The following is a 141664-nucleotide window of genomic DNA, read 5'->3' as shown; positions in this document are numbered from 1 at the left end:
AACAAGGATTTTGTTTATCACGTGGGTCTGAGGAGGGACACGCATGCTACATCCATGCTATCCTGCAACCAAATCCTTCCCAAAATCCTTGCAGTCCTTGGCCACCCACACCATCACTCTGTCCCACCTAGGAGCACATCACAGGTCAGTTCTCACCTATCCTGGTTATCCAGGGCTGAGTGAAGCTCCTGGAGCTCCTTCATCACATTTGAAGAGCTCAGGGCTTCAAGTTTCATTAGTGGTTACTATCACCTATCATTTTCTTTCGCTTTAGTTTCTGTACCCCCACCTCTTCAATCCATTTACTGTAAGATCCACTTACTCCAATCCCCGACCTCTCGTCTTTGATACAAGACACAACCAATTCTTAGTTGGAGCCTCTTTCCTTCTGCCAAAGAGCTCTCCAGCAACAGCTTTGTGTTACAGCCAAATCCATTCAAAGGCCCCTTCATACACTTAGCCTGAAATTCTTTTTCAATCAGTCGCCGGTTCTCCATGCGCAAGTAACTCTTGTCTGCACGTGACCAAGGCTCTTGTGCGCTCGGTACAAAGCATCTCAGCACATTCAGAGGGGTGTTTATGAGCCAATGTGCATTAACCTTTCCTCTTGGAAGCCTGAATGCAGAGTACGATGGTTATCCGAAAGGCCTAATAACCAGTCGAGAGCATGAGGCGATGCAGAGTGGTGAATTGCCTTCCTGGGATGGTTTGATGAGGGACATAATCACAGGAGAAGTATTTTGAAAGAGTGCGTCTTCATCTCTCTTAAAAGCACTGATAATCAGTAGCTAATTTTCTCTGTCCTGTTAGAGCTTGCTTGACTTCTTGAGAAATTAATACCTGTCCTTAAGGTTAGGCTGATACAAGCACCACTGATTTTTCAATGGCTCAGCTTCAGGGCTGCTAGAACAGCAAGATTATCATCATTTAAAGGTGTCATTAGTTAAAGCAGAAGTTTCATTATTTAAAGTAAAAAAATATGCAAGAATATTGTTTGTGATGCATGCAGAAGCACACCTCACTTCACATTCAGACACCAACGTTTTGGAAAACAGCCCCAACCCTCCAGTACTATCAAAGTCGTCCAAAATACGGATTAAACTGAAGAGGTGGGGAGGGAGCAGCACCACACTGGGAACACAAATACTTTACTTCTCACCTGCCCCCAATGCATCTAATTTTAAATCCTTCCTCTGCTCCTTGCCTGCAGGGCACTCTGAAACACAGCATTCAGATCCTGGGTTTAAAGCATTGGTTGTCCAACGCTATATGGTCTTCTCCCTATGCACCCATGCTTCAGGAAAAAAAAGCATTGGTAAAGGTATTGAAGGTATCAAATGCACAAGAGCACTCCACTTCCCAATCCACAGCAGCCCAAAGGGTAGGACAATGCCGAAACAGCCGCCCCACTCGCCACCACCCACTTTCCATTTCATTGACGAGCTCCAAACCACAAAGACCGAGGTCACGCAAAGGCACCCCCCTCTGTTCCCGCCACCACAAGCCCTCGGAGCACACCGCAGCAGACCGGGCACACACACAGCCCCGAGAGGCGAATGCCTCCCACGCTCGCCCGGCATGGGGCTGACCGCATCTGTGCGGGTCAAGAAGGGGGTGTCTCGGCCCTTCCGCCCCCTCTCCCCTCCGTTTCAGAAGCAATAAGTAGAAAAAGGGACAAGGCTGCGATTATTATTCGAGGTTTCGAAACCGGGAGGGATGGGGGAGGCTAGAAAATGTCACAAGCTTCTTGCGGACGTGACACAGGCTGGCTTGTGGGCAAATTAACACAACCAGGAGAATTCGCTCAGGCTCATCAGGGTAATGAAATGTGATATCCACTGGAGAAAGCAGGGGCAGGGACACGCTCCACTTTGCTGTAGCAGCGATGCCCTTTAGACAAAAGACTCCCTGGTGAAATGCAAAACAACTCTGGGATGGAGTGTATTCAAACAGGATCCAAGGACAGCAAACCCATAACCACGTAAATAGATCCCTTCTGCTTATTTCCGTGCTGCCCGGGGACGTGCCAACGTGTATTTGGGGAGGGGATGCTCAGAAAACACTACCGTTTCTTTTTCCTGTTGCCTGCTCTGTAATAGTCCTATCGTTCAGGGTCCAGCTGAAAAGGTCTCACCCCAAAAACCTTGCTGATTACATCTACAGGCCACATACATCAGCCACAGGTTCTTCAAGATTGACTTACAGCAACTGCCACACCACAGAGGGAGGCGAATTAACCTGGCAAACAGCTCTTCCCATCCCGACTCCTCTTTTCTCCTGCAGATCAACCCTAACCCACCAACACTCCTTTCACATGAAGACAGATAAATTCCAGCTCTTTTTAAACAGTCTTGTTCAAGACTTCTGGCTGTTAGGATGGCCTGTGTCATCTTAAGACCACGCAAGGAAAATCTTCCTTGCTAATGCATGGGATGACCCATCTAGCACCTGGCACTCGGCACGCCCTGACCAGGACTGCCGGTCCCATCCTTCAGAAATGCTTTTTGGTGGTGTGCCTAACTTTCATCCCATTGCACATCCTCCTAACAGCTCCCAGCTCACGCTGCCCTCTCCAGACTTGCAGATGAAGACTTGCCTGTTGGCCTATTATGGTCTTTCTGCAAATTAACTTTATTTCAGGGTTTTCTGCCTTGTACGTACCTCCCCATCTTCTGTCTTCGCAGACATCAGATTAATTTTTGCGTAAGTGGGGCTCCCAGAGAGCGCTTTTCAGAGGAACTTCAAGGAGGTCCTAGGAAAGGTTCTCCAAAATAGTAACTATTCTTATCGTAACATAGCTTGGGCATTGTACATACATTATTAGGTATACATACAGAGTAGGAAAATACCCATCACCCCACAGATAACACTACCTGAGAGGTCCTCTCTACTAGTCTGGTGTAGCTATGAGTAAAAAGGAGACACCAGTCCCAGGGAGAGGAAAAAACAGAGATCACAGCTTTAACTTTACTTTTCACACCTTCCCTCGCAGAGGAAATGCTGCATTAAGATGTTGGGTGAAGCATAACACATCCCACACTCCCCACCCTCGGTTCGAAACGCGTAGCCCTCCATTACAAAATCCCAAATAGTTGTGCTCAAGCAGGTCAAAATAAGGCTGTTCGTTTGTTAAAACATTTCTTTGGTGCTGTTCGGACTTGAATGAATTTTAATGAGTGCATATCCAAAGATGCCAACGCTTGTCCATCCAAGACCGGGCTGTCATGACACTGGCTTTCTCTGACACGGTTGGCCTCAAAACCACCTCTTGGCCCTTGATACCAACAACATACAGACATTTGTTTCTCCATACAGTTTGTTTTGGGTTTTTAAGGACTTTAAAAACGCTGTTGGAAAAATGTTGACTTTGCAAACAAAGTTTCTGCGCGGAGCAATTTATCTGACACGTGGCATCTTAATTTGGATATGTGTTTTAAGAATGCTTTTTCAGGCAGCGAGAGCTACGCTTTGGGAAGTTACATAAATCAGTACATTTACATTTGTACGCGCTAACAAGAAATGAATGCCTCTTTCCCTTCCAGTTAGCATTTGCGTGTGTCACGGGTGCTGCTCCCTCTCCCCACCTTTTCCACTGTCTTCAGGATATGACCACAGAAATTGTCATATCGAATTACACTGATAACCCATCTAATTTAATGCCCTCTCTAAAATAATACCCCACACCAGCTGCTACAGAGGAACATTTAACACTCCTTATAATTGACAATGATGGAACAGCACCACCACGAGGGACATATTTCCTTTGCATTAGGGGACCCTCTCCTTTCCTTAAGCATTTTGTCACGTATATTTTTATCCTAGCTCACATACCCGTGAATGTTACACTTTAAGAAAATCTGCTACTGTTTTTTTGGGGGGGACTCAGCAGTATCTTCTGGCAAGGAGTTTTGCAGGTTAGCACATTCATTGGGTGCACAAAGCATTGACTCCCGTATCGCCACTCAGTTGCCAGTGGCCATCTCTTACATCCCCTAGAAAGGGCTACAAGAGGGTATGGGCTGACTTGCCCGTGTCGTTCAGTGACTTGCACGCCTCGGTCACGTTCTTTCTCTTCTCCTGCGAACAGAAACAGTCCTAGCAACTAATGCAACCTCAGAAAGGACAGCTTTAAAAAAACGTGACACTCGCTGCAGCAGGGAAGCCTTCCCTTGCCTCTAATCACTGTCAGAGCCTATCTTCCAAAACCTTCTGTTTGTGCTGGATCGCCCTTCCTGCCCGCAGAGGGCTCCAGGCAACACGCCAGCTCCCACAGATACTTCCACGAACGGCTTCAAGACCTATCTTCACCCCGTGGCAAGAAAAGGACAAGCCGGGCCAGATTCAGCCCAGCTGGAAGTCTTCCTCCTGCAGGAGAGACGCGCACCGGGCACGCACGCCGCCCCGTGACTCAGATGAATAAAAGACGTGGCTAATTGGATATTGCAGCACTCCCATGGCAAAGGGGGGACGGGGCTGGCTTGCAGAGTTGAGCTTTCTTCCTCGACAGGGAAATTTGCAGCGTAATTAAAATGAAATGTTGGTGTCTGTGTCGCACGTTGAAATATTGATGGAGGGAAGCATAAAGCATTTTACAAATGCGTGCTTCCATTTTGTGATTTACTGCCCCCAAACACCGTTTTCACAGAACCTATTCGGGAAGAAAGGGGGGTGAGATGAAAGAGCAATAGTGGTTTTATCGCTGCAGAAAAAGGGAATGGAATTGGACAAAGTTAAATACAATGTATTGAAAGATAGCCTTTGGCTCTGAACTTGAAAAACAGCAAGAGCTCCCTCACACCTGGAAAAGGGCCACTGAAGTCCACGGAGGTTTTTTTCCCTTTCCTTGTGCCATACCACGTAATGCTGGGAAGGGGCTACTCTGCTTTTAACTATGGTTAAAAAGAGGTCAAGCCCCTATTTATAATCAGGCTTGGAGTAAAGTACTTACAGCTCTGTGGGAAGACACATAGGTAGGACTCTCCATCACCTGCGTTTACCTGCCACTGTGGCTTTATTACTTTATTACTCAGCCCCACCAGGTACGGTTTGGCCAAATGGAAGTCTGACTTCATCCTTATGCCAAAGAAGGGGAGAGGAAATATTCAGGAAATAATTAATTCTTTAATTAATGACCTAATGACACCACAGACTAAGAATAGGCCTTTGCTGTAGTGAGGGCAGCAGCTAACTCTGCCTGAAGTCTATTTCCCACAGGAAAGAGTGGCAAAATTACCTCCAGGATGAATGAAATCCCAATTCTTAGCCAAAGGTGAGACCTCAGCATCTGTCAAACCTCGAGCGAGGGGAATGCAGAACAGCAGGGTACCGACACAGCAACCAGCTCCAAAGAAGGCAAAGGAAATCTTACTGGGATCCGGGAAGACAGTTTAAAATACGTAGTTTCACTTCACTGTTTTCCTTTTTCCTCTGCCAAATCAATTAATGAACTACAGTGAGCAGTCAAGGAGTTGGAGAAAACATTATTAGCCCTGGTGAGGGTCAGGCAGGCGGCCAACCGTGACCCAGCCGTCCACGCTGCCCACCGACAGCCCTCTCCTGCCATTCCCCAACCTCAGCTTCTCCTTTTATTCCCTTCTGTTCCTCTCCTCTGCTCCTTATAACCAGGTTAAAACAGGCGAAAGGAGTTGCTGGCCCCATATTTGGGCTGGGAAAGGGCTGTGATGAGGTGAGGCTGTGTCTGCACCCCAGGGTGATCTCCCGTTAGCACTGCACATCCCTTATTTTGGCACTAGACTCACAAGCAACTTTCTCCTTCCTTTCCATCGAATCCCACAAGCAGACGGGGCTCCAAATTTGCCAGCTGTTTTCCCAGAAGGCGGCAGAAACACCAGCCTGTTGCTCCCTAGAACTGCATTTGTTTCAGGGTTTGCACTGCTCACCAAACAGACCGCAGGTCTGTGACTGAAGGAGCAGGGGACACACGTGGACGTCCCATGTACAAGATAGCTGTGGGGCTATCAAGGCAGCTCTGCAATGGCAGGGAAGGCTGGCAGGTCTCCACTAAAGCACACAGAGCTGGAAAAAGCTCACACCTTTTCCCCTTCAGTGTCCTTTGCCTCCTCCTTTCTTCACCAACCCTACAGAAACCTACAAAAAGGAAGAGACCTGTTCACTCTGAGATGGTTAAGGTGGTCACAACCACATTACATGGAAATATTGCAACATTTTACTCCAGACCAACCGAACTGCAATCTTTTCAAATGCACAGCAAAATAGCGGCCCCAACTTCCAAGCTGAGGACACACAAATTGAGTGTGACTCTCCAAAACTGACCCATGCACCTGAAAAGGAGGATTTGCATTACACATACACAAAAGCACCTGAATCTTTAGGCTGGCGCTCAACTTACCCAATTCCAGGCTCCTTGCTCAAGGTCCCAGACGCTCTTAGGTCCAACTGGGGTCATGGAGCAATTCAATGCACCCAGGATCTGAATCATCCCCTTGAGATTCCTTCAAGCCACCTCTCTTGACCACAGGGTGAGATTAGGTACCTGGATGCCCCACTTCAGGGTTTATTGCTGACTTGGGCTCAGCCCAGCTCTCAGCGCTACTCCACTTGCAGATGCAGGCATAATCTCTCTTCGCTTCTTTTAATTACTACTTGTTCCAAAAATGAAGTTCGTTTCATTAGACTTCAAATTTGCATTTTCTACCTACATTTCTTCCAAGTTTCATCTCCTTTGGTGAGCCCAAGAACTTGGTTTTCTGAGCCAACTTAAAAATATTACATTTTGACTGTATCTTTGAATTCAAGCATTTACATGTACAGTTTTGGACCCCTAGTACAAAGCAGATGTTGTCTCATAAGCGTACTATAAGCTGAGGCAGAAGAGGCAAAAAACAGAAGCAAACCCAACAAGGCTGATTATTCAAAGCTAGCTGGTTGGAAGAGTCCTTACTAGCTACGTATGCTGTAAAAAAAAAAATACATTTCATTTTAAGGTTTGATTCTGTTTTAACATAGAGAGATAGGATTTATACAACAGGGCAACTTTTTTGCAAGATGAATTTTTATATTCCATGTTCTCTTTACCAGTAATTCGCTCACTGCAATGCAACAAAATGCTTTCTGAAGTCCCTCGATTTACTATTTACTCAGCAGAAAATATCAGCAAGAGAGGTCTGTAGAAAATTAAATATATGCACACATGGAGAAAAACAGTAAGTGATAGATACCGCTCAATGAAATTTTATGTGACCAATAGCTGTTGGTGAATATGTGATTTAAAGGTTGCATTAAATATCTGAAGCTTTAACTAATCACTGTATAAATAACTTGCAGTGGTGGCTTTGGGCAGACAACTGATAGAAGGGTTCTCAGCAGATACAGACACATATCAACAGAGGTGGCTCCGGGTCAAGTTCTACAGGAAGAGAAAAAAGATAATCCCAGAAACGCTACTGGAAAAACAGAGAGGAAAACACAAAAGCTCAAGCAGTGCCTGTGCACAGCAGCCTGGGAGGACCAAGCTTTAAGAATAATGTCTGCTGTTCATCTCTGGCACTCACGGTGCAGGAGGGAGCGAGGCCTGAACAGTCTGCGAGATGCAGTGCAATTATCCACTGCACGATCCCTCCCTGGGCCACCCATGGGACATGGTATCAATGCCGCAAAAGGTCAAAGGAGCACACAGAAATTTCCTTGTGCTCAAAATGTACCTTTTTGGCACTCTGCCTTGTGAGATTTCCAGAAGTCTCTGGAAGCTCTCACTTTTAGCCTGATGAAACACCCTGAGCCCATGAAACACCCTCGCAACTCACCCCGTAAGCACCGCAGCTAAGTACAAGCCATCTCCTCTTGGTTTGACGAGCCTCATGCAAAACCCACTTGGCATTTCCATGGTCCTTACTGAAAAGAGATGGGTAAGGCACTCCCTGCCCCACAGACCACCACCCTTTGGGATGGCCAAACGGGTCTTTGGGCAGCACAGAGTACACCTCCGCATGGTGTACAACGCCCGATGGGAGTAGCAAAGCTGCTCAGCCAGCTCAATTCTTCAAAGCTTGGCCTTTATTCTCTTTTTTTTTTCTCCCCAACCAACAGGAAAGGACATGCTTTAGGAGAAAGAGAAGTTAATAGGTGCCAAGCCCACCACCCCCACAACACATTCATGGATTGGAAGACCACATCGTATAATCCAAGAGCGGGGGACAAACTTCAGCATCTCAGGAGGCCTCTCCGAGTCCTTTTAGTTCTTTAATCTAAATCACGTTAACCTGACAAAAGCAGGAATTGCTTCAGGACAGATTCAACTGACAGGAAGGAAATTACACGACTTCCCAACATAACTGAATATTTGCCACATTACACCAGTGTTCAGGAAATAACCTCGCAGACAAGCGAGGACAGCAATACCCTCTCATTCTGGAGAGCAAGGTTGAGCGTGCAGCGGTGGCTTCTCATCGCTTCCAGAAAAACACCAGATGTTTGGTGAGGTCAGAAAACGCTTCCAAGAAGTGTAACTCCTCCTTCCTGGTTTTGAGGTTGTGCGCACAATTTTGGCCAATGTAGGGTTACCTCTGTGCAGATGCAGCTACACCACTGGCAAAGTTAATTTTTAGTATGGAGGAAGGTAATTCAGACATCGATAAGTATTGATCTTCACTTTCTTTCCTTCGTGACCTTCTCAGATTACTTACAAAACGAGGATAATCGTACGTTATTTATCTACCTTTAAAGAGGATCCTGTCCACTTTTTTCCTAAGGATAATCACTCGGGACAAGAAGGAGAGGAACTGAAGTTACTGCCCATCTTCTGCTTTAACCAACATACAACAAGGGGCAGGGAAAGAAAAGAAAGAAAAATATCAGCAAGGTCAGTTTTCACTGGGATGAGGAAGGGACTAGACAGGAAACTGCCCTTTTACTGTCACTTTTGGCTCCTGTTCCTGATGTTGAAATCCAAGAGCTAATGAAGATAGATGGGTTCATCCATGCTGTTGGGGTCTGAATACTAATGAAAATTATTTAATGGTCAAGAGCTGTCACGGGGTGCATTGATTAATTAGCAGAGTTAGGAGGAAAGTGACTCTACCGGTATGTCAGCTACTAATAATAGAGGCCAAATCAGTTGGGGACCATATCCAAAAGGAAGATGAGGCAACTGTAGGCTGGCAGCTCACCTTCACTGCAAGCAACAAAAGGCAGAAACTCTTTCTGGAGGGATTGTTTGCATCTCCCACCTCTTGCTAGGAAGGGACGTGTCCAGGATACGTTGCTACAGGGCCAGGCGTCCTCAGGGAGGAAACAGTGCCCTGGGGATGGAGGTGGCCCCTCTCCGTCAACCCAAGACCGTGGCTGCAGATTAGTGATAGGGAAGGTCAGCAGATGGGCGCTCTGTTTCTCAAAGGATCTACTGTTTTAAGCACTGCTTTGTCCCTTCTGCGAGGGGACCTGCAACCCTTTTCAGACCTGCCCAAGAGACCTCAGCACAACCTCCCTGTACAACAATTTTCTGCCTTCTACCTTTGGAGGATACAAACTTTCGTTGAGAATTGGGTCTTTAGCACCTCCGAGACCTTGATTTCTCCTTGCCTCAGTTTCCTACCTGTACAAATAAAACCTCCCCCCATCCATTTCAAGCATAACCTACTCAGAGCATGAAATCTCTCTCCCTGTATGTCTACAGGGCCTGGAATAAAAAAATAAAATTAAAAAAAAAAAAACACCAACAAGAAGCTTGTTCTGGGGTTTTTCTACACTACTGGAAAACAAACCAAAAAAAGAATTAACAAAACTGACTCCTGGGAGAGGAGAGCTGCACTTAAGATAAGCCTCCCAGGTGTCTAGAGGAGTGCAGGGAATGATGATGAAACAGCTATATCATATATACACGCATTTGTTAGAGCACATACTGACACAGCTGGGAGACACTGACAGCTCTGCAGAGTAAGACTAATTTCCAAGCACTGAAAATCATCTTGGTGGAAGGCTTAAGAGTAAAAATTATCCAGCCAATCTGACAGAGTGGTCATAATTTCGGCGTCTAACATCTCAGTAATGCCTGAGCCACAAATTATCGTTCTGCATCAGCAGAAAGCAGAGGTCTTCATGCTTTTTGTTGGCGTGGCAGACTTGATCACCAGCTATAGCGATTTGGAAAATAAGACGGGTGCTTTTTGCACCATGCTTACTGCCCGTGTAGATACAGGCACAGGGCAAAGAGGAGGAAGATCCTGGTTTTTCTCCAGTTTGTTAAAGTTTCCTCCAAGCTCTAAAACACCCTTTTTCTGGGGTTCTGTCAGAAAAAAAGAAAAAGCAATTCCATGCTCTAAAGCAGAGCTAAACTTCCCAGCAAGTGAAATAAAAACCAGTATACTATTTCTTCCTCTTAAACTAAGCATGGAGCAGATCTCGGGCTGCCTCTCAAATTTCATCAGAAGATGGTACCACAAAGACAGTAAAAAACCTTCTACCCAACTCATCCCTGCTGGTTGGTTACTTCTGTCAATGAACCGCGTGCAAAACGTGACCCAGAACCACAGCGACTACGCTCCGATTTCTTTGGTTCATAGCCTGTAATGCAAGTATTTTACAGCATCACTTAATGAAAGCCATGCACCACTAAGCAAAATGGGAGCATTAAGCTGCAGTCCACACCCAAGCTCCAGGAGGGACAATTCAGATTCCAAATTTTACTGTGTAGATGGGGTGGGTAAGAGGCACCTGATTTCTCACCAGATGGGCTCTCAATCCTTCCCGCCTACAACAGCCACGTCCGTGCACTGGAGGACCGCAGTGGCACCAGGAGGGTACCCAAAAATGCAGGTGCTTTTAAAAATCCTTATGCTGAATTTGATAGCAAAAGCAAGACTGGATTCCCAAGCATCTATTGAGGCAAGGTACATTCCAATACTTCATGGAGTATCCCTGCTGATTTAAGACACCTATCAGTCACATAAGCCACTAGTTACCTGCTTAAGGCAGGTCAGCTGCAGTCACCAGGCTTGAGTGAATCAGCTTCACCTGCTCAGCTGTGCATCAGAAGAGACAGCTGAGTTATCACAGAGCACTTGGCCACGTGGGCCTCAAGGGTGGGCTCAAGTCTGCAGCACCAGCACAGTTTCTGTATTTCTTTACATGCTGGGCATTCATTGTAACCTGCTGATCAGTAGCTGGTTCCTGGAGAGAAACCCTCTCTCTGCTGAGCAACGGTGCTGCTCATGCACAGAGCTTGCTTGTTGATCCTGCTGACTTAAGTCCTTGCTGCCACAGTAGGCAATATCACATCTCCCAGTTGCACTGGAACTGTTGGTCCCTTTTATTGACACAACTTGCTTGATCCAGGAATAGGAGTTTGGGGAGAAAAAAATCCTGGTTTGTTCTCCCTCTTCTATTGCCCATGGCCACTGGGTCTGTTCCTGTCCCAGCTCCACTTCAACCAACTGTTCCTTTCTTCATTTAATTTGCAGGCAGTTTGTCCAAAGCCATAGCCAGCACATCGGCTGAGAGGGGAAAGCACCAGTAGATAAACTCTCCTGAGCCTGATGATGCGTCCAAGGCAGATTCCCTAATATAGTCTCGTATTGGAAACCTTCCCGTCTCACGAACAAACATTGCCTCCCCATTGTGGGGCACGCTCCTGCTCCTCACCTTCCCTTTGCGTGAGCAGAGCAAGGACCAAGCTCTCACAGGAACCCTCAGGAGGGCTCATGGTTCAGAGCAGTCCTACAGGACATCCTCCTTCCAGAAAGACTCAGGTCTCTTTCCCAGCACTACAACACTGTCATCAACATCTTGACTCTTCATGGTGCCTCAAGCAGACAGCAGCACCCGGTGAAAGCTATCTTGCCACAGGACATTAGCTCAGAGGTAACAACACAGGGCAGCTGGTGCCAACCAAGCAATGTCCCCCAGGAGTTCACAGCACCAGTGATTTTCCACTTCAGGTCAGAAACGACCACCTCCTTTTCTCCTTCCTCCCCACCAGCTTCAACACTTCGCCTTTGCAAGGTCATAAACCCAGCCTACACCAAGGAGCAATTCCCAAGACCAGTTCAGGCTACTACTCAGACAACCTTCAACAGTACCTCAGAGGGATGTAAGCAGAGGTCCAAGAGCTGAGGCAAACCATTACGAGTAACAGGTCCCTCCTTTTGAGCCCAAAGCCCCTCCGAGATACAGCTGTTGCAGGAGGGAGCAGAGGCAGCTGGAATTAAACACAGCTCCAGTTTGCTGTAGCACATCAGCAAACTTCCAGCCCAGGCTGTGAATCAATGACAGTTTGTAGTATTTCATCTCTCCCCTCCTTGCCACACCTGCCACAAGAACTCCTTATCCTCAGACTTTGAAGCAAGCTGCTACATTATTTAATTTGCTACCCCCAACGGATGAGGCACAGTGGCATTTTGGTTTCTTAAGATTGCTGCGTACACAATTTTCCCATTAATTTTTATCCTGCTTCGAACAAGGAGTGCAGACAGCATGGTCCACTGGTCATTCCCACTAATAGCAAGAACAAGCAAAGCAGATGAATTCAGTTTTTAAGAAACAGTACAAACTCAGTAGGCTGGAGAGAAATAGAGGTGGTAATATAAATAAGAGAGCAACCTCATCAAAAGGGTATGCTTAATGCTAACAAGGGGGAAAAAAAATAATCAGCACTGCACCTGACATGAATCTCATAAGTTTCTGCACACAAAAAATGCAAAACTTGCCAATGTATCTCCAGCAGCTCCGCCCGCGCCTGGATATTACCCCTGTGCTTCCAGCAATGCCACACACTTCACCCAGCTCACCTACCACCCTTCTGGGAAGGCTGGAGATGAAGCTGAGCCCCTGCTGAGTGCCCAAAGAGACTCCCACAAACAATCTGCGAGGGACAAGCACACCCAGCAGCCAGTGGGGGACCATTTATCAGCCAAAAAAAAATTAAATCACTACCTCTGTTCTCTCAGCTCTGATCTCAGAAAAAAAAAAAAATGAAACATCTCCCAAAAGCAGCATCTGGGAAATAAAATTCACTACTCTACTGCAGAGCAAAACTCCTGGAGTTGGCCACTGTGCCCTCACCATGTGCCACGGCCTGTAAGCTACCTGCCTCTGCCTCCAAGGAAATCACTGCCTTAGCACATTTTTTTTCTCCACTCACCTATCCTCATCTCCTGTACATTACAGCCACTCTTCCCTTCTAAAGCAACCACACGTGTTAAATATCTCACTAATCTCTAAGCTACTGTTTTCAACTCATTCGGCTTTGAAGGCTGCTGTTTCTAGGTCCGATCGAAGAGCTTGTATGCCCAAAAGCTCATCTACCTTCTCTAATCCTACCCAATAAAAGGTCTGTACAGACAGACCTTGCCTTTACATCCACACCCAGGGCCCCTTCTCCTGTCCCTACACCTCAGGGCAGCTTGCTGCAAGACCTGCACTCGGGAAGCTGGAAATAAAACCTAAGAACTTCCAGGACTTGAAAACCGCAATGGTAACCAAAGACCTCGAGCAATCTGGCTGCAGAGACATCTTCAATGCTTACGTGTCTACAGGCAAGCACGGCCCAGGAGCGGCACCGATGCTTTGGTGCACGCCAAAGGATTTGGAGGTGCTTCTCATGAGAAACAATTTGGTCAAGAAGGTCCAGCTGAAGAGCAGCTTCGCTGAGCACAGCCACTTTTCAGCACAGCTGATAACATCAGCAATCACTCCTGGTTTTGGGGATCAGATGGGTTTCTGAGAGCCCCAACCCTGTGCCCTCCTGCTGTGGTTTCAGGGAGTTCTCCCGTTTCTCAGCATTTTCCTGACCCCTAGTGACAAGACGTGGCTGTACAGCAGCCACTTAACACACGGCATCCAACTCTCCCCGCATAAACAAGGAGCAAAAAGCACTCTAAGTCTGGAGAGAAAGCTTTCCGGATCCGTCAGGATACTCGCCCTCTGCAAGCCCTGCAAATTTGCCAGAAAATCCAACCTGTTTAGCAAAGGAACTCAAAGTTGGGCTGAAAATCAGGAAACAAGCTGAATACAAGAAGCTTCCCTTGCACCAGGCTCCAACTGTGTCCAGGAAAGCCGAGTTACATGTTAATCCATCAGCAGACTGGACAAAGCAAGGGGTGGGCAGAAGGTAGTTCTGATGTATTACCTTCCCCCCAGGGCAAATGCATCTTGTGGCAGGGAACAGAAATGCCTTAGCAGGGCAGCAAACTGCATGATCTCACCACCGACCACCACGGATCATGGAGCAAACTCCTGGGGACCTCGAGGACAAGACTTGTGACACAGGAGTACATTAGCTGCCAGGGCCCACAGCCCTTGTTTTTGTCATGCCACTTGGTTTCAAGGTCAAACGCAGAGTCAAAGCAGGATTATTCTGGCTCAGCTCTTGAGGTTTTTCAAATCTAATTCATGCCGGGCTTCTCCGTGCATCAGCTAGCCATGGGTTGTCTCTTCCAGCACCAGTTTGACACAGGAGAAGGCATCCATGGCAATGTGTGCTCAGGTACTTTGGACTCAGGTTTGCATCATCGTCCTCCTCTGGGAAACATCCCCAATGCAACACGTCTTCACTCCCAGATGCTACGATACTCCACCATCTTGCACACAGTTATCTCCCACTTTGGCATTCATGTTTTATGCACATTAAAAATGGTTATGCCACTTCTATTGCCATTTTTTTCAATCTAACCTTCTCCAGGGGTACCTGCACACTGCCTGAGATCAAGGCCCTTTACCTAAAGCATCATGTGAGCCGACCAGAGAAGCCCCCACTTGTACCAGCCTCCAATTTATTTTGTTCATTGTGCTGGGGCCAATTCCTGGCCCTCACCGACTTCGATAAAACGACGCTACAAGAGGAAGACTCACACAGGAATAATTAACGATTCATCTCTATTTATTGGGCCCTTTTGTCAACTTAAACTTGTCACAACTGCCATAAATCCCCTCCGGTGCTAAACAAACTCTTTAATTAAATCTATTGTGCCACAGGAGCAATGCTTCAGATACCAGCGGAGTAGTCAGAGATGAAAGAGGTTGGCCCACCCTGGCTTAAAACACCCTTTGGGGGCTGAGGCTCACCAGGAGATTGTGACTCTGTCCCAAGCTACTCACTCAAAAGCCATTAACATGGATGCAAACTCTGAAAATGTATTCCCAGTGAATTCCTGAGGCACTGCAGCTGGTTAATTGTTTCCCTGCTTGACTAAGCAGTTGTTCCCCCCAGCCCACAACACATAGTTTCAGTCTCTTCACAGGAGCAACCTCAAAGCCATAAATACATGGGCAATTTAGTACTCACCAGGCAAAAATCTGTTCCCCCCTGTTTTGTGGGATGCTAACTGTCCTCCTGCCCTGGGTCTCCCCATTCAGGGAAAAGAGGTGAAGCATAGCAAGCCCTTCTCCCTCCCGAACGGTGGGAAGAGAGAACGGCAGATGGTGTCAGACCTGAAGAAAAGCCAAGCGCATCAGGTAAAGGTGAAGCAAACAAGCAGCTCACCCAGGATTTTCTAAAGACCTTCTCTAAGGAGCCGGGACATCCTGAGACAGGAGCTAGTTCAGACCCTGCCTCCAGCTACAGCCAGAAGTAGACCTGGGAAACACAAGAACAGAGCAAGCACAAAAGCAGCTTCTCCCTTTTTCTGCCTTCACCTACTTTCAGTCCAGGAAATCTTCACGTGACATGTGTTTGCTATTTAGTAAGCCCCACTGGCTCCCTCCCGGCAGCGACAGACAAACCTCTCCCACGCAGTGCTGGAGGACACCCACCCTTCTTCCAAAGAAGGACAGCCAGCCCTGTAACCGCACCTTGCTCGAGGTAAAGACTCCTTCTGCCAGTGTCATCGGCAAACATCCCGCTGCTGAGTCAGCAGCTCTGCTATCAGCCCGCCCAACGCAAACTTGCATTGCAGCAAACAAGATGGCAGAAGCCACCGCTTTCTTTGCTGGTTAATCCCATCTGCCTCGTGAGAGCGCCCAAGATGCAAAGTCAGAGTGAATTTACCGTGACTTAAACCGTGCTAACGCTCACCCCGTGGGTCAGTGGTTCCCAAGGGACACCTGGAAAAGCACACCCGCAGGAAGGTGACATTGAGCACATCTTTAATACTGTTAAGTGAGGAGCCAGCACAGACTGTGGGGAAATAAAAAAATAGAAAAAAAAAATCAAACCATGGGGGGGAAACACCAAAAAAAGCCATTTGTTGCTGTGTTGGAGAGTTCTAAGCTCTTATAGGCAGCTTCCATCTCCTGGAAGCAGCGAGGATCATGCTCTCCACGTTTCTTATGTGACTGCAAGCAGTCACACGTTGCAGCCAGCACTCTCAGAGAAGGAAACCGGTATCCCTCTTCCCTCAAAGGGACCATGAAAATGTTTCAGGGAATGTGAAATGAGAAAGGGCGGAACTGAAAAAGCAAATCTTGAGATGGGAGATAGTATGTGGATCTCAGCCAAAGCAGCTTTCAGGGTCAGGTACATTTTTTTAAAAAGGTATTGACAAAATAAAAATAATAATAGTAGGTGAGTCATATGAGAGGTCCCTACAAATACATAGAAGCAATGCACGCATGTGGGTTTAGCTGCCATTGACCTAGCCCAAAAAAGCACAGCTCTGATCTAGACAACAAGGGAGGTAAAAGGAAAAAATATCTGTTGCCGATAAACAAGCACACCCCTTGCACGGGGCTGCAAACTGCTCTGAGCAAACACCTTGCTCAACATCACTCAATCAATCATTAAAAGCAAATCTAAAGACTCCCATCTCAAAAAGAGAAATCAAAGCTGGGCAGAGGGGGAGTTTCATGCACTTAGGGGTTCAAAAGTCGGAGTCAGCCAAAGGATCCCCCCGGCCAGAATTTCACACCGTAGACCAAGGAAAAATCACAACTGCCCTCTGGACGCTTTTCAGCAAAAGCACATCCCGCTGCGAGAGATCTCTCGCATGTAAGGTTGGCAGTTAAGGCTTGATTTATAACCTAGGAGAGAAAATGCCATTACAAAGGAGCCGGGTAATCAGCAGACACAGTATAATTAATCGTTTTTCTCCTGACGTTCTCCAACCACAGAAATTCTCACCTCTAATGAGCAGAGGTGTCTGTCAGTTGCCCTGTGCTGGCAGCATGTGTATTGGCAAGGTAAATAGGATCGGCTCCCAGCTGTGCTGGGAACAAAATCCAACAGAGGGAAAGTGGGGTACTGTGAAAGATGGGGTATTTGCTTCCTCCCCCATCTCCAAACCAAGAGGGAGGTCAGCAGAGGCACTGTCACCTAGCCAAGATGCATTCGAGGCCCTGACAAGTCACCATCAAAACTGCCACTGCATTTTCTTGAGAAAACTGCAGCTGAGATCCCCTGAACGTAGCTGTTATCTGCAGCACTCTTATCTCCACCTGCAACTTCACGGCAATATCGCTTCCTTTACCTCCTGCTTATGCCACTATTTACGGGGTGCTTCTACTGGGCTGTGCTGAGGAAACTGCCAGTCCTGCAATTCAAACTTATGCCAAGAAAATATTCTGCTGGCCTTTCCCGACCTCACAAACAATCCCACCTCCTGATTTCATTGCTGGAAACCATACGGTGCCCCTCCTCTTCTCATCCACATCAAAGCTTCCAGCTTCATATCCGCACACAACTATTTTCTTCTCAGGTGCTGCGTTGTTCTCCACATCTTTTCTCCCTGGACAGGCACTCAGGGTCTCCCAGGACACAAAAGATGCTCATTTTTCCTTTTCATTACCCTGGCAAGCGAATCTGCAGAGGGCAAAAAAAGAAAGGAAGAATTTGCTTCCCTCTAACTCTCCTGCTGGAGAAACAAATCATCTCTGTGACACCCACAAACCCTAACAGTAGAAAACAAAACATGCACAAGAGTATATACAAGGGATGTATGTCACATTATATTAAAAAATTTTCAGAATCAGTTGCTTCAAGGGTAAAGAAAGCCATGAGGGTATCGCGGGGTGCTGAATTTCTGCCTACCATGTACACCAGTGTAGTACAAAATTGTTGTCAGCACTGGAAAATTGCGCATCACGTGAGTGGGTTTAGCAGACGATGAGCTGCAGGACATGGGCACAAATCCGGCAGGCCTGGAGAGCGAAAACATGCCGGGGAGCAGCACACGGCATCCATGCAGACACGGTTCCCCTGGCAACGGGGGGAAAAAAACACCTTAAAAATTCTGGGAAGCATTGTGCCACACGCACTCCCGCCATTACCCTGTCTCTCAGTCCACGTGCTGCAATATAATCCAGACAATGCAGCCCTCAGCTCCTGATTATCACTGCGCAGAGCTCAAAGGGCTGGGAGGCACACGTGTGCTCAGCCAGGACGACTGTCGCATTCATCACACGTGTTGCCAGCAGCATCCAGCTTTAACTGCCCCTTTTTCCATCCTGTTCTGCTTTTGGCTTGTGCAACAGGTTAAAAAAGTGACCCTACAGGAGAGGGGCGGGTGGTTCAGGGGTGGACGCATCACCGCTTCAGCACGCGGGTTCAAAGGGACCCTGTTTTAGCATCCCCCAAGCCCCCCGGGGTCCCGTAGGGCCCCGCAGGCAGGTGACCGCTGCCTGGCAGCGTTGGGAAAGGCTGGGGCAGCAGTTCATCGTGGGTGGACCCGGCCCCCTCGCCACGCCTCCCGCCACCCGGACAAGCGGCAGCTCCACCGGGCTACCGTACGGCGTACACCACCCAGCCTGGACCCGGGACGGAGGCCACGGAGACGCGCAGGCGATGGTAAGTCGCTGCTGGGAAATCCGGCTGTTGCTTTGCAGGCGGCGGCTATGGACGGGGCAGGAAGGTTTCAGCGGCAGCTCCGGCCTCTGAGAAAAGGCAGGAGGAAAGGGAGAAAGGAGCAGAGCTCTGCGCGGCAGTTAATAAGTAACACAGAGAGCTCCGCCAGCTGCTGCGGAATTATCAAAGCCAGTGCTCTCCAGGCTCGGTTCCTCTGCGAGGGGGAGGGAAAGGGTCTGTCAGCAAGGCTGCACTGCCAGCGTGACCCCCACTCAAATTCCGCACGGCAAGTATAACCCCCACGCGTGCTCCGTCCACACGGCCAGCGCAACCCACCCCGGCCACCTGGAAATCGGCTTTTTCACGGCAGCGGAGGGAACAGGAGCAAAAGACCATGGGCCTTGTGACATACCTCATTCCAGCCCTGCCTGCAGGTCCTGCTCACGCCAGGGCTGTCCCCCTTTACCTTCTCCTAGGTGTAAAGTCACCCTTAAAAGGGAAGATGTTAGTTTGAGCAGAGAGGGTTGTTTCACCTCCAGAAAGCCCAAAGCTCTCCCAATTTCCCATGCTCATTCCTCTCCCTCAGTTGCACAATGCATCTACTCGGTTTCCTGCTGGCAAAAAAAAATCCCAATGCCTTGGCAGTTGAGAGCCAGCAAAAGAAAACAAAATAATTACATTTCCCTAATGAGAAAAGTGTGTTTTAAAGGAGTGAGTGCACATGAAAGCATTAACATACCATACCAACTAAAACAGCAGGCTGGCCAATGGGCTGGGGTGGAGAAGGAGGGAAGGGAGTGGAGTGGAGGGCACGGGGAGCGCTCGGGGCAGAGGGTTCACCATCACAAGACACAGCCAGAGGAGCTGGCTTTCTTGTGGTCCGTTGGCCAAACCTCAGCCTGGCCATGCCTCCCACTGGTGCTGGGCTCTCAGAGAGGAGCTGAGCCTGGAAAAAGCCCCAGGGCCCATCCTCCCTTATAGTCACTAGGCAAAAAAAGTGTTCAGAGAACAATCTAGCAGCCAGAAAAGGGTTCAGAGAACAATTAAGCCGCGTCCCTCCCAATCAGCCTGGTTTCTTGCCCTGCCCAGGGGAGGCTGGCTTGGAAGCCAGCCCCCTGTGCCCATACCCCTCCGCTCCAGACAAGCAACAGCTCCAGCTTTACGCAGCCTTTCCTCTCTTCAGCACCAATACACGACCAGGAGGATTCAACCCCTGGTCCCAAAACCTGGCATGGCCCCTACCCCATTCCCCCCAGGGCAGCCCCCATGGGTGCCCCCCCTGCCAGCAGCCCCATGCAGAGCTAGCCTCTGTCCCCACGTTATCCAGTTGCTAAGCTACCCGCGCCCGGCTTATCACGCCATCAGCACAGAAGGGCAACGGCTGAGGGTTTATTGCGCTGAGCTGTGTTTACTCACTACCTTTCCCTCCAAACCCAGAGCTCGGGAAGGGACAGGATCGACATTAGCAGGGGGCCATCCAAAACGCCGCACAAACTGAAGGGCAGTACAGGTGGTTTGCACGCTAGCAGCGAGGCCGGAGCATGCACAGGCGAGGAAGGCTTTCCCCAAACACCGTGCAAGAGGGAGAGTGCAGCTGCAATGCCGGGGGGACAGGAACCATCCCATCCCCAGCCACCCCTGAGCTAAGGTTCAGCACAAACCTTGCCACTCTCCGTTTCATGAAGCACTCTGCAGCTGACAGCTTTCTCTAAGCATAAGGGTTACAGCTACGCAGGCAGGTTGGCACCCACACAGCCCGATGACTTAGCAGACCCAGTAACATGGGAACAGGGCATCATCTTTCCAATCTTGCGCAAAACATGAAAAACCAAAGAACCACCCACAAAAACATCAGCTCTATGGCTGCCTCTCTGGTTCTGTACAGCCTATGAGTGGGTAAACTATAGGAAAGGACGATTTGCCTTAGTTGCTCAGCTGTTTAAGATGCTGCTTCTGAGCATCAATGCCCAAGCGAAACATCTCAAGGGGCTGCTGACCAAACACCTGCAAGAAACAGTGGGCCATATTTGTTAGGACTCACTTCTAACTTGCCACGCTTTGCTCTACAACATATAAAGGAAAACACATTGCAAAGAGATGTTGATCTTTGTCATTGAGAAACAACAATCCTCACCAACTTGAAAGATCATATCACCCAACTAGGAAAGAATTTTAATTGCCAGAACATAACCTTTCAGACAAAACAATACCCCTTCTGCACTCACTCCTGCCTTCCCCACAGAGCCAGAAGATACACTGGCTCACGTAGCCCCTGTCCCCAAGAGCTGCATTTTAGTTTCATCTTTGCCTATATTCACTCCCCAAAGCCAAGAAGGTCTGCTGCTTCCTCCCCGCCTTAAAAAACAAACAGCAGCTCTGCCCAAGAGCAGAAGACAATGCTAAATCATAATCCCTCCCCTCTGCCCTTTGTTACTCACAGAGGGAAACAGCCTCTTCAACTCCATTGTAACATAAGAGAGATTGAAAAGGAGCTGAACTCCAATTTAGGGTGACTCACCTCTCTGATTCACACCACTTCTTTCTCCTCTAAAGCAGGCTTCCAGTGCAGATGACCTGCAAATAAAGCCCTCCTGCTTCGCTTCCAGAAGGTACTTCGCAAACCTCAAAAGCAAGCAATTCTCAGTTCTAGAAGCCATCGCAGAGTTTCTGGTGGTTTTTTTTCCAGAAAATTATACATAATGTATTTGGAAGCTTAACCTCACACAGCCATCATTTCTTAGTACCTCAGGTTATGATGAATACATATATACACTGGTAAAGTGGTAGGTGTTGCAGGTCAGAGGACAAAAGTGACAAGCTAGACTTCACTTGACCTAGGTACATGCAGGATGTACCCAAGGCAGGGAGCAGAGGACAGCATTTGACACCCCATGTCACCAGCACCCCTCAATTCAGGTCCGCACACGCGCTCTAACCTTCCCACCCAGTCTGCAGCTGCCTCCATGGACCCGTAATTCCACGACCCATGGGATGCCTCACTGCTTTGAACATCTGCTTCATCCTACCTCTGCCACGCTGATCTGCTCCTCTTCCCTTTCCTTTCCGCGGTGTCAGGCAGGAAAAGCCCACAGGCTGAGCACGGAGGAGAGGGAGCAGCTGCTGCCAAACCTGAGAGCCGTGGGGTGGAACGAGGTGGAAGGCAGAGACGCCATCTTCAAAGAGTTCCACTTCAAGGACTTCAACCGGGTACGAGCATCAGTGGTACAGAGTTTTACAAAGCAGGAGACCTGGTTTGCAGAACAGGGAGTCCCATCTGCATGGCTCAGACAAAGAAACCCCTCCATGTTTCTCCTGAAATGTAACGGCTGAGCAAGATATAACCTGCCCAAGACACCAAAGTGCTCAACTCAGCGCATGGTTTGTCTGGGAAAACTCCCCGAGAAGAGGAAAACCCATAGCAAACCCCAACAAAGATACAGAACATCCCAGGCCTTGCATTTGTTTGGGTTACCTAGAAACATGCAGTGTAAAATTCATAGTAATGGGGTGAAAAACAATATATTGCAGGGTAAGCGGTTCGGAGCTAACTTTTCTTCTTACTCCACTGGGCAGGCCTTCGGCTTCATGACCAGAGTGGCTCTACAGGCAGAAAAACTGGATCACCACCCCGAATGGTTCAATGTGTACAATAAGGTAAGAAACAGGGATGGCGGGGACAAACGGAGCTCTTCAGGGAGCAGATCCCTTTTTTGGGGCATAAAACAACAGCAGCAAGTCCTGCTCAGATCAGCGGGACCTCATCCCTCAGATGCCATCACCTTGGCATATCACAGAGCCTACAGCTATCACTTACAGAGCCTTTCCTCCCCCTTTTACCACCTGTCCAGCTGAGCAGTAGCTGCCTGTAGGCCAGCACCAAGGTTGCTTTTTTGAATCAGTATCCGAAGTAGCAGCAAGGGGAAAAGCTTCTGGGGAAAGAGTGAGTTGAAAAGCGGGCACCGCTGACTGCTGCAAGCAAGTGACAGCTGGTGGCCAGGACAGGCTGTAGGAAGGAGAAAATCAGGCAAAATACCAGACCCCCTCTCCCACCCTGGGAAATTTGGCTAACAAGTCTGGAGAAGGTAATAGTGCTAAGCAGTCTTATCAGACGCGAACTGTCTGCAGCACTAGGGAAACCATTCCTGCTCTTTCTGCCAGCAACACTTGGTCGGTCTGTCTGTCTGGTTTAGGTTCACATCACCTTGAGCACCCACGAGTGTGGAGGCTTATCAGAGCGAGACATCAACTTGGCCAGCTTCATCGAGCAGGTTGCAGCTTCTCTCTCCTGACTAGAGACACATGAAGCCAAAACCCAACTCTGCCGCTGCCACAACCCGCATCTCGCTTGGACAGTCGCACCTAGAGCCTTTTCCCACTTCCAAGCTAGTTCCTGGATCCAGACTGCCTAACGCCATGCCAAACTCCCCACCGCAGCTCAGACAGATGGAGGCACTTCTTGGGCACCGCGCAGATATCCATCTCTGATCTTGCCGCTTCCATTCTTAAAACCTTTTGTTAGGGTTTTACCAGCCCGCAAACTGCTGAGCCTCTGGGGCTTCCAGCAGACATGCCCTTTTACCAGGAGTCATGTTACACAATTGCACCAGTAAATCTTTCCAGAGCCTGACCCCAGTCCAGGCACTGCGTTATTGCTTCTTACCTACTGGAATATGCTTTCTACCAAAAACATGGTATGTGAACCCTTTGGGTTTCTCTATACTATACCAGCGACTGTGATGTGCAATTTGATTATTACTGTAACCTCTTTCTAGCAGTATTATAAGCAGGCATGTGATCTCACCTCTATTGTAACAGGCCTTTAGTGGCATACCAACTGAAAATGTTTACAATAAAGGTCTTGGTTAACCTGATGTCAGTTTGGAAGGAGGCCTCACTGTCAAAATCACACCAACAGGTTCTCCCAAGGCAGGTTACTGGCCTGACTGCTCTCAAGAAGGTGCTTCTGCCACGGAAAAGCTTCTTGAATGAAGCAACACGGAGAAACGGCACGTGCCTTCGCAGGCCTGCACCTCAAAGCGAACGGGGTCTGAAAGAAAATGAGATTATCAAAGCCAGAGCAGATCAGATAAAAACTGCTCATGCTAAAATCAGAAGTGTACCATAGCCAAGGCACAAACACAGGGAAGGCACAACCAAAAGGCACAAAAGCAGCCCAGCAACAGGCCAGGGGCTGCTTACAGTGCAAGACCTCCCAAAAGAGGCTGTAGGTGGATCTGGGCAGTGTGAGATCTTCACTCCATTAACAAAATGATCTCTGCATTCAGTGAGTCTGCAGCCACATTGCTGCATTTTTGGTATAACAGAACAGTCTGCTGGGAAACAACAGTAGTTGCTTTCAGCAAAACAGTCTAGGAGAAACACTACAAACACCCACTTTTTTTTTTAACCCTTTAAAGTTCTATAAAGCATCAAGAGAAAATCCATAGCTTTTAAATGACAATTTTCATCATCCTTGAACATCACACGCAAGATGTAGCCATGGACACCACCTTTATCTTGACAGAATGAAAGAGCAGCCCTCAGGCAGAGTTAGTAAGATTCAGAAACCATTCTCCCCTGCCACAGACTAGGCTGTGCATGAGCAAAGACCAAGAGCAATCGATCCCCATTCATTCAAATGAGCACTGAAACAGAAAAATAAGAGTTCAATGAACCTAGATAGCTAAATGCACCGTTTTAATACAAACAAGGCCCATTTTCACCATCTCTTCAGCTATTTCAGCCTACAGTTTTACAGTGGCAAATTAGAGCAATACAGAATACTGCCATCAGATGAACTTGTTCCATTTGTTCATTAAAAAGTCAATGCGTATTTATTGGGCAAGATATTATCATGTTGTACGCAACCCTTCCCACTCCCCCCCTCCCCTAAGTCATCAGAAAAGTGCAGATGAAGTCCATGGCATGAAGACACACATCTCTTCTTGGTCCATCCCATTGGATATTCTTCAGTTTAGTACCTAAGAGCACGCAAATCCCTCGGGAGTGCTTTGTACAAGCAACAAACTTAGCGTCTCGCTTGGAAAACCTGAGAGTCAGAAATCTCACAGGAATTAATGGTTGCAAAGATCCCTCCAGTTCTAAAGTACCACTCAGTTTCAGATCATAATCCAGTCCATAAAATTCTTCTTTTTTGTCTTTTAAATAATTATACAGCCTGTTAATCGCACCATTTTTCTAAGACCATTTGGCATGATAAAGGAGATGCAGATTACATGTTAGATGACAAGGATGAATAAAGACTACACACCGGTAAATTACAGTGGCCTAATTCCTGACCAGAAGATTACATTTACAGTATAGAACAAATACATATAAAATAATTAAACCCACAAATATTACTAGTAATTGAAGCCCAGAATGGAATACATTGACTTACAAATAACATCTTCAAATACATCCAAAAATGTGAAATGGAGCACTGATCTGTTAGATCCATCTACTTCCTCGGAGGAGGATGTAACCAGGGAAGAGGAGGGACTTTTTCTCTCCTTAACCCCACCCCAATCCATCCCCTCTTTCTTTTAAAGCAGAAACAAAAAGAGTACCTCTCTTTTTTGTTGTGGTTTTTTTTTTTAAATCTCAGTTCAAAAGAGAACCATCACAGTAGGCAGACACTTAAGACTGTCTCCAAAGCACAGCAAACTCGGAGATGCAGTAATGGTCACATTGGCAAGACATTAACAGAATAAATAGGTCCAACATAAATGCTGTCTGCCAGAGCTAGTAAGTAACCATCAAGAGACCATCAGGCAATTCAAATGCGACATTTTCAAAAGGGCTCAGAGACATGCATAAAAGTCATCAATTTAAGGGCAGATGGCCAAAGTACTTTTGTCTCCTAGCACTAAGGATAAAATCTGTTAAAAAGCAAGTATTCTTCCCACAATCACTGGGCCCAAGGCTGCTGCACTGGTTTGTGCAATGGCTGGTAAGTAACCTTCTCATTCGGTATAATTCTTGTGCAAGGGTGTGCTTCAGCTGTGTTAAGCCAGTGGGGGTCAGCTTCGGGCTAACAAGCCCGCTACAGCAGAGACAGATGCCTTCGGATGCCCTGCACAAGACTCTGCAGACATGGCACGAAGTCTTCTCCCAAGTGTTGAACTCTGCCTGGGAAACTCTCAGTAGCATGCAAAAAGCTGAGAGGAAACACACGGGAAAGCCCTGCAGGAGTGACTCCACCGCTGTTTAATAACTCAAGAGATTCTAGCCTGTCCTTGAGGCCACAACTGCCTCACAAGTTGCACTGGGAAAACTCTCTCACTGTAAAAACAGCGGAGAAAAATAGGAAGGGTGAGCCATATGCCCAAGGCTTGAACACCTCCAACTTGCTGCATCCTATCATCTACCTCTCAGACTATACCAGCATCTTTGTAATACTGCGAAGGGACTTGGCTCAATACAACTACTATTCTACCTTATAGGCAAGCGTACTTTCTTTGAGGCCAGTCTGCCTTTGAGGTTTGTGGGGTTTTTTTCAGTATAGTACCGTAAGAAAACGGGCAGCAGCAAACACTGCAGTCAACAGCTGAACCCTCAAACCCTCCCTGGCATCCCACAAAAAAAAGCCAGAGAAGCATCAAGGCACAATGGTGAATGCCCTTTTGAGAATGCGCCTTAAAAGAATCAGTGCAAAGAGCAGAGATTACTACTATTACAAAAGTCACCTTTCTATACTAAAAGATCGTGGTAAAAAAAGGTCAGCTTTGGCGCCGTCTGTTTGCACATGAAGTCCCTAGCCATGACACACACCAGGGCCTGACTGACTCTACTACAGCATTGTGAGATAGTGCAAAACCTTCAAGTTACAAACAGTGAAATCAGTGTTTTGCACATCCCTCCAGAATTGTGCAAGGTACAATAAGCACTCTAGGTGGTAAATGCATGACTTCTAGAAGAGGCAGGGCAGCAAAACAGTTACTATGTACCTAGGATTTTCAGTACCATCCAGTTCCTCTCTCTGCACCACCTGCTTGGTTTCTATCTCTGCTGTTACTCAAACCAAGAGATTCCAGAAAAGGATTTTGTGTTGGGGTTTTTCTCCCCTCAGCAGATATTGATTGCAGTCTCTTTGAGATCTCCAGAGGGGATTTCAAAAAAGAGTACATGACCATCTTTCCTTTGCCAATTTATCAGCTCTGCATTACATAGATATAAGGCTCCCAGCACAGTCTGTTAAATGCAGTAGCTTGGAGGAATACTCAAAAGAAAGCAAAATATTTAATTTATTTTCTACCTTCAACTTCTGGGAAGATTGAAGCTTTGGAACACAACATGAGAACTCAAATCTAACACTTGGCTGGATACCGGCTGAATACCAGGTCTGAGGAGAAGAAACAGCAAGGAATGAAGTGACACACAGAATACCTGAAGAATTTGGAGTTGTGGAATGGACATTCAATTCACCATCAATAATCATGATGAAAATAGGCATGGGGAAGGGAAGAAAAGCCCTAAAACTAAAGTTGGGCGTGAAAATAACGCAGATTTCGAACAGACTAAGACAGGGAAGGAAGTTTTCAAGATCAAGCCGCCATCAGACCTGCAATTGTAGGAACAAAGGCTTACTGCAATCTCTTCCCCTAGGAAACCTTTAGAACCACCCCAGTGCTAGTTGGCAAGGCACCGATTGTTGCACTACAGTCAGTGGTGGCCGGGAGAGCCATTCATGTGCTTTTCACTGCAAGGAACATCCGTGCTGTAGAGGCCATCCAAGTACGCCTGAGAAATCTCCGCTACCAAGCTCCTGTCTGGGACGGACTGGGCCATTCCGTAGATGGCTCCCTAAGCAGAGAAGAGGAGGTTGTTACAGAGGATTGTCAACGCCAGAGAAACACGCTGACCCCAAACTCACCCTCGCTATATGCTGGCCTCCTTACCATGCCTGTGGTCTTGGCGTTGGGGTCCTTCATGATCTCCTCAATGCTGTCTTTGACATCTTTCAGGAACTGTTCAGCAACACCAGACTTCGTGTGCAACTGTGTAATGCAGAGATGAATGCTGGACAGGCAGGGGAGAGGGGAGACATTAACCATCTCAGGCATGTACAGCTCCACATTTTCTAAGCAACTGACAGCAATTTAGTCCTTCCCTGCCCTGTGACAACCATGTATCTCCTTAAAATAACATTTCAGCAGTATAATAGGAGAAGACAATCCACTCCCTTCCAATTAAAGGCAATCCCTGTAAAATACTTGCTAGAACCAAGCTGCAGAGAGTTCAGCTCTTTTGCAAAATGGCAACTCCTCCTTCCTTCCTGACTTCACCATACGAGGTTAAAGGCCTATAATTTTCTCACCTCATTCCAGGTACCTCCTGGGAGAAAAACGCAGCTGCCTGCAAGCACAGTGATCCTTGCCATCATTTCCTTCCTTTTCTTCTCCAGCCTAGATAAGCCATCAGCCACCCACAGCATGGAAGCTTGTATCCACCATAAGGAACAGGGCTACTCACACCTCTGGGATATCGCTTCAGGCTCTCTAGACTGTGCTTCATACTAACCGCAAGTCCAAAATTTTTTCAGTGCAGCTACATCTAAGAGCATTTGCCCCTTTTACCCACAGAAGAACAACTACCCACTCAAGGAAACTCTCTGACAAACATTCATTTTACACCAGGCTGGAAAAGATCACTGAAAATGATGAGCCCTTCACTGTTCTTTCAATTACCTTCATCTTCAGTGGGCAGCAAAAAGATACTGAAAATAAATAAATAAATCTACAAACCCTCGGTTGGCTAACATGAGATAAAGCCCTGGCTATTTATATTTTTCTGCTTGTATTAGACAGAGGTAAATAGAAAGGAAGCCTCAGATATGTCCTCTGCCAGGCTCATTAAAATTACTATTGCCTTATCCTCACTGCAGTAACTGTTATATACCAGCAATTACAAAAGTAATTCCTTCTCTGCAGAGGAAAAGTTGACATACAATTTATCAGATATGGACAACCCTAGTCAGCAAATCAAAAGAGCTACATGGCCTGAAGACGGCCATCTTGCATACGCTGGCTATGCGCATCACTCCACTGGTCTCCACAAACTCACCTTGATGGGAACTGTAGGACATTTAAGTTCCATCCTTTTGCAGCTAAGAAATTAGATAATCGATAAATGTCGAAAGTGTCCGAACCGATGGAGAGGACAGATACCTCAGGTTTCCCAAGAATGAAGATGCTGTCAATTTTTCTCAACCTTAAAAAGAAAAAGGAGAAAAGAAGTGACTGACCAGGGTTACCGGGGCCAGACATTCTATCCATCCATCTGGAGCCTTAAAGGAAAAGCTACAGAAGGGAACAGATGACAGCACATCCCTACTGAAAAAATCATGCAACCAGCCCAGGCCGGGGGGACTGGCAAGAGGACTCAGGTCATTAGAGTCCCTAAAGTCAAGTACACTCCGGAAGAAATGGAAAAGAGGGAGGACAGAGAGGCAAGGGAAGACAAAGTAGCAGAGAAGATCAGCTTAATCAACTCACATAGCAACACAAGCACCCCAACAAAAGAGAGTATAACCCTTCTTTCATCATCTTCAGTAAGTCCTTCCAGATTTGCCCTCAGCCACGGCTGAGGCAGAAGAAACTCTCAAAGCAAAGTCAAATAAATAAAGATGCCTGTACCCCCTCCTCTCTGCACCTCTCAGCTATCTGGCACAGGGCAGCAAACTGGACATAAACAAAGCGTCTTCTCCCATAACTGCCCGGTGGATCCCCACCCAGCAGGTAACATGCTATAGCTTCTCCAGGGGGCGGGGGGGAAGTTGCAAGAGAAACAAAAGCAGTTTGAGAGAAGGAGTCCAGAATGCGGTTTAAGTCAGTGATCAAAACACCAAGGCACACACGTACTCCGATTCGAGGAAACGAGCCGTTTTAATGATCCTCTTCGTAGCCTCAATGTAGCCCGATTCCCCTATGTGCATCAGAGTTGCCCAGCACGCAGCTATGATTCCACCAGGCCTGGAGCCTGCCACGGAGGGGGAGGCGTATATACCCCCTTGCCAGTCTGGTGCTATAAAGAACTGGTAGCTCCTGTACTTCTTGTCGCTGTACAGCACCACTGAGGAGCCCTTGGGAGCATAGCCATACTGCAAGGAGCACAGAAAACATTAAAAAGCAGCAGGAGGGCACAGGAACACATTCAAGCATTCACTGCACGCAGTCACCAAGATCCCACTTGCCCATACTTTGGCGGATTGCACAAAGCATCTGAATAGGGCAGCCCTTACCCCGCACTTCAGCACTCCTTCACATAGCAGAGCAGAAATATCTGAAGACGTGGATGGCATCAGGAATTGCTCCCCAGAAATTAAAGCATTGGAAGACCTTTCTCCCCTCCTTCTTACCTTGTGGGTATCAGCAGAAATGCTGGTCACACCTTTCACACGGAAGTCAAACGGACGCTTTAGAGGGAACCCTGCCTTGTCCATGAAAACAATGAGAAAACCACCCAGGCAGGCATCAACATGGAAGGGGATTTTGTACTTCACCGCAAGCTGTGTGTAAACAAGAGATTCTGGTGAGTAACATGCAATCAGGCAAGAAAACGATGTGGTCAGGGCACCCAAACTCCAGTCACCAAAAGGTACTCCGCATTGCACAATTAAATGTTTCCTGGACCCTTCTGGAACATCATACCACTCTCATGCTGTAAAGGATAGGAGATCTGGAAGGGCTGGCTACTTGTGGGATGCCTTCTATTTGAAGATTGCCAGCAAGAGGAAAAACTACATCGCATTTTGGCAGTTTGCTGTATTTGCCAAAGAGATGTGACAACTTGGTCTGAAAGGAGTATCCACAATAAAGTGTAAGGGCATGATCCAAATGAAAAGAAGGTCAGAGGCCTTGGCTGGTTACATACAAAATAAGTAACTGGAGCACGGAGAGAAAAATGCAGAGGTGTGTTTGAAAAATAAGATCCCAGCCCTTTGACTCCTACACCCTCCACACATTCCTCTGACTTCTGCACCAAGTTTACTACAACCAGTAGGCCCTAAGTCAAAGCCTTTTACCAGGTGGACTATTTTGTTGTTATTTCCTCTCAGATATCAAAGAGCCCTTCTGGCTGGTCTTGCAGTGGGTGCAGCTGAGCTCCAAGACACATACAAAATACACACCTTCAGTTACAGAAGAAATTTATGGCACAGACTTGAGAGTGTGCAAAGTCCGTGCACATGCAAAGATTTTGCGTGTGCAAAAGGCTTGCTGCTTTGCCTTTTGTGCTGGTTTTGGCTGGGATAGAGTTAACTTTCTTTAGAGCAGCTAGTATGGGGCTGTGTTTTGTATTTGGGCTGGAAACAACGTTGATAAAGCAGGGATGTTTTAGTTACTGCTGAGCAGGGCTCACAGAGAGTCAAGGCCTTTTCTGCTCCTCACACCACCCCACCAGCGAGCAGGCTGGGGGTGCATGGGAAGTGGGGAGGGGACACAGCCGGGACAGCTGACCACAACTGACCAAAGGGATATATTCCATACCATATGATGTCCTGCTCAGCATATAAAGCTGGGGGAGGAAGAAGGAAAGTGGGGACATTCGGAGTAACGGCGTTTGTCTTCCCGAGCAACCGTTACGCATGATGGAGCCCTGCTTCCCCCTGCAGATAGCTGAACACCTGCCCGCCGATGGGAAGCGGTGAATAAATTCCTTGTTTCGCTTTGCTTCTTTGCACAGCTTTTTGCTCTGCATATTAAACTGTCTTTATCTCAACCAACGAGTTTTCTTACTTCTACTCTTCCGATTCTCTCCCCCATCCCACCTGGGGGGAGTGAGCGAGCAGCTGTGTGGTGCTTAGTTGCCGGCTAGGACTAAACCACAACACCTTGCTATGACACACCACATGCACCAGCTCAAGTCCGAAATCCAGCCCCACACAAACAGCTTTATGACAATGCCCAGACGTAAACTTCTGGTATTTAAAGCCCACCTTCTCACAGCACAGTGCTGTGAGACAGAGTGCAAAAAACCAGTCCCATATTCCTCCTCCCTTCTAAATTGTATCCTACATACCCTGCTGTTGGTTAACACCTGATTTGAGGACAGTAATACCCTCCCAGGCAGTCTACTCCTCCCACCAGATTCACTGGTTGGCATCCTGGAACCCCCTCTGTTGTTCTTGTACAGAAGGACATGCTGGTTTTATTGCTACAGCACCCAGAAGTCCCAGGGGCACCCTACCTCTGCCACCTCTTCAATCGGGTCCATAATTCCATGCGGGAATTGAGGAGCAGAACAGACCAGCATGGCTGTGTTCTTCGAGATAGCTCTCCTCATTGCCTGAAGATTTAAAGAGAGAAGATACTCACATTCCATTTACCAAGTGCCACCCTGCCAAAAAAGATAAAAAGTGAAAACATGCAGCGCCTGGTCTTAAAACCCAATGCACAAAAGCCTACAGAAAGCAAAGCAATGAGCTACAAGCACCAGCAGACATTAACGGAGTCATTTAACTCATCCACTTGGAAATACTAGAACACTTCTGTTCACCCTCATCTGAAATCTGGGGCTATTTCTGAAATACATAAATTATTTGATTCTAAATGAATCACAGAGGACAAAGGGATGGTTTACATCCAATTATTTCAAACAAAACCTTATCTGCAGTGACAGGCACTTAACTCCTGCCATTCTTCCTTATTTCCAGGAAGCATTCATCCCTCTCTATCCACTGACTTGCTACCTGGATAAGTAGATTTCTTGCTATTTGCTGGCACAATGCTAATTTCCCACAGAAAGAGTGCCGTGCTGCCTAAAGCAATACCTGAACATCCACTTCCATAGCCTTGGTCAACGGTATGTGAATCAACTTCAGTCCAAAGTAGTGTGCTGCCTTGTCAAACGCTGCATGAGCACTCACCGGGACCAACCTAGAAAAAGTAACAGATTGCATATGTCAACCCAGGCAGCACCTAAGCCTTACCACGAACAGGAGGGGAAAGAGAAAAACAATTCAACTTGTAGATATTTCTGTGTGACAGACAGGTCACAAACAGGCCAACTGCATGTTTCAACTAGCCATAAAAATCACACAGACCAAAAAAAGAAAGAAGTTGGGGAAAATGCTCTCTGGGGCAGACAAGAGGCCACGTGCTGTTCTGAACTAAAATGATGGACACTCGATCTTGAACAACCCAGAGAAAACCTATTGAAGTAATTCTATTCCACTGCGTGGTCTTCTGTGAGCCAGGAACCGGAGTTCCCAAGAAAGTTAATCTCTTGTGGTATCAGACAATATTGTACCATCTCCAACCAGCCACCCTCCCTGAGAGGGGCATACGACAATACAAAATGAACGTAATATTTGCTGTCTCCCATCTCTAATGGCAGTGGTTGAGCAGCCTTAATTAATCTTGTTTTCTGAGACATCATATCTTTACTGGGGCCTTTAATAGCATGCAAAAACATTAGAGAAGGAAGAAAAGAACTGCAGGAATTCAGAAGATGAACGCCACACTGCTTCATCTCTCTTTATGTTTTCCCCCCGTAAGCAATTAACCACAGAAACATTTTTTTATGCTCCGTCTAGAAAAAAGAAGCACATTAGAGAGAGCAAATCCTCTATTAGCAGTGTAATGATTAGCCCAATTCCTCATTTCAGCTCCAACCAGCCCCAACTTTATTTCCAGAGTTTTCAGGCTAAACCTCTTTGATCTGAATAAATCAAACCCCTTAAACACTTCAAAGGGCCTGACAATCTCTGCTCGAGAGGGGCCCAAAGCAGAAATGAGCAGGCTCTATCTAGAGCAGCACACAGGTATTGCCAAAATACATCTGCATGGCACAGCTACCACAGCACCCCAGCAACATTCATGCCTCCCAGGCTGCTTAAAGGTTCCCGTGCTTTTGCACTGCTCCTTTTGACCCAAGTCTCTCTCCTTCAGATGCAGATGGACAAGGAGGAGGTGGTAATGAGCTATAAAATGAAGGAATATTGGGGTCTAGCAGCCGTCTCCACTCAGAGGAACAGTAAGTCCCAAAAGCTCCTAAAGCAAAAACCAAGCCGCAGAGGTATTGCTCACATTTCTGGCTGTTTGATGCCTCTCTCATAAGCCAGGTCCCGGTACGCCTTGCAGGCCATCAGAATGCTCTCAGTCCCCCCAGATGTCATCTGTCATGAAGAAAAGATGCAAACAAGAAAAACAACCGCTTACATGGATGTTACAGAAGAGAAAAACAAAAAAGGGACACTGCCACAGCACCTCTGCCCAGAGATGTTTCAGAGGCAAGAGATGCACAGGATCAGCCCGAGTTTTCAAGAGCAGCAGAAGCCACTGAACAGCTCAAGGTAGCTTTCTGACATTCAGCTTGGAAGTGCACATTTCAATAAATGTTGGCTCCTCTATTTAAAGGGGGAGGGGGAAAGGGAAAACAAAAAAATATCCAACTCAAAAGCCTGACAAGAGGGGACCATACTGCACAGTCACTAGCTGGCAAACATGACCGCACTTCATGAAACTACTAGTACATACTTAGCTCTTGATTATCGGGGGATTGTTTGTCTGGATTACAGATTAATTATGCCACGTATACGGAAACAACAAAGTTGATTCTGTATTAAGTTAACTGAAGTCCAGCAGGGTTTATTAGGTCTGGAGCAGTGCCACGCTGAGGCACGGAGCCAGTTCAGGGTTGGCACTGCTCCTGAGCTACAAAACCTTCCCAGAACCTGCAGCACTGCAAAGCGCAGAGCCCAATCCCATCTTCTCTCCACAGAGGCCAGCCTAGGTCTGGTCGACACCAGGCCAGAATTTGTAAGTCCTCAAGGACTCAAGAAATTTTACAGCAGGAGGAATTACTGCATTACACTCCCCAGTAAGTCCCTCGGTAGCCACACAACCCACTACCTGTGCTGTCCCAGCCCTCTTTACCCTGACCATAGGAAAACAAGGGGGTTTGCATCAGGAGGTGGAAGAGCGGAAGGTACACGCACAAGCTGTGCGATCAAGTTTACTATTGCATACCAGAACTCAAAAGCTGTTGCAAATAAATACTTGAAACTCTTTACAGGAAGAAATTCCTCAAGTGGGAGGACTGTCTCTTACCAGCCAGCTTTTATGAGTGCTGACATGCAGGGGACACAAAAATGCATAGGCACAAACCTTTCAAAGTAAAATGTTAACCTAGCAAAATGTGAGGTTGCTTTTTCAAGCAGCCTGCAGGACTGACTTACTGCTGTGCTGGGTGAGCTGCAACTTGAGGATGGCTAGTACCTGGGACAGGTATACAGAAGTACAGATGAAAGAGAGGAATCAAAAGCTACTTACAGTGCTTGTGGAGGACTGATTTTGAACCCCAAAGCTGCTGAACCAACTGCAATTTCCCCTTTTAACCTCTCCCCCCCCCCCCAAAAAAAAAAAACATAAAAAGGATGTAATCACATTTGCATGCCTTATGACATCTGCTAGCCTGGGTTCTCCTTTGTTTTTTCCCAGCTGACATAGCTGCAAACCCCCAAAATGCAAAGAAGTGTGACTGCATGACAATGACTGAACATTAAGTACAGAGATAAGGAACAAAGTTCACAGGCACATAAAACAGCTTGCCACTTTTGTTCCTAACATGATCCAAGCTAGCAGCAGCTGCCACCACAGGCAACGTGGAAGTGACTGTCACACCACAGACAATTTCTGCTTTTTTGGTAGTTTAAAAGCAACAGCTGTCGCAGATAAACCGTAACAAGAGCCTCACACTGGATAAAGAAATTGTTGCATTTATTGTGAAGCAAATAGATGGTAGCAGGAACACAATGTCCTAAGTATTTTATGGGCTGTGTCATTCACTTCCCAACCCTTCTTATGAAAAGATCTGTGAAGTTGTCAGTTATTATCTTGGGGAAAAAAAAACAGCTGGTGTAACACGGATTGCCTTCCTACTGCTGGGTGGGAGAAGAGGTATGGGATTATTGCATACATGTAACACCGCTTGCAACATTGCTTTCAATATTGCAATGATTGTGAAAACTTTGCCAGGCATGATTCGGGGATCTTGGGATTCACGTTACTGAACGCCAGACACTTCGTGCCACCAGGCCTGCTCCTTGTTGAGCAAGCAGTCCCTACCTCTACTCTCATCTAAATAATCTGCTTCTCAAAAAGCAGCCTCCGTACAATTTTATTGCCGTTTCAATCTTTCCATCAAGCACCAACATCTTGCCCTTACATATGACAAACCTTCATGCAAAGTCTGGCTTATCAGGTGCATGCAAATGCTGAGCCACACAGTTTTGGGGAAGTCAGAATCAATGCTTTGTCGGCAGTTGGTCAGACATAGGTTAAGGAACAGCATCCAGGACGGATCGCCCTCCCAGGCAGCAAGACTGGCATGCAGGTGACCACACAGAAAGCTTGTTCAGGCAGCTGAAAATCCACCCAAAAAAGCTGAATTTCAGCCATATCAGCTTCCTAAATTGGCCCACATCAGTACCAACATGAGCGTACACCATGGAGATGTGCCAGAGCAGCTTGATCTACGGCAGCACCTTTAGCGTGGCACAGCTACAACAGCAAAAACCCATTTGGTCCACGTGGATTATACCTGCAGAGGGAGTCTGCTCCTTTGCAGGAGGCTGTGTCAGCTTTGCTATCAAGAGCAAACTCATTCTGCTATAGCCAGGGCTTGAATCACTGTCACAGGATACAACTTCCCCACCGCCTGCGGCACGCCGGCAGCTGGCCAACACGCAGTGATTCAGCACCCGCCAATGGCTCACACAAATATTTTTTTCTCTCCTTTAAATGAAAGTCCACAGGCTCAAGCGATGCCATGGGGAAAAGGGGCTGGAAACAGGCATTGTTTTAAGCAGCTTTCCAACCCTGCGCTATCTTCAAAAGCCAGGCAAAGCATGTGGGGAAAGGAAAGCAAACAGACTTTTTTTGTTCTCGATTTATTATTTTCCAAACGGGATGGGAAAGCACAGGGAAAAAATATCCCTCCTGCTTTCTAAACTCAGTATATCCCTTCTGTTTCTCCCTCCCTCCAAATCATTAAAACAGCAGTAAGAGGTATGGTCCCTGTTCTAGTATTTCTTTGGCCATGCCACTTGCATGTCACTGTCAAATACAGAAGAACCACTTTGGTTCATGGTCTCTAAAGTTTTGCTTGCATTTTCACCTTATGAAACTTGTCCATTCAGACCCTGTAGACAAAGCTGACCAAAAGTTTCACTGAGCTGAACTAACCCATGAATAAGAAAGCAAACTACAATTTATTTCTAAGGTAGCATTAGAGTAAAAATACACCACAATCCACTGCAGGGTCATAACGTAGTGGCAGACTCACATAAAAACCCTGTAAACCTGCAGGTTGTAAATTCCACTAGTTGTCTCTCTCAAGGTGACCTGCTCATCACTACAGATAAAACCTGACAGATCTGCAGAGTTTAAGCCCCCCCAAGGCACATCACAAACATTTCACTGTTAAAGTCCTACTTGGAACGTGCAGCCAGCTCTATGACAAAGTTTAGAAGCCCCAGAATTTGGAAGGAAGAAACAAGATGGTTTCTACAGGAGGCTTAGGTTTGCATCTACTGATTTTGCCTCCTCTCTCCTGTCCTCAGCTGCAGAAAGTGCAAAGAAGAATTGGTAGAGAGACTGACATCAAATACACATGCACACCCCCCCACGTGATTTTCCCCTGCACTTCAAAGCTGTCCTTTCTTTTTAAGGTTCAAACAACCACTACTATTACAAAAAAAAAAATCATTGAAGCTTGCATAAAAGTGGTGATTCGTCCCCAAATTAGAGTTGAAATACACAGAGCCAGCACTGCAAAACAAAGCACCTTGTGAACAGGAACACGTGCACACATCAGACAAGAACAAACTCTGCCCATTCCTCCTCTATGTGTTGAGCTTAATTAGTCCTTCCAAATCATTGCAAGAATGTGATTAGAATCTCCTGGGAGCCAAAAATCACCAATTCCTGTCTCCTTGCTCTTGCGTAACGCGATTAAAAGTAAGAACAAAAGTAGTAATTAGTGAGAAATAGGAAGCATCCATCCGCTGCTGAAAATTATTAGTTTTAAAAACTGCTTAAAAACCTGGAACATCTCTAAGTGCAATTTAAGGCAAAAGGCATGCCTGCACACCCCCCACCACACGGGCATTGTTAGTGGTTTTATGCCCACGTTTAAACTAAGGAGAATTATAGCCCCCATTTCTTAAATAAAGGCAACTCCTGTAAATTAACACAAGCTGCTCATCTGATTTAACATCCAGAAATCTAAAAAGACATGTTTCATTTTAGCATTTATTAAACACACCAAAAACTTTCAAAGAGGAAGCAGGGGACTGCTCTCCAGATATCCCGCTTCGGAAGATGTCCACATGACACAGGGCAGAACCATGCAGGGATCCCCAAGCTGCTGAAAGCCCTGGGAACAGCACAAATGTGTCACCGTGCTGCTTTTCCCAGCCTGAGCAGGAGAGTATTAGCCCCATAAAGCGCTGATCTGCAACGTGTCATGGAAAGCAGAGCACAAAGGAAGTGAAATTGCCTCACTGAGAAGCACAGACAGAATCTGCTGGGTTGGTTTTTTTTTCCCCCCACATGGCATAGCCACAGGTATACCCTTCAGAAACACCAACAAGTTCCATTTGCCTTCAGGGACCATCACAGGCACCAACAAAATTGGACAAGCAGTCCTAGCTGCTTAAATCAGATTAGTAAATCCAGTGGACAGGGACCTGGCACTAAGACACACTGCTTCTCAGAAATGGCAGTGATGAAATTCAGAAAAAAATAAGCATTTATTCTAGTTTTCAACACTGAAAAAGTTGAATCGAGTAAACCAGACGCCTTCCCAGTAGAAAAAGCCAGCAGCACCTCCTGAACAGATCAATTTAAAGATAAAGATAACTCACAAGATTGCACTCTCCCTGGCTTAGCCATCTCTGTTTTACAGCCTCGCTGGTTACTGAAGCATAACTGCAGCAGTCTGAGTGACCAGCTACAGCAGGGCCTTCCGAAGACAGAAAGCATGGCATCAGTTTGAAAAAATACTCTTTTTAAATGGCTTTGTAACTGTCCAAGCCTCCAGAAATAATTCTGAAATGTTAATTCTGTTTTGGAGAGAAGAAAATAAGAGAAGTCTTTGAGTCCAACTACTTAAAGAGCATGTGCCCTCTATATATCCACCCACATCTCTCCATCAACTCTGGACACTTCACAGTCAGGAAAGGTAACATGGGAGGAAGACAAAAAGTCCACTGGAGAGACTTGTTTGGACAAGATAATTACAGGGATGCAATTAATCTTCTGTTTCCGGCCAATCAACTTTTCAACCCTCCCTCTCACCCTGCAAATTTGACTGTTCAACCAGCTAGAATGTAACTCTACAGCAGGTTGCATGCTTCTCCGTTTGCTTTGCTCCTGCTTGAATCTCAGCTGCGGCTTTGCAGCACAGTCCTTGGAAGGGAGTGGAAGAAGAAAGGAGCAGAGGGAAAAGCAGGATTCCCCAGAGAGCATCTGTGGAGGTCTCACATTGGCCGTGATCACCGTCTGATTGTTCTGGAGCAGTTTTTCACCCATTCTGACCCTCTCCTCTTAGGCAATTCTACTTTTAAATTTCAGTGAGAGAGCACACAAGGCCAAGGTTGACACTTTTACAACACGTGCTTTCGTAACAAAAACTGAACACACACCTTGCAGGCTTCAGCAAGCAAAGTTCTCCAAGCACACAAGCGAAGTGTCAGAGAGCTATCTGACTGTTGTATCAACTGACATCTCAACTGTTGATAAAGATGAGTTTCAACAGCTTTAAACCCAGGGATAATCTCAGCAGTGTTCTTTGCATTGCAAACCAGGAAGGCAATGAGGTGAGGTTAAATGCTTTTTATAAGCAAAGAGGCACGTTCCTTCTCTAAACTTGAAGGTGGCACAAGGAGTACAGCACCAAGACAAGTCAGGTCGCAGGGTGCAACCTCCTGCCATCAAAAGCAATCACATTTTATACTCCCAGACACTGCACAGTCAAGTTCCATCTTCAATCCAGTTGGAGTTTGGTCCCAACTACACCTACTGTGAGGCTACTCCAGTACTTAACCTCCTTAACACAACCAAGCCTCCAACTATCAGATTAAGTCCATTCAAGGCCAGTTCACCTCAGAAGTTCTTGTGTCAACACGGCCTTCCCATACTGATCTTCAGCCATTGCTGGCCTTCTCCCTTCCTAGCATATTTACAGACAGCAATCATGTCACACCCAGTCTCTGAAAAATCTCATCTGGATTCTTCTCACAAATGGAACTACCTCCTCGCAAGTTATTAAGCAGCCTGTTTGTATCACAGCTGCACCTGACCACCATGCTAGGAGATAAAACCTCACTGTCCCATGCACCATGTAAACAGGGAGAGAATTTGGCCTAAGGAATTCAGGGTCCTTACCAGAAAGGTAAAATGAGAGAAGAGCGTCAAAAAACATGGCTCATTTTTATAACAATAATTCACTGTGCAAGTTTACAACTTTTGCTCTTCAACCAACTTTGAAATCATCAATGTAAGGACACGCACCCTGACTCGTGATAGGAACTCTATTCAAGGCTTTAAAACCAGTTTCCACCCTAGCACACTGGAAGGCCACATAAGCCTGGGAAGACAGCTTTCCAGCTGGACAGATGACAAGACATGCCATGCCTGCTTGATCACCAATACTTCAAGCTGCTTGTTGGTGACCAGCCAGCTGTCCTTGTCCTCAATCTTAGCATTCTGGCAGGCTCACAGATTTCTAGTTCAAAGATTAAAACTGAGTGGAGCTACTCAAAGTGTCACTGCTCTGTTCACCATGCCCCACTGACAACCAGCCAGGCTACATTACCCTGGTTCTTTTTTCCGACTGCCATCAAGCGTGTATCATTTAAGAGTGTGAAAAAAAAGCTGAAGTAAATAGTCTTCTCTAAAGAACCACTTCCCTGAGTCAAACTGGCTCTCAAAGCTTCACCAAGAAGAGCAATTAGCAACCATCTTCTGTACAGCTATGTTGGCATGGCATATACCAGAATGAGCTTGACCTCAGCCAGATAGCAGAAGGTGCATTTCCATTTAAAGTCAGAAATATCCAAATTGTTCATGGGACACGTGAAGACAGGCTACTTACAGCACCACAAGAGTTGGGGCCCCCATTGAAGAGTGTACAGGCAATCCTCACTACTTCCGCTTCCATCTTCCTCAAACCAGGGAATATATCTGGATGGAGGGGATTACTCCAGGCAAACTCTTCATACACCTTCAGAAAACAAAGACAGAAAGTTAGCCTTGCAGATGAAGCACTGAATTATCAGCCCAGATTCAGGAACTCACCATACGCACTGTGTAAGCAAATTAGCTGCATTTAGCCGTAAGACAATACTGCAGATCTCCTTGGACTTAACTCCTGCTGCAAGTAAATATCAAAAACTGGGAAGCTACAGCTGAGGGGGAAAAACCCACACTTGTTTTTCTAGGGCATTCTGGCCTCTGAAGTGATTCTATAACATCACAATATTTCTTTTTGTAAAGACAGGTTGAATCGTTTGGTTGTTTTCTTAAAAAAAAAAAAACCACCACAATATGCACCCTGTGATTGCTTTACACAAAGCAGGCCAAAAAACTTACTTTGCAGAACTAGTTTTCAAGTTTACTATTAAAGGGGAATTCTGAAGTAGCTAGAAAAGCACAACTGCCCACCCACACCGCAACAAAAGTGGCCGTGGAAACCGGTATTTCATGCTCATTCTGCAACTGCAGGCTCACAGGATAAGGCTGGAACAGGCCAGTTCCGACCTCCTGCAGTTGAGATCAAAAAGGAACTGCAGGGACATTAAAAGAAATACAGCAGAAAAAACAGCAAATAATCAGCACAGAGCGAATGTTTCCACAACACTCAATTCAAGCTGAGGCCCCTCTAGAAAGGCTGCTCTGAGCTTTATGTTTCCCCAGAAGTGGCAAAGAAAATGTCAACGAGCAGACGAAAACACCAATAGCGACCACCAAACAGAGCTCATTACAGCTGTTGTAAAAGCTGTTCCCCAGAGCAAGGAGGTTAGACTTCCCTTATCTAGCAAACAAACTCTTGAAGGAGATATATTTGAAAACAGACCTTTGGGCTGTTTAGGTTATTTTCCAACTTTCTCAAAGAGAAAAGTTCCTGAGTAGGTAAACAGACCTAACAAAGATGCCACTGAAGCATGCCAGTGCTCCATTGTTGTAAGATTTAGACCATCAAAAAACATTTCACAAACTTCTTTTTTGCTTAAACCAAGAGGAATTCAGTTTTGCTCAGTGAAGCTGTTCCAGTCCAAAGTCCCACATCCTCCCAGTAACAGGACAGCCAAGGATGCTTTCACTCCAGCCTGCAAAGGCACATCTCTCGGGGGGCTTGCTGAAGCTGATCTATGGCAATTTTATGCCTCCTACCGTTCCCTCAATTAGAAAGTCAGTACCAGTTTCCAGTTCACTCGTAACCAGCTTCTTACTTTCTTACTCAAAACATCTCATCTGATTGGATTCTAGTTACCTCTACACGGTGTTTTCGCAGGGATGGTCACTTGGTCAGCTTTACACTGCCCGAATGCTTTGCTAAAAATTCCCCTTCCACCCACATTTACCCTAGGCTCTGTCTTCGTAGTTGGGCAGTCTTAATTTCAGATCTTCCCTATTTATTTTGAAAGATGCTGGAACAGCGTTGAGGGGTTTCTGGTCACCCTGAAGATGCTAAGCATATCTGCAAAGATGCAAAGTTAGACTGCTTGCACTTTACCTTCACTAGCAGATGGGTGAGTTTCTCTTCACCACTGTACACAGTCCCAGAGACTTTCCCATCCTGCCAACGTACGTCTCCTGAAAGAGAAGGAAGAGCACACTGCTTGCAAACGCAGCCATTCTCAGAAAGCATGTAGAAGCGCACAGAGAAGTCCTCCCACCAGTTCTGCAGATGAGAACTCAGCTTTTGAGATTTCACTGATGAGAAACAAGTATGATTTTTTTTTTGCCACAGAGATAGCCGTGTGTGACGCTAAGCCTCTGGCATCATGTATCCCACGGACTTAGCAAACTGCAAGCAAATGATGACTAAAGAGTCAGCACATAAACAACATCTAGCTGCAGCAAGCAGTTATATTAATATGTAATCCACTTAATCCCCACTCAGTCTCCCCAAACTGCTGTCCAACCAACTGAACTCTAAAGTGGCTAAAGTTAAAGCCACTTTAAAAGAGCACCCAGCACCACTGTAAGCTGAGAAAAGATGGAAAGGCCAAGCTCATATTGCTAAAACCTCCAGTGCTGGGTGCCTCAATTAAATTTCACCTAAAATGATATACTGCTGAAGCTTTAACAAATAAGAGCAGGTGGATGGAACACCAACAGCAGCACACCCTGCTGAAAAGTGTTTCAACCCACTGCTCAACATGATAGTACTTAACCCAGTAACTTTCTGCCTCCAAACACCCCAGCAGCGTATTTCCACGTGTTTGGTTATTTGCTCCCTCACCTAACAGTCAGCCTCCTTCATAAAACTCAACAGCATCAGTTTCACAAGCGTATGTAAGGTGAACACAGTCACAATTCAACCTTCATTTCCAAACAACTTTCAAAGGGGAGTGCCCATGTGTGGGAAGTGGGGGGGACCACAGGAAAAGAAAAAAGGAAAGAAGAACCCAGTGAAGGAAGGAAATAATCATTTGAGGGAAAAACACAGACAGAAGCTACGTAAGCAATACATAAAAGTAGAAAAGAAGGAAGTTGTTATAGGATACTCAACTGCAAAACTATTTGTTTCTCAATTTGGAGTAGACGCACTGTTCTAGCAGAAAATTCAAGGCATTTCTCAAGTTTGGGATAAGAGCAGCGCGGTCATATCTTCTCCTCTGGACAGCAAGTCACCCAAATTTGCTCATTACAAGTAATAGGCACATGAATCAGGGTGGAGATATTTACACAAGTGAGGCGACTCCAATTAAGTTTCAGACACTGCTTATGTGGACTCAAGCCAGGGGAAGAACATCATGACTTTGCCTTCCCTAAATAGCATTTTCAAGGTACAAACCATTATGACTTCAATTAAGAGAGACAGTCTTGGAAAATCCCTAAAAATCCTGCTTGGAAGTTGTTGGGTTTTTATTATGATTATTCCCTGGGGCTTCACAGAAAACACATTTCTAGTAAAAGTTGAACATCAAGGCAACTGCTCAGAAATGTAATCAAAAATGCATTCAAATAATTTCTTCCATATTTCTCTTCTCCTCAACTCTCCCATCATCAGTCTAGAGCTCTTGGGGAAGGAACAGAATTTCACTGTAAATACTCAAGTACAGTATTAGAAGTCATGAATACTGATCTTAGTCCCTTCCAGAAGGAAAACAGACAAAGATTTGCAAGCAAAGAACATCAGGGAAGACATATTTAAGATGAAGCCATGAGCAGGAGTCATTAGATCTCATTTAAGAGAGCAAGTCTAATGTTAGGTCTATGAAACAGACCCACCTCTGCTGCAGTACAGACTCACATTCATACCTTTTGAGCTGTACTCTTTCATCTTCTCTAGTACTTCAGGCTGGCTCATGCCTTGTTCTGGCAGCGCTTTGATATACTCTTTTTCATCTTTCAGGAAGGATAAACTGGAAGTGACATCATTCAAGGCTTCATCAATCTTCTTTTGAATCTAAAAAGAAAGGAAAACCCTATCAACAATGGCACTGGCCATATTATAAATAATTGTTGAGTGCATGCAAGATTGAACTCCCTAGCTACATCCATATTATTGAGCAGAATAGATAAGAACTGTTTCAGCTCCATGACCAAAAAGATAGCAGAGTTAACAGCCACACATGGTTCAACTCTTCCTTCCTACCAACCTTTTCCTCCAAAACCAAGCTGCCTGGAACAGTGAACTGGCATGCACTAGTCTCTAAACCACACTGGGAATTACCTATGGGAATGCTAGCTGGCACAGCCCAGAACTGTGCCAAGTAACCACTACAGGTGATTGCAGAGTGGCACTTGGGCCACTGCTTGACTGCGTTTCATTTAACAGCATGGACACCACCACCACAACGTTCAGACACAGTGCATTCTTCACTGGGTACCGATGAGCAGTGGGAGCGTTGAGCCACTTCCTTAATGCTTGAGAAAACAAAGCTCAAGGCAAAAATACTGCATTTTTATCCACCAAACCTTTTTAAGCCACAGTTTTTAATTTGTAGAAGTCTTCAGATGCATTCTATTTTGTACCTTGTCTTCTCTGCCATCATACACACAGTTTAGAAACTCATGAAAATAGAGAGAAACAATAAAGAAATCTCCACTACAGGCACAGTTCAGAGATTTCTTTCCTCCCACCCACACCTTACATTCAGGAGGCCCAGCCTTCTTCTTACAACACATTCCAAAGTAAAGACTCTTCTTCCAGGCAACACAAGTGTTGGACTATCATCAGCTTTAAAGACTTTTGGACATTGGAATGTCTCAAAGTCAAGGCCTCCTGTAAGCGACTGATACGTTATCAGGTATCAGCCTACCAAAGAGCGGAAACGGTACACAGATAGGACACACCAGGAGTCCTCTGGCACAGAAGAGCTTAAAAGCGCCAGCCCTGAGAAGACAAGTCTGGACAAAATAGGGATTGTATACGAGGGGCCCGGAAGGTGTCCTTTTCTAATAGGCAGACAACAAATATAAGCAGAAGAGAACAAGTCATTAACCCATCTCATCAAAGGCTACTCAAGCTGAAAGGTGAAAGTTGGGGCACTTAACATGACATAAAGGGGGGATGCTAGTCCCTTCTTCCAGAGGGTTGGGGGAGAAACTTGAGAACCATTTCCATGTCCACAGCAAAAGACAAAACTTCCTCTTTGCTACTTTCATTTGATAAAACTGCCTGTAACAGACCTGACCCCCCAAATCAATGTGTAAATCTGCCATCACATCAAGCAGAAAGCAGGGCAATCATCATGTGTGATACCATCATTTACTAGGTAAAATAAACCAAGCTGTGCATTTCTCGATCATTAAGTCATGAACATGCTAAATCATGCTGACATTTGTAGTTTCAAGTTTTTATGCAAAAAAAAATAATCTCCCAAACACTAAAGCTTGTCTCATTTTAATGATTACACAAACTTCTGATATCTTTGTGCTATAATGCTAACTATCCCTAATAGGTATTGAGCTCTAAACTAACTGTGGCCAGTCGTCTGATTAAAAAAAATTATCTTTCCATGTTGCACAACAAACACCTGGCTATCTCACACTTGCTCAAGAATAAGACATTGTTTCAGAAGAACAACTCAAGTTCAATCCTGTCCCCTTCTTCCATAAACATTACTTTCTTAAAATCTAACAACGAAGAAATGTTACTGGAAAATTCTGTAACTACTGGAAAATTCTGTAACTGCACTTACTGATTCTTGGTTAAAAAAAAAGGTGGCACCCCCATTTTATGAGAGTGATACTATGACAAAAAGACTAGGTAGAAATTATAACTTCCGTTAAACCAGGTAGCAGCAGCAGACCTTCCAGACCTATATCATTGGATCATTATGATCACAGTAACATGACAGCAAAGATGCATAGAACTGTAAGGTCTCAGAGAACGGGCTGAAACAAGGACCTGGGATAGTATTACAAAAAGTTGTTCAAATACTTACTATAGCCCCAACAAATGGCATTTTTCTCAGTAGTTTAAAGAACTGTTTTTTAGTTCGAGATGTTAAACCTGAAAGACAAAAGTCAGAAATTAACCTAATAAGACTCAAGAAACAAAAAGCAGACTCGGAGCACAGTACTTCCAATACAACCCATGATACAGGCTCAGTATTTCTGATCCAGGCTAAGGGGACATGGTGAGACAGATCAAAGAGCAAGGACCAGGCTACAGAAACATCTGGCTTGCAGAACAGTAGCCATCTATGGGAATCAATAATTTGACTCTTTTTCTTACTTATATGGGAATTTGCACCCACATGTGGAATTTTACAGAGAAGAGAAGGACTCTAGGATTTGCTAAAGGTGATGTCTCCAGCAAAAAGGGAAAATACTTCCTGAAATTATTTTCTGCATCTTCGAATCAGAACAGTACTGTAACATGAAAACACTCAGCAACATGAAACAGGCTCCCAGGCCCAAGGAGGAAACAGTAGTTCAGCCATAACGTGACAAGGATTCACCCGGTGCCTGGCCATCCAGTATAGGAAATGCACGATGCAATGGGAGGCAACTCAGGGGAAGGGGATGGACAGAGGGAAGTTCCACCACAGTCCAAATACGGAAATGAGAGAAGCCACTGATGACAAACACCAGAAAACTCCCGGGGTAGCTCTAAAGGCAGGAATGAAAACAGGATGACACAGATGCTTTATAGCCACAAAAAATGCCTTTTGAGTCCTACAGGCATTTCAATTGAGCACCAGCAGTTACAGGACACTTACACCAAGAAATAACTAAACAAACTTCAAAAATCAACCATTTTAGGACTTTGCAATTTTATCTGTTTTCCCTGCCAGTTCATATATATTGCACTTCAAAAATATATTTTGAAAAGCTACAGAAGGACAGTAATTGCAGTTCAGCACATTCTGTAGCAAATACTCATTAACACTCTGACAATAACATTTCTATTGCACTTTTCAGTGTGCACGCTGTTTCATTAATAACTTCCACAGTGAGAGAAGACTGCAAACTCCTGAAAAATTCAGACAATCTAATCAGATCTTATAACAGTCAACACAAAAAAAAATACTGTGCAACAGTACAAATACTAGCCAAGAAGCTAACATAACCCTGTACTGAGCAAAAGCTTCACACCACAGATGTTCCTTCCATAGATGTTCCCACTATTCAGCTACTCCCATCTTTAAAAAGAAAAAAAGGCTGGTTGAGGAACAGAGAGGCACAGAAATAAACAAGTTAAAAACTCAGCTGTTTTTAACAAACCACCACTGGAGTGTAACCCTAAGGCCTGTGGGAACTGCAAAGCATCATGTTCTCCTCTAAGGGCAAGGCAGTTATCTCTGACCATCACACAACCAGAGAAAACTGCAGGTTCAAAGAGCTGTCAGTATCAGCAACTGCTCAAAACAGGAAGATGCTCCAGAAAAAAAAATAAAAATCCACACAACAATACCACATGCAATTATCTTGAACATCCTGAGGATGAAACATGCCTCGAACACTGAATCAAAACCACGTCTCCTCCCCCAGCAGGAAGGGAAACAATCAAGAGCAAGAGTTATCCAGCCACTTTTCACCAGTGACTAAGTTCACAAGAACCCAGCTCTCAGATAAATTTCCCCAGGTTTTGAGCAAGAAGAGAATGTTGCGACAAGTAAACGGTTTAGCCAAAAGCAAAAAGGAGACGAGAGGAAGGGAAGGAGATGCACGCACGTTCCAGGCTGGCCTACCGCACCCTCTGAAGGAATGGAGGTGTTTCCATTGATGAGACAGGCCTTGACCTTAATTTGGAAGAGGGTTTTGTTAATGCTAGTTGACAACAGAAGGTCTGTTTTGACAAGTGTTTCGCCTTGTTTCATTCTCTTTCCCTCCACTGCTTAAGAACAACTCTGTCCCCCCAAACATAAAAAAATCCCCCATTTCAATACTTACTCTCAGACTGGAAGAGGAAGCCATGCAGCCATACGCTTATAAGCGTAGAAGAAAATGTCAACCCAACCAGCTGCCAGGGTTCAAGTCCATCGCACTGGGCATTCACAAAGCTCGTTGCTGTCTCCCAATACATCTGGAGGATCTCCTTGTAGGGAATAATGGCATCCTGCACAAAAGAAAATGAGACTGACATTGGGAGAAGTTCAAATGCACACAAAAAGGGCATCAAAAAGTCTGTGAGTCTATTCTCTATTAAAAAGGTGCTTTTCAGTATGCAGACCCTGTGCTGTCCTTAATTCCTGTAAACAGAACAGATAGGAGATAGTTGTCATTCATTCCTAGTCAAGAGCTACTGATAAAAATACACATCTTGAGTGATTTCAAATATTCAGAGAGAAGGGGCAAGGGCAGACGAGTAAGATGTGCAAGCTTCACAGTCCCAAGACTCATCATCAGCTCTTACCATGGCCCCAGAGAAGCAATTGTGTTAATCTCAGTATCTTTTCCAAGGAATTATTAGGTGGCGAATGAAGACTGAACTACTACAATACACCCACCAGAGGAGCCACCATTCATCAGGTGCCACCAAAACAGGCCTATTAAGTACCCGGGGCTGGATTTTTAAAGAAGATGTAAGTACTCAGTGACTCCTTAAGTTTAAGATCTAATTAGTACTTTCCATACAAAGGGAGGACAGAAGAGACAAACACTGCTGCTGCCAAAAAAAAAACACCACAAAACTGTGATGCAATAACAATTACAATGTCAAACTAGCAATTACTGTCAGGACAGAGCCCAAGTACCCAATCAATATCTTCAAAGCACACTCTCTTCAAGAGTCTCAGAAGAACAGGGTGGGGGAAAAAATGAATGTACACAAGGGAAAAAGGCCATCTTCCCCCAAAACAGGGGTCTTCAGTACAATTCTCTGGAAAAAGGTATCTAGAGATAAGAAGAATCCAGGTAACCACACCTTGTTTGGAGCTATGACAAAAAATAAGTATTTGGGGGGTTTGTTGCCTGTTACAGACAAAAGCTAGTGCATTTTACTTTACTTTTTCTAAAGCTTCTTCAGCCACCCCCAGAGCACTCTTCCCAACCCTTCTCCCCTTTTAACCTACCATCAAGCCTAGTTTTCCCCAGTTTTGCTGGAGAGTTTTCGGGGCGGGGGGTGGATCTTCAGCACTACAAAGCTTCACCCTCCAAACAATGGAGGAAGTACACGGGGCCTTTCAAAACATTTGTTAATAAATCTTGGAAGGAATGCATCCTTGATACCTATGCTGTCGTACTCTTTGTGTGTTTAGAGCGGCTTGCAAAGGTGGATATAAATAAACCACTAAATTAAAAGCTGCTAAAACTTCCCTTCTCAGCACCTTTTACAGATCTCACCTTCTGGGTCAAGTCAACAACAGAAGCAGCATTTAATATGTTTTTTAGGTCACATTTAGGGGTAACATCATTTCAATACAACTGGAGAGGTTACAAACTGCCTAAAAAAGCCAAGATCTTCCAGATAATCAATGGAAAAAGGCAAGATTCCTTACAAAAAAAACCCACTAATGAATATTCACTGCTTTGGAAAAGCAGTAAAATGCATATAATGCAAGAGAGTTTAAAAATATTTAAGCAACCCAAACAGAAAGCTAGAAAATTCCAGCAAAACAACAATGTCAACCCATCGCAGAGGACTAATATCACCCCATGTCCCAGCATGGGCTGAAGGACACAGACTGAACTGGGCAAAACCAGGTCCCCTCATAAGGAGCAGCACTCAGCTATGACAAATCAAATTAGCACCCATCCACTTGGCAAAGGGCAATTTCAAAATATACCAGCTACTTCAGCCTTGAAAACAAGACAGCCACATAAACCTCTGCAATTAGGCAATGTCCTAGCTAATGCCCAGACCTCCAATCCAGTCACCACAAAGCTGATTTAACCCTAGAATTTAAGGGAAGAGCTACCTTTTTCAACTAACGGGAGGCGGTACTTAAGTACCACCGAGCTTTCTTCTCTGAAAAATCCCTGGAAAGGTGTGTTTAACCAACAATGGCAACTTTGGTTCATTGCCTAGGAGCTAATGCCGGGATATCATCCAGTTTTGAAACTGCACTTAAAGGACGGAAATTGAGCCACTAATGTGCTGGTATTTCAACAGCTGTTCTCAACTGATGGCAAGAAAATGCTGCAGCATCAAATATAAAGCGGGTTGTGCTTTTTTCCTGAAGCTATAAGCCCAAAATCAAAACGGAACACGACCTTCTAGGCATCAGTCACTTAAGACAATGGCCAAGTTAAAATAAATGAATCTGGCAAGAGATTGATCTCACTCTTGGAAAAAGCTTTGCACAGAAGACCCTAGCTGACTGCACATCTTGTCAAATCACACACTCCTCACTGAAACCACTGTGTTCTGCAGCACATCAGCTCTCTACTGGGATGGGAGAGAAAAAGAAGCATTTTTCTAGATGCAACTACTACCAGTGTCAAATCTTGCATCCTATCACAGGGATAAGCAAACCCTCAGAAAAGCCCTTCTGTCCTCTCTTTTCCAAGAGCCCATCAAAACAACAGTCTGGTCTGTAAATTCAGACTGCCCGACTCTGAACTTCAGGTGATGCCAAGCAAAGTGCAGATGGGATGTCTGCAACGCATGACACCACAGCAACCCCACCATGCTGCTGCACGAAGGCATTTTCTCAGCCAGATTACCAGCAAAAAAGGTTCAGGTGCATTAACAAAGGCATCACAGATGAATGAGCAACAACCACCTTTCTGCTCTTAGCCTACCTCATATACAAGGCATTGTGCCTCCGCCTCGGTCACTTTTCCATTACTGAAATGCAAGACAAAATATTTCACCCTAAGTTTACCCCAAGCTAGAAGCATGCATGCCAGCACTGATGTATGGTAACTCAACAGTACATCCAAGCTTTGGGCAAGTAAGAGAAGACTTTCATGATGTTAATTCTAAGCCATTGAAGAATTTCCTTCCCTTTCTTGCTTTAAAAAACAATCTGAGATCACTCCACAAAAGAATACAGTTTGACAGGGTAAAGTTTTCTCTGTATTTCTCACTTTCTCCTTCTTCAGGCATTTCATACTTAGAAGAGTTTGAAGGATGAGATTGATCAATTTGGGAGGATACTAAAAAGAGGGATTAAAAAAACAGTGAAAATTGGCACAGAACATGAGTTAGCAATGAAATACAATTTCTCAGCTCCCTGGCTAACTATGCACTCAGTGTTTTTAAAGCACCTCTTTGCCCCAAAGTATCCAGCAAGATATGAGACCTCTACTCTGCAAATTACTAACTTAAACCTAGAGAAACTAGAGGGCATTAGAAGGTTGCATTCAAATGCAACCCAACAACATGTGATTGCAGCCTCACTGCTGCAGCCCTACATCGCTTCCTTATTTTACGGGGAGGAGGCAGGGGTAATAAATATATTGCCTACAATCAAGCCAAGCCATTTGAATCCCTTCCCCTGCAGGAGCTGCCCATAACAGAGTAAGAAACAGGGGTGTTTTTTTCCCAAGCAACCTCAGCCAAAAGAAATGTTCATCACATGCGATAAGAAGGGATGAACTTCCAGCTTTGCAGGATTACAGCATCCATTTGCCTGCTATTACCACTACCCCAGCTGGGCTAAAGACAACAAGCTGGCCTGATTTTAAGCCTATCTACAGAATTTCATGTAAGACAATAACCTGCTTATTTGTGAAGGCATCAAAAAACCAAAGGTTTCCCTTCCCATTACAAGAGAGTAGATAAGCTGGTTTTATCTCCTTAAGAGAACCTTCCCTCCACAAAAGCTTCACAAGACACAGGATTATTTTAGAAGCAGTTTAAAAGCCTGACTTATGAGGACAGTAAAAAGCACAGGGGAAAAATCTCCACTGGAAGATTTGTTTTTAATTCTCAGAGCATTAAGACAGACCCAGGTATCAGATAAAATACTAATTGCTATCATTAGGACTTGCAGTATTCATTTGTACCAATATTAATGCACTCAGCAACCCAAGCAGTTTACATATCGAATTTTTAGCTCCACAGATTAGGAATACTTCCTTAGTACCTTCATTTCTAAAAGCCATTAGCTAGCTGAGCTGGTTCCAGGGATAGCACTTACGCCACTACAAAAGAGGACAAATTAACTGCAGTAATGCTCTTCTGTCCCAGATGATAGAAAAGAGGGGGGAAAAAAATGCCAAAGCTAACGAGAGCACATTTTGCAGTTTTGCCAGAACAGCACTTCCTCGGCTGCGAGTTTTAGAACTCAAATAAGCCTTAAAAAAAAAAGAGAGAAACAGAAAGGCAATAAACCGAAGGGCCTCACACTTTTGTTATGAGTGCCTCCTGTTTCTGACACTGTAAGGCGGAAGCACCATTGACGTTTACCTGTGGAAAGAGTAGAAAAAAAGGTTTTATCAGCAGAATCTTCCTTCCCCCAAGAGAGCATTTAAAGTGGGCCACAGAATGAAAGTAGCTTTTCAAGGCAAGTTTATTTTAAGCAATAGCACAAGTCTTAGGCTCACTGCATGAGTAGGAACTGCTAAGATCAAACCACATCCTCAGCTTCCACCTGAACCCACACATTTTCCCAAACCAGGGACCCTCTGACAACCTCCCTGTGCCCAAACCTTAATGTTTGTGTTTGCCATTTGCCTTTCCTCACTTCATCAGAGCCAATGTGTCGCACAACTCAGCACGTAGTAAATCAAGGCAGAGGGAGATTGCTCATAGCGACTGCACGAGCTAGGTCAACTCTGATTAGGGTAACGTGCGGAATACAGGTATTGCCGCTGTAATTAAGGACTGTACTCCTATGTAACAAGTTTTTCCCAGGAGAAGGCTTCCTGACTGAAAACAAACCGCACAAAACCACCAACGACACAGCAGCTTCCTTTATTTATTCTGCTCCTAAGAAGAAGGAAGACCTTAATTAGCCACGCCTTAGCTGACACCTCGTTGCCTGTACAGGCTCCGGCCACAAAAGGAGCATCTGACCAGCGTAACTACGCAGCGTAACTGGCCTAGCCACAGGTGAGTACCGGACTTGCAGCCTTCAGCCAGCCAGCTTCCTACCGGAGAGCCAGGGACTGGGATTGAGCAATGCCACCTCAGCCTTGGAGGGTGCTAGCTGTTGCATGCGCCTGCAGTGTTTTGATTCGCACCCCAGTAATGAATCTGCTCCTCCGTCCCTCCCTGCCACCCCCAGCGTGACAAATATCTTTACGTAAGCACCAGGCAGAGAATATTTGTTAGTCAGCTCCTAATTATAGCTGAAGGTTTGGACTGCCTGCTGCCCCCCTCACCAACGGATGTGGGCACACTGAGTGATACCAGACACAGGATCTCTCAGAAATAAAGAATCAACGAACCTTTAGACATATGGAGTGAACTGCGTGAAAGAAAAACACATTCAGGTCACGCTCATCTTACCACTGCTCCCTGGTACCACCAGCTTCTTGTGTTGCATTTATTTCTACCACTGCCATACTGAAACCTTTTTTTTCCAAAGGGTTGGCAATTTTTTTTTTCACCATATAGAGTGTATGCAAAATGAACATATATGTACTATCCCACCAGCCCTGAGAATTCAAGGGGAGTGGCTAGACAATGGCTAATTATAGCTTCAGCACAAAAACAAACAAGGCAGCAACTCAGAGTAAGACCAGCAGCATCCCAGCTTCCACTACAGAGAAGGAACATAAAACTATCAAAACAAGACGAAAAAAGGCTAATTTGAGGCTCAAAAAACATGTGGTTTCACGAGAGCCCAAAGGGCTTTCAAAATTAGGTGCAATTTCAAATTTCATTTAACCCAAAACACACATAAGATGTTGTTACCTATTGTTCACTTTGCTTACTACAACAAACCAATTTTATAAAAGCAAAGTCTCTGCACACATCTAGGCACGCCCCAGGTAACACGGGTCTCAAATCTCATGAGAGACAGGATTCACTTGATAGATGCCCTACGTGAACCCATGACGGATCTCATCATGGGTCACCGGCTCCAAGAAGGTGCAGCTTCTGCAAGGAAACACCTTCTCCCAGCACCAGCATTAGGATAAAAGAAGCGCTCAGTCCCCTGTGTGCTGGGACTCATCTGGACACATTTGTTCGTTCCTCCACCCGGCATCCTCTCAGATGCGGATCACGCAGTCCTTTCTGCATGCCTTCTGGAGAACAAAATGGGTATTTATTTGAAACATTTTGTGAGTAGCTCAGTGCCACGCAGAGGTACACGCAACATTAAAAGATAAAGTCTTGGCGGGAGCTGTCTGAAAGGAGATGATAGCATGGCAATTGTTCTGGGAACAGGCATCCTCAAACAAAGGCAGTCCCAAGACCTGGCACAGCTTCCTAGCAGGGTTATGCAAGCCTCCGACAAAACCCCTAGTATCAGCACAAACTGAATGCCACTATTATACATTAAGGGACCTCTTCTTGGGCAACTTTGACCACAGTGCAGGATCCTCAAGACTATCTTATCAACACCAACACACAAAACCCTTCGGCCCCTGCCATACCTAGTCACATGCCCTTCCTGATACATGGCATGGATGGATCTCGATGAGCTAAGAGGGGCAATGGAAACAGAAACGCTCAGAACACAGGGGCTTCCAAGTGACTTTTACCTGCAAATTTCTAGAAATGCAAATCTTTCCCAACAAAGAATAAAGAAAATCTTACCACAGTCACCACAGCCCGCTGCAAAGAGACCAACGCACCTGCTACTACAACATCAATCAACAGAATCCAAATCTCAGTTACACATCACGCTCTAAGGACAGTACTAAACATAATTCAAAGCCCCTATGGCTACCCTAACCAGTAAAGGGCCACAGCTGTTTAGCCAGTACATAAAGAGATTTCAGCACTAAAACTCTAGAAGGAAGGCCTGCTAATACTTGAAAGGGAATGTCTTTGACTGCCTGGGATGCAGGGAATGAGAGCAGTAGTTCTAGGTCAAAACCACATCACTCCGTTACCAACAACCAAAGAGTGTGAACAGATCAGGCTTTCTGAAACAATGCTCACTGCACCCTGGGGTCTGCGGTGGGAGACAGCTGGTGCAAGAGGCGATCAGATTGAAACTATGCCTTTTTATTGCCAGAACCATGCGTTTGGCAGAAGAGGTAAGCAGCACCTCAAAATCTGTATTCACAGAAGTAGGCTCTACTGAATCCCTTTTGCCAAGACAGTCACAGCAAGGTTTTTGATCACTGCCACACCAATTAAACCGCATATACACAGTAAACGCCGTGATTAGGTTTAACACCACCAAACAGTGGAAGCATGCGCTGGAGAAATCAAAAGCAAGGTGCAAGGCATCACCTCAGCAGATCCTCCCCTGCTCGGTTAGCAATTCATCTATAACTTGTAAGGCTAGCAAGAGAGCGGAAAACTGCACTTAGTAAGCTAAAAGTGCGCAGCACATGGGAAAAGCAAGATTTTTCTTCATCTAGGTAAGAGAACTTCCAGTGCCTCACAGTCCCTCTTGATAAGGTCACAGGGAGGATCGCAGATATAAACCACAATTTAGGAAAACTGCCATATACCAGCGTTTACTCTAGAGAAAGCTTCAGCCCCTGAGTATACAGCCAACTTCATTAGCTTTCCAGAAGCCAGGAACCCTGTGCAAAAGCTGCTGTCTAGTCTAATGAATAAAACAGCAAACCTGCACAGGTCTTCCAGACACAGTAAGTAGCTGTTTTCTCCGCAAAGCCACGGCATAGAGAGGCTAAGGTGAGAACAGCCTGACCACACAGCACGCTTCCAGCAACCCCAGGCCAGTCTAGACCACATCGTGCACAAGGTGCGCAGTATTTACTCAGTTCCAAAAGAGCTAAGTTTTGGCAGCTGAAAGCAACCGAAACACAAGCCGTGCAGGCTCTCGATGCTGTCCAAGGCTACGCACACTGACAGAAGCAAGGCCTGCCTTTGCTCCCACACAGAGGTGGTGACACACTGGCTGGGCACAACTCCACGCCAGAGTGGGAAGGGGAAGCGGCACTTGAGTGTTTGGGCACCGACAGCCACTCCTCGTGACCGAGTGGGAAAAGGCAGTCAGACAGAGATGATGCTCCTTCATCAATTGTAGTAGCAGCCATGATTTCAGGCACCTTCCTGGGGGGAAAGAAAAAAAAAGACAGCACCCCTTCCAGGTCTGAGGACTCAGAAAACACATGCCATACCACTACGTGCCAGTGCTAGCTATATTTCAAGCAAACCCAGCTGCAACTGAAGAGTTTGCTTCTCCACTACTTCTAGCCAAAAAAAAGAAGCCCCCACAATAAATAAGTAAACAGAGTCTCTATTAGCCAGATAACTTTTAGCAGACACTAAAGGCGCCTTCACCAAAACCCAGAGCAAGCGGAAAATATCATTTCTACCCCACCCCGCTGAAACAAACCCACAGAGCCAGCAGAAAATACCATTTCTAACTCTCCCTACCCTGAAACTAGACACCTGTGGGAGGCGAGGAAAGCGCTGCACGGCTAGCAGGCCTGCAAGAGTGATTCCCCCTTCGTTTAGGGGCACAGCATGGGCCTTGCCCGGCCGCCGGCGGGGGCGCGGGGGGGGGGGGATCCGGCGGGAGGGGGCCGTCGGCCCCCTCCCGCCGGATCCCCCCCCCCCGCGCCCCCGCCGGCGGCCGGGCAAGGCCCCTGAGAGCCCCCCGCCAGACCAGGCCCCGGCCTCCCTGCCTCAGGGCCGGGACAGCGCAGGCCTCTCACCGGGACACCCCTATCTCTCACCCCTCCGTACACCGGCCGAGTCAGGGACCCACCACCCCACACTCCCCGCTCACCATCGCCGCTGACTTCTGCTGCCGCCACCACCACCTCCTCCTCAGCTTCGCCGGGTCCCGGCGCGGCCCCGCTCCTCCCCGCCCCGGCACTGAGATTACCCGGCACCTCCCCGCCGCGCCCTCACGACGGCGCCCCCTGCTGGGCGCGCCGCCGGCTGCGCGCGCGCCCGCCGAAAGGGAGGAGCGGGAAGCAGCGGGCGGGAGGGAGGGCGGCGGGCGAGGCCTAATTTGAGGCGGTTCCCTCAACATATGGGCCGCAGAGTCGGCGCTGGAGCATGGGAAAACGCAGGTTTTTTTGTTAAAAGCCTGAAAAAGGAGAGAGAGGGGTTTATAAACTCGTTCTGATCCCTGCCCGGCCTTGACAGCCCGGGTCTGAGGAACTGCCCCCTCACACCACGACGACCAGGGAAACTTCCACAGGGAGAGGAGCTCCCGATAATGACAATTTAGGGAATTAATGAGCAAGCAGATCTCAGAGCTTGCATCTAATCAGCTGCTGCAAAACCCCAGGGGAGCCCCTTGCTTCCAGAGCTCTGCATCACCGGAGTCATCCTCATGCACCACAAACACTTGGTTAACACCAGATCAGCTGAAGCTGATGAGAAATTTTATTCAGAGGTTATTCCAGCATCCAGTTGCTCTTAAGCCCCACCATCGGTTTTATGAAACATTTGTCAGATGCACAGTTCCTGCACTTTCTTCCAAAAAGCTCTCATTCCAGGCAAAACGTAAGGCAACGGTCAATAACATAAAGCTACTGGTCAATACGGCATTGGACTGTTCTGGGTGGGTCGGGTGTGACCCCCCCCCAAGACAAAGGTTGGGTGCTGGGTTTCAAGCGCAACAAGCAGAATGTTGTTCAGGACCAGCCTCCTGCGAGCACAGCGATTTTTAGGCATCCAGGACAAACATCCAAAGGGCATTTAGAGTTGTGAGAAGCAACATTTAGAAGAAATCGTGTTACAAAATAGTTCCAGCTAGAAGGGAACCTACAACGATCATCAAACTGCCTGACCACTTCAGGGCTGACCAAAAGTTAAAGCATGTTATTAAGGGCATTGTCCAAATGCCTCAAACACTGACACACTCAGGGCATCGACCACCTCTCTAGGAAGCCTCTTCCAGGGTTTGACCACCCTCTTGGTAAAGAAATGCTTCTTAATGTCCAGTCTAAACTCTCCTCCTGGCTCCGCTTTGAACTATTCCCACACATCCTACCCCTGGATACCAGGGAGAAGAGGTCAGCACTTCCATCTCCACTTCCCCTCCTCTGGAAGCTGTAGAGAGCAACGAGGTTGCCCCTCAGCCTGCTTTTCTCCATGCTAAACAAACCCAGAGTCCTTAGTCGCTCCTCATAGGATGCTTCCAGTTGCATAGCATCCCGTTTGCAAAGCGGGAGGTAGCCATGCAATGTTTCACAGCTCCACGCCCCAAGGGTGGGAGGCTGCCTCTGGGGAACCTGGAAAGAGGGAGAGATGGGCAATGGCAAAACAGAAAGGGAAACATTTCAAATCAGTAGCTCCTTGTGCAGCCTGACTTCAGGTAGGGTTGTGTTTTGAGGGCAAACACACAAGTGGATGCTCTGGTTGCCAGCAAGTGGTGTGAATTTGACAATACCACAGCAGCATTTGCCTCGTTTCCAGCCCAAAAATTAATGCGTGGACCAACTGCAGGTCAGTGTGTCGCAGGGTGCTGCACTATCTTGAGCAAGTGCCCCTCTCCTTGGAGATGGCAGCAGGAACAAGTGCTCATCTTCACCTGGGCCTACACAGGAGCTCTTGGAGGGCAAGGTCTGAAGCCCACACTCAAACCAGTTATTAAATCATCATTGCGGTCTTTGCCAGAGTTGAATCGAAACCTGCAGTTATTCGATGCCTCTTGTATCCATAACAAATTGTTTGAGACACACCTTTTGTTGCAAGCTTCCAAACCTATTAAGACATAAGGTGCATTAAAAGTAAAACTGCAGATTTCTGGTTACTTGCTCCAGAACACATCTTGGTTTTAAAACGTATAAATCCATACATTCTCTTGCACAGATTCAGGTGTGGCTTTTTCAATGATTGCATTTGACCTGCATGCTTTTGTTTTTACAGTGTTTTGAAATGGGTATACAAGCATCACCCCTTGGCATTTGTAGTTAGTACAAATATTTAACTCTGTGCTGTCTTTACAAGTGGTGACTGTTTTCGTCGGCTGTCACCATGCCATCCAAGCTGTCTCCTCACAGAAGATGGCATCTTACATAAGTCACCAGACAGTACTTTTATCTCAAGAAAATTGCCCTCGTGGGATTGTTTTTAGAAGTATTCCTAGATATCAGATGTTCTTTTTAGCAGAAAAGGGAACAACCAGATCTGTTACTAATCCATATCAGTCTCAAAGTAGGTCTTCTTCCCATGCGCTTGCCAAGCAAGAAAGCATCTGAGACAACCCCCGAAAGTGCTGTGTTTTCTGATCAAAAAAAATCTCTGCAATAAGCACCGAGGCCCCCAAACTCCCAGAAAAAATGTTGCTATTTGGAAAATATCCTTAAAAAACATTTATGTCTAAGTAACATTTTGCTCTCAAGGGGTTGAGAGGAAGTTTTATTTGTTCCTTCAACCCTGAAAAAACCTCTTAGGATGCATCATTGCAAGCCTTGCTAGTCTTTACACACACCTTCACATAATGCCAGGAAACCAAGAGCTTGGTTTGTTTAATCTGGCTAAAAGCACAGCTAGAGAGGAATACTGTAAATATATACGTATATACATGTATAAATACATGGGTGGGGGAGGAAGAAGAGCTCTTTGAGTGAAAGGACAATGCTGGCCTGAGAACAAATGGATGCAGGTTGGCCCTGAACCCATTTAGGCTGAGAACTGGAGGAAGGTTTGCAGCCATTAGGGAGCTGAGGTTGTGCAACAGCCTTTCCTTTAGAGCAGTAACAACTCACAAGCCTCAAAAGCCAGAGTCACTTCTCCAAAGCACGTTACAACAAAAAAACCACAGCTTCTTCACAGCTTTACATCTGAGTTTAAGAACCTAACTTGAAACTGGGAGACTTGCTCCATAGAGATTAGGTTTTCCACATTCATTTAAACCAGGGTTTCCATTTTTCTCTGGTCCATCACACAGCTCCTCCACAACCCAGGCAGAAATTACTGTTGCCACTATTCAGGTAAAAAAAAATGAAAGTACCTTGGCTTCTCCTTGCAGGCGGCAGGATTAGTGTTGTGGCTGTGCCAAAGCAGCTGCTCTCGCACAGAGAAGGGAGTTGCCTTCCCAAGAGCAGCCGGCCGTCACCTGAGCTCCCAGGCCTGCTCTCCATCCATCTCCACTGCTGCCAGCCCCTAGAAGGGCTGGGAAGGGGAGCCTGGGGCTGAGGAGCACAGCAGCCAGGCTGCTTGCATGGCCTGAGCTGACCTAGAGCCTGGTGCAGAGTAAGGCCAGGGTTTGCTGGAGGATGATCACTTATCACTTGCAGCCTCCCAGCAATGCCAAGAGGACCTCTTCTGCAAAGCCACAAGTCTGGCCACCTCCACTCTGCCAACCGAGATGGCTGCCAGCATTGCCCATGCTAAAACAGAGCTCTTGTACCCTCCTTTGAAGGCTGTCTTGGGAAAGGGGCTGAAAAGAAAAAACAAGTCCTGGTTCTGCAATGCTCTGAGACCCTCTCTGTCAGCAGGGCTGTGTGTGGATATTACAGGTTATATACTTATAAGGGAAAAAACATCATTGAGACCAATCCAGCAGGACTGATGCAAAAAGTCAGTCTGAAAGCAGTCGAGTATGAAAAAAAGGAGTGCTTTTCCCTCTTTCCACAAAGTAATGAAAAGATGAGATTATTATAATTTTCTGAATGGAACAAACCCCTCTTTATTCTCTCGACCCTGACGCAGGCCACTCACTCCTGCAAGCAAGCAGCAGCCGGTTGGCAGAGGGGAACAAAAGAAGCTGCGATTGAGCAGCGCAAGCCAGTGCCTCTTGGTTCAGGTGTCAGCAGCACCCTGGCTTCAACATGCATTGGTGAGACAACCTCACAAGGCAGAGAGGAAAGAAGATTTAAATATCTTTGGTGAGGATTTTAAAGGGATATTGCATTCTTGATGTAGTTAAGGTAGTAACAGCTCCGCCTATTCAACCCCATTTTGCCTAGATCTGGCAGTGCTGAAGAGAAGGTGTGGGCTAACCTTTAAAAGGCAGGGAGAAGTAACAGGATTTAATGCAGATTTAAGGTCCTTGATCTACATCAGATCAGAGGGCTTCTTTTAGAGACTGAATTACTTTCTCTGATTCCATAGGACTTGGGATCATTCATATTTGCCATTTACAAGCAGTTTAATGTTGTCTACCTAAGCATAATCACCAATGCCACATTAAGAAACAAATCAATAGGTAAGCCATTAGCAAACCTCCAGCCATAATTCTCAGACATAAGGAAGGTACAATAAGCTCTCTACAAGAAACATTGCTCCCCGCTTCAGCAACAGGCAGGAATTACAATCTCTGCTCCAGCCAGCCATGGCTTGTAGGATATGGAAATGAGAAACACATTGGCTTCCTAGAATAGATCACGATGTACACGTTGTGTCTCGCCCCAGACTCATTTCCTTTCCGTGCATTCCCCGCTGATTGATTAAAGACCACAGTCTGCATCACTGGGAAGTTGCTAGCCAGCTGCCAGCCACACCGTGAGCACCGAGTAGCTGTCAAGTCAGCAGATCCTGACCTCCAAGGGTTCCTCCACCCCACTGCACTGCAAAGCCCTCTGTGCTGCACAGCCAGGAATCCAGAGCATGCAACCTAGGAACCCACACAGCCCCGGGACTCAACCCTGCCAGAAAGGCTCGTAAGAAAGTTCACATGAGGATCTGAAGGTCACAGCTGTGCAGCAGGGGTGTGGAGCTGCTGTTGTGTGTGATTTCAAGACAACATGCTTCCGAAGCATAAAAGCAGAGTCAATAAAATTAAAGTCACATGCTTTGCCTGCTAATGTTGTTTTAGCTGAGGCTTGAGTTTGGATGGAAGTCATCCACTGACCTGCTTCACTTGCTTGTCTGGAGGACCTGAAAGGCCCACGGAGGAGATGCCATCCAGACTTCCCCTGTCCTTTCCCCTGTCTGATGAAAAAACAGGAGCAATACCGCACTGAACACCCACAAAAGTGTCCATAACTAGTACAGAGCAGATGCAGTCTGTAAGCAATTCATCAGCTAAGCCAGTAATCTCCTGAAAACCTCCTAAAAAGCTGAATCATTTTAAGAAAAGAATCTGACCACTATTTAGCAACAGAAAGTAGAAGCAGCAAAATTAAGCAAATGTAGTGTTCCCCACAAGTGGTTCATGTGGATCAAGATTCATATTTCCATCCAAACATCCATGATATTAACACAGCCCAGATCACACTTCTCTTGTCATTTAGTCTGTTTTGTTAGTGTGGTTCTGTACAAGTCTTGCAGGAGCAGAGGATAGGAGAGATTGATGGTAATGAGGAACATTTTCCACCCCCTTTCCCTTCCACCACTCCATGGCTCACATCAGGCAGGTGGCCACAACATGTGCAAGCCCACAGATATCAGCCAAGCAGCTGCTGGGGCAGAACCCCTCACACAGGATCCCAATTCATGCACCCATTGATAAGCTTTTACAAAAAAACATAATCCTGATCTTGCAAAGACCGAGCATGATGTATTTTAGCACAGTGTGCTCTGCTCCGACTGCTCACATCCATATTACACAGGACGCTGGTAACTCAGCTGTGAGATGCTGTTATAAGGGCAGCCCAGACTGCCTCAAGGAAAACTGCATCAGCACCCGTGTAAGATTTGTTTGCCATGTTGCATGCCATGTCAATATGCACGTGGGTGCAACGTGCTGCAGAGGCTGAGCCAGGTACAGTACATCCAGCCTGAGTGCTCCAGGAAAATGTGGTTATTTAGACCGTCATCAACAGGAGCTCTCTGCCCCCAGCTTACCCTGAAGACCTACAGAGGCAAGTCTGGTCTTGAGCAGATGCTCTAAACCTCAACTCAAAGTACACCACAAACTTCAAAATTTACAGTGCGTAAAAATTGAACACATGAAAACACCTTTGAGGGATGAGGACTAGAAGAAAACTCATGCAGATCAGAGGAACAGACTTTTAAAAAGCAATATAAAAATAAATGAGCTCAAAGGGCCCTCACAATGAAAGCTTAACATGGGTTTATGTAAAAAACCATGATGTCTGGTTAACCTAGAACTTCCCAGTCGATTTATTTGATTTATAACTAAACAGATCAAGAACAGTAGCTATTTTCTACACTAGCAAAGTTCTTTCCTGTAGTCTTCATTGACGCAACTTTATATTGTGCACATATGGGCTCAGTTCCTGAAACAACTGCACAGTATTTCTATTTGGCAGGCAGCATAGGTTCTCATCTTACAGAAAATTACACTGGAATTGGTAGAATTAAAAGGAATCCCATTTCTTTTCTTGTTTCCAAGTTGTTCAGGACAGAAGCTACTCACAGTGCTGAAATATGAGCACTTGGAAATAAATATTTATGTTATACATTTTGTGTATGTATTAAGAAAGAAATACAAAGCTCTGGGTTTATACAAACTCTACAGAAGTTAAAGAACACAGCGTAATACATTTTCAACATTTCCCCCCTTGAAACTTAGGAAATGACTTCGCTTAATTACTGTGGCACAAGATTGGGAAATGGCAAATCAGTCAAAGAGCAGCAGTTCTCTAGAAGAAAAAACAGATATAGGGGATTATTTTTTCCCCCCTTTCCTGTCCAGTTTTTATAGCCCTACACATAGCTCCCCAAAAGAAAATTTTTGCTGCCTTTCCAGAAAAAAAAAAAAGAGAAAAGCCTATCAAGTACAAAGCCGTCAGTGTTAGACACCATCTACCACAAGCTGAAAACAGGAAACATTCAACTCCTTGAATAATCCAAGATGCCGAGTTGCAAATTGCAACATCCACATTTTCTGACCAGCCCGAGGATTTCTTGCAAGTGCTGACCCCAGCACTCCCAGACCAGACATTTCTGCCAATGTTTATGGCAGGAACAGTTCAGGCTTTCCTTTCCAGGGGAGGGTCCTGCTCAAAGGACACCGATCCCCCTCCTGCCCCAGTTAGCACCCACAGAGGAGGTGTTTAAGGGTCAGTTGGGAGGTGACACCCCATTGCAGCACTCCAGACATGTCCCAGTGCCACGCTCTGGTCCTCCCCAGCCTGTCCCTCCTGTTACCGCTATTGCTCTGGGACTCTGCCCTTAGTCCCATCCTGGTTTCATGTCTGCTTTCGCCTCCCTCTGATCTCTATAAATCTGACAATTGCCCTCCTCAAGACACACGTTTCTTTCCAAAGGCGCTGGATTTATTGAAGACCAGTGGCACAAAAGCACAAGATGGACCAAATGGCATCAGAGTAAGCACACTGCCTTCCTAGTGCATTTGGGTGCATGTGATTTTACCATCGAGCACCACATCTACTGCTGCAATAAAGCCTCTAGACAAGCACTGAGAAGCACCAAAAAAATTAAAGATCATATTGCTGCTAGGAGGCAGGCCCTGGCATTCTCAGATGCCCTTTGGTACCACATTGCTGCCCTCTCTATTGAGGATGCTCTGGGTGTAGGAAGCCGAAAGAGTCCTCACCCAAAGCAGGGGGTTTGTTTGCATATCTACTTTATTTGTGTCACCCCTTCAAGGCAGCAATAGGGCCTGAAACATTCCCAGAACCAAAAAGGCACCTGGGAACTTCACCTAACAAATCCCCTTTTCTCCTCCCATGCTGGTCCTCGGGTCTCAATGCAGAGCAGGTTACAGGCACCCAGGAGCTGGCAGAGCTCAGGTTTTGACCCTGGACTTTCTTCCACAGCTGCAAGAGTTCAGAGGTCTGGATTAAGTCATCTGAGATGCTTTCCAGTGCTATGCCCTTAAAACACCTTAGGGGATCACTATATCACATCCTGGTTTAATTGCGTAGCACAGGCTACATGCAAAGGCACATCAGACAAGGTTTGGATGAGATCCTCACACTTTCAGCTGTCTTCTAACAACACAAGCGCTTCGCCAGTGTTTCACCACCCCGAGCACCAGGATTCAGCGCCATTTGGAGCAATCCCATTAATTACCATATCCTGCTGCACACTGGCTTTGGTCAGCCATCCAAGCAACACAGCAGCATCACTCCAGAAAACTTGGGGGTTTGGTTTTTTTTTCAATATTACATCAGGTGATGTTCTTGGGAGTTGCAAAATAAACCAGACTTGTAAAATCAAGATGACAACAATTCCCAGTGTAATGGCAATAGTTTTACCATTGGACTAGATGAACCCAATAAATATTAAAATACTTGGATACAAACTTCTTAGCACTCCAGTGGTAGAATAAATTCAGTCCAGGCTGGAAAGCAATGCAAGCTGTTACCAGACCATTAGACCACAACTGAGGCAGCTTCTAACACCTTTCCAAGAGCAGCTGTTTGAATTCAGAGAAAATCCTGCTTGCCAAGGACTAGGTAGAGGTACTACTCCCTGCCAGAGGCACCTTTCCAACTGGATTTGGATTACTGCAACAAGTACCTTGCGGTCCTGGCTTCAGAGTGGCTGTAGTAATATTTGCAATTTCAACGTGCTCTTTCAGTGTCGCAGTTGGTTTCCCACGATTTCTTCAGAGCTTCTGGTCAGTGAAAAACTTTCTAGCTTCACTCTGGAGGCAAGGGAGAAAGCAGCAATAACCTCTCCCTTCAACACAAGAATCCCAGCATTTTGCAAGCAAGCAGAAATTAAAAGCCATGCTTTTTACCAAACAGGGCCAAAATTCTCTCAAATGTCATGTATGTGCCAAAGAATTTCCATAGTTGTTTCTTTGCTCCCACATGCTGACACCAAACATATTCAGTAACAGGGAAATAAAATAGTGACTATCCCATATCGCACAGCAAATTGAGCCTCAGCATGGTGAAACCCCGCAGAAAGCTGATTGCAAGATGGGTACCTGGAAGTCAGCTAACAGCCCCGTATTTATAACAGTAAGCCCCATCTTGGACAACTGTATTCTGTCATCATCTGCATGTGCTCATGCGTATCAGTTTATTATCCCCAAGCCTCATAAGGGACCTGTTCCTATAATACGGCCACAGCTGCAACCACTATATTTGGTGCATAGACATGTAATAGCACTTATGGTCCCCTTCCAAAGTCTAATGACAGCAAACTACTCAACAGCCCCATGGTGGGAATTAGCCTGAGAAGACTATATAATTGCTCCTCACTGTCTGTGTGGCACAGAAACCACAGCCTGGATTCATCCCACTTCACTGAAGTGCCTGAGCAGCGTTAGCTGCAGCTGATAGAGAAGATGCAGCAGTAGGATCTTCCCAAGCATGAATGGTCTGCGTCACCTTCAGATGTGTCCCTTGCTTTCCTCCTCACAACAGAGCAGCTCAGTGGTGACCAAGCTACTAAAACAGACCTTTATAATTTAAGCCCCCAAAGCAACGGAGGAGGAACTGCTGCCCACATCACACCCTACAGCTCTGCTAAGAGGCAGCTGGAGACTCCAAACCCATGTGTGCTCAGCAACTGAGGATGCAAACCTAAAATCCCATCTCTGCATCCCTTTAAGGGGCTCCTCTAGTCTGATAAGCCACAGCCTCCTAACTGCAGCAAATCCACACAGGCTCCTGGCTGAAAAGCCCACGTACTTGCAGTTCCTCTGCATTAGCTTCATCTCACACCTCCAGCAGCCTCTAGGCAAGAGTGCCTAACTCTGTAAACATCTCCATTTTTTGCCAGCTTTTCAGTGCAATACAAAGGCATTTCAAGGTCTAATGTCTTTTAATGCAGAGCAGTGTTTCCATACCCGTCCTGATTATTCTTCATTCATTTGCAAATGCTTTTGCACCTTTTGTCACACCACAGTAGATGTAATGGCCCGAGCGCATGATTTGATTCACAGCTCATACACTTGAGAGATTTACCACCTTGAGTGGGATTTACACCACAATTTTAGAAGGAGGCAAGACTAAACAGTGAACACCCAACTCTGGAAGAGCCTTATCTGGACTGAAAGAGCCCCTGAAGGAAGGTGTCTCTCCCTCTTTTGACCATAGAGGGAGCCGAGTCTCCAGTGTTAACCTCTTAAAAAAAAATTAAGCATTCAAGCTCCAAGTCCCAATATACAGCCCAGAAATTATATTGGCCCCACTCCCCAGCACGATACCCAAACCTCACATGTAGAGGAAGAAAGCAATGCGGATTAAATAATTAATGCCCCTGGATACTGTTTCCCCCCACACTACGGGGGATCACAGAGGAAAAAACACTTCCTTAACTATGATTGATTGCTCTTGCTGGCACAAGAGAAAGAAGTCAGACAGGAATATTCTCCATCGTTCCGCTGGGGTTTTGTCAAACACTATAGCTCCTGCATTTAAATGAATGATAAATTGCTTTTAAGAAGTGACTTTTATGTCAGTGAGCATGTTATTAGATTCCTCTAATCTTACACTGGAAAACAGTCTTCATACCCTACCAATTCTTTAAACCACCCGGAGTGTTGAGAGGTTGCTGTCTAACAAGCTCCTAAGTCATATCTTCCTTGTCAATCTTATCAACCCCTTGTTTAATAGTAAAAATGTAAATAAAAATGCAGGGAGCCTTGGTCTAATGCCTCACAACTCGCATATCACTTCCAAAGAGAGAAACAAAAGATTCTTCAGCTGCACTTGAGGCCTGTCAAGCATCATTTTAATTCTAAGCAAGTTCTAGCTTTCTCAGAGCCACATCCAACACCAGAGCACAGCAGCAGTTTGATGAGTAACAAGACACATTATATCAGAGCCAGCAAAGCCTCCATGATTTCCTTATGTCTGAGGAAGATCAGTTTAAATACCAGTTAAAGAGGGAGACCCCCCTGGGACCACCCATGACTTTATTTGCTATCCTCGCTATGCAAGACAGTGATGCTTCTGGTGGCAGCAGAGATTAAGAGCAACTGGAAGACGATCCCAGTGTTGGCTTCTCCGGCCACTTTGGTGTTTGTTAACAGAGCCTGCTCTTGTATCCCGCCAGCTTAGATTACATATATAGAATATATGTATTTTCAGCCAGCTTAGATTACACAAATAGAATATCTTGCTTTTAACATCAGGATGCTCAGTAATGTAGTAGTTACATCCCAGCATATAAACAAAGACATTGCTGATGATACCATGTACATTGAAAATTAATGGCCAAGGATTTGAAAAGCCTCATGTCAGTGCACATTCATGTCCTCTAGTTACTCCTACTTCTGCAAGCCCAATGTCAGTCTGGTTAGGTCTTGGGGACTAGATGCTATGAAATGACTCCCAGCATTTGCAGAAAGGCATCCGCTGAGCAGAGGAGCTCCTGGAAGCTCTCACTCAAGAGAAATCTGCTCCCCTGGCACTAATCAGAGTAAGTAGTTACCATCAGAGCTGGAAAGGTGCACAATGTTCTAAAGATTTTCTAAAACATATCGCTGCATCATCAAAAAAAATTTCTCTCAGACAGAGCAAGGCTCTTGACTTTCTGAAAGCTTGATCACTTTAAGGGACCTTCATTTGGGAAACCATCTGATTACAAGAATGAAGCATGTGAATGATGAAAACTAGCCACTAAAATTGATCAGAGGACACAGCAGCAGGATTATCATCTTTTTTCTGTAGCGTTTCCTCCTGAAACACTGTGTTAAAAAGTTAATGTTGTGTGTATATGTATTTTAAAAGAAAAAGAGGAACATTAAAATACGAATTCCTGTGCCAGTGATTTCTGTTCTCTTAAACTCTTCCCACTTGGACCACCTCCAAAATCCTTCTATTTGCACTAAATTTAAGCAGAACCAGAAGCAATCTGGTTGCAGGCTGGTGATACCCCACCACCCGACCTGCAATACGAGAGCCCCTCCCCTCCGCAGTTATGCAGCTAGATCCCAAAGCACTGAGCATCAGCTATTAGCTTTTTTTTTAATTTATCTACAAGAAAAGCTGCTGGGGAGGGCCACACTTCAGGCACATCAGTGGGATTTCATTTGTACAGCACACAAAGCTCAGTCTGTGCCTTTTTCTCGATATTTCCAGGCTTAGCTCAGACCAGACACATTTCATGAGGAGATTGGTGCTACATTGATCAAAGGACACATCAGCCATCCAGTCCACATCAGGTGAACAGCCTCTGTCCATGCTTTACAGTGCGGATCTATCCTAAATGGACTTTTTTCCAAAGTAATTCAAGTACCTTAATTCCACTGAATGCAAGTTACACAAATGGCTTTTAAAGAAACCTAGCTTAATGCACTACATTTATAAACAACTACTGGGCAACACTTCTTTCCTCCCTGTAAATGTTATTCTTTGACCCTTGGAGAAAGGCATTAAAGCAGCGTAGCAAAGACCTTATTAAGCAGCAACTTACTAAATCAAGAATTCAAATCAATAGCATAGGCATAGCCTGACTTAAAAACCTATTTTAAAACTAAATTAAAAAGCAGTTGCATTGCCAATTGACAAGATTAGAAAGGTTTCCCTAGCAATTGTGGAGATTACAAACTAATGAACCATGCAGAAAGAAGATGGAGCATGGGGGGCCAGGAGGGGGAGATGTGTGTGCATTTGCACTGTTGGTTTTTAACAAATATGGTCACATCTCAAGGACTTCTAGAAAGCATTATAACCTTAAAACGGGAAAAGTTTCCCAGATATTTTTCATTTCAGCAAGTGCTTCACACTAGCCAAAGGAAGCCCTCATCAGTGCCCAAATCCAAAACAGGAGCAACAGAGGGAGATTAAAATAACTGCAGGATTGGTCACTTGAGCAAAGGGAACAGGATGGGCTTCGCAAAGCCAGACCTTCATCCACAGCTCCCAGAAGGCAGAAGAGCAAGCAAATGCCAGAGCCTTAATGGGGGAACTGGACCCTCTATTTCAGCTGGTTACCAAGGGTTTGTAGGGAAAGAGCAGGGGTCTGGAGAACAGGACCTCCAAGGTGAGAGAGGAAAGAAATAGGGTTGCAGACGAGATACCTTCAAGGAGGAAACAACTTCCCATGTCAACTGGGGCTAGGGTTAGAAGTAAAAAGGTGAAATCGCAGCAAGATGAGACATCTTTATAGCAGTGAAGCACTGGGATAAATTCTCTATAGAAACGGAGAAATCTCCATCAGCAGAGGCTCTTTACAATGAGGACAGACATTCATTTGTCACAGTAAAGCCGGCCACAGGGAGATGGGCCAGGCGACCTCTTGAAGTCAATCCCAGCCCTATTTTCCCACAATTGTGCAAAATATCATTGTGCATTAACACAGCAAAGTCTTTTCTTCAGCTTATCAGACCTCGGGACACCCCAGATTGAGACGTAAACCCAACTCCTACCACTTTGCTGTGCTCAGGCTCTCTCCCCAACCCCATCTATTGAGCCCCCCCCCCCCAGGATGTAGCTATGGTGAGCAACCAACAACTCATAAGGAGCCAAGCCCCAGGGTTACTTCACAGCCCATTTCAGACAGCGGGATGGAGAAAAAAGGAAGACAAAAGAGAGGCAGGCTTTGCTGCTGCCCTGAGAAATGCAGCCTAGCAACCTTCACACAATAAAGCCCAAAGTGCACAGACAGTGCCTTCCAAAGGGGAGTTGCAAACCTCTCCGCAGGGTTGGTGGTGAGCAGCTCTTTTCATACGTCTCATAAACTCATCGCTGGTGTTGACTGCTTTCCTCCACCCAGGTAGCACAATCTAAGTTTTTCCCTAGGAAGCAATTGCCTAAAATGCAGGCTGAGGGGAAAGCACTTCTGGCTTATGTTCAATTTACATGAACTACCTTTAAAAGGGCTGGTCCAAGACCAGAGCTGTATGAAAAAATTAAGACAGATTCACAAATAAATAGCTCCAAACCTTTCAAAGCCCAATATCTATTGTTCCTACCTGAGTGTGGTTGAGGTTTTTTTCACTTGTCTTTAAATATTGTTTGCTTTTTAAATAGGTAACACCAGCACCGGTCAGATACTTTCCTGTCCTTGCTCACAAGGCAGGCGATGGGCTGCTTTGCAGGAATATATATTATCTCCTAAGCTGCTTGTCTTGTAGAAAAAAAATACTTCTGCACAGTACTGCTCCTAATATCTCATTACATCATATGATGAACTCTAATGGCAGAGTCAGACCTCAGGTGCTCGATATACCTGGCCCAACAAAAAACAATTGCACAGCAAAGAGTCACAGGATACATCCCACCTACCTCAGAGACTTGTGCAAGGCGAAGCAGGAGGAAGAAGTAGAAGTTTTGGGAATGATAACAGCTCCTTGGAGGATCCATGGCCCCATACAACACAGGGGAATGAGCAAGGGTGACCCAGGGCAGGCAGTGCCCCCACCCACAGAGTCTGTCTGGAAGCATCTGAGGCTGGGTCCTCATAAAAGCCTCCATCAGCACTCCCCAACACAGCAAGGGCATGAAGCAGCTTAGGACCATCCAGGAACAGCAGGTATGAAGCACATGGAGCAAGTACCAAGACTACAACAGCACAGGCCAAACCAAGCCAACCTGGAGGCTGAGCTTAAATACGCTCCTGGGCCCATGGGTGTGGGTGGAGGCCCCAAGTGAGGCTCCTTAGGACCATTAAGGCTCATTAGTGCCCTCAGCTTTACACTGGGCACACCTGACCCCAAGGGTCCTCCCGACCAGTATGTCCCATATGACCGCAGGGCACCTGGACCATATGTGCTCCTCCCCATCTAACAGACACTGCAGGGAAGGTTCCCTCTGTGTTTAAACCCAGCTTTTAGCAGGAAGAGAATCTGCACAGGTTTACAAGCACAAGAATTGGAAAAAGACTAAGGAGGCACCCATCAGGCACACCTGAATGGGTGTTTAGAAACCATCTGTTGTATGGCTGTAATTACCTCTGATAACTCTGCGTGCTTTTGGAGGAGAGCATTGTCATCTGCTCCCAAGGACCTCCAAGAGGCTGCAGAAGACACTTCTTCAAGGTTTTTCCATTATCGCCATCATTTCCCATGGAGGAGTCGCCTCCAGCCTGGAGGAGAGAGGAAATGCATGGTCCAGGGTGGAGAGGCAATAGCTTAGACAGGGAATGGACAATTCAGCTTCTCCATTAGATACTTGAGCATTGGCCTTTAAAGAGTTGTCGGTGACCTTTGCAGGACGGCAGCTCAGCTGCTGCATAATCAAACAACCCATCAGTGGTCACCCTGTGAGCGAGCATGGACTTCACATTTGAAACATGTGGCTGTAAAGGCAAAATCAGGGGCTACCAGGTCCCTTCCTCCATCTGGTAACTTTTCCTGCCTATTTGAGCTGAAATGGCTCTGAACTGCAGAAAGATGTTGTCAGGTTTCAGAGGTGTCACTTGTCTCCCACTGTGCAGCGGGGAGAGCATCTTGGGAAGGGCTCTTCTGGTGACAGGTGAAGGTCCATCACCTTCTGCCAGCAGCAGAGGCCACGTCGTCCCAGTTGAGACCCGCTGTGTCACCTGCGTGTTTCCCAATCAAGTGCAATTACCATGCAAATTAAACTAGGTACACCACCATCAAATTTCATCATGCTTTTAGCTTGGTTTGCTACAAGCAACCTGATTAGAAGCACCCCAATTAGGTGGAGCAAGGTGGATCATCAGTCAGAAAAGGTCCTGTCCTGCCTGCCTGCTGCCTCGCTTCCCACACCAGACTTTTGTTGCAATCCCGGCTCGCAAAAAAAAAAATAAAAAAAATCCCAGCTCGCAAAAGGCGAGGGGTTGGTTTCACCCATCCACAGGAGAGCACGAGACAGAGCTTCTGCCCCAGGTCCCACCTCTGGGGTGGCACCAGCTTGGGGGTGTGACAGCATGCAAAGACAGAAGAGTGAAAAACAAGGGCTCAGGGCTTTTGGAGACTTTTGAGTGCCACCAGTACAATTATGTGGGAACTGCTCACGCATCTTCAGTTTTTTCTCTCCTAGAGGGAAGAACTGAGGGAGCTTGTTGGCAGAGTCAGTGCTTTCTTTACTGCTGCAATGACAAAAAAGGAGGTGGCAAGGCAGGAAAAGGTGCTGTGGGGGGCATGATGAGGGGCTTTGCAAGCTGAAGGTCGCTTAGAAGGGAAGAGAGAAATAGAGGATGCAACAAGGAGAAAAAATACAATTAAATTCAGTAGGAGGCTGCTCCATCGCTTTTATAAGTCCTGGGTTTTGGGGTGGTTTCAGGATTTTGAGAGTTGTTGGGAATCTCCTTGGAAAAAGGGAAGTTTAAAAGAGCACCTCACTCAGGGTGAAAGGCGCAGCTGGAGGAATCCTGCTCCCCAACCCAAGCTTCGAGCTTTCCCATCCAAAATGTTGAGCCCCTGCAATATGCATCCCTTTGTCATGTACAAACTCGTAGTCTCTGGAGCCCTGTGAACCCCTTCCCTGCGGCGTTGTAAACCTGCCTTCGCCACTCTAAGCCAATGCCTCTGGCAACAAAAATGAATGGGCTTGAGCCAAACCGAGAACTGGTTTGATGCAGTCATTTTACACTTCTTGAATCACGAGCCCGGTCCTGCCTCAGCACACAGCTGAGCTGACACGGTCCCGACTCTGACACCCCGGAGAGGCACGGCAGCAAAGATGGACCAGGATTTATCACCAGCTGCAGATCAAAGGCAGAGAGGACCACGGAGGACCACGGGGCATGGAAAAGCTGATATGGGACAGGAGTGAAGGGCCTCGAGCAGAAGCTGGAAGAAGAGACCTCTGCAAATGAGGAGCAAAGCACAGCACGACACAACGCTTGGTGGAGGGCAAGCTGCCCTCCACTTCCAGCAGCAAGAGCTCGTGGTAAGGAAAAGAGGTTGGAGTGGCTGGAAAAGAGCTGGAGCTGAGGTGGCTGTGACGGGCAGACAGCAAGACTTGCTTTCACAAGCTTCTGGTCCATAGTAGAAAAGATGAGTGGCACCAAATGGGATTTAAAGCCGCTATAGGTCCTTATATCACGTCAGCTGCTGTGTTTAGCAGAGCTGAAGAATTTCGCCTGGTTATCCTTCCATTGCTGAATGTCTTCCAGCAAAACCTTCCTTCTGGCTTTGAGGTTACCGAAGGATGGAGCATCCCCTGATTCCCTTGGCAATATCCTCCACGGTGAGTCATCCTCGCTGCTAAGTTGACCTGTGGGATGTCCTGGTTAGCAGCGGCCACACTGTCCCTCTGGAGTATGACTCTTGAAGTGCAGCCAGCATCCTTTGCTCTTTGCTCTTTTCCACTGAGTCACACTCTAAAGATTTACCCCCAGGGCCCGTTACGTACTCTTTGTTATCTCCTGCTTCCCCCTCTGGGCTATCTGCCTATTTTATCAGCGGGTTTTTTTCTACTTGCTTCCAAGTCTTTCCTAAAACCTCCTGAATAATAAGAGGCTAGAGTGGGTGTGTAACTAAAGATCGAGTGCCAAAAATGGGAAAGGAACAGAGCCCTTAGGAAGTCTTCCCTTCCACCCTCCCATCTGCTCCAGGGTGATCAGATACTGGAAACAGAGCTGGAAGCTCCCCAGCCAGCCAAGATCTGTGCTGGGATATCCCTGAGATGGTGCAGTGATCTCCCCAGTTCAGACCCCGGTACAGTAGCCTTCAAGCCTAGAGAATGGCCGTTGGTGCTGGTATTCCCCTGGATAAGGAGTGTTTGGGTCTCATTATTTCCACTAGACGTTTTTGATGAGAATCTGCACTTGAAAATCCCCTGAAAACACCCACAGGTTGGGGCTTGCAGTTGATGGGCTTTGATGCAACACTTCCCGTTGCCTCCGTCCTGCTTTCATCTAGGTGAGTTCAGCCTCCAGGTAGGTTGACCACCCTTTGCCAAAGTCCACCCTGATGTCACACCTCAGTGGCAAGGTCCCCGCGTGCCTCTCTGACCCTGGGGCATGGTGACCCGGTGACACTGACCCTCTCTGCTCTGCTCTCCTGCCAATGAGTTTCAGAGCTGCCGCGTCAGGTCCTGCAGCCAAACTCCCCCATGGCGATTCAGCAGTGGCTGCTCGCAGCCGGGCAGTGGGGTGAGGACCACATGGAGCATGAGGGTTGGGGAGCAGAGGGTGGGCTTAGCATCCCAATTCTGTCCATAAAGCTTGCCACCAGGTCATTTGCAAGGGAATTAGACAGCAGCACAGCATCCAAATAAGAAAGTGAAATGATGGAGAGGTATCCTTGACTGCACTACATTAGTTTAATTTATTAGAAGAGGATTTGCACTGGCAGGTTGTTCCTGGATGGAAATGGGAGATCACGTATGTGAGAGGTGGAGGAGCACCATAAATTTCAGCAGAGCCATTTTTAGGACCATGCATCTGTCCGTAGGTTTGCAAAGTTTCATAAGGCATCATTTCAACAGCCCCAGATGGGAGAAGGGTCAATAAAAGCTGGTTAATTCTGAAGTGAGGGGAAATTAAAAGCGAAGGTTCAGCAAACATGGGAAAAGAGGATCAGCTTGTGACACTACTATCAAAGCTTTTAATGCAACAGTGGAAATATGCCTCCTTCTGCTTCCTCTTTGCCTTCTTACAGGGAAGAGCATCGTTCTGGGGTTGTTAGAGCTACCGACATCCAGTCTGAGCCACAGGCAGTGAGGGCAGAGACAGGGGAGCACAGGGGGTCTGGCCTCTGGGGATCGGCACCGAGCAGCCCAGCAGGTACTTGCAGAGCAGGTCCAGGGAGCCGAGTGGGGGGGCTGGGGAGGCTATGCTCTGGGGCTCCCCCAACTACAGAGAAAAGACCAACGTGTGGGAAGGATGCGTCAAGGGATGCTGGTGAAATTAGTCTGGCACAAATGCTTTATTTCCCCTTCTTTTGGTTCAGCTGCAGGATGGGTTCAAAGCCCATTGACATTTACCCCGTCACTTGAGCCGTACGTGGATGAAAGCACAGGGCATGGGTAACCATGCAGTGATGCTGGGCGGCAGTGCCTTTGCCTAGACCCACAGCCATGGTGTCAGATAGTCACTATCGAGTGGACAAACACAGCAACACTGAGCAACAGGTTGGTTGCCCTTCATTTTCTGCCCTTCATTTTCATGACTAGCACCAGGAATATAAAACATCTGATTTCTTCTGCTTTACTCTTTCACAGATTCTCCCAGAGACAGAAGCAAGAATCGGGTCTGGAATAAGAGAAACCAGGTGAAAACAGGCACTGAAACTCACTGTGCATCCCAGCCTCCCCTCCTGCACTAACAAACCCAGGGGAGTTTTCTCTCCAGGCAGCGAAGTTGTCGCAGTGACTGGCAAAGCCGCATGTCAGAAAGCGGGATTCATTTCAAAGTTACACATCAAAGTCTGAATGAGGTATTAAATTTCCTACATAATTGATGAAGTTAAATAAATACCATCAGAGGGAGATTAATGTCACAGTAAGGCAGTGCCCAAGATAAGCAGCACATAACATCCTCCAAAGACACCTCTCTCTTTCTGCTGCCTTTAGAAGGATCCAGGATGGTTGGTTTAGTCTAGAGAGCTGGTTTAGGAACCCAGAGATAAATCCCATCCCTGGTGACTTTCCAGCTACATGACTACTTTCCCTGCCCATTGCCATCTTGTCGTGAGGATGAGATTATAACAGAGGAGATGAAGAAATGACAGCAAGACACTTCCCATGCAGATTTCGAGTGGGAGCTCAGCAGCTCATCCCCGGTAGCACAGGCAGTGGATAAACTCCCTTCCTTGGGACCGCTGGAAAAACTCTGCCAAGTGACTATCCCATGGTTTTGCCTCTCAAACTTCCCAGCGGGTAGAAATCAGCAGTCCAGAGTTGCCTACGGGAAAGCAGGTTGCAGCTTGTTGGCTTCCCACCCTCCAGTCCTGGAAGGACTCAGCAGCCAAGTCTAAATAAGCAAACCTGCCAAAGTTCAGTTCCAGTTTGAAGCCTCCTTATCAGCAGGGTCTTTCTCACAAGCTACTTCTGTTTGCCTTTCCTCTCCAGGTAGTGTCTTTAGTTGCAACCAGCAAACTCTGGGATCTTATTTTTGGGACTTAGACCCTCAAAAGCCACTTTGCTCTTTTAAATATTTCATTTTTTCCCCACCCTGGCTAAAAAGCTTTCTGTGTTCAGCAGGACTTTCATCCATCCCCAGGGTGCTTTGATCTCTCAGTGCACACTGGCAGAGCAGAAGTCCCCCGGGTCCACACATCTCAGGAGGAGAAGCCGACGCAGGCAGACCCTCCCAACTAATGGTGTCACACCCTGCGGCGTACATCTTGAGTAGGCGACTCGAGGATACTCCTAATGGTCGTCACTCAAAACAAAACTGTTGAATGAAAAGCTGAGGGACCAGCAAGGAAGACAAATAATAAAGAGAAGAGGCTTCAATCTAAATATGGGATATTTGTCCATAAAAACCATCAGAGGATCAAGTCGAGACACCACGTATGGGAAACCTATAGCTGGACTTGCCCTAGGTAGCTCACAGCTGGATCTGCCCTGCTTTTCAGGTCACAGTAGTGGCCCGAAAGCCCAGTGGTGATGCAGAGCTGGAAGATGTGCCCTTGAAAACACTGTAGCACCAAGCCTGTTGGGTTTTGGTACTACTGCAATACACGGATCACTTCCAAAATGACATTACTGCCTCTCAGATCCCTGTACAAGAAGGTCACGATGTGCCCCGCTTGCCCACTCCTTTTGGGGAAGGCTCCACAGGACCCTGAGCCACTCCATCACCACCTCGTAGGGACTTTGGCCCTTTGCAGTCTATAGCGTCTTTAGGAACCAATTAAACTCAGCAATCAGAAAGCTCCTGCATGGAAAAAAGAAAATGGACAGTTGGTGGGGCAAGGGGTTAGCAAGTTGTGTGCAGCACAACCAGCAAAGTACCCACCTCCTAAACCCTTTCCCACGCCATTTTTGCGGGGTAACAGTGCTCACGGTCCAACCCATCTGCAAGCTCTCCCCCTCCAGCCTGGCCCTTTAAGTAACTTGAGCCTCCGGGCTGCAGATCCCAGTCTCTACCTAAAAGGATGGAAAAGCTGTTTTCCCCCTTCCCCCTTCTGGGTCTTTTCTTTTAAAAGCAACCATTTCTTCCCCTTTCCCTTCTGGTGGGAAGAGGTGGTTCAGCAAGGGACAGCTTTCTGAGCATCCCCCCTCCCCTATCACGGCAAATTGGTAATTTCTCCACCCTGCAATGCTTCTGGCAGCTCTTTTTTGCAGCTTTCCTCCCCTCCCACCAGTCTTTGGCAAACCTCAGCTGATTTCCAAACCCTCCGTGGCTGCTGGGGGTTGGTGCAAAAGTTTAATTATTTGCTTTTCCTTGGATGTGTAAGGCGGGGATAGGGAGAAGGTCGGGCCCCATCGCCTGACGCTGCAAATCTTGCTCACTTTTGTTGTATAGTCCCTCTCCCCCCCCCCCCTTCCTTCCCTGTCTGCCGCCCAGCTCCCAGAGCCCACCATGAATCCACAGGCAGTGTCGGGATACATTTGCCTGCTTTGCTTTTCCTTCGTGAGCACAGCAAAAGGTAAGAGACTTTGGGCTGCTATGGGTCCAGGGACGTGACGGGGTCCGGGTGCCCCGAGAGGTGAGATGCTCATCCCGGTGCACAAAGAGCCTCCCGGGGCTCGCCATAATGCAACATCTTCCCAGTCTCTGGCCAGGGAGGGAAGAGTTATTGCCACAACAACTGCAAACAGTCTGAGCATCTCCCAGGGCAGAGAAATTTTTTGGGACTGTGGAATTCTGCTCTGGGGGGTGAGGAAAATCGGAGAGCTGGGGCTTTTCAAATTGCACACGGTGCAGAAATACAGAAACTCTTCAGTCTGACTCACGGAGGAAACCCCCAGGGAGTGAGCTGGATTTCCATCGATTCATTTATCATTATAACAAAAGCAGCAAAACTATAAAATATTTCAGAAGCCCAGTAAGTGCATCAGATTTGCAGGAGAATTTCAAGTGACTTTAGAAAATAGATTAGACACATTATATCACAGTAAAGGCAACCCTCTCCCTCCAGTCATATTTGTATATGAACAAGAGAAGGGACTCTAAATAATTCTAGATAAATATGATTTAAGCGAAGAGGAGTTTCAATCTAAAGCTGCCCCACCCACTTCATTTTGCCCTATCACAAAGTCAGTGATTTAATTAAGAGTTAGCAGTTCTGCTGGGAAACACACAATATGAAGAATATGGCCTCTCTTCTCCCCTAAATAGAAATGCTAATGTTGCCCCAGTTAATGCACAATGCTAAAAAAGACACGTCGAGATATCCCTCCTGTCTGTGGACATGCCCAGGAAACTTTTCTTCAGGATAAAGTGTGTTTCTCTGGCACTTTCAAAAAGTCCTGAGGTCCCCAAGCAGAGCCCCCACTCTGGCCATCATTTCTACGGCAGGACTGGAAACGCAGCAGGAATCAGCCGTCACCCCCAAGAACACCCACATATCCAAACCACAGGCACAAATAATTTCCCATGTTCTCTCCCAAACACGTCAGCTATACCTACTGCTCGGCATAAAAATGATACTTCCAGGAGGCAAAGTGATGCAGGTCGCAAGCATCCCTGCGAGTCCAGGTCCTCGCTAGGATGGAGGGTGCTGGCTGCAGCGAGTGGAGGGACTGAGGTCTGCAACCACGTACCTTCAACGTTTCCATCTTTCCTTAGGGGATTTGCAGTTGCTTTCTTTCCAGCCCGGGACCCTGTATCAGTACCACTATTCCCTGGATGTCCAGGTGGACCACGCATCCACGCCATCCCTGCAGGGAGCCTGGCTGCGGGCTGAGGCGTGGGTCCAGCTGCACCGGCTCTGGAGGGACCGAGGCGGGGAAGAGCTGCTCCAGGTGCAGGTGCGTGAGGTGGTAAAGCCATTGCAGCCAGGTACTCCTCCTGGGAGCAGTGATACTGTCTTTCCTTACTCACTTCCCTTTCTAGCTTAAGCCACCTGAGAAATGACCACTGTGACCAAGAGGCCATCGCCCGCAGGTAAAACGCACAGCAGCCTTAGGGCAGATGTGCTTGCTCACTGCTTTCTGCCATCTTCTGCTGTCATAGATCCGCGACCTGAAAGCCCAACATGAGCCAGAAGAGGAGAGGAACCAGGACAGCACTGGAGGTTCCCCTGCAGGGATTGCACTGAGCCAAGAGGCATTGGCAGAGCTCCAGCAGCCGGTGTTCATCGCCTGGAGCAGCGGGAAGGTCAGCTGGACACCTTGCTCATGCCCTCCACAGAGCAATCCTGCCCACATCCCAAGTTTTCCCCAGCTACGAAGCCCATACAAACTCCTGCTCCACCTCTGATATCACATCAGAGCACAAGGAACCGGACAGAGTGACAAATGTAGGACTATATGGTCTCCCACCGGGTCCAGTATGACCCTAGGTGGAGCACCACCTCCAGAGGGGCTGCAGACTTGGCTGGAGCTGCAGCATCCCACATTAAAAGGGTTTCAGTCCTTGTGAAAAATCTTTGGGTATCTACAGGGTGTTGCTTAGGTTGCAGGGGAGATGCCTTTCAGCAGGGAAGGCAGCAGAGCTGTCCCCAGAGCCAGACACCACCTCTTACCTTCCCAGGTCAAAGCCGTCTACGGGGACAAAACAGAAAGCATCCTGATTTCGAACCTGAAGCGAGGAGTCATCAGTCTGCTCCAGCTCCAGCCCCACGCCAGCACCGCAGTGGAGGTAGGTGCAGAGCCAGGGCCATATCCTGCCCGAAAGCCAGGGACCATGCCAGAGCAGGAGAGTTGGCCCTGAAGCACAGCCAGCCCAGGTGCTTCAGCAGAGCCAAAATTCAGGGTAAACGTCATGGGCTTTGCTGCTCCAGCTGCCCCTGGGCTGTGAGCGAGGATGACTATTGGAAAGACAGAAGATTTAAAGTAATCTGTAGATGATTTTCAGGAACGGGCACACTTACAAAATCATCATCTTTCCCTGGACAGTAGGAATAGTGGAGAAAATAACTCTACAAGAATTTCTGCCAAGTGGGATTTGCTTTGCCCAGCCCAGCCAGCAGCCAGCAAATGGCAGGGAATTCCCTCCCTCCACAGCTCAACTGATGCTATAGTGACCTGCGAACAACATGAAATAACCTCAAAATCCAAAATGCAGGCACAAAGGTGCTGCTGCTGGTGTTAGCCATAATTTGCAAAAGCAAGTTTCCTGCCCAGATGGGCTTGGATCTATCCAACACCCCCAAATATCGCCCAATTTCTAGCTTTTTGATGATTTTTCTATTTATTAGTCTGTCCTCTACACAGACCATTTTATTTAGGCTCGATCAAAGCCAGTCACCCTTAACCATGGTCACTTACATTTGTGTTTCAGGAGGATGTCTCCGGGAGCTGCCAAGTCACATATGCCGTGTCCAACCATTCCATCACGAAGACGAAAGATCTCCTCAGCTGTGCAAAGCTGAAGTCCGGATTCACCTCCGTAAGCAAAGCAAGTCCATTGCTGTCACGGTGGTGGGCTCAACTTACATCAAGTACATCAGGGCTGTCCCCAAAATCTTCCTGCGGGTGGGCTCCGAGTCCCACTCCCAGTTGGCTTCAGCCTTCTGCACCAGCCTGGGATGGGGCTCTAGCTCTTGGACCCATACTCAAAGTGGGATGCGCCAACAACCTCAGGAGAAGCATATGGTTTCGAGGTGGGTAGGAGCAGAAAAAACATCCTGGGTCATCCCATCCCCATTCTTGTTACCACTTCTGACCTGTCAGCTAATCCTGCTTGGGAAGGTGGAGATACAGAAATGTTTATTGGACCTCAGACTCATTGAATTGCAGATTAGGTTGACAGGAGACAGGACCAAAGACCGCTGCTTGTTTCATTTAAAGCAGTAGCCCATGTTCAGCCCTGACATAAATAGATGAAACTCTGTGGGTCTTAATGTGGTTATAACTGCTGTGATTAAAATTTACAAGTTTTCTAAATATATTTATATTGAATTCAGTACTATATAAATGGACATCACTGCACAGAGAGCCCACGGATTTGGCAGGAGTCTCGACACCTGGCAGTCAAACTCTGAGTGTTAGTATAATAAAAGCTTTCTGGGGTATGAATCATGGCAAACTTACCCAAGAAAGTAACAAACCCTGCACAGCACGTGTTTGGCACTAGGGTTTTCCCACAAGCCTGCTGTCTGGATTTAGGCAGCTCTCTGGATTTTGCCTGTATCCGTAGCTGGGACAACAAAATAATGATGCTGCCCAGCTCTGTAAAAGGCAAAGCCTATGGATAAAGAACTCCCTATTAAAATAGTGATATTAATATTGCTAATGCCATTTGCTGTCAAAAACCGCAGCTTGCACAGGGTTCAGCTCTTCCCCTTCCCCAAGACCTGCCACGTGCAAGCCCAGCTGCTCCGATAACATCTCCCAGCATGTCCAGTGCTCCACTCGCCGGGGCTGGGAGACGAGGCAGAGGTGAAGTCCAGCAAGTGCATCATTTCTTTTGGAAGGAAAAAAATCCAGAGAGCTTCCCCAAGGTCACCGCACAGCATGGCGAGGAAGCCGAGCGTTTTTTGGCATGAGCTCGGTGGAAATTGCTGTGGCTTAGCTTTCTCTTTCACTTGGAGAATGCCCTTGCTGATGCTTGTCAGGATGAGGGGAGCTTTGGCGTTGAGGGCCATACCTCTTCCCACGCCATGCAGCTGTGTTGGGGCAGCTATGGAGCTAGCGCTGTCAAATGGACCTGAAGGAAGGGCAATGCTTTGGGAGGCATCTATTTCCAGTTTGCAGTCTCCAGGCATCACCCACGTCAGGCAGGAGCATCCCCTGCTTCCTCTGCTGCCCTTTTCTTCGGTGGCTGAGCCAGGGTGACTCCATCTTATAATGAAAGAGAAAGTCTGCATGGTGTCACCAGTCCAGTTCCCCACATCAGCCACAGGCGAGAGCATCCCCATGCCGTGGTCCTCACCTGGCGCTGCCTTCTCCCACATCTGGAGCTGGGCTCTTCTGGATTTTCCTTTCCTACGTTTCTCAAGCGAAACGGATGACTTTGTGGGCTGGAAAGCGCTTGTGCTGCTAATAGAGAGGAGAGAAACCTCCTGGGGAGAGGGGAGGAGAGAAAAGGTTATGTTTTTTTCTCCTTGCTTTTCCTTTTTCAAGATTTTTGGAGTTGAGTGGCAGCCTACCAGCAGAAGCCGGTATGTGGTGAAAGACAACCTCCTCCAGTCGGTGCTGGTGGAGGAAAGCCACGTGCTGTCTCCAGCTCTGAAGGCCACCACCAGCATCAAAATCAGTTCAAGGTGAGTGATGCCCCTGTACCGCTGCCTGAATCGGGCAGCCCAACAAGGGGTGAACATGCATCTGTTGGACCTAAAGCACTCACTGCTCTCCTGCCTGCTCGGCTGGCACAGCCTGGTGCAGGCAGCGAGAAGGACAGGCTGCAGCAGCTGGGCATGCCATGAGGAGAGCACCAGGCACCTTGTGACAGCTTTCCTCTGCATATCCTCCTTCTCCAAACCTGCATGAACCCAACCAGCCTCTGAGCTACAGAGGGTGTAAATGACAAGGCGCTTCATGATGGCTTCTTCTCCCTCCACAGGCAGCAGCTCCAGCTAGCGTCTCCTCCGATGCCCGGCCCGGCAGAGGTAGCCGGACGAAGCCTCGAGGATGCGCTGGCTGGCACGGAGGGGCAGCACCAGCCCCTAAGCATGGCCAGCCTGCCCTTCAGGAGGGTCTGCACCCGCTGCCCATCGGTCAGTGATGCTACCCACCCCCAAAACTCACCACATGCTCTCCCTCAAGCTGGGCACCCTGGCAGGCAGGAGAAGGCTGTAGGATTCGGGGTGCACAGTGGTGCATTTGGAGGGGCTGGTTACCGCTGTCGAGGCAGGATGCGGCCCTGGGAGCGCTGTAGAGCAGCAACCTGACCTGTTACCTCTCCTAAATAGTGTCTAATGTTGCTGCCCGTGGTGGAAGGAGCCCTCTGTCCCCCCAGACATAGCTGCATTTCTGTGATGGGGGAAGTAACCTGGTGCACAGTTGGCACATCCAGTTGGGTTAAATTCGTCACAGCTCTGAAGTCAGGAAATATTTCCACTGCAGGTCAGGTTGGCAAGGACAAACGAGGAGTTATTTCTGCCTCCTCAAGTCCTCCAGGCTTTTCACCTAGGAAATCTGGAATTGAACAATTTTCAGGCACTGGCAATGCTCTGAGTTTCTCCTGCTCTTTTCCTGGCACATAGCACAAATTGGGGCATTTGGGCTTCAGCACAAGCCCTCAGCGGTGGGGGTGGGAGGCTGCAGTAGATGCCTGCAGGTAATTGCATGACCCCCATGGGCCCCTCCCACTCCTAAATATTTCCCAAGTATAAACATTATCCCATGATAATGGGGGTAAAAGAGGCTAAATCCCACCTAACAACCCTCATCTTTGCAGCTGAGAGCCTACCTGGAGGCTTTTGACAGCCAGAGAGTCAAAATGGACACCTCGAAGGCAGCGACAACCTGGCAGTTCCAGAGGTTCATCCAGATGCTGCGCAGTGCCAAGAAGAGAGATGTTCTGCAGCTGCTGAGGAGAGCACCCGAGGAGATGCTGTGAGACTCCCAGGAGCTATCTTGCCAAAATTGGCTTTCTGCGCATGTAGAGCCCCGGCACGTAGAGTCATTCCTGGCCCTGGCAACTAAGGTCGTTTGGTGCTGGTCCATAACCATACCTGTTTCAGGCAGTTGTCCTGACTAGTGCGAATGTAATATGTTTTTTCTTAATGCCCATTCTGTACAAACACTGCATAGCTTTTTGGGTTTTTTTTTTTTCTGGCTTTGGAGCAGAGTGAATTTGCAGAACTTTCTGCAAATATCATTGGAGGTCTGTTATTTACAGACCATCCACCCATGGCCATAGCATCCATCCCTTGTCAGGGTGGGCCCTGGGGCCAGGCTCCTCTCTGCATTGGAATACCTCAACGTGGGTGAGTTCAGAGCAAGAGCCAACCTTCTAGGTTTTTTTTACCCATGAACTGAAGCTCCTGTGAATTTTAAAGCTAGAGGAAGGCATGGAGAAGAGAAAGGGGGCTGAGGAGCTGCACAGGGTACCTTGTTTCTTCTCCAGCTCTATCGATGGGTCATGCCACTGATGACCTCCCTCTTCTTGCTCCAGTCCCTTTGTCATGGAGGCGGCGGTGGCTGCGCAGTCGGTGGCATCCTTGGCGGCTCTCTCAGACTTTCTGGATTTTGGCAAGAAGCCCAAGTCCCTGCTGGAGAAGTTTCTCTATGCGGCAGCTTTCTCTCCCCGGCCTTCAGGAGAGCTTCTCCGCCTGGTGTTAGTAAGTACAGACATTTCTCTCCCTCCCAGAGGGTCCTGAGTCCGGGATGGATCCTCACCCCATTTCAGCCAGGAGGGAACGGCAAGCATATTTTCCTGAAAAAGGAAAATATGTTTCTCTAGAAATATATCTTCCTGCTTATGGGATTATTTTATGTGCTTTTAATGGGACACTGGCTATGGGAGTAGATGTTCCTTAGAGGAAAAGCATTTAGCGGAAAGTGCTTTATATCAGTGCATTACAGATAATAAAAGCTTAATTAAAAGCCACTGAAAAAAACAGTATTTTATCCAGTTAAACCATGCATTGCCTCCTTCAAGGCAGGTAAGAACTAGTTTTTCCTTACTTTTTTGGTAAACGCTTTGAGATTAGAGGTAAAACATACTCATCTCTCTTTTTCCCATTTATTTTCTGCTTCCTAATACCCCTTTCCCCGTGCCCAGGATAAGCTGGATGGGAAGCAGCTGGCCCCTGAAGTCCAGGAGACAGGGATAGTTGCCGTGGGCTCTCTGGTCGGCAAGCTGTGCCAGCAGAAGCTGTGTGGGCTGCAGGTGGGTCCTCTGCAAACCCCCGCGCTCGGCTTTTTTGGACCCCCCTCCTTCTGGGGATGCCTGAATTGTCTCCTATCCCTCCCTTCATTCTCCTTCTCTTCTGCCCTCCTGCAAACCCCGAGCAGGAGGTGGAGCATGGGGTGGAAACCATCCTCGTGGGGCTAAGAGGAGCCGAGGAGGATTCCAAGGTGGTCATTTACCTGCTGGCCCTGGGGAACGCGGCGCTCCCCGAAACCATCCCCACCCTCCTGGATTATGCCGAGGAGGGTCCCACCATTGTCGCCACCACGGCCACCTCTGCCCTGCAGCGATTCCCCACTCGGCACATCTCTGTTGAGGTACGAAATGCAACTGCCAAGGCTTGGTGCTCCTCTTCCCATTAAAAGCCAAGCCATCGGGGTGCAAACAGAGCCACCGTTTGCACATCACCACCCTAAGAGTACTATTTTAATTGCCCTCTCGCATCAGGTGAAACGAGCAATGAGGAGGATTTTCCACGAGAAGAGGAAGAGCTATGAAAAAACGTGTCGCCTGGCTGCTGCAGAAATCCTCCTAGATAACGAGCCCTCGCCCATGGATGTCATCAACATCCTGCTGGCCGCCAACGAGCTGGAGACGGAAATGGCGACGTTTCTGCTGCTGAAGGTCCAGAACAGCCTGCGTGCCGACCATCACCCGGCAAGGTGGGTCTGGAGGGAAAGGTTGCATTTTTCCCCCCTAGGTCTACATCTTTTTTTCCCTCCTCCACACTTCAGCTGTGGCTTTTGAGCCGGTGTGCCTTAAAAGCGTGCTAGCACCACTTCTTGGAGCTGGCATTGGAAATTCCCAGCTGCAGGAGGAAGAAAACAGCAAGGCTGCTAATGCAGATGACACCTGGACAGCCAAAACCTGGCGTCCCTCCTCATCCTGCCCTGTGGCAGCGGGACCCAGGCTCGTGGCTTCGGCAGAGTCCTTGGAGGCCAAAGCTCTGGCTCTCAGGGCAGCGCACAATTTGTAACTGCATTAATCTTCCTATCTGCACAAAACGAACTGAGCACTAACATTTTTCAGAGCTAAGCAAAAGCTGCACAAAAATATCTCACTGGTTTATCCTAATAAACCGACAGAGAGGGAAATTCCAGGGTAGCCCATGTCTGCTCATTTCCTTTTTTGCTCACACTTCTCTGGGCAACTGAGAGAAGTAGTCTGGAAATTTATATTTCCTTCTTCGTACAGCCTTCTGTAATGACTACTGACATTTTTCCTTCCCAGCGCTGACATACCTTTTCCCTCTTCCTTCCAGGAAAATAATGAAAGACATCATGAGAGACCCACGGATAAACAATTACAACTTCTTCTCGAAAGCTGGCATCTCCTCTTCTTTCTCAGGACCTCTGACAGGTGACACCACAGAGGACAATCATCCCATGGTCCTCTCAAACAGCTAAAGGAGGGGCTGGTGGGGAAAGGCAGCTTTCAGAAGAGGCCTCGGCTTTATAGAAATGCCCCAAAATCTCAGTGTGAGGTTTCCCAGCACCACCTGAGATACATACACTTTTCTCTGACACCCCTGCAACCACCCAGCTTTCTTCAGCAGGAGGGTGGGCTGTGCCACATACTTTTCCCAGATCCTGCTAATTTGAAAGAGGAACTTCAGCTGGAGATGAAACCAATAGTAGATTGTAGGTGGGAGTTTCTGTGCTTTTCCTGATAAGTCAAGATATTTAGCTCCGTTCCTCAGTTCCTTAGGTATTTTTAATAAGCTCTTCAAAGAGGAGAATCCTCGTGCCGAGATAAAAAGCCAAACTGCCGAGAGACTGCAACAATTGACGCTTGCTAAATATCTGCTTAAATCTTTGCCCCTCAGCTCTTGTTTCTGTCCCTCTTCAAATTAGCTCAGTCTAGCCTTGTAGGGCGTAGCTGGAGGGAAAACAGCACTGGGAAGAAAAAACATTGCAATACTAAATCCTTCGATTATTGCAAGAATAGAAGGAGATGGTGCAGAGAAGCTTTCCCCTCTGAATAAATTATCAGATATTTAATAGCTAGCACACAAGATCTGTGCAGTTCAGGCACTCTGACCATAAATGGGACAGCTCTACAGGAGCAGCCATACAATCTATTGAGGAGGCTCACAAATTAACAAGAAGCTCTCAGGATCCTGCTTTTAGACATACCCAGTGACCTCCCAATTCCCTCGCTTTTTTAAGAAACCGCCCCGTCCTGCTGAGCGCTGATTTTGTGGCATCGGGCGCAGGGGACGCACTTGCCGGGATCCCAGCCTTGTGCATCCCGCCTACGGGCTCTGTATTTTCTTGTCAGCCTTCATCCCCTGCTGCTGCGTCTCAGAGCATTTATGGTTCACCACCATTCAGTGACTCATTCGCAAAAAGAGATGTGCCAGGCGCTGCCTGGGAATGCTGATGGGCGTCTCTTTGCCTTTCAGTCACCCAGGACCTGCTTTCCACCTTTGGGCTGGACCTGCTCTTTTTGGAGGGTGGATTCCTGAGAAAGAGCGTCTCTGACTTCTCGCTGCTCAGCCACGGCCAGCGGCTTCGTGCTGCTCAGGTGTGATGCTGGGAGAGCGGCTGGGGGGCACGTACGTGGAGGGGGGTGACGACACCAACCCAGCAGTGCCACTGCCCCATCTGCATCCCCTCTTAACCCGCCCCATATCAGAAATACGTAAGTGCACACAGCTCTTAATTCAGCCTCCTCCATCACTGATGTGAAGCCAGACAGACCTCCTGTGAAGAAGGGAGCTCCCTGCTCCCCCAAAAAACAGGGGATGCAACACCACCTTTGCACGGTGCTCAGGGATAGCTTGGATGCCCCATCCAGCCCACTTCGTCACTGTCCTCCTGCTTCAAAGGGCACCCATCCAAGGGCTGGACAAGTATAGCAACTCAAATAGCGTCGCAGGGCACGAAACGGCTTCTGCAACTTTGCCCCGTGCAGCTTCCACATCTCCACTTCTGTGTTTTAGGTCACTATTGAAGCGCAAGGGATGGAGTCAATGCTGGGAGAAAACTTCTTGGAAGGAGAAGAGGAGCCAGAGCTCATGGCTGGGATGTCTGCCATCTTCTTCGATGTTCAGTTGCGGCCGATCGTCTTCTTCCAGGGATATACAGACTTAATGGCCAAGGTCCTGTTAAGCAGTGGAGAACCCACAAGCGTGGTCAAAGGGAACCTCCTGCTGATGGACCATCACCAGGTACTGGAATGGGGGGGGTGAGGGGGGCTGACCTGCCTCCACGCCAGATCCTAGTGAATCCCATGTATGTATCCCCAGTGGATTTTAGGTACGTGATTCACCGGGGATACACATCCAAGAGCAAAGTGGCACTGCCGGAGGTCTCTTGGGGATGGTAAAACAGTGAGATGGCTCAGCTCTGCCATGGCTTGAGTTCTTCCCATGCAAGCCCAGCTGCGGGGTTGGGATAGGCAGTCCCAGCAGCCATGCATCGCTGCCGGTAACAGCCGCTCGGCCAAGAGCGGTGTCCTGTCACAGCAAGTTCTGCCTTCTCCATCTTCCAGGTCATTCCTCTGCAGTCTGGCCTCCAAGTGGCCATCAAACTCCAGGGCGGGCTGGGGCTTGACATTTCAGCCGACATGGACTTGAGCATTTGGGAGCAGGAATTGAAAACCAGCATCAATGCGAGGTCAGCGGGTGGGAACCTGCTTGGCTCTGGTGATGTGGGGTACCCGGGGGGCTCAGCACCCAGCACGAGGGATGCTCCACCTTGGGCTGGCTTTCCACAGCCCCCTGCTCTTCTCCCACTGGGTCCAGCCCTGGCTGGGGGACATGTTGGGTAGAGGTCCAGTGGGCGTTGGCTGCACACTCCTTTTCCATGGCCAGACCTAAAATTAAGATGCTTATGGGGTTGTTTGGTGCCAGTGCATGGTGCCCAGCACAGGGCCATTGCTCGATGACCAGACCCACACGCTTCCTTCTTGCAGGGGAAGCCTCGCCATCGATTTCCAGGCAGAACTAGATGCCCCTTTCCTCCAAGCCACTGTGAGAAGCCAGACAGAGGTGGAGACCTCAATCCATTTTGACACCATCCTGAGGTTTTCCGGCAGCCCGGTGCTCATGTGCCTGCAGCTGAAAGAGGAGCAAGTCCCATACAGGTAAGCTCTGGATACGGCCAGGTATTGTCGAAACATCATGACGTGCTTGAGATGAAGGAGGACTTCTTGGGGAGAGGTGGGAATTAATGGTTGTACACTTATTGAGCAGGGTGGGTCAAAACCAGTAGGGAGGGGGCGAAGGACACCACACGTTCATGGTGATGGGAGTGGAAGTGCCATGCCTAGACCATAAGGAGAAGCCCTGCAGGTGAATATGCTGGTCTGGCTGAGGTCCACCAGCACCACAGCCTCCTGACCGTCTTGCTGTCACCTTGTCCCACAGAGAGATCTTCACAGTTTCCAAGTCTGCCGGGAGCCAGAGCAGCACCGCTCGAAAAGGCAGGCAGGGCACTGTGCCTGGGCGGGAGTTTGCCTTGCACCGCGCCAACTCCAAGGTCTGCAACCTCCTGATGACAGCAGAAGAAGAATAGGGCAGTCAGAGCACTTTGGGACTGGATAACCGCCTGCCACACACCCCAGTTCTCTGTGAAACCGATGTAAGCTGTCAAGGGCTCTGCCCAACTCCTCCACAACCATCTTTTAATAAGAAAAACGCTGCAGTAAGGGTATCAGAAGGGACTGCAAGAGGAACTGCTGCAGGTCAGCCAGAGGCACCCCTGGCTTGGGGCTGGAGGTCCCAAGCCTGTCCTCCCCACCCCAAAGGCTGAGATTTCCCCTTCCTGAACTCTTCCCCTTCATGGGGAAAGGCTTGCTGGAAGCCAAACTGGTCCTTGTGAAAAACAGCCTTCTTTTGCAAATGAATGAGTTTCTCAGAGCCCGAGAAACCCTTCTGCAAGCCTATACCCAAAAATGCTTTTTTTTCTTCCCATTTATCAAAGCAGTCAAGAGGGAGCACATCTGCAGCCAGCAGAGAGGCGGTTCCCCATGGAGGGAGTGAATGACCCTCCTTTAAATGCACACTTTTGCAGCTGCCGAAAAGTCCAGGAACATGCAAAATTTTATTTCTCGAGGAAATGTGTGGTTTTTAAATTATTTTTTTTGATGCAACCACAGAGACATCCACCCCAGAATAATCCTCAGGGAGAAGAGCAGAGAAGCAAGACAAAATGCTGCATAACCTGTTGCCAATTGTATGTACTTTCCGGATGAATTGAAGGTGTTTGCATTTATTTGCATAGGAAGGCAACTCAGCTCCCTCACAGCTTGGTGCCATCCTCTTACTCCTGGGGGGAATTTGCATTCTGTTGCCAGGGATGTGGCTGGTGCCACATCAGGCACAAGGGTGAGGTCAGGGGCGGGGGGCAACACCTTGTATTCCAGTGGGGGCCACATTCACACTTGGAGGAAAAAAAGGAGCAAGGCAGAGGAATGCAACCCAAAAATTGGAGAAATTAAGGCGAAGTTAAATCAGAGAAGGGGAGAGTGTAGCAAATCACAAGAGACCCTTCTAAAGAGCATAGGCCAGCAGTCTCAATCCTCATCTTGAAACAGGGAGAATTGTCTTGAAGATGGAGCTGAAAGATGCTGGGGAAAAAAAATGCTGGAGACCCACCAGCTGCTGGGGGAGGCTGGAAGGAGATGGGGGACTCACGCAGGGACTGGCTGAATGAAGAAGGGAAGAGACATTGGTGTCTCCAAGGCGTTAAAATATCTCATTGCAGCTCTGCATATCCCTTTCACGATGCTGAACCTCAGTGACTGCTTCCTGCTCTAGTGTCTACACTTGACTTTTTCTCCGTGTTGTGTCTACACTTGACTTTTTCTCCATGTTTTTCCCTCTAAGACAGGCAGGGCTGCAAGACTCATCCAAAGTCATAAAAAAACCCACAAGAGCACAAGCATTTTAGTGTTTGCAAAGAGCGTATTAAAAAGGTGTTTTGAGATTATCAGGACTCCCAGCATGGGGCGATGACACTGGAAGTAAGTAGAGAAATTACTACTCTAACAGGGGTGGCACACAGAGCTGGATACGAAGTCAGCAATGCTCAGCTGGGGAACCAGATGATGTCAAACCATGGGCACAAGCTGCCAAGGTGTTTGGAAAGTTCTCGGTCCTTTGGGTATTTTTTTTTTTAATGAACTATTGGTGGTTCAGCCCATCCTATAGGGCTAATTCAGATGCTGGTTGCGATGGAGGGCGAGAGAATGTGTTTGACTGACGTGGTCCTTTCTGGATTTGAGAATCTATCACAGCAAGCTTGGACAAACGTTACAAAGCTGTTACTTCAGGTAATCATCCTTCAGGGTGGACATTATTCAACCCAAACTGGAAAAGTTAAGTAGTAGTGTCACACCTCCATCCCGTCCCCTTCCTCCTGTTTATAGAGGCCAGCACATACTAGATGTGCCTTTTGCTGGTGCATGCAGATTCAGAACCCATCTATTGAGAGGTGGCTTCTGCCTAAAGCCTCTCGTCTTCCTTTCTGATCCAAAGTTTACATATTAATGGAGAAGCCTCTGGCCTCCCTTATCGCCTGAACAGCAGTTCCCCTTCTCCTTTAATCGAGGCAGCAGATGGAGATAAGATTGCCTCAACCCTACATGCAGGAAGGCAGCGTTCCAGCAACAAAGAGATACAGCAGCTTCCCTTTTCTGCTGATATTTGGGCTCTTTTGGTGACCATTTGTGAAAATTACAATTAGCTTCAAGTAAATATTGTTCTTCTGTTTTGCATTCTCCTCTCAAGTTGGATTGTTATCGGCCACAACTGCTGAACACCTCTCCAGCACTGGAGGGAGGCTCGCAAGGAAAAAGCAGTATTTCTTCATTCCTTCCTGATAAGAATGTGCCTTTGAAATATTTTTTCTTGTGTTATAAAACATGCTTTTTAGGAAAAAGAGAAACATTGACCATTTTTTTAAATTATGAGCCTGACAACATAGCACCGAGTATCCCTGTTTGGGAGAAGAAAACTTGTCTGGTTTTCCATCTGGAGACACTAATTATGAGCGCTTGGGTTATGTACAGAAATAAATGCCGTGTTTTTTTGTATTTTCTCTGTTTGACTCTTAACTTTCCTGGACACAGAGCCAGGAAGAGGAGAGAGGCAGAGAGCAGCTCCCATAGCACAGGCACTTCCAGCAAGAACAGCATGGCCAAAGCCATGCTCCCAAGGGACCTGCTTTCTAGATCCATGTTTAGGGTGCCCCAGAGCCGCGTAGCTAAATGCCCCATCAGGGCTTCAAGATGGGGACAAGAGGGCTATCCCTGCTCCCAGAACCCCCCAGAGCACCGTTAGGGATGATGGCAAGAGGGTTCCCATGGGGCTGAAGACGCTGCCTTATCCTCTCCCGCCAACTACTGCGAAGGTATTGGAGGCCATCCAAGACTTTGCCTAAAATCAGGGGTTCCCCTGCATCAAGGCTCTGCTGATTAGAGAGCAGTCTCGCTCAGAGCGGGCCCCAAGGACACGGAGAGTAATTGCCCTGGGACTTGCCCTCGGATCTGAACAGGAGGATCCCTGTGTGACCGTGGGAGGAGGGAGCCCGTATCGCCCTTGTTGCATTGCTCAGCTTTCTGCAGAGCTGCTGATAGCAGCTGAGTCCCACTAGCTCCCTGTCTTCACCCTCTTCCCAGGGAGCATCCCGTTATTTCCTATTCCTCTTGTCTCACGGCCAGGGTTTGGGCTGGCTCAGACTGTTTTACAGGCAGATGAGTTGCTGTAATCTCTGCTGGCACGTGCCACCCCTGTGACCACCTATGGACCTGCACAAGCCTTAACCCCCATCCAAAACCACGACGCTCTGCCAGGTGCTTGGGGAGGACTATTTGGACGCAAAACCTTTCTCAGCCTCCGTGTTTTCTCCTCAGCCAAAGCCAGAAGGCACCCACCTGCCATTTAGGACCTTTTCCATTGTTCTCTTTCCCCCTTCTTCTCTAAAGCAGATTTAGAGAGGCAGATTTGTCATTCAGCTGAGGTTTGCATTGCACAGGCTAAATCAGAAAATGCCATCCTTACCCCTTGGGGTGGGGGAAGGATAATATTGCTGATGGGTGAGGTCTTACAGCAGGTAGCAGATCAGTTTGGCCCTAAACAAATGAGTGAGGTTTGCTCACTACCTGCAGATGAGGAGACATCAGTGTTCAGGGGGTGTGGAAACCCCAAAAGATTTTAGTCCAGGTTTTACTTAAATGCTGAGCAACAGCATTACCTAAATTGGTTGAACTTCTAGTCCTGAAGGATGATATTTGTCCTGTCAGAGGAGCCAGGTGCTATAGCTGGGATTGGAGCTGGAAATGTGTTTCCAGCCCCCTTGGAAATGGTGAGGACATTTCAATGGGGATTTTACCAGTTTGCATTGCCACTGGAAGTATTGATCTCCTGCTGAGCCAGTGAGCCCTAAAGTTTCCCAGGACCCTTCTGGAGACTTTTTTTCTGGTTCTGGTTGGATGCTCACACAGCAAAAGACAGCGAAGGGATGTGGGCATTGCTGTAAAATCACCCATTTCTTTGGCAATGGCTCCAGAACCTCCTAGAAGGGACCTTTCAGCCCCAAACCCCCAGCACTGACTGCACTGTGCCCACGGAGCTGGAATGCAGCACCGCATGGGACACCGAACCGCCTCGGTCAAAGGGGCCAGGCCAAGAAGAAGAGAAATTAATAAGACCATCCTCCTTCAAATGGAGGTTATTCCTACCAGCTAACTTAATTATAGGCTATTTGGCAAGAACAACGAGGGAAGAATTAGCTGCTGTGGCTCTACCTTTGCCTCCCGAAGCGCGGGTTACAGGCTTTGCATTTCACATTTGGCACTGCTGTTTGCTCGGGAGCTGTGGGATGTTCCCTGAGCCAGCATCCCTCCCAGGAGGTCCTACACTGAGCGGTGCAGTTGGAAAGGATGGGTCCCCAAAGGATCCTTGCACGCAGGAGCAGGAGACGGGGATAAGTGGGGAGGGTTGGGGGTGCCAGGTCTTATTTCTGGTGGAGGTCCTACATGCCAGCAACCACCCAGGGGTTTTGCAGGGGGTTAGAGGCAGAGCAGCCCAGAGCCAGCACCTGGGAGCTCCAAAAGTGGCTTTGCATGTGGAGCTGCAGATCAGCAGTGACCTCCAGTGGCTGCAGCCAAAGCTGGTGGAGATGTCAGGCCAAAACTACTCCCCTGCAGCCACGCAGGAGCTGGGTGCACGGCACCCCGCACCCAGGGGTGTCCCTCAACCGGCACCCAAGGTCGCGGGACCTTTGCGTGAGCGGGCGATGCAGCAGGGCTGACCCATGGCAGCATCCCACCGCTCTGAGCTGGGGTCTCGTGTGGCAACGCCATCCTCTCCTGGCCTCCAGGCTTGCCGTCACAGGCAATTTTTGATATTTTCTTTTTCCCCTGTAAGTCTCTCTATTCCCAGGACATCTCGTACAGCCCTCAGGAGAGCGTATGGATGCCGCTCACCAAACGGAGCGATAAAACATTATCTGCCTGTCTATTACAGCTTTCTGCAGAGACAAAACTAACACCAGAAAGCGTGCGCAAAAGTGAGGGGAATGTGTGTGAGAGGATAGACCATTGGCAGGGACTGGCTCTCCCCAGGAGCTAGCAGAGGTGCAGGTTTAAAGCGCTGGGGCAGATCTCTTATCAGCCACTGCTCTCTCCTTCCTAGGCAGCTTGCAAAAAAAAGTATTGTATTTCCTAATTGCTGGGCCCCTGCGACTCCCCAGACCCCATGAAAAAAACCCAGAAAAAGTGGTTTGCGACTCACCAAAGCAGCAGCGTAAATCCCAACACTGAACAGAGAGCTCTTTCAATAGCAAATCTCCCACAGGGCTGCAGTTGGGCTACAGCGCATCTCCCAAGCCCCCGCTGCAAAGCTTGCGGCTGCTTCAGGCCACGCACATCGCAGGTGTATCTGCAAGGCTTTGCTGCAAGCATGGGACATGCACACAGGCTCTTATCTGGGTGCCACCGCACATGAAGTCACCCTTGAGCAGACTGCAAATAAGCAACAGAGCATCCGAGGAGCAGTAGTTAGCAGGGGGTTGCTGTTATAACCTGCCCAGCAATCAGGAATGGAGGGAGAAAGCTGTGAAGCTGCAATGGGACACAGCTGTGCAAGCCACAGCGGCTGTGCCGTGAGGTTATCCCTGCAGGAAAAGCCGGGGGGAAAAGCTCAGGGCTGGGGCTGGTGAATCAGGCGCAGAGCCTGGGGACTGCCTGAGCTGAGCCAAAAAGTCCCCAGGGCTGGGATGGAACCCTCCGGCACAGCAGGGCCAAAACCCATGGGAAAAAAGCTGAAGTTTTCCTAGGAAACTGTTCCGCCCGCTCCGTCCCTGCCAATAGTGGGAGTATTGAAGGGATGCGGTGCTTGCTATAGGAAAAAAAGATACTAGAAGCGCAGAAGGTGTTTGGAGCGACAGCCCAAGCCCCCAGCTCCTGTGTGGGACAAGGCTGTGAAGGGTGACACGGGGACAAGCCCCTGCTCTGGCCCGTCTCCCCGCACTGGCAGGGGCTGCTGCCTTTCTCAGCTGCCGGGATGCCGGGCAGGCTGCAAGGGTCGCCCCATCGGTGAGTGGCTGCTCCTGGGAACGAGCACTCACCCGAAGGGACCCAGCACTGTGAGTCAGAAAGAGCAAATAACCATATTTCACTCCATCAGCTTTGGGTGAAAGCAGTAATTTCCTACCACTGCTTTTCCTACTTACTCAATTACCCTCCGCCGCAGTTATTCTGCCATGCCCAAAAGCCATCCACAGGCATCTCTCTTGCTACTCCACTCCTAATAATACACTTATTACACCAGCACGCAATACCGTATAGATTCACCAGACTGTCCCCATCACTGCTGTGACAGCCCCAGAGCTGCCAGGGAGCAGGCGTCCGCAGGCAGCTGCCTGCAGTGCTTGCACGACGGCCGCGGAAGGACTGTTCCCATCCCAACAAGAAACCCACTGGCCACAACCACCCCAGATTGCAAGGCTTGAAGTCTCTCCTATCCCTTTTAAAGCCAAAAAGCCCTCCCGGCCTCCTTGCCCAAATATTTGGCAGTTGCAGCCTCAGAGACCGAAGGTAAAGTGAGCTGTAGTGATGCTGTGTGAAAGAGAAACATCCGACCCCTTGGCTACATTTGGGTGGAAGAGCCTTTCCATGGTAAAAATCAAGCAGGGTTTTCAAAGCACTTGAAAAAACAGGTATTGCAAAGGGCCGGAGGGATACAGCGTGGCTGTGTTTTAAGGAGTGACCTAGTAGGTTTTGTGTTTAACCTTTTAAGAGGGGCCATTAAAAACACAAGGGGAAGGACTGAATAACTTCATGCCAAAAGATGTAGTGGTCCCACCATCACCGTGAATAACAGAGGTCTGCAGGGGACAATTAGGAGGGAGTAAAGTAGGAAAGAGGAAAATAAGGAGTTACTTAAGGAGTTACTTAAGGAGTTACAAGAGCAGCAATTACCACCATAACTTCTATGAAGCTTCCATAGGAAGAAGCACCATTTTCTGCAAGCATGGCTTTAACAGCAGCTTCCACTCGCCCCGAGAACAAAGCCACGTTGCTCTCATCCCCCACCCCATCCTTCCCTCCATGCACATGCCACCGGTTGCCTTTGCCAGGTTGGGTTTGCCACCACAGTCCTCGACAAAGCAGCACTGGGGACCACCGAAGTGTCCCATCTCAGCCGTGTCCTGCGCTCATTCACAGCCGCCTGCCCAGGGCAGGAGGAAAGGCAGGGACGGCTTTCCCTCCGGCCCCTCCTCTCGCTTGCCTTGTCCTTGAGTACTCCCTATTCCCAGCTGCTATCTGGCAGCGTGGTCCTATCACCAGGTGCCGTCCTTCAGGCCGGCTATAAAGGCGCGCCGGGATGCAGTGCGCTCCCGGGATGCAGCGTGCTCCCGGAGGCAGCCCTGCTCCTGCGCCATGCTGCGGGCCACCGTCAAGCTGTGCTGCGGCATCGCCCACGACCACCTCCGCCGCCTGCCCGGTAAGCACCGCTCGCCTCCCCTCCGACCTCGGGAAAAACAGGCAGAAAAGAGGGTCCTAAAGGAGATGCTAAGTCTGCATCTGATGGGCATCCCCTTGGGAGGTGCTCCCTTGGACATGTCACATCTATGCATCTATTTTCCTCCCGCGTTGTATCATGCGTTGGGTAGTCTTGGTCTTAGCTGCAAATGAGCTTACAGCAGAGACACGGGGCACCACGGCATCTTCCTCGCACGCTCCGTGCTCACCAAAGCCCGCCCGTCTCTCCCCTAGGCTTGAAGATAACAGCCGTTGCGGCGATACAGAAGGACGTGAGGGGGCTGGTGGTAAGAGGATCCCGTCGCCTGCCTTCCAAAATTCCTCATTGTATTCAGAGGCTGATGGGGAAGGAGACAGGTAAGCTCAGCCCGGGCGCTCGGGTACCACGTTTCCTAGCCCCCCTCACAACCCCCTTGCAACACACGATGGAGGGATGCGTATGAAAATGCACCCCTCTCCGTATGCTTTGACCCCTATTTTGGGTGACAGAGTTAATTGTCTTCTCGCTGCTGGGCTGGTCTCCAGCTCTCTGGTAGCTTAAAAGCATTCCCCGTACTGACGGCAAACTGGGTTAGCGAGGAGACCCTGAGATTCTGGGAAGGTAGATTCTGGGAAGGCTCACCATCCTGGCAGCCGAAGCTTTCAGCAGAGGTTACAGGCTCTTATCCACGTTTTGTTGCACATCTGCTGCGTCTCTAGCTCCACCACTTACCTAAAGACTTGAAAACCGGCAAATTCATCCGGGTTTTTTTGATGCGTGGCTTGGTCCAAAGGCTGCCTATGCAAGGTTAATAATACGCAAGCAACATGCGATTTGTACCACCGTGTTACTGGGAATTGATTTGGAAAGCAATTTGGAGAAGCTTTCCGAGCAGCCAGCGCAGACACAGTGAGTGAATGCCAGGGGTGCTCCTGACAGCGAGGTTTTCTGCACCAAGCCACCCCCCGACCCAAGAGGCGGTGGGAATGGCGATGTAAGAGCCGAGACTTCGGGTGGGCAAAACCCTCTGCTCCGGCTCCGTTTGCACGTCCGTACCCGCAGCCACGTGCGCAGGCAAAGCTGAGGCTGGGGGGGAGCTTTTCACGCTGCTCTGCCTTCCTCCTGCAGCCGCCTGCCCCGAGCCTGCCGGAGACGTCAGCCCCAGCCGCTTCTCCAGCGTGGACCTCTCCTACATCACCCAGGGAGAAACGGCCCTGCAGCGAGCGCTGAGCATCCTGCAGCAGCACACCAGCTGGAAGGCAGAAACGATGCTGGTAAAGCCTGGCCGCCTCTTGCCTTTGCTGCTTCATGCCAGAAAAGCTCTCGGGAGGAGAAATTAGTCTGGGGAGGGGATATTTGCTTCTCTTCTTCCTCCTGCTCGAAGGGAAACCGCGGGCGCAGGAGACGTGCCGTGCAAAAGCACGCATGGCAAAGAGGGTTTCCAAGCAAGCCTTCGTTAAGCACGTTCACAAGCAAATCTGCAAAGTAAATAGACAGCAGGAAAAAGCTTGGGAGGGGAAACTTGGATAATTGTGTTTCTGGGGAAAGCCAGAATTTCTGCAGAAAAACCCGACAGATTGCAACTTTGTTGTTATTTATGGTGTTTGTTCATTAAGCTGTTTGCTGAATTGGTTAATTTAGCTAGAAAGGAGCTTAAAATAAAAAAAAGAGCAATCGTAATGGCATGATTTAGATATAATAGCTTTCGCCTGTAAACCAAAGGGTGATTAAAAAGAGGGCTGGGATGATTTATTAGCAAGGCATTTTGGCGCGTAGCCGGCGCCTCTCGGGGCGTTTGGGGTTGATGCAGGCTCTCCGCTCTCCCAGGACACCGGGGCCGCCGTGTCCAGCGCCGCCCTCCCCGGGCTGGGCAAGGTGTTCCGGGCGGAGGTGGTCCTGGCCGTGCCAGTGGCACGGCTGCACCGGGAGCTCTTCGAGAGGATGGAGCAGATGCCCCAGTGGAACCCGACCCTCAGCCGGGTGAAGGTAAGGTGGGGAGGGATGCACCGCAGGTGGCAAGCGATGCCGTCGAGGGCAGCCGGTCCGAGGCTTTGCTCGGGTTTGCTAGCATCCGAAAAAATCACATTTATCGTGGCTTTTAAGATGGCTGAAGGATTAAAGCTAATTCTGTGCTGCTGCAAGAGCAGGATATCACCCCAGGGAGAGAAGATGTGCTTTACCGGCGTGGCATTGGGAAACACGTCGCTTCCAAGCTCTCTTTTCCGCATGGTGCCTCTTCACGGAGGTTTTTCCGCGCTGGGGGACTCTGACGTTGCTCAGACTTTAATGTCAGGGGAGAAAACGTTCAGGGGAATCGGACAGCTCACAAAAAAGAGGCCAAACCAAATATATCACGCTGAGGGGGGCACCCCCAGGAAGCTTATATGTTGTCTGGGCTTCTTTTGAATATTTGCCTTATTTCTCAGCTCCCAAATCAGAGCATACCCCTAAGTAAGCTGCCAGCCTCAGAAAGCCTCCCCGAGCTCACCTGGGCTGGCTCGGACGCTACCCAGCCTCTGCTTATTCATTGCTACCATTTCCCCGTCCCTTCAGAAAAAGAAATAGCATAGAGAAAGTCCCTTCCCCGCGGGCAGGAGTAAGGGGGTGGCGGGGATGTCCCTGGAGGGGCAGCCACAAGGACCCTAATCCCCAGGGTGCTCCTTGCTCTGGTAGGTGCTGCAGCGCGTCGGGACGGACACGCTGGTGACGCACGAAGTCACCGCTCCCAGCCCAGGCAACCTGGTGGGCCAGCGGGATTTCGTCAGCGTGCGGCACCGCGGGAGGAGGGAGACGGCAGTGTACCTGGTGGGCACCGCCACCCACATCGAGCCGCTGCCCTCGCAGGAAGGGTGCATCAGGTAAAGCCCCCCCCCCCAAAGTGACCATCAGGGGCTATCGTGTCCTTGCGGGGAGGGAAACCACCGCTGCAGCCACGTTTGCACCGGGCATGGCAAGGGAGGCACGCCAAGAGCCACCTCCCTGCTGCGTTTGCTCTGAGGTCTCCTTACCCCCGTTGCGTCCCCCCCGGGGGGGACCCTAAGTGCCCGCTCCCTTGCCCACCCCAGGGCCGAGTCCCGGCTGAGCTGCATCGTCCTGCAGCCGCTGGTGGGGGACCCCGGCCGCACCCGCTTCACCTGGCTCCTCAGCATGGACCTGAAGGCAAGTGCCACTGCGTTACTTGGGGTGGGACAGCGAGGGGTGCACATCCCCGTGTGCAAGTGCACCCTCCTCCTGGGGATGGGCACCCCAATTCTCTTTGAGCCAGCAGGACCAAATTCGGGGTGTTTTCTCTCCCAAAGGGCTGGATCCCCGTGTCTGTCGTTAACCGCGTCCTGCCACAGTCCCAAGCAGACTTCATCAAGCACCTCCGCCGGCACCTCTCTGCCGCCGCGTGCCCCTGATCTGCGGTGGGACGGGCTCTGCCCGAGCACGAGTGATGCGGCGCGTGTGCTCGAGACTCGCTCCTGCCCCTGTTTGTTGCTGCTGCGGCCAAGGAGCCACGGCCGCCAGCGATGGGGCGAAGCAGCGCACCCACCGAGCAACCCCGGGCACGGAGGACACCCTTCACCCCGCACCGTGCTTCTGCTACAGGGATGGAGCGGAGCATCTGCAAGCTGGGGCGACCGAGGCAGCACCAAGCCTGGCATTTGGGGTTGCCTAAAAACCCCTCCACGAACCTCGCCCAGGAGCAGCAATGGTAGCTGGTGTTCAGCATCGCTCCTCCGCACCGTGCACAGGGGAAGGGGGGGCTGCCGAAATGCGCCCCGACGTGGGGCATCGCTGCCCACGGTGCCGTTCGTTCTGCGACTTCAGCCCTGCCCCGGTTACATCGCTCTGCATTTATCGGCTGACCATGGCATCAGTTGTCGGCGCAAGCTCGGGGGCTCTTTTTGGCCTGAACCCCTAACGCACCTTTATTTATTCTGGAATTACTAAGTTATATATTTATGGGTGTGTATGTATGTATCTAGACAGAGGTTTTTCTCCTGCTATGTCAACAGTCAGCGGGCACAGCCGGAGCGGGCGTATAGCACTAAAGCCATGTCCCGGGGGGTCAGAAATGTGCTTTTCACCCTCAGTTCCATTAATTTAGGGTACTGCGACGTGAGAGGGGGTGACAAGGCAAGTGAGAAAGCAGCTAATGCAGACAGGCAGCAGCAGGGTCGGACTCAGCCCCATGACCCTGTAACGCAGCATCGTGCCCTCCGGGACCACGCATCCAGGGCAGCTTGTGGCTGCAGACCTGCGGCACGCTAAAACCCCCGGTGGGTTTTGTCCTAGGAGGATCCCCAGGAGATCCCCAGCCATCCCACGCCCACAGCCCATTGTGACAGCAGGGACGGCCGGTCCGGCGATCCCGACATTATCTTGTACCCTGAGAAAAGGAACGTTGTGCCATAAAGCCGCTGCCAACCGCAGCTAGAAACAAGCCTTGCAAGAATGAAGCCAAGCAGCTGGGGGGGGGGGTGTCGTGAAATGTTATTACAGCCAGGGCTGTAATTTATATGTCTGTGGGTTTTGCTGGGTCTTTGTCTTATTTAAGGGGAAAAAAGATAAAAATCATCTCAAAATAGCTACGTGAAACTCTGGGTGATGAAGTGGAGTGGTTGGGTTGAAATAAAACAAGGAGGTGGTGGATCGCTGTGTGAAATCCATTTCAACAACCACACACAGGTCACACTCGTATTTTCACAGAATCACAGACTCATTAAGGTTGGAAAAGACCTGTAAGATCATCAACTCCAACCACCAACCCAACCCCACCATGCCCATTAAACCATGTCCCGCAGTGCCATGTCCACACCTTCCTTGAACACCTCCAGTGAGGGTGACTCCACCACCTCCCTGGGCAGCCTCTTCCAATGCTTCACCACTCTCTCAGTAAAGAAATTTTTTCTAATATCCAGTCTAAACCTCCCCTGGTGCAACTTGAGGCCATTTCCTCTTGTCCTATCACCAGTCACTTGGGAGAAGAGCCCAACACCCACCTCTCTGCAACCCCTTGCAGGTAGTTGTAGAGAGCGATGAGGTCTCCCTCTACAATTTTCCCCACTCACACACAAATAAATCGACAGAAAGAGATTTTGATGTGGATTTATTTATTTTTTTTTTTACATTATGTTAGAGTTCAAAAAAAAAAAAAGAGAACCCAACAAAATTAATAAATATTAAAAGTTAAAAAGCTCTGAATCTCGTATGTACAAAACTTTATACATCATCGTAACACTGGACAAGGTTACATCACAGGAATGACTTGGTGTGTCCGCCCACCCCAGGAGGATGCTGGGGACCAGACGCACCCTCTCCTCCCGGAGACAGGGCCACATCCCTGCTGGGAGCTGGCCCATCACGGCGCTACATCCCCGCGCCTCAGCTTTCCAGGCACCGGGGTGTCCGTACGGCGAGAAGCGACCCAACCTCAGCCTGCCCGAGGTGCTTCTTGCGCTCGCCTGGAATAAATACCCCAGTGCTGGCATCACCGCCCCAGAGCACCCACACGTGGCGGGGAGCGGGGTGGGGGGGCGTTAATCGCACCCTGCTTTAAATCTCGCCCGCCTCTCTCAGCTAGAGGTGGGGGTTAGCACCTGCAGCGCAGCCCCCTTGCCCCGAAGCCCCGGCTGTGGGGTGCAAGGGGGGGTGGGCTGGTTCTGAGCCACAGCTCTCCTCTGAGGTATAGCAAGGAACCACTGCAAATATTCCTAATGCAATAAAGCACTAATGCCCAGGACAGCACTGAAGGGAGGGGTGCAGCGGCGAATTTGGGAGGAAGGAGTACGCATGCATGCACGCACGCACATATGCTGCGCCCTGGAGACGTTACAGCCCATTTTTTTTTGGTGGGGGGGAGGTTTTGTTTTAATTCATTGCCTCCAAGGCTACGGGGCAAGGGGCTGAGCGCTGGAGAAAAGCCTTCCTTCGGGCAGGGAAAGGCGAAGCAAGCTCAGCCCTGCCCCGAGCCAGCCCAGGGCTGTCCCAGCAGCAGGAGAGGGCTGCGGCACAGCCGGCCCCAGGAGAGATGCTCCTTGAAGAGTTATCTTTGGCACAATAAATAAATGCTGGCACTCCCGCGGAGAGCAGTCCGAGGGATGAATCCCACCCTGGTACACCCACAGTATCCCATCGATCCTGTGGGTACCAATACCCGCACGCCTCGGACCTGGGCACCCCGCCGCGGTGTTTCGCGGGCATCCCTCCATCTGCCCGCTCCCGCGAGGTGTGCTGGTGGCTCGGCTCAGACAGACGTGTGCCCTTGTACCATCTTTCGGGAAGCCCGCTTAACGCCAAAGGCCAGCGCCCGGGACCTCCAGCCTCCGGTGCTTTTAAGAGCAGTTAGACAAATGCTCATCCAGCCTGGCCTCGGAGCCGATTCGGGGGCAGGAGGGTGCACAAGCCACTCTCTTAACATCTCTTCAGCCCTTTTTGTCCCGTCAGGTAACTCCAGGGGAACGTAGCAGCGGGAGGGCTGCGTCAGGAACGCACCGGGACCTCCGTTCCTTTCAATTACAGCATATACCATCCTCAACCTCCCCGCTGCCACAAGCCACACCGGGCTAGCAAAGGCTGAGGGGAGCTTGCACACTGACGTGAGACCCTCTGAGACACCCCGACCTCAAGTTTCTTGCAGCCACACGAGCGCTATCGACGCAGCGCTCTGCCCCAGCACCGACGGGACTGAAAGCACCAGGCTCATACAGCAGTGTGTCCAAAAATCCATGGGCTCCCGGTGCGTGCCGAGCACCCTGGTCCACCTCACCAGCAAGCACCGGACACCTGAAGATGCCCCTAGAGATGTCCCGTCCTGCTCCTCGGCTGGCCAGGGAAACAGCACCATCAGGGCCATCGGACACGCTCCCAAGAGATCCCGCTTTGCAATGCCAAACTGATCTATCTGCCAAGCCTCGCCTTCCTTGGACTCCACCTCTCCAGTCCACCTCCCTCCCAGCGCTCATCCCCCATGGGACCCCCCGCTTCCCCCTGCCACCGCACCCTCCCAGGGGCTGGATGCCCTCAGCTGGGAGGCTGCGCACCCCTAAAGCACCGAAACCACGGCAGCCCCCTCAGGGACACCCCTGCGGGACGCGGCGGGCTGCCTGACCCCGCTCCGGGGAGGTTTTGAGGACTGTAACTCCTCCAGGCAGACCCTGTGCCTGGCGCTGGCCCGACACCAAGCAAGCTGCACGCAGCCCCAGGCTCCTAAAGTGCTGTGCATACGTTTAGTACTCGGCACAATATTTTTTAACGGCCTTAAATCACCCCCCCCTTTCACCTCCTCCCATGCGACAAAAAGGACGCAGATGAATCTTCCCCTCTCCTTCCTTTGTAGCTGCCCCTAAAATCCACTCCCGGCTTCTCAGTCGTCCCCGTTGCCCTCCGAAAGGTGCTGATGCCCCGCAGGCACCGGGTACAGGGGTGCAGGGATGGGGCTGGTGGTCCTGGGGAGGCTGGGCATCCCTATCAGCTGAAGGCTGGCCGAGGGCAGCATTGGCTAAAAAGTCACTGCTGGGTGACAGGCGTTTTTTAAAAGTATTTTTGGTCTTGGACCTGGTTCTTATTACTTATGTTAAGAGTCGCCTGGGCCGTCTCCCGCCTATCCTGCAGTGCAGGACGGGAGCTGGTCTATGGTTTTCACGCTCCGTCTCCCCCTCCAGACACATTTTCCGAACTCTCTACCCCAACGGGGACAGCCCAGGGCAGCAGTTAGGCCTTTTTCTGACATTTCTCCCCCGTGTCTTTGCCACCCCCCTCCGATTGCTGCCCCCCCCCCCAGCCTCCCAGCATCCTCCCACCGCTGCCCCCAAGCTCCGAGCACCAGGGCTGAACCGACAAGCCAGGACCCTCCTCTCCAGCACGTCTTGTGTTGGGCAGAGGGAAGGAAAAAGCAACGTTAAAGCCTCCTCCCAAATCTTTTTAGCACCTTGGAAGGAAGCGGCCCATTGCGGGTTACCCGCACCCAAGCAGCTGTTGCTTTTTTTTTTTTTTTTGCTCCTTTTCACCTTTTTTCTGTGGCACTGTCAAAAAACCAACCATGCCACAGCTGGGAGCGGGGGAGATCATGAGAAAAAAGTGGTTTTCCTGGGTATTTCTAGGTGAGCCGGGTCGTTTCCAAACCCAGCAGCACCACCAGTGAAAACCATTGCTGGAAGTGGGGAGAGAAGAGAGAGAAAACGATGGGGAGCAGGAGAGGGAGGGAGGCAAAAGGCTTCCCCTGCCCCACGGCGAGGTGGTCCCAAGCGGGTTACCTGGCTGCCTGGCCCCTGCCCGGCTCGCTGGGGGCTGGCAGCCCCCCGGGGAAAGCACCGCTGCCGGACATCCCTCCGCCGGCGGCTGGCCCGGCCCGGGGAGCTGGAGTGGGGTCCCCACCGGGTCCCCCCCCAGCAGGGGCGGTGGGGCGGGGGGAGAGCGGCAGAGCGGGGCCGGGAGCGGCGGTGCCCGGGGGAGCGCTGGGGCCGGTGGCAGGAGGCGAGCCGGTGGTGGAGGAGGCTTTCTTGCCGCAGGATTCGCAGCAGAGCTTGTTGTAGCCGGGGATGGAGCAGTAGCGGGCCAGGACCTCCATCTGGCAGAAGATGGACTTGTCCCCGAGGCAAGGCTCCCCTGGAGAGGGACAGAGCAGGGAGCAGCATCAGAGAGCACGAAGGACGAGGGCAGCATTAGGCTCCCACCCCTGCACCCTTCCAATGGTCCCAAAGGACATGGGGTGCCCCCTTTGCAGGGTGCTGCCAAACCTGCTATCGCTCTCTGCCCCAGGGCAGCAGTTTTGGCAAGGCTTGTAGGAGAAGGGGGGGTGAGGGGGTTGGAAAACGAAGCCAAAGCGCTTGAGGTTTCTGTGCACAGGAGGAAAAACAAGGGAGAGCAAGGGATGCTCCAAACCAGCATCTTAAATCAGATCATGACGCATCCCGCCCCAGGTACCAAGCGCCCTAAGCAACCCTTTGCTTGGAGCAAGGGGCAAAAGCCAGAAGCCGTCTACCCCACTTGGGTAAACACGGGAGGCTGAAAGACCTTCACAGTAAAAAGGAAACGGCATAAAATCCGGGAGGCGAAGGGAATGCAACATGGTGCCCAGCCAAAGGCAGCGGGAACTGCAAGATCCCAGACTCCACGAGATGGCAACCGAGCAGCAGGCTTTGCCGCGCAGGCAGCAGGCATGCAGCAGCGGAGGGTAAAACTCCCCAAAACCGCTGCTGGATACTCATCCCCCCTCCCAGCCGCCTGCGGTTCCCACAGGGAGCTGCAGAAGCCCTCAGGAGGGTTATCCCAGGAAGCGTCACCCTTACCCGAGCAGGGACACTTACTGGAGGAGATCTTGCTAACGGGGTTTTTGGATCCGTCCTGGGGCACCCGCTGCCCTTTGGGTGCGTCGCGGTCACCGGCGTCGGCGCTGGCGGTGATGCCGGAGAGATCCCCTGCAGAGAGAGCACCATGATGACCAGCTGCCCTGGGAGGTTGGGGGCACTGGAAATACCTTAGGAGGGTGTTCTGGTGGGGGACTTTTTTGTTTTAAGGGATCTCCTTAAAAACGAGGTCCCTCGAGGAGCATCTGGTTCTCTGCCAGCAGTATCGGGGACATTCAACACGATCTGCCTTGCCGGCATCCCCCTGCAGCCAAGACGGGCTGGAGGCATGCAAGAGGGCTGGTCCTCGCCAGCGTGCCCCCTCCCCGCAAGTGCCACCAACCTCCTCCTCCTCTCACCCGGGCAGAGGGCCACATGGCAGCCCTGGACGGCCTCCGGCTTGTCGCCCTCGCAGCGCCCGCCGCTCTCGCTGCCTTTGCAAACCACCTGCCGCTGCTGGACGCCTTCCCCGCAGCTCGCCGAGCACTGCGCCCAGACAGACAGACGGACAGTCAGTGATGGGGCAGGGGGAGTCAGGACGCCCTGACAGCCAGCCCGGAGGGGTATTTGCGGATGACGACTCCTCGGGTGGGTATCGCTTTCTAATACGGGTTTTCGCACCCCCTCTCCGGTAGACCCCCCCCCGCTCTCTGCCAGGGTGCACAGGGATGCTATTCTGAGTTTCCCCACGAACCTCAACGAAAACATCGCTGACTCTTACACCCTTATCTCCATCCCCCTGAGACCACCCTGCTCTATAAGCACCTGGCCTTCACACCCTATACCCCCCCCTCCCAACCCCACCGTGCAGCTGGGGTGCTTCTTCCCCCCGTCCCCAGCTCACCTCCGACCAGGCGCCCGTCCTCCACTGTGCAGGGCAGGGCAGGCGGCTGCAGGGCCGGCGCGTCTCGGGCCGTTGTCCGGGGCAGTACTTGGTGTGCAGGGTGCGGTTGGTGCCGTCCTGCAGGCGCTGCATGCACTGCACTGCCCGTGCCTGCACCCCCAGCTTGCCGCAGGACTTGCTGCAGGCGCCCCACTCCTCGGCCACCCAGCTGCCGGAGGGGGGAAGACCGAGACGGCGAAGGCGTTAGAGGCGATGCCCGCCTTGGGAAGCGGCGGGCGCGCTCCAAACGCAGCCCCAAATACCCCCGCAGAGGGGATGAGAGCACCTCAGGACGGCCGGGGAGGACTTACGCTGGCTGGGAGCACTCCTGGAGGTTGCAGCGCCGCCGGATCGGCTTCGGCTTCTTGCCGTTGTCGCAGAAGTTCCTATGCACCATCCGGTTGTCGCTCTTCCGCCGGCAGCCGTACTTGGTGTACTGGATGCCTGGGGGAGCACAGCACGGGCGGTGAGGCAATGGGTGCGACGGTCCCACCGCCTCCCTGCCTGGTCCCTCTCCTGCATCCCTGCCAGGACGCGTGCTCTCGGATGTCACCGCTCAGGTGGGACCCAAGCAGTGCTTCACCCAGGCTCGCAGAGGATGCTCGTGTGGGTGCCGGACCGGACCCCCCCAGCCTCCTGGGCAAGTCCCAAAATCTTCCAGCCGCGAGCTTGATGGCACAAGGTGGAAGCGCAAGGTCTTCCCCATCATTTGAGGGTCAGGTAGGTTGGAAGTGACCTCTTGGAGGTCTCTGGTCCAGCACCTGCTCGGAGCAGGGCCAGCTTCAAAGTCGGATCGCCCTGGCCAGGCTTTCATCAGCAAACCCTCCGGCGCCAGCATGCAGGCACACGTGCTTCCTCCCAGAGGGAAAAATCCAGCAGTAACTCTGCCAGGAGCTCACGGGTGCTACCTGCCCTCCATCACAACACCTCCCGGCGCGTCCACGCCTATGTCCATGCAAGCCGTAGGAGCAGTCATCTGCAAGATCACTACGCTCCTTGGCTCGAATTGGGCTAAAAACAGCCAATGAATTAAAAACTCATAGCAGATACATGGATAGACAGACAGAGGCATGCACACACGATCGCCTAAGCCTGTTCTCCTAAGAAATCTAGCTAAAATGCTCACCTAAACTGCTCTGCAATAATGGTTTTTAACACTCGTGTTAAATCCCTCCAATTACAGAGATGCAAAGAACATGGGTATGGGTGTGGAGAAGAAAGCCAAGCAGTACCAGGTCTAGGTCTGAAGCCTTGCCACATGGGGAGAACCACTTTAAAACAGCATCTGCGTGTTTCCAAGTCAGGGATGCTGCAAAAGGCTCCCGTGCTGCCTAACATACCCGAGCATCCTCCCAAGCACGCGCTGTAGGCTGCTACGAAGGGAAAGCTACCTCCTCCGCATGCCTTGGAGCACTGAGACCAGCTCTTGAGGGCCCACTCGTAGGAATCCATCTCCTCGAGCAGGACATTGTTGTTCCCGATCATGGGCAGTAGATCTTCGTGGATGATGTACCGGTACATCAGGCTGCTCCTCACCTCCTCCTCCTGAGGGATGATCTGCAGGCAGAGAGAGGACAATCGGAGAGGGGGAAGGAGGGGAAGGAGTGATGCCATGGGAGAGGGAAGGGAAGAGGAGGCCAACAAAGAAAAAAGTAGTGAACAATGACCACGTGGTACGGTCCGCACAAGAGTAGGAGAAACAAACCCCGTTACTACCTCCAACGTGATTAGGTGGGCTCTGAACACAGAGGCTACCCTTTGGGAACGTACCTCTCTGGTGGTGGAGAAAAACGCTGCCCAAACATCCCAACTCCAGCCTCGGGTCACGCGCCCCTGGCCTTTCATCTGACCTGCAGGACCACAGCCTACGCCCAAAGCCAGCGCCAGCCATGGGGATGGACAGAAGTGCAGACCTACCCTTCCCTGGGTGCCCAGGGAACCCAATCCCTAACTCCCCCAAACACCAGTATAGCTGAAATGAGGCATAGGATCATAAGCAATTGCTGCACAGAACAAAACACAGTTGGATTCAAAGGCCAGCACCCGAGCAACGCGTCCTTATGCTATTCTTGCACGCAGCTCATCGCCCCTTCCATTTGGCTAGCTCATTTGCCTGGATTTAATGCCACGCCCTACACCCTTTCTCTATCAAAATCCTCCCGTCACCTCCTACATCCCATCTCAGACTACCTCCTGTCCCCGTACCTCTGGGTGACAGTCATCCCCGACGCCCCCAGAGGATGCATCAGCCAGGCTTACCAAAACGCTGATGGCCTCGTGCAGAGGACCGCTGGTTTTCAGGCTCTCCTTCCCATGGTCAACAGTGTATTCCCACTCCAAGCCCATCTCAATGAACACTTGGCTTTTGGCTTCCTTGCCCTTGGCGTTAAGGATGAAGTTACCCGTGGCTTGATTCTTAACAGCTGGAGGAGAAAGGAGATATTTCAACGTCATTTCCTCTGGTCACTGCCTCTGAAGGACTGGAGTGACCCAAATAAGACCCTTTGGGTGGGAATTGTCAGGATAGGGCCGAGAGAGGTGGTAGGTGAAGGAAGAGGTGAACTATGGCGTACTCACCGATGCTGTGGGATGCCGGCTCCATCTCTTCTATCTGAAGGTGCCTCGCCCCAGCCGGAATCTCAAACATCTTCAAAACACCTGCTGAAAGGGAGGGAGGAGGGCGGGAAGAGAAAGAGCAGGTTTGCTCCACCTGGACACGCACCCGCTCACACCCACACGTGAATCCAGCTGACCCTGACCGAATCCACAGAATCACTAAGGTTGGAAAAAACCTGTAAGACCATCAAGTCCAACCGTCAACCCAATCCGCTCCCAAACCCATCCAGCTCGCTCACCCGGCTGCTTGGGGGTCTTGGCCAGCGTGCCCTTCACCGTCCGGCAGTGGGAGTTGTCCCCCCCGCAGACCCCACACTTGTCGTCCTGCTTCAGGGAGCCCACCTCCTTGTCACAGCCGACGTGCTGTCACCCGCGGGGAAGAGAAGACAAGCATGGGGTTACATCCCTGCAGCCCATCCCATTGCTCCACCATCCCCATAGCCCTTTGCTGCACCCAGGGTCGGCCCCCAGGCTAAAAACACGCGTCCCCAAGGGTTAGCGGGTCAAGGGGATGCACAGGCTCTCTCCTGGACAGGCAAAGGACAGGGACACGTCAGCTCCTCACCACGCACTCGCCCCGGACGCAGATGCTGTAGGGGTCTCGGTAGCTGCAGCGGGTACCGTCGTGAACAACCTGATTCATGAACACCACGTCCCCCGTTCCCTTGGACTGGCAGATCAGCTCACACTTCTGAGCATCTGCAGCAAAATACAAAGTAAAGGGGAAAAAGGGAGGGGGGAAAAAAAAAAAGGGATTGTGGAAATACATTAGGGTGATCGAAGACAGAAGCCCACCTCAGCTTGTACCCCTGAGCACAGCCAGATTTCCAAAGCCCAGGCTATTCACCTGCCTTATTTTACCGCGTCCGTTTGCTGCTCAAGAGCCTGCGCTTTTGCCCAGCGCACTTGGGAAATTAAGAGAAGGCAACCGGACGGGACACGCTACGTGACACTGCAATGCAAGACGCTTGGCTGCGTGCATGAGGAACACCAAGCCAGGCAGGCGGACCTGGCTCCCAGCCCAGCCCGGAGCGGCACGCTCCCCGCCGCGGCTCCGGGAGCGAGCAGGCAGCGCCGTCACCCCACCGTCTCCAAGGAAAACAAGTCCTCTGTGTGCCAAAGCACACAGAAAGCCGAGATAAAACTTTTAAAGTAGCGCAAACGGATTTATCTCCGGCTACCATTACACGGGCCTCTCCTCCTGCTAGTGCAGGAGGAGCAGGGAGAGGTTTCAACACGGGCTGATCTTCTCAGCCCACCTCTGCTGCGCTTTGAGACAGCAGGAACCAGAGCAACGTTGGGTTTCTCTACGTGACAGCCAAGGGCAAGCACGAGAGATCGATTTTAAGGACCTGGCTGCTCGATGCTGGTTTATTACGCTCTCGTTTCCAGCTCAGGAGCTCTTCACAACCCAACGTCTGTACAGCTGGCACAGTCCCCATCCCATGGTGACGGCCACCAGCGTGGCTTCCTTTGGGAGGGAAGGCAATTTGGGTACTGCTCCTTTGCTAGGACCCGCCGCCGCTCACCGTCATGATGCTCGTAGGGAAGCCAGGCGTGCTTGCTGTTCTGGTGGGTGTAGTAGGAGTTGCGCTTGGAGCACTGCTGGGCACGGAAATCCTGGTAGGGCCCCGGGCACTCCTCGGCGTTGCACACTTGGTACTCGTAGGTGGCTCCTGGGCACTGGCGCCCGCCGTACGCCGGGCTGGAAAAGAAAGCGGGTGGGTGATGGTGTTCAAACGTGACGCAGCTCAGCTGCGAAATGCACGGCAGAGCTCAAGCAGGAGCGGACGTCCTCATCCCTGCCGACCGAGCACACGAGGGGAAGAGCGAAGAACCTCCGGCTCTCGGCCACTTCCAGTTTTACCCCCACCAAAAGGAGGGAGGCGGAGGCCAAACGTACGGCGGGTTGTCGCAGCTCCGGCTGCGAGAGCGCACGCCTCCCCCGCAGGTCCTGGAGCAGGAGCCGAACTTGGACCAGGAGCTCCAGCTGCCGTCCTGGCTGTAAGGCTGCTCCGACGTCTTCCAGATGCAGTGACCCTTGAAGCACCACTGGAAGGGAGGAGAAAGAGGGGCGAGCTCTACGCCTGCGCTCAGCACCAGTAAAGAGAACCCTCCTACACCCACAGCACCACAAAAACGGTGCCCTCCGGGCCAGTTTGGGGACAAGCAAGCTGCATCATTTCACCACTGACCCAGGAGCCGGTGGCTTTGCTCTGAGAGCCCAGCACAGCTCCACGGCCGGGACTGGCAGCAGAAAATGCAGCAGGGGAGCAGGGATAAGCAGGGCAGGCTCCCGACACATCCGTGCTTTGGATCGGGTAAGAAGAGCCTGCAGCTGCATAAACCGGCTCAAAAAACTCGTGCGAAAAGGTGGTGAAGGCACAAGCCTGGGGCACGCAAAGATCCCTCTACAAAACAAATCCCTTTGTTTTTTCTTTCCCTGACACCAAATTTTTGAGTTCCTGGACTGGTTTTCTCTCTCCGGTCAACCTGCTTCTCCCTACCCACGCAGATCCTCGGGCAGGCACTGAATTACCCCAGGGTCCGGGACCGGGTCAGCCCTGGGGATGTCTCCGCGCTGGCACAGGAGGGGATGAACCCACACTTTTGCAAGGAGCACAGCAGCAAGCTGCTGGGCATTTCGGAAAATGGGATTCAGAGCTCCGCACTTCTTCCCAGGCACGCATGCGACGTCCGGCACGAAGCTGTGGTGTCACCCCATGGGCACCCAGACACGAGGTTTAACTCCAGCCCCGGGGAAAAGCCCAGCCCGGACCCATCACGGGTCTGAAGGAAGGACCTCCCAATCCAGATGTTGCTGGAACCAGGTGCCAGCACGACGCGTAACACATCTGTACGCGATTCAAAAAGCCTCATTTTGGAAGCTTTTGGCAAACTGTCATTCAAGCCCTCGAGGAGGCAGCGTTTTCAGCGAGATTGCCGGGATTTATACAGAAACTCATCAAAAGTTGTTGGATACTCTACGCCCATCCGTTCTCCGGCAAAGAACCACCCAAAAACCACATGGGCCGGCAGCTTTTCCAACATATCCACGCTTTCACGCTGTGCTAACGGGCATGCTAAGAGAGCCTAAAGTAAAAGCCTGATGACATTATGAGGTTGGACGTGCACCGATGTCATCACTCTTTCACCAGGTGACAAAACGAGTCCTGCTCCGCAGGAGCGGGCCGGCCAGAAGAAAACCAAAGTCCTCATCTGAGCACAAACCGAGGAAAATAAGGAGTAACGCCAGCTAAAAACGGGGCAACCACCCTGCCCTCGAGGGTGTCCCAGTCCCGTCCCGAGGGAGGAGCAGGCAGGACCAGCCCCTACCTTGCCCGGAGAGCACTCGGTCCCGTCCAAGGGTGGCCCCTTCTTGGTCTTGCAGAAGTAGGGGTTGTCCGGGTGGCTGCACCACAGCTGCTTGCAGGGGTCGAAGGTGCGGAACTGGGGAGCACAGAGGAGCTGGGCTGGGACGGCAGCGGGGAGGTTCCTCCTCGTCCCCGCAGCGCCTGGCTGAGGGTCCCGGAGTAGCGCAATATGGGCATGCAACCTGCATCGGCTCCGTACTCACCGCCGTGCACGTTTTGTAGCCCACGCCGAAGTCGAAGCGGCACTGCTCGTCCATGGAGTAGTTAATGCCTGGCAGCTCGGGTAAGGTGGGCCACTGGTGCTCAAAGGGGTCATCCAGGAGGCAGTCGTAGGAGCTGCAGAGATGCAGGGCAGAGGCAAAGCGGAGTCAGCCGCGGAGGATTTCCCTCCATCGCCCCCTCCCTCACCTCCAGCCCTCTCTCCAGATAGAGCTATGGAGAAATCTGAACTCTCTCAGCGCTGATGCTAACTACCCACCGCCGGAAAATATGTTTTCAGCAAAAACACAACGGCGCGGAGTCCCCCAAAGACAAGCATCCCTCCCCTGCCTGCAGCTCCCTAGGGCACGGAGCGCCTCGGCGCTAGCAGGTACCACCACTGCCACCCGCTGTCCTGCTACTCCTCTTGGCCCCGATGCACAGAAAGCTGCTGGCTTGTTCCCACACCTTTTTCTTTTTATGCAGCACACAACATTTTATAGCCTAAAGGATAAACCACACAGGCTGCCCAAAGCAAATGGCAAAAATATTTGAGATCTGGAGCGGGGCTGCACCAGCAGAGATCTTCTACAAACTATTGCTCTGTTGACACCTCCAGCTTTTATCAGGCTCCTGTTTGCCTCCAGCCTCCACAGCCCAAAACCAAGTCAGAGTTCCACAAGGAACCAAAGCTGTTAGTAGAAGAAAAAGGGAAAATAAGCTCCCAAGGACCTGGTTTTGCCATTCTTGCCAAAACAAGCAATCCCAACGGGGACCCATCCACCGCTTGCTTCACACAAGGAGCTGCTGGGTACAAAATGCAGGCAGTCACACCATCCGAAGGGAGAACGTCCCCTCCGGTTAAAACTGACTTACTGAATGTAACGGTTGAGCTCCTGCTTGCTGCAGCGGGACCAGTGGTAGCGGTGGAAGGCGGCCTGGACCAGCGGAGCCATGATGCTCCCCATGCTGGTCTCGTCGGCACAGCGGTTGCCCTGGCCGTCGTGCTCCATGCCTAACCTGGCGGAAAAAGCTGGTGTAAAGTCGCGTTCCCGGGGGATTTACACCAGCCCGTTCGTGCCACGCGTGCCTGCACCAGCCGAAAGTCCCTTTTTCAAAGAAAGGGACACCACCACACTTGTCCCCCCACCGAAGGGGATGGCCAACTCTGTCCCCGTGACTTACACATGGCCGGTCTCGTGGGCGACGACGAACGCCGAGGAGAAGCCATCTTCGTGGTTGAGGGTGCAGCTGCGGAGCGGGTGGCACATCCCTGTCACCGGGGCATAGCCTGGGGCAAAAGAGAGGGCAAGGAGTCACAGAATCACAGAATCACTAAGGTTGGAAAAGACCTGTAAGATCATCAAGTCCAACCATCAACCCAACCCCACCATGCCCATTAAACCTTGTCCCACAATGCCTCGTCCACACCTTCCTTGAACACCTTCAGGGATGGTGACTCCACCACCTCCCTGGGAGAAGAGAAAGAGAGAAAACCTTTGAGAGAGGGGAGAAAAATGAAAAATTAAAAAAAAAAACCAAACCAAAACCCGCAGCCTGGCTTCACTGCAACAGGAGGAGAAAACGAAGAGGAAGGCGCTGAAGGAGCTGCCCAGGTCACTTGGACAGCAGCCCAAGGACTTGCTCACCAGTACAACCGTCCCGGCTGCCAGCGCCAAAAGCAGGCTGAGGCTCGCCGGCATCTCTCTGCCCTTGTGCCAGCGCACCTGGGCCAGCGAGAGGGCAGCCAAGGGACCCATGGGTGCTTTATCGGTGTCGGTGGCCACCGCCTCCCAGCCCAGAAATGGCACCCCCACGCTCTTCTTTACAAAAAGAAAATAAAGAAGAAAGGAAGAGAGAGAGCAAAAGGCTTACGGTATCCCCCAGAGCCCTGCCTAAAATACAGCCTCGCTCACCGCAGGCTACGGGGGACCCTTGCCATGCACCCGCACATGCACCCGCACCAGCCCCAGGCACGGGGGCACCCCCCCCGCCAGACAGAGCCGGGGAGGACCATGCACCTCCCCAGCCCCCAGCCCTCGATCAAGTGCAGTGCAGTGGGGCAGCTGTGGGCAGGGAAGCCTTCCCCCCACCCATTCCGCAATGCGTCATCTTGATTTTGCTTTATTTTCCTTTTTTTCTCACGTTATTTCTGCCCAATTCAATTAATTCCTTGGCACCTTCTAGAACTTACTTTCCAAATTTTTATATATATATATGTATATACTTATTTTTAAAAAAAACTGACCCTTTTTGGCATCAAGAGAAAGGAAGTTAGTGAAGGAAGGCCTTAGAGGTCCGAGAGGCAAAAGCAGGGCAGGACCATGCTGGGTAACTCTGCCCTGGGGATAGGGATGCTCCAAGACGAAAGCTCAGCGAGCCAAGAGGGACGCTGAGCTGTGGCAGGAGATGGGCGCCGATGAGCTGCGGGTGGATGCCCGCCCTCCCGCACACACCCCAGCCAAAATACGGGGTCCACCGAGCCCACGCGCCACCATCCTTGCGGGCCACTTGCTCCACACCAAGCCAGCGCCTCACGAGTAATTGCCCCGGAATAGGGTGGAGAGGAAAGACGCGATTGCATTGAGCTCAATTCCCGAAGCTGAACGAGCGGGTGGGTCCCGGCACCACGTAGCTGGCCAAGGACAAGAGATTAAAGTGAAAAAAATAAAAGGTTTCCTACGGTTCTGCCCGAAAGTCAACAGGAATTGACTCTGTGGCCGTACTGAGAGGATCGGATGCCTGACGGGACAAGGGACAGGTTGCTACTGCACTGCTGGACACCCAGAAGTTGCCACCACCCCAGGCATAAGGCATAACCAAGGGGGTTTGGGGCGAGCATTTCCCTCGATGTTCCTATTTATCAGCTGAGCGGAGATTTTCCAGGGTGTCCACCTGCACTGGAACTTCTAAAGGAAACTTCTCTCATCATAATGATTTAATTTTTCAAAACAAGCCCAGACACGATCCTTTGAAGGGCTCACTCACACGGTATTTTGCGGGAAGCGGTGGATGCATTTTTGCCTGCGCTCCAAGTGAAGGCGAAGTCGGGTGAACCCAAGTTGCCAGGCAAAAAGCCCAAGATTAAATAAATACCTGCTTCTCATTACGTGCAGAGCGAGTTCGCTTCTGCCTGCAAAGCACCACGTAACCTCGGAGAAACCTCCGCAATGACACGGACCTTCTCAAAGCGGCTTCAATAAATACACTCGGGGTTTTATTTACTGGGGGAAGCGTTTGGTTTTCATCTTCCCCACATTCAAGTGGTCAACGAGACTTACTCCAATGAACAAATAAACTGAAACACCTTAAGAAAGAGAGCGGAGACATGACGTGCTCAATGGGCACTGCAGTCAATAGGAAAGCAAAAGGTAACAGGCCAAACTAAGAGCTTGAGAGAGAGAATCAGATAATTGGGTTTAACCACACAGTAATGAGTCAAATCCTGGGTAAATCACTTCAAAAGGTTTTTTTCTTTTTTTTTTACCCCCCATGAAGCTTTCCACAAGAAAGAGCAAAGATGTAGAAAGTTTTCTGTACAAGGGGAGAGCAAATATATTTTGTCTAGGATGAAAACGGGACACGTTCCCAACCACAGCAGCTCTGGATGTCTGGACGGGAGATGGGACAAAGGAACACGAAAAGGTGGACACTCAGGAAGGCAAAAGCTGGTCTCTCATAATTAAGACCCCAGTGAGAACTGGAAGAAGTATAAAGGGTGTACGATGGCGAGAAGTAACTACCTGGAAAATACTTAATTGGTAAAAACTAGATTAGCCTGCAAACGCTTACCAGACGCACGCGTAGGAGAAGCGGCATGTCCTCACCATACCGGCAAGACACCAGCCAGTCTCTTGCTTCCTACAAACGCTCTTTATTCTTCTTCACGGACACTTCCGACCTGCTTTCAGCCTCGCTGACCTTCTACACGGACCACCGGCCTGCCCAAAGGCCAACCGTGGGTGATGACAGGGCAACAAATTAAATCTAAGCAAAAGCATCCTTCAGCCTGGGCCGGAAAGGCTCCGTGCCTGCCCGCTGCAGAGGGACAGGGCACTCTCTTCTGGTTTAGATGGGGCTTCAGCAGCAGCAATTAATAATTTACAACCCATCCATCCACTGCCGAGAGGCACTTCTCTTTGAAGGGCAGGGGTTTATTTGCAACGAGGGCAGTGCGGCTCAGCTGTCCCTCCTGGTCCTTCCCCTTCACGCCTTCCGGCTTCCCTTGATTCCCAAAGCAACGATTGCATCAGCTTTCCAGAATTTCTCCATGTTGGCCATGACTGCTCCCATCCCCATCAAGAGATGCCGCGAGCAGGGCTGTCGCCAGCACCGAGAAGTCTTTGTAAACCTCCTTAGGGCCCGGCTTGGACCCGCAGCGGAGAAGAGCTACGCCCCAAGGCTGCAACGCTTCGCAAGGACTTGCGCCCACCGCCGCACTAGACCAGGCGCTGGTCTGGTTTACTGGCCGAGGGGAGGTGACAAGATGAGCCGTGTCTGGTGGGGACGTGGCGATGGAGCGTGGTGGCTTGCCGGCATGGAAATAGCCTGGGCTAAGAGGACCGCACGAGCTAACCAGTCAGGTTCGGCCCCATCTCCATTGCTAACTGGGCACACAACCGTAAGGAGCGATGAGGCATCAAGCAAAGCACGGGCTTGACATTTAGGCTCCACTCTCAGGTCCCCATGACTTGGAGGACTTCACCCTCAAAGGCTTCCTTTCTCCCAGCTTGTTCATTTAGGCTTTAGGGTCTTTGGGGCAGGACCAGCCCTGCCTTCAGCTCAGCTTCAGGGTACATATGAGCAGGGCAGATGCTTCCCAACCGGCACACGCACCCCACAGCAGAGGTCTAAAGAAGCCAGCAGGTATTTGCCATCACCTCAACAAGCCACTTAGATACCACTGGTGAAACCAGGCCATGAGCAAGTATTGGAGGTGCCATGGTCTGATCCTTCATTGCATACAGCCCTGAGCTGAAAAGGGATGACATGGAGCTAAAAGGACATCGTTTTGAGGAAAAGAGGCAAGAGTAAGCAAAGTGGTACTATTCCAGCAGCCCAACAAGAGGGCAGTTCCCGATGGGTGAGGAGCACCCGCACCTTGTGCCATGCAACCCCATCAGGCAAGGACACGGCAGCCAGGGGACTTCTGCGGAAAGCAAACGTTCGTCCTGGAGATGTGTGAAAAGCAGGGAGCCAGATCCACAGGAAAAAGGGGAAGGAGCTGGAACGAGCGTCCCTAGAGCAGGGCTACTCCATCGATCTCACGACTCCTTCCCACCAAGGGGAAGCTCAGCCAGTCTCCCCCCTCTGCTGACATGCCAAAAAAGGTCCTCTCACCAATGCCTTTGGAAACAGTCACTTTGCCAGGAAGGGTCTAGAAAAACGAAACAAAACCCGGTATTTCACCCACGCTGCCACGTGACTCCAGACGAGGTGCCCAAGGCAGGTCAATGGCTCAGCAGGGAGGGTGTTGGCACAACCCAAGCTCTGCTCTTTGATGGCCAACAGCACGTTCGAGAGGGCTTCCAGCCGGGTGTCTCCTGTGGTTCATCCCCTGCTGCGGGGAGAACCTTTCAGGGAGGTAATCGAGGCGAAGACAGGACTCCTTCTCCACCTCTCCTTCCTCCCATGCACACCAGAAGGACTCGTGCTACAAAGCAGTGTGACGGTACCAGCACGTTCATGGCATCAAAGGGAGCCTCCTGATGGGAAATCCAGACCTTGCCACCAGTGTGGGAAGAAGGAGGTGACAATTTGGAGGCAGCGGGCTCAGGAGAACTGGGAGAAGTCACTTCTCACGATGCCACCAAAGCATCCGCGTTTCTAATGGAGCCATGAAATGCCAGAAGCTTTTCTTGCATTTTTTTTTAATTTTTTGCCTAGGTCTCTAACTTCTCAGACCACGTCAGCAGAGCCTCTGCACCAAGAGGGTGAGAGGACCATTGCCATCGCTCCTTCTGACCTCCTCTTTGGCCCAGGGTTTACTCAATGCTCCCATGTCCAGTCCTAAGAGGGCCAAGAAACCAACCCCGTAAAAACAGGTTTTAAAGGTCCCCCAGAGGACAGAAAGGCCCCGCAAAGCTCCCTGTGGTATTCCATCTTTTTTAAGTTATTTTTAAACTGTTTAGGGCACTTTGGGACAAGTTGACGATTGGTGCATGAAACCAAAGTAAGGGCAGAATGAATAAAGATGATTTCTTTAATCCGTTCAGGCTGATGCTCTGGATTAATTCTGTCTTTCTTCTGCTTGGCATAGAAGAAAAAAAATACCAATTTTTATAACCTTTTTCCGGACCTTGCTGGCCAAGAAACGGACTGTGTTTGCAAGAAATCCTCTCCCCTCGCTGGCTTTCCCCCAGCAGACTGCACATACCTGATCGAGATAAATACAGTACCTTGCATACCTGCGGGACCAAAATCTTGCCTGGTGAGGAATACAGCGTGGTCGTGGTACTCGGCGTGCTCCGGGTCGGAGCGCTGCTGCGAGTGAGCCCAGCGGCAGACCTGCTCCAAGCTGCGAGACGGGTTCCCTCGCTCTATCAGGCTGACTGACTGGGTAAAGAATTAAAAAAAAAAAAAAGAAAAGAAAAGAAAAAAGAAATAAAAAGATGGGTAAGTTAGTGGGGGAGAAGGAGCCTGCCAAGAGTTTTGGGGTGAGAAAGACTCCTAAGCAGTGCTTCTCCATCATTAGAAGCAACAACAGCCTGCTTTGCATCTGCAAAGTATCTTGTGCCTTTTTTCATTTAAAAACATCAAGGAAATCATTCCCACAAGCGGATGTGGTCTGGTACAGGAGGGTATATGACCCTCTTGGGTCACACAAGCGCTCGGGGCAGCAGTAGATAAAAGAGGAGAGCGGCTGAGAAGAAAAGAGGATTGCGATTCCCAGCTCCTGCACAGGCTCCTCGTCAAGATGTCGCGAGATGCTGATGCTCAGCCATGAGCAGAGCAATGCTCCCCTGTAAAACTTGACCCACAGAGACCAAAACCCCAGCAGGAAATATGTGGAGGTGTCCAGGACTGTTTTATAGCAGTCACCTTGTCCTTCATCTTTTTTTTTTTTTTTTTGTTCTAGATTAGCATTTTGCAAAATTACACTCTATAAAATAAATTGTGCTCTATAAAATAAATTGTGCTCTCAGGTAGGTACCTGCTGAGCTGCAACGGTGGGAAGAAAGGCAAGAAATATTGCCCTTCCCCTGGCCCTTAAGTGGAAGCCATGGAGGTTTGATCCTACAAAGTGCAAGGTGGGAGACAAGAAGCCGCAGGAGGACTCGCCCAGGAAGCATCAGACCTAAACAGCGGTGAGCTGAGATCTCGCCCGGATTCAAACATCTGCTCATCACTTCCCACATCATCCCTTGAACCCAAGCAGTGATGGAGCCGGACAAAGCAGCTGCCTCCATCGCAGGCTTTCAGGAGGATGAATCATCCTAAACAGAGCCCTTTGGTTCTCATCCCTCCGGTTATTGGCTGTAAGACCGCAGCGCTCAGTCCCTTCCCCTCCGTATATCATCCTCCAGCCCAGAGCACAAATGCCGCTGGGAGGAAGCCAGACACATTACTGGCTTTCTCGGGTGGAGATGACGTTCCTGGAAGCCTCCAAAAATGAGCCAGCCTCCGTCCTTGTCCCTGCTCCTGAGAACCATCCCTGGGTCTCTGGGAAGCATTTGGTTTCTGCCTGCCAAGCAGATTTCTGTAACAAGCAGGGTTTTTTTCCAAGACCTACTGGGCGTTATTTGTGGACCACACACAGACATCACCGTGTTGAGTCATTAATACCCTTTGTAGAACGTTTCATGCAGGATAGTGGCTTGCCGCAAAAAGCACAGCAAATCCCATTGTTTTAAAGAAAATCTCTTGGCTGCCGTGCTCAGACGAGCCTTAAAAAATAAATGCAACCTGAGAAACCACATGAAACCTTCCCGTGCTTTTTCTGTCCGTGCTCAAGCCACCCAAGAGCTGCGGGACAGCCAGCAAAGCCTTCCAGCGCTGCTGAGTCAAGGCTGGGATACGGGAGATCCTGGCCTTGCCTCCTCCTCACTAATATCCAGCTCCTGCCAGTTTGGGAAGCCACCTTTGTCCCATCATCTACTGCCACCCTAGAGCTTCTGAGGAAGCCTCTGGTGGCTTTTCCCCCGCCCCAGAGCAAGCAGATAAAGGCTGGTGGCCCATCTCCCGTCATCGCCCCAGGGAGCCCTCTTTGCCCTGGGGCTGGATGGCTACGGGGCTCTCCAGACCTTCAGGCTCCAGAAACCGGCTGGATGAGGGTTCAAACTCATCCCTGCTCAGCACAGTCATCACTTGGGCTTCGACGGCTGACCTGAACAGCCACATTTTTCCAAGCCGGAGCTTACCCAAGTGCTAAATATTACGGTGATGAGACACTAAGCCATGGTGTCGCCGCACGCTTGCCGACCTCGGGAGCTGCCTGCTGCGTCTATGCTGCATTTCAGTGACCCTCCTTCCCTCGCGGGGCAGGGCTCGAGCCAGGAAAGCGGCCAAAGAGCAGGGGCCAGCCTGAATAGCATCCCCTCCTCGCCACGTCCGAGCGCTGGATTTACCTGGCGGTATCCCACCATGATCATCCTGACCAGCACGATGTTGATGTGAACGCCCAGGGACTCGTCGTGATAAATTTCATCCACCTGAAGAGGGGAAGGAAATAAAACAGAGAAGAAGTTAAGACCATCCCAGCTCTCAAGCCCCTCCTGTCCTACACGCTCCCACATTCAGCATCCTACCCCGCTTCCCAAGACCACGCAAGACCAGGTGCAAAGATCTCATCCCCCTCCTCCCACCCCCAGTTTTTTTTTTATTTTCCACTGCACAAAAACCATAAAACAAAACAACCAAGCTGGAATAAGCCAAATTTCCCCAGGATGGGTGGCTCAGATGGTCAATGACATCACCCGTCCCATCAAGAGAGCGGAGGAGGGCTGCGTTTCCCACGGGGGCTGCCTCCACCACCGAGCATGGCGCAATGAGCCATTGCCCCCATCAGAGTATGAATTCCTCAGATGGAAGGAAATGCTTCGGACATCCTTGCATTTGGTGGAAAGAAAAAAAAATGGCTTTTTGGGGAGAGGCGAGCGATCGTATCAAAGCAAGGGCATTACTCAGTCATACCGGTGAGTCAAAGTTGACCTACCACTTAGAAACCCCAGGAGAAGACAATGCAATGAAAAGAAGAGGGAGGGCTTGTGAGTCAAGAAGATATCTATCAACGTCGGCCACTAAAAACGACTTTGCAAAGGAAATAATGAGCTATAACCTTTTCCTTCTGCGTTTCTAGGATGAATAAACAAAATCTACTTCTAAGTGCTACCAAGAGAAGACGACATCCAGACAAGAAAGGTCCCTGCGAGCTGAGCGTGGTGACAGCCGGCCACCGAGAGAGGCATAGAGCGGGCAGCCGTAAACCCACGCAAGCACAGGAGATCCCGCACCAGCCTTCACCCACCTGCACAGCCCGTGTGAAAATACAGCTCAGACAAAAAAATACCGATTTTTAGAGAACGGGACTTTCTTATTCCCCAAAAGTCTCTAAAACGAACACTGCCACAAATGGGGGTTCACTGCAGAAGTCAAGAAAGTTAAATGAAAACCGTTTTTAATATTGACTAGAATTAATGTTTAAGCTAAAATATACTTTTTCCACTTTGTCCAAGAGAGAAATAATTTGCCTCAGCTCTATCATTGCTCTCTGGACTAGATTAATATTATAAAGCCAGATTTAGGAAGCTTTTCTCTTTTTTCCCCCCATTCCTCTTTTTTTTTTTAGGCTTACATTGGAACTGGAGGGGTGGGTGACAAGTGCCCCTTTACTGCTGCCCCCATCCAAGTCTGCTCTTTTCCAGGCTGCGCGAGTGCTTTACGAGCCCCCCAGTTTATAGGCTGTGCTTCTGCTTGAAATACCCACTCAGGCCATTTTTAAACCCGAAGATCCAGCATTAACGTTTCCCCACGACAACTAATACTCCCGCGGAGCGGCTCCGAGCTTTGCAGAGAGGTGACGCAGGTCCTGAGCCTGTCACATCTTGAATGCAGCAAAATCGATTAAAAATAAACAAATAAATCAATAAATCGCCAGTCCATCCCCATTAATGCATCCCTTTGGATGCACAGGCTGTAAGCCCAGCGGGGTCGTTGCTTCAGCAGCGTGGAAAGATAACGCTGCACAACCCATCCTCAGCTCGCCCCTGCTTATCGTGGTTGGGATGCTCCTTCATGCTGCACCAGCACCTTTTTTTAAAAGCATTTTGTAAGAAAAAAGAGAACATGATGGATTTCTTCCGATGCTAACTCTTTTTTGGGGGGATTTGCACAGACGGGAGGAAGGTCGTGCAGCACTGCAGCTGGGCTCCCACTTGCAAACATTATTCATACCTACAGTCCCACCAACGCACGAAGCGTCCATCCAAGGAGCTGCAACGCCCCATGGGGGGTCACAATCAGTTTTGGGACGTAGGAGGCTTTGGCATCCCGCCAAAAACGTTAGCAGATCTGAGAAGTCCCACGTCGGGAGTTTGACCCTTTACAAAAATATTCCAGCCTTAATGCGCGCCGTATGAGAGGTAATAGAAAAGGGCAAGAAACAGGGGGAGAGAGGGAGAAATGAAAAATATGCTGTGGCCCTGAAGAGCCGGAGAGCTGGACCTGCGGGACGGTCCAGCAGAACAAGGGGGAAAACATGCCCATTTCCTTCGCTTTCCAAAATCCTTACGCATTTTCCTTCACCACCGGCGCTTGTTGGGAGCTGGATCACCGTTAAGCCTCCGCTTCAGCCAGCGCCTCAGCATCACCCACCAGCACTCTGCTGCTTGCTCCCCGCTCCCGCGGACCCCTCGATCCGTTGGGATGAACGCTGTTCCTGCCTTAGCCACCTCTCCGCCAGCCGGAGCTCCCGGCCAAGCCACCGCCTGACCTCGCCGTGACTCGGAGCATCCGAGGGAGCAGCGCAGACCCCTCCCTTCCCGCCTGCGCGGGATATTTTGGCGGGATGCTCAGCAGACCCCGGGGGCAGCAGGGAAGGATGCTCCGTGGTGACCCGCCGCGCAGCAGCCCTGGCCAGCGGGAGAAGAGGAGGGTCGCATCCAGGGGAGGAAGGAGCACCAGCAGAGGAGCTGTCGGGGCAAGAGCTTTGCTGCGTGCTGGCTGACCTACCCCGCAGCCTTCCTCTCAGCTACGTCTCTTCCTACCCAGCAGTGCCAGCAAACCATCCCCAGGTCTGAGACGAGCTGCCTGCCCTGAACCGTGCACCCCCAGACAACGTTAGCTACCCTGGGAGAAAGAAAATTCGGGAACGGCAGTACTTTTCACAGGCATTGACAACTGAACTCATCAACACCCTCCCAGCGCTGCGCGTCCTTCCTCAGCCTCGCTAGAGAAGCGACTACGGGCAGCAGCAGGGCCACGAGCAGCTTAGAAACAGCTCATTAAGGGGCTAAGACCCAAGAAGCTGTATTACTCCAAGATGGGATTTAATCCCCTAAATCTTCCTTTTAAAGCAGCGCTAAATCCCGCTCTCCCCCAGCTAGCGCTGGGGCTAGGTACCCCTCCAGCTTCGGAACCAAAGGGTTAACCCCAAATCCCAGCCCCTGTTTGGTCTAGGGGAGGGGATCTGTACCTAACAGATACCAGCTTGGCAGCGACCTTTACGGTTAATTCAGAAAGCAGATGTGGAACCAGACTGCCCAGGGCTACGGACTTCCCTTAATAGCCAGATATAAATAATTGATTGAGCCAAAAAAAAAAAAATTAAAAAAATAAATCGAAAGGGCTCGGCGCTCGCTGCCCATCAGCCCGCCCTGGAGCTGGTTCAAGTCGGCAGAGGGGATGGAAATCGGCCCGGAGAGCAGTTTGCAGGATTGGCACAACTCCCCCCCGCCCTCTGCGGATGTCATTAAGCGAGTCAATGCCTTCAATGAAAATCCCCCCAGAAAATACCTGCTCAGCAAAGGGCTCCGGCAAAGGGACCTGCCTCCCTGAAGACAGATGGGATAAAGATCTTCTTATCCCTCTCACCCACGTGGTTAGATGCCTAGCCTGTTTAATACTGTCCCCTATTTCATTTAGAAGAGGAATTTTGTCACCTAAAAATAATTAAAAAGGCCAACCCTTAAGGCTAGCTGTGCACGAAGGGCAAAGCAGCAAGAACAACCAGCCCGCGGGACCCCCCGCAGACAACTCCAAAGCCCTCAGCTCTGCGACACCAAAGGGACGGTGCTACCGCTTTGCAAAGAATGAAAGGAACATTAAAACCCTGTGCATCCTCTCCGAAAAACTCTCGATGAGTTTGCTCCCCCGCCCCAGCCCCTCGCCGGCGCCGGGAGCGAGCGAGGCTGCCTACCTAAATCCCTGCAAGCCTCTGGCCAGCCCCGAGTCTGCGGCCCCAGAGGCGAGATCCCAACAGCAAACCGCACTGGCAACGTCTAGACCTCGCCGTTCTTCAGGGAAGAAAAACAAAGAGAGAGAGAGAGAGAGACACGAGAAGAATTTGCCAAACCAGCAGAATAGCTGACATTTCAAAACCCCGGATCGCTTACTCAGAACAGCCAAGTCATCTTTACGCTCCTTTCTTTTATTCCCTCGCTCAATTTTCACACCGGTGGATTCACCCCAAGCCTGTTTTCTGGAGCTGAGGGGGTAGGAACCGAGGCAAAAGTCCTCCCGACCACGTTATCGGGCTGGCTACACGTCCTCACACCCCCCGCAGGGATGTACCCCAGCCTCTGCAAGGGCTGACCCACGTTACCCCCATTTTTGACATAGAGGAATGGAGGAGAGGGGAGGTTTGCTCTGCAGAGCAAGTCTTGAGATTTTATCGCAGCTCTCTACGCAACAGGCTATGTTGTCCCAAAAACATAGCAACAAACACGTTGAGTCTATACGGGGGGGTGGGAAAAAGCGCGTGCATGCGTTAAGAGGAACATCAGAGGTATTTTTTGTTATTATCAGTCAGCGAGGAGATGGCTCCTGAACCACCCCAAACCAAATCCATACCCCAGAAGAACTACAACTCGCCCATTATTGTAGACTGGCCTCCCTCCCAAAATGGCACCGAGCTCAGCAAGTCAGTCTCTCAAGCAATCCATGCTCCGGCTTGGCTTTTCAGATAATCCCGGGTTAAAAATAAAGCCGGAGGTTTGGTGGGTTTTTTTTTTTCCCCTAACCCTCTCTTCCACCGGGTCTCAGCAGCAGCCTTTGTCCCCAGGGAACAATAATTCGGCTGATGTGCCGGAGGGGAGACAGGCAAGTCCCAGCCTGGCGTGGGCTCTGACTCATGGGGTTTCCTTAGTAACCCGAAACAATGGGAAAACACCGAGTACCTTTGCATCCTTAACCAAACCACGGGCAATATCCTACAAAAACCCCAGCAAACCAGTTGACACCAGGGCTGGGCTTAACTGAGCCCATAGCTCGGCTTGGCTCCTCCGAGCGGGGTCAGCCCCAGCCTTGAGAGCATCGGATGAGCAGTGGGAAGGGCGAGAAAGGGTGGGAAGTCCGGAGGAGAAAACCATGCCTGGGCTTTTGAATGGCCAACACAGCCCCAGGCTTAATTGGGTAATTCCCTCTCAAGGAACCCAACTGAATGACAAGAGGCTGAAAAGCAAAGCTGGACACAAAACATTTCCTCTCCTACTCTGGTTAAGGAGTGCTGGATCCCCTCCTGGTTCCCAGCCCTTCTCCCACTGCTCAGCCCTCGCACCCAGCCATCGCTGTGGCTGGGGGGATGCTAATTTTGCTTCGATAACATCGCAATCCCTGCCACCGGCAGCGAGCAAGACAAGGGAACGGCTTCCCCGGGCCGCCACATCACCAAATATTCATCACAAGAGCCCAGCGCCAGGGAGGGGGCCAGGCTTTGCTAGGGCGGACACGGGGATGCTCGGCTCGGAGTTAGGAGAGATGCTCAGATGCGCCTTCTCCAGCACGCACAGCAAGCGATGGCGAAGGATGCGTTTCCCACTCGCTTCAACCTGACCCAAAATCCTCACATAGCCTCCGAGCCGAGAAGGGACCGTCAGGCTGGGAATACGGGCCGGGAGCTGGGAGCTAGCAGGGACGGCAGCCTGCGGGGAAGCTCTTAGATGCACAAAAGGAGCAGTCATCCTCATGTCAGATTCCTGGGATGGACACAGCGCCGTTGGATGAAAAGCCTGGCAACCGCATTTCTGGCAATGAAATAAGGTTGTGGGTTTGGTGTTTTGGCTTTTTTGTGGGGTTTTTTTTTTCTTTTAACAAAAAAAAAGTTCTCCATGACGAATCATTTATCACTGAGCTTCAGCTGACACCGAGTTCCTAACAAAAGGGTTTGTGTCTTGGGGGGAGCCCCAGGACCTCACCTACAGCGGTGCCGTCTTAAGCCGAGCCCGCGCAGCACCGGGAAGGGGTACGCGTCCCACCACCCCCTCGGCACCCAACAGGGACCCCAGAAAAGGCCAAGGAAAGTTTCTGATGAACTTCCAAGCTCGCTGCCCCCCTTTCCTTGGGACATATCTTGACGAGGAAAACTCCTGGAGGCTTTCCCAGCTGGCTCCCATGCAGCATCTCCCTGGAGTACTCCAGCTGGAGCTCCCAGCTCATTAAGTCCTTTCCTCGTTAGAGGGCTGGCCAAGCCTCTCCTCCTTCCCCTTGCCTCCAACTAATGGGATTAGTGTTCAGCTGTGTGGTCCCAGCACGCTCCTCCCCGCCAAGCCCCGGCACCCTCCTCTCTCTCCCCTCTGCCATCCAGGCCAGAAAGCATTATTTTTTTTTTTTCTGCTGAATCGGGTATTTTAAGGCAATCCGAGCCGGTAAGGAAACGAGGCGGCGCCGAGGGAAGAGGAGGCGGACGGAGGTCACAGCAAAGCTGGAAAGAAAACCCACTGAAAACCAGAAAGAAAGAAGGGGAAGGGGGTGGGGGAAGAATGCATAGAAGGAAATAATACTTGGGGAAGTATTTGTTGCATGCATTATCCTGGGGTTTTTCCCCTCTTTATTTAATTCATTAAAGTCTCCGGCGCTGCCTCTATGTGAATAGACAGAGGTCCTCCCTTCTCCCAGCACAGCATCCCGCGCATTCACTCCCTGAAAAGTCCTGCCCGCGGGGTATAAACCATGAAATGCGCCTGAAAACCAACCTTTTGATTAGAGCTGACAATCCTCAGGCTCTCAAACTGTCCCTCCCCGCGGATCGGAAAGGAAAAATGACATCATCTCCGACCCCCGTAACGTGGGAAGAGCCCCGGGTCAAAACTTCCCCTTTGCAGAAGGATTTAATAAGCAAAGGGGAGAAACTTTCAGTGGGCGAATTTAAGTGACGCTGAGAGCATCCTACCACGGGCAGCGGGATAACAAGAAGTTGCAACGAAGGCATCTGCTTTTTAACACCAACATCTTCTCTAGTTGGGACCGGCCATGTTACGCTTGGCCTCTAATCCCGCAAATCCTTCCCCCTTATGTTGACAATTTCCCCGTCATTCCTGGCAGGATGGCTCGGAGCCTGCCTGCCGGGGCCGAAATAATGCCCAAACAAACAACCAAGCAAGCAAAAAGCAAAAGCATCCCTATAGCTCGGTTATTCCTGAGCTGGTTGTGCCTTTTGAACACTTCCCATCACTATGCAAAAGAGTACTTAAATAAAAATAAATAAATAGAGGCAAGGATAAAAAAATGGGACAGCACACGAAAGAGATCTTTGAACGCTGCCCCGATTCGCAGACATTCGGGTGCCGGCGGAGCAAACCTCCTGTGAGATGAATGGCTGAATAAATATTGATCCTTCCACATCTCTCAGGACTTGGGGAATATGTACATTTTTTATCTCAAAAAGGAAAGAAAAGCGGTGTAGGGAATCGGCTGCCCCACGCCACCGGGTGAGGAGAGATGCAGAAGCAGGGCTGCTGGAACGCTGCTAGAAACTCCTCTTCAAACACATCTGACTAGTCCTCAAGGTGCACAGGTTTTCCAAGGAACGTGAAAAAACTTCTGAAAAATCTATAAGAACCTTCCCCCCATCAACAAATATTATTCAAAAGAAATAATAAACACCACAATTACAAAAGAAATAATGAATATCGTAATTACAAACTAAATAATCAACAACCATTCTCTTCCCTAGCATTTGCTGAGATTTCGGCCACGAGATGGCCTTGGCCAGGAGAAACAGAGGATGCTCTTGGAGTCGGGTGACAGACAGTGACGGCAACCAAGACGCCGGACCCTGCCATCGGCCAGGGAAACATGACGGAGATGAACATAAAAGGGCTCTGCTTTCCATCACTCCAACTGCCACAGCGATTAAATGCCAGAGCCAGCTGTTCCAGCGAAGGAAGAGCCCTTCCCGCAGCGCCTTTCCCCCCCGCAACCCATTTTTTTCCGGGATAACAGATTTACAGCATCAGAAGGGCGGTAAACCAAGGGAGGGGTGGGAGCCAACGGCCCCCCAAAGCCAAGCCTTACTATGTTCATGAGGGTGAGGACGTAGTTCTGGACATGCTCCTTCCCGTGGAAGCGTACGACCGAGTCGTCCACCGCCAGCAAGACCTCGATGTTGTAGTCGTCCTTCCTGGCATGGCGTCTCTTGCGCTCCACGTCCCCCAGCCGCCCCGTCATCAGCTCCAGGGAGTTGGGGAGATCGCCCACCCGCACGCCGGGCACTGAGCGAGGCATGGGGGGCAGAAAGAGAAGCAGCCATTGAGGTGACCTGACACCATGGTGAGACACTCCAAAAAAATATAAATTAAGCAGGAAAAATAAATAGGGTATTTAACTCCAACCAGGTCGCTCCAAGCCACAGTCGGCAGCCAAGTCGGACCAAGTCCGGCTCCTCCCAACCCCTTCGCTCACGAGTCCCGACCCTGCTTCCCATCCCGAGGCCGATGTGATCATCCACGGGCCTGATCGCACCCATCAAGGGGATTCTTCCTCTTTGAAGAAGAGGAGGAATAACTCGTATATAACTCAGCCAATTTGAACCCAATTTGGAAGAATTTCAAAGTTCCCAGCAAAAGCCCAGGATTTTTTTTCCTTTCTTCTCGCTGATGACCCAACTGGCAGTTAAAGCCAGCCTAAAGCCATAGGGCGAGATGTACGAGCCAGAGGGCGAGATGTACGAGCCAGAGGGCGAGTGGAAGGAGAAATCCTCCCCCCCAGGAAATAGTTATTTTCAATTGCTGGGAAAGACCAGATTCCAGCCGTCCCTACCTTCGCGGTGGAGGTCCTGGCGGGGCTCGGCACCGTCCTGCCGGATGGCCGACCGGCGGTACACCACGTGGGCTCTCCCGTGCTCCTCCGTCTCCTGCTGCCCCCTCTCCAGGGGCTCGATGAAGAACTCGTTGCTGTCTGTCCGAATCAGGCCAGCCTGGACTCCACAAAGAAGTAAAGAAAAGGGAAAAGAAAAGGTGTGGGTTTATATACGCATATGTGTACGTACACACTCAACATGCTCATTAAAGATGGGCGCAGAGCATGCGGGAATGCAAGGGGGAAAAGCGTCCCCCAAAAAAACGGGTGGCTTGTTGCTGTTGCATGACACTGGGAAGGATCCATTACCATGTTCGTGTATGATGACCCTTAATGTCTCCTGTAGATGGGGAAAAAAAAAAATAAATAAAAAAGCAGGGAAAAACCAACCAACCAAAAAAAAAACCCAGCCACGATTCAAGTTATGTTTTTATATGGCTAGGAAACTCCATTCCTTCTCATCAGTGGTGAGTGTTTCTGCCTAATCCTGTGCATCAGGGGATACAGGCTGCACAGGCTCCCACGCCACTTCGCCTCCCTGCATCCTCATCCTCATCCCCATCCCCATCCCCACGGTGCCAGGGAGGAAATCAGCCGTTTCACCGACGCTCCTAACCACACTCACAGCGAGAAGGAAGGAAAAAGAAACCATCATCTTTACCCCGTGAAGTGCTTGGGAATTAACGCGGAGGAATCCCTTCGGAGGAGAAGCTGGAAAGCGTTACGACTCCACCTCCCAAAGAAGGAGAAGATGAATGAGAGGGCAAACATCGCTGGAAATGTTGTCCTGGCTACCGACCTGCTCCTAATTAACACCAAGCTCCCACCAAATCTCCCTTGACATCAGCCCGAGCGCTCATACCCCGCAGCGCCAGCCGGCTCGCACCTCGGGCAAGCAAAAGGATCGCCAGGATTTGGCTTCCATCCCGCGGGCAGCCCCCCCAGCCCGGCACATTTCACAGCTCCCTCCATCACGCAAGCGCGCTCCTTCCTCCGGCCCTGCCCGCCGCTGCCTGCTGTTGAATAGCTGCCTGGAAAGCGCAGGCAGAACATATGGATCTGTTCTTATAGCAAAGCCTTCGACAGCATGTACCTACTGGAGTCCTCATCAGGGCTGGGGGATTGGAACTGTTTTCACCAAATAAAATGAAATAAAATATATATATATAAATATATATTTTGCACAGAGCGGCACGAAGACGTGAGCTGGGCTCTGTAAACAGCCAGGCAAAGCTGGGGCTCTTCCAAGCCCGCCTGGGTCATTGGATCCCCTTCGCATTCCCGTACCGTTGCATTCATCGTGGCATCAGCCAACCTGGCTCTGTTAGACTTCATCAAATTTCCTGCTCCACTTGGGTTTTATTAGCTGCTTAACTCCTCTGGAAAGCAGGTTTTTGGCTGGTTTTGTTTCACCTCCTTCCCGAGGAATCTAAGTACAGGCAGTTGTGCTAGGATCAACTTGCCTGACACACGTATCTCAGGTCCTTCCCGTAGGAGACGTTCAGGTCACCAGGGCAGGACCTCTCCAGCCAGGGCTTGTCCCACCATGCCAGCCAAGGAGATGAAGATCCCAGCCAGGTTCAACCAAGAGGCTGGAGCACCAGGCAAGGCGGTGGTGATGAGGCAGAGATCCAAGCCAGGGAGTCAACCGACAGGTCAGGTCCAGTGATGGTTGGGCAAGTCCGTGATGATGGGGCAGGTCCGAGCCGTTCCTCTTTATTATATGATAAGAGAAGGTGGGCGTCCATTGCTTAGCACAAAAACGAGTAGCTACGAAGGGCACAGCGCTGGGCATCCGACACGGGCATCACCAATATTTAGCAGGCGTGGTGGTGTTGGGTTAATGGTTGGACTCGACGATCTTGTAGGTCTTTTCCAACCTTAATGATTCTGTGAACATGTTGGATTTCACACACATGAATTACGCTGATGATTTCCCACCAACTAACATGCTTCCAGCTTGCACATCGCTACAAATTTGGGCTGGGGTGGCACTCCCACTACTCGAAAGCGCCCCGACGCGGTACCCCTGCCAGCATCCTATTTGCAACAGCCCCTGCCCCAGGAGGAGGTCTGCTGGGACACCGCTACCCCCTCGCAGCCCTGCCACAGGGAGTTTCACCGGGGACGAAGCACCCCAAAGCTGGTTTACGGGTTTACGGCGAAAGCCAGGACTCGCTGAGTCAGGCGGCCAGAGGAAAGCCGTGCCGCCGCGCCAGGGCAAGGCTGGATTAAAATATGAAACAGCCTGGTCCCAAGCCACAGCCCACTTGGGTTTGTGCTGCTCTACAGCTCATGACTAATTATCTGTGGCTCAAGAAATAAAGCAGCAGACTTTCCCGCCCGTGCTTTTCTCCCGAAGGTGGGATGCAACACGCTGCCGACTCCAGCGATGACCGACAGGTAAAGTGGATACCGCAAGGGCTTGTGTCCACATCTGATCACAGCGGCCAAATATATGAAACAGAAACCGCAGCAGTCACCTTGGCGTCTCCAAAAATAAAAAAAAAAAAACCCACAACCCAAAAACACCATCGCAAAAGGCACGCACGAACCTGCTCAGTCTTAGAAAGGAGCAGCTCGGGTTGTATTTCAGCATTTTGGGAAGGTTATAGCCGTAGGGAGGCAGTAAGAGAGGCCAGACGCCACCCAAAAGGCCCCAATAAGCTTTCCTTGGGCTCTTGCCAAGAGATCAATCCCATCCCCAACGATCAATTCGCCACGTGTGTCCCAATCCCCGGTTTTATTTGGTTTAAGACCGAATCAAATAGAATCCGGCAAGGTGGGACTACCGTTACTGATACGTCTAACGTGAGATGCTGTCTGCAGCTCTCGGTGAAGGTAATTCTTAAACTAGAAAATGGCCCTTTGAAGACAATTCCACTGGAAAGAGGGAAAATACACTTGGGTTTTTTTTTTTCTTTTAATGAAAACACCAAACTCACTTCTGCCAGCTCGCAGAGGGTGAAGTCTCTTTTCCAGCTCTCCTCCGTCTCCCCAGGCTACGGGAGAGATGAACTGGCCCAGCGCCTCGCTAAGGGGGAACCCCCCCAGCACCCCGGGTAAGCGATTCCTCCATCACCGCTGGGTAAAGAGCTTCAACTCCCACCGGAATTCAGGAAATTCTGACACTTCAACGCAGCTGAAATGTGGAAAAATTAATAAAGCCGCTCCACTCAGCCAGAGACGCAAACAGCGCCGAGGAGGGGGGAAATCCAGCTGCGTGCAGAGCATGTATTTTTCCTATGCGATTCACACTTAATTTGGACAAAAAGTCCCAAAAAGCCGGGCTGTGCGAACGCAGGCACCGTCGCTAGCCACCGCTTCCCTTTCGTGCGGAGCTTGCCCGGCGCGGGCACGGGGGGATCAGGAGAAGGATGCATCTGGACCGCAGCTGGCAGCAGCACGGTGTGCCTGGCACCAGGGCACGGCCCAGAGGTGCGCCGTCGCTGGTTTTGGGTACCTCTCCATCTGCAAGCTCATTGGCACCATGGGGGACCATGGAATTAAGAGAGATAATTAACCACCGAGACTTCCACCGGGCACGCGGTCTAACGTTGCAAACTTTGGGCAAGGTGCTGAGCAGGAGGCAGAGAGAGCGTTCCAGCCGTGAAGTTGGGGGGTAAAATACCACCTGCAGACACCTTTGCTCCATTCCCATCCAGAGCAACGTCCTGAGACACTTCACCCTCCAGGCATCTAAACCAGCGCCTTTTTTCTTCCCAAAATCAACCCTACAGTTCAGGGGCTGCAGGGAAAAATCCTGGAAGACTTTTTGCACCGGGGCATCATTATGGGGGCTGTTTCTCCCTTCGTCCCCTATTAATTACTGCTCCTGAGGGCTTTTGTGCTCCGCTTATCTGCTGCCATCCATCTGAAGCAAGCCAGGGCGCCAGGGACGGAAAACGCTGGCTCTACAGTTTGCGGCACGTTGGCGTTCGGTGCGAATAACCCCAGAGAGTGGCGGGGGTGGGGGGGGAAGTCAGCCACAGAAAACAAATACGGTGCCTACGGACGATAATTCTTCACCCATCTCTGCAACCAGCCAAGAACGAAGGAGGCAAGGTCAACCGCACGCCGCTAAAGGCGGCGTGGAAAGATGGGATGTCTTTGCTGCAGCAAAATGTGTCTGCGGGGGGAGATTTCTGGCTAACGCTACTTTACCAGTTAGGAATTTGGTGACTTGGATCAGCTTCGAAATTATGTTACGGCCGACAGCATCTTCCCACCCTGCTATGAGACACCCTGGCAAAAAAAAAAAAAAAAGGCCGATTTTCACGCATGGATGCCTGCAGCAAGCAGCAGCCGTGGAAGGTGCCACGGGTTTGGCATCTGTGAAAAAAATCAGCTCACTTCCATGGCTAAATATGGATTTAGGAAAGACTTAACGGGTACTCTCTTTTTCAAGAACTGGGGTTTTGTTCCCCTCGTTATTTATAATCTCCGTCTCCGTTTATACACGGTGTAATCTCTTTGTGTACACAGCCTTCATCCGCAGCATCCCAGAACGCTTCCTCTGACCAGAAACGAGGGGCCGAGCCGCGGTCCCGCGCCTCCCACGCACGCTATACCAGGACGCAAAAGCCGCCATCCCCTTTTGAAGCTGGTGGATGACTTCCAGCAAAAGCCCACAGCAATTCCAGGGTACGGGCATGCCAAAGAGCAACAAAGCTGCCTACAGCCAGTGTTAAGCCATGTTAAGTTAGTCCCTTCTCTAGCACGACGTTCACAACGGCCCCGACCGTGTACATCCCTCCCGGATGCTCTGCTGCTTCTCCGCTGGGTCACGCTGGAGGTACAGGGTGGCCATAAATATCATTCTCCCACCCCATCCACACCTATCGCCGCGTTGTGGTTCCGTTTCTTGCTCCATTTGCTAAATCAAGCTCTTTTTACTGCTTTTTGGAGGTTTTTTTTTTGGGTCCTCCTGGTCTCACAGCTCCTCCAAAGGGGACGTATAAGCTGTCAGACTCACTTAAGCCAGAGGACCGTAGAGCTATCTACACCAGCCAGAAAAACCCACGAAAGAGAGAAACCAACTGCTACGTTGGCCGTGTCACAAAATCCTCTTGAGCGGGGAGGAGCAGAGCCCCCGCGCGGGCTCCGTCCTCCTGACCTCTTCCCCCAGCCTGCCATCGCCACATGCGCTTCCCCGGATGGTGGGAAATCGCCGCTTGAGGCCAGGGCGTTTATTTGTTGGCCACGGAGCAATAAATACGTTGCAGGAAGAAAATAAATCAGTGGGGTTTTTTCTCTTCCCTAGCGCTGCCGGAGCCCTATGTGAAGAAACGAAACACCCGCGAGACAACGCATCAGCAACCACGACGCTCACACCGCGCCCCAGGATAGCTTCGGAAACGGGAGCGCACCAAAACCGCCCCGCGGAAGCCCTCGGCGTTTGCAAAGCACCGATGCCCCGTGCATCGGCACAACGGGGCTCGGCTAATCCCACCCCGCACCGCGGCAGCAAAGCCCCCCCCAGAGCCGGCTGTGCCGGGGGCCCTGCCCGGGCCGGCTCTTTCCAAGGTTAAGGAAGGTGGAAAGGGACGAAGCGAGTGCTGCTCCCGGGGAAAGAGCCGCTTCTTCCTTCACGTGAGCTTGAAAGAGGGGTACCACCGCACGGCGAGACACGCACGGCTGGATAAATCTATACGCAGAAGCATCCCGCAGTACGAGCTGCATCCTAAAGCAGCATCGCTGCTGCTACCCGCAGCCAAGGGATGGCGGGATCAAGGGGAGAAATAATGACAAACCCGGGCGGAGAAGGTGTGCCAGGGGATGCGGGGGGAGAACTTGGGGCTGAAGCCTAGAAAAAGCCTGGAAAAGTTAAGCTAAAGCCTACTTGAGAGGGACCCTCACAGCAGAGTGGGTTCCAGGGAAGAGAAACCCCCTAACACCATCCTCGCTGCTTCCCGGCCGCGGCGGGACAGAAGACTCGGCTTCCAGCATCCCTTCGCTTGCGATGCCAACAGGAATTGTATCTGCAGTGCAACTTGCACGCTTCAAAAATAGGGTTGCGTTCCCGACGCAGCACTCCTAGGTGCTCGCTGGAGTTATCGGAAGTCCCTCTAAAGCTTTCAAGCCTGCCCAAATTCGCCAGCCCCAGCACGATCCCCGTCTGGGGGAATTTTCTGCAAATTCACAGCTTCATCCCATTCCAGAAAAGATGCTTCAAAAGGTGTGGATTATGTGCTAAAATTGCTGGCAAAAAAAAAAAAAACCCAAAAAAAACCTACTCTATGTAGGTGAAATACGTATTTCTGGCTGTGCTGCTCTATCATTTCTGCTTGTATAGTAACACCAGGCGCTGTATAAAAAGAAAGGAATGCCGAATTGTTTGTGCTAGCAGCCAAAAATGGCCAAGGAACTCCCAGAATAAAATAACCAAAAAAGAAATACATATTAAAAAAAGAAAGCAAAATAAGACGTTCACTCCAACCCAGGAGTAACGTAAGTGGTACCAGGAGAAAACAGCAAGCGCTGGCACCTGAAACAAGAATTAAATTGGCTCAAAGGAAATTTGAAGGGCAATGGGCCAAAGGTTTAGAAAAAAAAAAATAAGAAGCAGCGATTCCTCAAGCGTATCAAAGGTAGGAAACCCATGGGCAGAGCAGACGTCAGGGCTAAGGGGGTAACAAAGCCATTTAAAGCAATTAAAGCGCTGCGGCAGTGAGTTACCGATGCTGAGCTGCGCTCAGCCTGCACTCGGAAAGCCAAAAGGCTCTGAGTGCATCAGCTATTAGGAAAAAAAAAAAGGTCCTCCTGCGAAAAGATGCTCAGCGGGAGGAAGACCGCGTGCCAACAGCGATTTCAGGAGATGCTCGAGCTCGCTCAGCCTCACTTAAGAGGTGGGAAATGTGGAGAAAAACCTCCTGAAGCCGCCCCAAGGCAAACCATGGGTGAGCGAGGATGAAGCAGCATCACCGGCAGCGCAGGTACCCGTCCCGGAGGCAGGGCAGAGCCCGCGGGCGTACCAGAATCCGACACGGTCCACCGCCGGGCAGCTCAGGCATGGGACGGGTGATTTTTTTCAACCGCTTTAAACAAATATAGCTGTATCGACGGAGCACTCGCGCGTGTCGTACCCTGCCCTGCTTACGCCACAAGCCACGTGGGGAAAGGGAACCCGCAGCAGCCAGCCGGTAAAGGGCAACGAACGGCGCGGGCACCTAACGCATCACCAAAAAAAATCAGGTTTTGGGACACCGCGATCCATGTCTTTAAGAGAAAAACCACGCCAAAACACGGGCAGCACGCACGAGCCGCCCCGCCGGCCTCGAGCTTACCAGTCCATCGCAGTTGCTGATGGCCACGGCGGCGCCGGGCATGCCGGAGATGTCGCCGGTGAATAGGCACCGCTGCTGGAGGGGCTCCCGGAAAAGCACCTCAAAATCCTCCTGCCATTCGGCCACGGCGCCCAGCGGCACCAACCGCCGGTTGGGCCTCAGCCGGAGGTGCAGCTCCTTCCCGAAAACCGTGACGTTGAAGTAGAGCAAGCGGCCGCCGGCCCCGCGGCGTTGGGGGGACCCATCCAGGGGGCTGCGGGGGACGCGGCGGCGGTGCGGCCGCGGGGTTGGGGGACAGGCGGCTTGGCCGATCCCCGCCACCGCTTCGCCGGACACCACGTGCGAGAGGAAGCGGCCCCGGCAATCGGCGCTGAAGGGGACGATCACACCATACTCGCTGAGTTTGCCGGACAGGAGGAGCTCTGCGGAGAGAAGACGGAGGGAAAGGGTTGGGCGATGGGTTCGGCGCACCCCGCTCTCGCCTCGGCGGCCCGGTGGCCGACCCAACTCGGGGAGCCCTTTGGCGAGCCCCACCGCAGCTCGACGAGCCCAACAACCGCTTCGCCCTCCCAGGGCGGCTCCGCTTTGTCGTTTTTACCGGGCGCGTCAAACGGAGCAGAAGAAACTCGGGCTGACGCGCCCCTCGCACGCCAACTATTTCTCACCCAGCCTCCAGCTCCCCCCGCTTCCCCACCGCAGCCACCCCCCCGGCGGCAGCCCCCCCCTTCCTCCCCACCCTCCGGGCGACGACCCACCTGTGCGGGGGACCCCCCCCACCCGGGACCCCGCGGCCGTACCTGGGGCGCTGCCGGCGGCCAGGCAGCCGTGCAGGGGGACGAGGCAGGAGAGCACCAGCCGCAGATAATCCATTTGGGGCCGGCGGCGCGGCGGGATGCGGGGCGGGCGGGATGCGGGGCGGGCGGCGCCCGGCGCCCGCCTCCCCCCGCCGCCGCCGCCGCCGCCGCCGCTGCCGGGGCCGGGGCCGCTCCCGCCGCCGCTGCCGCCTCCGGGAGGGCGGAGGGGGGGGGGGGGGCGGCGCTGCGCTGCGCGCCCGCGGCCCCCGTGCGCGGCGTGGGGCGGGCCGGGGGCAGGGTCTGAGCGAAGGGGTGGGAGTTAGGGTTTGGGGGTTATTTATTTCTTTTTCTTCTTTTTTTTTTTTAATTAATTCTCTTATTTACTTTCTCTTATTAACAAAAAAAAAAAGTTCTCCGGTTGCGTTCGGGTGATTCTGCTCGTAGAGATGACAAAATAAACCCAAGGCTTTTCGGACCGGAGCCGCCCCCCCCCTCTCCCCCCGCCCTCCCCCGCCCCGCGGCCGCTCGGCTCCAGCCCTGCCCGAACAAAGGCGAGACGCGCCGGGAGCCGCCGGAGCCCCCCCCCACCCCTCCAGCTCTGCCCCTCCCTCCCCCGCCCCGGGCGTCTCCCCACAGCCCACCCCCGGAGCGGGACCCCGCACAGAGAACCCCCCCCCAGGGAGAGACAAGTCCCTTCCCGGCGCTTAAACCCCCGCCTCGGGAGGTGTAGGTAAACATCCCCTTCAGAAACATCTGGGACGATTTTTTTTTCCCTTTTTTCTTTTTTTACTCCTCCCCTCTGTTTTTGGGAAGAGATATGATGGGAGAAGGCGCTTGCGCGAGAGCAGGGCCTCGTTGCTGGATGCCGTGTTGCCGGCTCCCCACGGATGACCGCTGGCTCCCCACGGATGACCGCCGGCTCCCCAAGGATGACCACCCACTTGGGTTTCCCCAAGGGCATCGATGCCAAAGCTTCACCGGGAGCCATCCGGTTCAGTACGCACCCCTCACTACCACCCTTACGAGGGGCACGGAAATTAGGTAGTCCCCTAAAAAATAAAGAGAATTTCAACAAATCCCAACGCCACTGCAAAAGGGGCTTCTCGCGTCCCCCGTCTTCCTTGCAGAAGACACCCACCACGTGAGTGCCAAAAGCACAGTGCCGGGCACGGGCGGCTACCAGACCCTCTGGAGCGGGGCCCTCTCAGCGTCCCTTGCCCAAACCTCGCTTCCATCAACGCAGAGGAAGATGTCTCCTGGTGCTGTCTGCATCTGCTGGGTCCAGTGATTTTTTTTTTCTCTTCTAAATCTCATTCTGGAGAGGACTCTTCAGGCCAGCTCCAGGGAGGGGGCTGCGCTGCGGCACTGGTCATACCAGTTGTGCTGGTTGTGCGTGGATTAGACTCACCTGGGGCCTCAGGGGCGGTTTGGGTTATGCTCAGCCACCCAAAGCCTGTCCTAAGAGGTAATCCCTGCCTCCACAGAATCACAGAATCACTACGGTTGGAAAAGACCTGTAAGATCATCAAGTCCAACCATCAACCCAACACCACCACGCCCATTAAACCATGTCCCACAACGCCTCATCCACAATTCCTTGAACACCTCAACACCTTGAAGACCTTGTCATCTAAGCTGCCACAGCAGCCAGAGCGCGATGGGGAAGGCGAGCAGGGCAAACGGCGTGCCAGGCTGCAAACTTCACATCAGCTCTACCGTTAGGATTATTATTTTGGATCTCCTTGGTAGGAGCTCGGTTGGAGCTTTGCTCCCAGCCCAGCAGCACGGCGATGCCAGGAGCGGCGGGAGAGGAGCACCGTTTGAGGAAAAGCCACATTTGGAAAACCCTGCTTACCTCCACTGTGGACGTCTGGGGATGACAGGGCTGCTGGGTGCCGGAGGAAGGATCTGCGCATGGGGATGGGGAACCCTTTGGAGATGGTCCTGCTGCGGCCGTTTCTGGTGGAGCGCTGCGGGAAGCGGTACTTCAGCGCTCTCCAGCCGTCTTGTGCAGAATGGATGCTGCCAAAGCATCACTCCGGAGCTGCAGATAAAGCTTACTTCAACTAGAGAAAGAGAATTTCAAGTTGGAAGAACAGATTTGA

General features: G+C 49.9%; 5 protein-coding genes across 5 annotated transcripts; 3 read left to right on the top strand and 2 right to left on the bottom strand.

Moving 5' to 3' along the window:
- Nucleotides 1–13444: 13444 nt before the first annotated feature.
- On the top strand, nucleotides 13445–23004 carry PCBD1 (pterin-4 alpha-carbinolamine dehydratase 1). The gene is made up of 5 exons (XM_059821306.1): nucleotides 13445–13508; nucleotides 18501–18691; nucleotides 21764–21895; nucleotides 22262–22342; nucleotides 22879–23004. Exons 1-5 carry the CDS (start codon nucleotides 13445–13447, stop codon nucleotides 22975–22977), a joined length of 567 nt encoding a protein of 188 aa, XP_059677289.1. The 3' UTR covers nucleotides 22978–23004.
- A 2225-nt stretch (nucleotides 23005–25229) lies between these two features.
- On the bottom strand, nucleotides 25230–54269 carry SGPL1 (sphingosine-1-phosphate lyase 1). The gene is given in 18 exon segments (XM_009812854.2): nucleotides 25230–27493; nucleotides 27589–27709; nucleotides 28754–28900; nucleotides 29551–29789; nucleotides 30048–30197; nucleotides 31877–31975; nucleotides 32460–32565; nucleotides 33718–33806; nucleotides 40790–40918; nucleotides 42431–42510; nucleotides 44185–44332; nucleotides 46317–46384; nucleotides 48271–48436; nucleotides 50558–50578; nucleotides 50581–50631; nucleotides 51352–51420; nucleotides 52614–52675; nucleotides 54260–54269. Coding segments are annotated over 18 exon segments (1896 nt in total). The 3' UTR covers nucleotides 25230–27352.
- Nucleotides 54270–78223: 23954 nt separating this feature from the next.
- On the top strand, nucleotides 78224–90390 carry LOC104260736 (microsomal triglyceride transfer protein). The gene is made up of 18 exons (XM_059821536.1): nucleotides 78224–78317; nucleotides 79697–79878; nucleotides 80084–80227; nucleotides 80603–80710; nucleotides 81353–81469; nucleotides 83137–83276; nucleotides 83576–83729; nucleotides 84413–84570; nucleotides 85133–85298; nucleotides 85742–85849; nucleotides 85975–86187; nucleotides 86318–86532; nucleotides 87132–87229; nucleotides 88275–88396; nucleotides 88815–89042; nucleotides 89366–89490; nucleotides 89789–89959; nucleotides 90243–90390. The coding sequence occupies exons 1-18, from the start codon at nucleotides 78224–78226 to the stop codon at nucleotides 90388–90390; spliced, it is 2691 nt and encodes an 896-aa protein (XP_059677519.1).
- A 7372-nt stretch (nucleotides 90391–97762) lies between these two features.
- LOC132317505 (steroidogenic acute regulatory protein, mitochondrial-like) lies at nucleotides 97763–101245 on the top strand. Its single transcript, XM_059821272.1, has 7 exons — nucleotides 97763–97826; nucleotides 98099–98221; nucleotides 98973–99118; nucleotides 99672–99830; nucleotides 100518–100702; nucleotides 100910–101003; nucleotides 101144–101245. The coding sequence occupies exons 1-7, from the start codon at nucleotides 97763–97765 to the stop codon at nucleotides 101243–101245; spliced, it is 873 nt and encodes a 290-aa protein (XP_059677255.1).
- Nucleotides 101246–106080: 4835 nt separating this feature from the next.
- On the bottom strand, nucleotides 106081–139635 carry ADAMTS14 (ADAM metallopeptidase with thrombospondin type 1 motif 14). Its single transcript, XM_059821181.1, has 22 exons — nucleotides 139563–139635; nucleotides 138766–139187; nucleotides 131441–131597; nucleotides 130697–130893; nucleotides 122815–122898; nucleotides 120646–120802; nucleotides 115433–115538; nucleotides 115124–115267; nucleotides 114253–114385; nucleotides 114012–114125; nucleotides 112579–112727; nucleotides 112205–112380; nucleotides 111241–111374; nucleotides 110915–111038; nucleotides 110637–110717; nucleotides 110319–110482; nucleotides 109451–109616; nucleotides 108371–108503; nucleotides 108021–108228; nucleotides 107536–107662; nucleotides 107138–107248; nucleotides 106081–106436 (listed from the first exon to the last, which is right to left on the bottom strand). Exons 1-22 carry the CDS (start codon nucleotides 139633–139635, stop codon nucleotides 106081–106083), a joined length of 3516 nt encoding a protein of 1171 aa, XP_059677164.1.
- Between the last annotated feature and the right edge of the window lie 2029 nt (nucleotides 139636–141664).

Source organism: Gavia stellata, chromosome 9 (genome assembly GCF_030936135.1).
Source record: "Gavia stellata isolate bGavSte3 chromosome 9, bGavSte3.hap2, whole genome shotgun sequence".
Classification (NCBI taxonomy): Eukaryota; Metazoa; Chordata; class Aves; order Gaviiformes; family Gaviidae; genus Gavia; species Gavia stellata.
Note: the sequence above shows the minus strand (reverse complement) of the source record. Positions and strands in the feature narration are given on the sequence as shown.

Coding starts and splice junctions, on each gene's coding strand:
- PCBD1 (XM_059821306.1), top strand. CDS start 13,445: ATGGTAACCAAAGACCTCGAGCAATCTGGCTGCAGAGACATCTTCAAT. Junction 13,509..18,500: donor CAATGCTTACGTGTCTACAG/GCAAGCACGGCC, acceptor GGGGTCCCGTAG/GGCCCCGCAGGCAGGTGACC. Junction 22,343..22,878: donor GGTTCAATGTGTACAATAAG/GTAAGAAACAGG, acceptor TGTCTGGTTTAG/GTTCACATCACCTTGAGCAC.
- ADAMTS14 (XM_059821181.1), bottom strand. CDS start 139,635: ATGGATTATCTGCGGCTGGTGCTCTCCTGCCTCGTCCCCCTGCACGGC. Junction 112,728..114,011: donor CCGAGTGCTCTCCGGGCAAG/GTAGGGGCTGGT, acceptor CCTCCCTTCCAG/TGGTGCTTCAAGGGTCACTG. Junction 107,249..107,535: donor CCATGTGGCCCTCTGCCCGG/GTGAGAGGAGGA, acceptor CTCTCTCTGCAG/GGGATCTCTCCGGCATCACC.
- LOC104260736 (XM_059821536.1), top strand. CDS start 78,224: ATGCTTCTGGCAGCTCTTTTTTGCAGCTTTCCTCCCCTCCCACCAGTC. Junction 89,043..89,365: donor TGCTGATGGACCATCACCAG/GTACTGGAATGG, acceptor TCCATCTTCCAG/GTCATTCCTCTGCAGTCTGG. Junction 89,491..89,788: donor AAAACCAGCATCAATGCGAG/GTCAGCGGGTGG, acceptor TCCTTCTTGCAG/GGGAAGCCTCGCCATCGATT.
- LOC132317505 (XM_059821272.1), top strand. CDS start 97,763: ATGCTGCGGGCCACCGTCAAGCTGTGCTGCGGCATCGCCCACGACCAC. Junction 99,119..99,671: donor GGAAGGCAGAAACGATGCTG/GTAAAGCCTGGC, acceptor CCGCTCTCCCAG/GACACCGGGGCCGCCGTGTC. Junction 100,703..100,909: donor TCGCAGGAAGGGTGCATCAG/GTAAAGCCCCCC, acceptor TGCCCACCCCAG/GGCCGAGTCCCGGCTGAGCT.